This window comes from Hibiscus syriacus, unplaced genomic scaffold (genome assembly GCF_006381635.1).
Source record: "Hibiscus syriacus cultivar Baekdansim isolate YM2019G1 unplaced genomic scaffold, ASM638163v2 tig00110159_pilon, whole genome shotgun sequence".
In the NCBI taxonomy this organism is placed as follows: Eukaryota; Viridiplantae; Streptophyta; class Magnoliopsida; order Malvales; family Malvaceae; genus Hibiscus; species Hibiscus syriacus.
The window spans coordinates 729,453-840,389 of NW_024062607.1; the positions used below are offsets into that span (position 1 = coordinate 729,453).

The following is a 110,937-nucleotide window of genomic DNA, read 5'->3' on the forward strand; positions in this document are numbered from 1 at the left end:
AAATAACGCATTTTCTTTCATTGTAAGCAATGAGTTTTGTGATTCATTCAATAAAATAGAGATGACATTTTTCTGTATGTTCAACATGGTGTCTTCACTTTGATCATGTGGATTTGTGTTGATGGTATCACCTGCTCAGAGATCCTTTCTCGTTGCGTTCTTTTGCTCTTATCAAGATGTCGTCTCATGAGACTTCCTCTGATGATGGTTCCAAAACTGGATCTAGGAACTCGTCCTTCAAAGTGGATAAAGTTTTCACAAACAAGAGGATTAGCATTGTTCTTGATGAACTCAATTTTCTCCTATGGAAGCAGTAGGTCTTGTTAGACGTGAGGAGACATCCTCTTGAGAAACTTCTTATTGGAGATGTTCGCCCCCCCCGGTCTCCTACAATCACTCTTTGTCCACTTTAATGCCCTTATGAGATATCTTATGGCCTAGCACAATGCTTTCGGTCACCATGAAGTGAAACTTTTCCAAATTCAACACGAGGTCGGCCTCCTCACATCGCATGAGTACCTTTGCCAAATTATCGAGGTATTTCTCAAAGTCATCTCCAGAAACTGAGAAGTCACCCATAAAGATTTCTAGGAAGTCCTCAACCATGTCAGAAAAGATAGCTTGCATGCATCGTTGAAAAGTTGTTGGGGCATTACATATTCCAAAAGGCATCCTCCGGAAAGCATAAGTGTCATAAGGACATGTGAATGTAGTCTTCTCCTGGTCCTCTGATGCGATGACAATTTGATTGTACCCAGAATATCTGTCCAAGAAGCAGTAAAATGCCTTGCCTACCAATCGATCCAGCATTTGATCGATGAAGGGCAAAGGGAAGTGGTCATTCTTGGTAGCCTTGTTTAGTTTGCGGTAGTCCATGCATATCCGCCATTCGGTGACAGTGTGTGTTAGTAACAACTCATTGTCCCCACTAGTCACTACGGTCACGTTTCCCTTCTTTGGCACACATTAGACGGGACTCCCCATAAACTATTAGATATGGGGTAAGTCACTCCAACATCAAGTCATTTGAGGATTTCTTTCATCACCACTTTCTTCATGATTGAGTTTATTCTTCTTTGTGGCTCTATGGATTTGGCATGGCATTCTTCCAACAAGATCTTGTGCATGCATATAGTGGGACTTATCTTATTTATATCTGCCATTGTCCATCCTAACACTTTTTTGTGATGTGACAAAACACTTAACAAACTACATTATTAGTTAGGAGTAAGGGAAGAGGAAATAATAACAAGTAAAGTTTCATTACTACCCAGGTAAACATATTTAAGATGTTGTGGCAAATTCTTTAACTTTATGATAGGTGCATACTATAATGAGCGCTTAGGAGGAACAACTCATCGAAATCAAGAGGTTCAAAGCGTGTACCTGGGCTAGCTATGAGAAAGCTAGCCTGCTGCACCTCCATAGAAAAGTCATTGAGCTCATTGGCACTTTCTTCTTCAATAAGCCGCTCATAATTTTCTAGCTGAAGGAAATTGTCATGGAAAAATTGATCAGCTTCTCCTGTTATCAATAAATCCACTTCGAAAATGATATGACATTCTTCAGTCTAGTCCATGTACTTGAGAGTATAGAAAACATTAAAAGTTACACATTGACCGGCTACTCTTATGGTGAGCTCACCCTTCTCACAGTCGATAAGAATACGCCCAATAGCTAGGAAGGGTCTCCCCAAGATTATGGGTATCGTGCATCAACCTCATAATCAAGTATAAGGAAATCTATTGGAAACACAAATTTATCCACCTTTACAATGACATCCTCGACTCGCCCCTCGGGACGAATATGAGAGCGGTCGGCTAGTTGCAAGATAACAGAGGTGGGTCTTGCATTTCCTATTCCAAGCTTCACGAAGATTGACTTAGGCATTAAGTTCACGCTTGAGCTAAGGTCACATAGTGCCTTCCGAACATAATTTTCTCCTATCGAACATGGAATGATAAAGTTATCTAGATCTTGTCACTTTGGCGGCAGTTTGCTTAAGGCAGAGCAAAATGATTTTTCTGTAGCAATAATCTCATACTTCTCATATTTTCTTTTATTGGTAGCAATCTCTTTGAGAAATTTAGCATATGTCGGCATTTGTTCTATAGCTTCAAGAAAATGAACATTGATGTGGAGTTGGTCCAGAGTGTTGACAAACTTCTTGAATTAAATGTCATCATTATGCTTCTTTAGTCTTTGTGGGAAAGGTGATGGGGTTTGACTTCTTCTAATGAAGGGATGGGACAACATTTTCCATGGCATTTTGTTTTCTCCTTCAGTAATTTCACTGGATAGACCATCATCCTTATCCTCTTCCACTTGTGTCTCTCCTGGCATTTCACGCTCAGCTTGCACAATTACACGGGGTAAATCATCATTCTTTCTTCCCCTAAATTTATCTTGTACATTGATTTGGGTGCCACTCCGTAAAGTGAGTGCACTACACTGTTCTTTTCCACGAGGTTTAGTTACTTCAGTGTCACTTGGCAGATGACTTGGTTGACATTCTTGTAATGTTGCAACAATTTGACCAACTTGACCCTCCAACGCCCTTAGAGATGAGTTGTGGCTTTGAAGCAAAGCTCTTTGGTTTTTTATAGAGGTCGCATGGTCTTGCAGCATGGTCTTCGTGATTGCTATAAAATCTTGGAGTATGGCCTCTAAAGAACTTATGTTGGATGAATATGGTACTCCCTTGTTAGAATTATGCCATGGCATATTTTTTTTAAAACCTTGGGAGTTATTGAAATTCTGCTGTCGAACGAGTTAATTAGTGTTGCTGGTTCCTTGACTTCCCCACGAAAAGTTTGGATGTTGACGCCATCCAATATTATAGGTGTTAGAATAGGGTTGTTGTTGATTCGATTGTAATTTTCTACATAGTTGATGGATTCCTGATTGGTAGGTAACTTACTCTTGTGGTGATTTCCAAGGTATAATAAACATGCTAAGTTGGCTGCCTTCACTTCTTTCACCTTACTTGGTCGTTGCAAATTCTTCAACATATTGGTGATGGCAGTAAGTTGGGCGAACACAGAATCCTTAGTATATAACTCGAATACCCCATGCGCTTTTTGCCCAATTCCAAACCTTATAGATGGGAATTGATAATCATTGTTGGAAATCCTATCCATAATGTCGAATGCATCTGCAGGTGATTTATCGAGCAATGTCTCATTTAGCGAGGCATCTAGCATCATCCTCTTGGGTGCATTGACTCCATTATAGAACATTACCACTTGAGTCTAATCTTGAAAACCATGATTAGAGCATTTGCGAAGCAATCATTTATATTGATCCCAAAATTCATAAATTGATTTGTCATCATCTTGACAAAAAGAAACAATGTCGTTCCTTAGTTGAATGTTCATGTTCGATGGATTATACCACAACAAAAAACTTTTGAACAGATCAGTCCAAAACTCTATCGAACCCGCTAAAAAACCACTTAACCAAGCCATTTCTCGGTCACACAGAGAATATGGAAATAGATTTAACTTTAATACATCTTCGTGCACTCCTTGTTGTCGGAAAAAATCGCACACCTCCAAGAAGTTACGGATATGTTACATGGCATCTTCATTAGGCATGCCTCCAAACTGCCCTATGGAATTTAGCATATTGAACATGACAGGTTTGAGCTCAACATTGGTTGTATGAATCTCGGGTGCCACAATTCCCAGATTTAAGTCGTCCAAGATAGGATTTAAGTGATCTTGAATGGCATGAGGATTGGTTGCATTCCCAACATTTGGAATTGCCTCGACATTCTTATATTCCTCGTGACCAATGTCTTGATTGCCAATTTGATACATGTTTGCACGTTGAGCACGTCTTATTTGCCTTAAAAGCCTCTCAATCTTAGATTCTAATGGTTTATCATAGTGTCTTCTGGTCATACACCAAGAAAAACCTAAAAAAGACAAGGAAAATAACAAGTAAAACTATATATAAAAAATGAAGAAGTAAAATAAAAATGCTATGAAAAACTAATTAACTTCCAACTACTAATCGCCGGAAATGGTGCCAAAAACTTGTCCGCGATTTATGACTACTAAATATGGTCACGAAATATGTGCAAGTATACACAATCGAACAAGTAATACATTGATGAGTGATTATCATATCCACAAGGATTGGAGGAAATTTATAAGTTCAATCAAAGCAAATAACTACTTTACCTAAGTATAGTTAGTGATGGTATGTACTAATGAGAATACTGAGGCAAAATAAAATGGATGTTGGTGGGAATGAAATGATGGTGTGATGTGAGAGAAAATATGGATGTCGTGGCAAAATGGATGGAAATGTCTTGGCAAAATCAAATTGAGTGTAGTGAAATCAATTGAAAATGTAAAGGGAAAATAAAATGTAAACACTGGATTTGAATAAAATAACTTTAGAATCCTCACACAACAAGTTACTATGGGAATGAATGATAGGAGTCACTTGGGAAACTTAAGTCTAACTTCTCAGGATGATCTTACTTCTATGTCTTACTTGCCCGACAGAGTTTACAAAAGGTTCCCTATGCTATCTCTAGTCAAGGGACTCGACAGGTTGAGAATGTCATGGCAATACCTCTCGGCGTTAGTAGGTGCAGGGATCCTATTGGTTCATATCAACAGAATATGTCACGGCAATACCATTCAGTGTCAACACTAGCATCTAACCTCTCGAACGCACACTACTCCTTTTAGTCAATTGAAATCCTAGCATTATGTCTAAGGTTGGATTAGGTCTAGTTACTATCTATCCCTTGCTTATGCGGATCCTCCTTAGTTTCTTTCGAACACTAAATATATGTTACTTAGTCATTCTCTCGAACACTAAGAATTCTCCTATGGAATGGATACTCTCATAGCTCCTACAACCTTAAGGCATTAAACATCATAAGCAAAACAAATAACAATATTAAAAAACAACCATCCATTAAAATAAAACTTAAGTATCCATAATGAACTCCCACCAAATAAGACTAGTTCATGGTGGGGTTCAAATATTCCAAGCAACAAGGCATGAAGTTCATTCGATCCATACAACCCAAATACGTTAAGTGATACAAACAGCAAAGGGATGCAGGTAAAGCCTTCGACGTGCACTATTGGAGCTCCCTTCAGCCATTATGAACTGCCCTAGCTCCTCTCGGACGTCTAGCTCGCCACTCCCTCTAGCTTGTTAATGGAGGAATACCATGGCAAAAATGATTGAAAGAAAAATGAGGGATATTTTCTTTAGAAATTTAGCTCAAAACGGTGTGTAAAGTGAAGTCTTCTAATCTGGTGGCCTCATCTCCTATTTATAGTGGGAATAAACCTAGGGATTTGTATCAAAACTCCTAAGATGCCCCGAGTTGGTTCCCTTCATGTGTGGGGTAATGTAGAGGTGGCAGTGGTCCCCTCATAGGCGGCTGGCAGTGATCCACTCTTGGGAGACTTGCAGCTGGGCATACGTGCAGACAGTATCAGTCGATCTAGGTGGCAGATGTTCCTTCCTTAGTGTCTGGCAACTGAAGGCATGTGAAGACAAGAACAACTGGTTGAAAATATCTTCTTTTGTCTTTCTCATTTTCGAAATGCCGTTCGAGTTGGCTTTACATTCTGCTCAGCATTCCCAGCATGTCATGGCAATTCTCCTCGCTTATTCTTGCTCCCAAATCCTGCACATCATCAGACAAAACACCTTCCCCATAACGCAACACTGTTTACAAAATAAAATGCCACGAAAAAATATATTTCCACCACATGCATCTATATGATCCTATATGAGCTCTTAGACAGTCAATAACTTAAATGAAAAGACCCTAAATATGGCCTTTTTACGGAGTTATCAGTAGCTTGGCTAAATCGTAATATAGTTGGGCATACTAAAGTGAGGTCACCCTCTCACTAGCTGTTATCTCGCTCATTCCTCATCTAGAACATTCTACAAGGATTTATTAGTCTGTTACTATTGTTAGTTATTAAGTTGCTCTATTATGGTAATTTATTTCTTAAAGGTGTTTAGTCATTCTCTATCTCTAGAAAAGTCTATACGTGTTTCGTGATTCTACAACAATCATTGTGGTTGTTGTTAACTGGTTGTACTATTTGCTAACCCGATACCTGACTCGGGTTCAACATTAAGTAGCGATACTCTACTCACTCTTACTACGCCTTCCCTCAATCACCCTCGAATTAGAGGACAAGAGTATGTTCATCATGCCTTGAATATTCTTACAGTTCGTTGCTCCATTATTTCGAAATCTAATAGAGTCATCAAACCGCTTATCGGTATATCCTCTGCAACAGTCTTTCATTCTTAGATACTCGATACGTGCTTGGTTGAAGAAACTTGATCGCATTACACCTACTATGGTTATTTCGGTTGTAACCCACTTTTACGAGGGTTTTCGGGTCCCTTTAGCTATTTATGCCCCTCACAAACTAAGTTCTACCATCACGAATCATCATTCGCTCTTACGGGCCTTAAAGATGTCAAATCTAACAATCCAAGATGTGTAGTACTCTAGGGTCAAGTATCGATACCCCTATGAGTATCAGTACCAAAAATGTATTTTGTTGCTGAAATTTAGGCCTAGTATCGATATTGTCACCCTGAGTAAAGATACTGTAGGGTCAATATCGATACTCTCCCCAGCAGTATCGATACTCCCAACTGGAAATCCTTAATTCCCCCCCCCTCAAAATCATCCAATATCTATATTGTTCACCCAACATCGATATCCGAACCCAAAAATGTATTATTTAGGCTCAAAAAAATCCTAAAAATCATTCATAATGTATTAGTTTGGTTCTTAATCATATGCTAAAACTTTAGGATGTTACTTAAGGTTTTAAAGTGTCATAAAAATGTCTTCTTTACATCTAGAACCTCATTTAGTTATGAAATCAATTTTAAACCCTAAAATGCTCAACTACACAAATCTTAGCAATTCTTTATATTTAGGAAAGCCTTAACACTCCAAAGGATTAGAAATACACTACCTTGATGTTAGGAACCCGAAATGAAGCTCATTACTTAGCCACACTTCCTTCGTCTAAAATTTGGACGAAAACCCCCACTTTTCTCTTACCTGCAAAGGACTCAATGCTTTGAATCATTAAAACGATATTGTTGGAGGGATTAAAAACAAAATTGAAGCTTAAAAGAAGTAGGATATGACTCAAAGAACTTACTTTTGACTAATGGAGCTTGGAGAGGAAGGAGAGGGAAAATGAGAATGAAAAAAGAAAATGAAGAATAAGGAGATGAAGAAGATAAAAAGCTTCGTCTTTTCGAAATGGTATAAACATACATTTTGTCATTCCTTATTTTTCTACAATTTAAAAACCCCTTTTATAGTTAATTGGGCTCAATTCAAACCCGATTAAGTTCAACTTGACCCAAAGACTTAAATTATAAAATTCACGGGATTCACGTGCCTCTCAAGTAAATCCGAAATTACTAGTTCGAAAATGGGGGTGTTTGAAGACTAGTCTCCTTTAACTGGTTTAGTATGAACTGAGTATGATTTCTTACTAGAATATATTTTTTAATATGATATGTATGATTTTATATTTATCTGAAGATATAATTTTAATTGAATATATAAATAACTATTTTACTTGAATCAATTAATTCAAGATATCAATATATAATTTTCAAAATTCAGAGAAAGAAAAAGGAAGAAAATATTACAGGAAAAATGGTCAAATTCTTCTTCTGGAAATAAAAATAGATATATGAGTGGGAACCAATTCAATTTTGGATATATCTTTGCACTTGGATCTCAGATACTGTGGTCCTTACTTGCTGGTCAATTTACTTCTTTTTTAACTAAACCTTCATTGAGATAATTTGTTGAATATATACACGAATTTTTCCAAACATTCGATATTAACCTTTGTTGGGCTGTTGGCTTGTGGGAAGAATGAAGTTCTATTTGGTTGAAAAGAAAAATTATGAATTAAAAGAAATAACATATCACTAATTTGAACAAATTATCTATTCGGGTTTAGTAAAATTCTCCAACAAAGTGATTTTCCCTTTTTTTTTCAATAGAAGGGCTCAAGTGCAATCCGTGCCCCTGGTATATAAATTGTTCTACTGCTTCTACCGTGATTTTAATATCTAAAATATTGTTTTATATATTCAATATAAATTTTATAGATAATTTATATTTACTATTTTCAAAAGCATTTTTCGAATCAAATGGTTAAAAAAATACTTTTCAACCGTGAGGATTAAGCGTTCAAAAGCTCCTTGAATTTTTGAGAAAAATCAAGTTGCTGAGTTTTTTCACCTAATTAAATCTTTAAACTAAAAGAATTAATCAATGTAGACATAACAGCAAGTACAATTTATATGACGTAAAAAAGGAAAATCCACGGCACTGCAAGTAATCCAATATAGCAAAGCCTACTTCCATTATGACAGTTGACAAACAAACAACCAATACTCCTCAATCAAATTCCATGTTTTGCTTTCATTTGCCAAGCGTGTGCCATCAAAACTGAAACATTCAATGCAATTAAAAAAATGGTAGCCGGCCAGGCTATTCTTTTCTTCTTTACGTTACATACCATATGAGCCATTTTCATAAAGCATGAGCCACATTAGACCTAAAAAAGAACCCCCATCTGAACATCTGCCCAAACTAGAAAAAAATGATCTTTAAATTCAATGGCAAAACTTAAAACACAAAATTCACAAGGGGACGGCCCCCCGAGCTATTGTTGTACCTAAGCTCTGATAGTTTGTGTTTTAACCATTCACTATTATTGAAAAATGTTTTTTGAAAGGAGTCTATTTTAAGAAACTTTTACCCAAGCCGCGTAACTTCTCCATGGCAGTTTGTATTTGCTCTGAAATTGTTGAATACAGGCATCTCTGTGCTGCTTCATCCAAAGCCAATCCTTGAGAGGAGATAGCAGGCCATCTTCTTGATGTTGTTTCTGTTGAAGAAAATACGGGATCATCACGAGACTTTGAGATCGCCGACAGCATCATTTTATGAATATCAAATTCTAAAGGCTCTCCAATCATAATTCTTATTTTCTTATTGCATAATGGAAAGAGAGGCCTTCTGTTGAGAAAATACTTCTCCGGCATCACCTGTTGGAGACCCCAAACCAAAACCAAAACAACCAATCAATTAGGAATTTATTTGGAATTTATTTCAACATCCAATGCAATCTAATTTTCAAAGAACCACTACATGAAAACCGCAAGTACCATGCTTCTCCTCATTGGTCTAATAACTACTGCATGTAAAGGACACCATCCCCAGATCTGGTACTTATTGATCTAAATGTAAAGACGTCATACAACAACTACTGATTGATCTAAATAGAATAAAACAACTATACAGGGTTGAAGGAGGGTTGAAGGAATAAAAAAAAAACTTAGCACGGTTAGTAACCATGTCTGTACACTTCACTGATATTAGCATATGGACTGGCTTACACAGTCTGCCTGTATCATAGTGAAAGTTTCATAGTACTTAAAAAATATGCTAGGGTTCCAACTGTCAGAACAAGTGTAACGGCTTCAGTAATGGGATTTTCCAAAAACAAGAATATCAATATGGAACTTTCAACAAGTGCCTTCTATCTTGTTACTATGAATCTATCAGTGCCTTCTATTACTACGTCAAAAGAAGACCCAAATTGGGAAACCAACTTTTGAAGAGGGTTTTGGTCAAACTGGCATATGTGGATCAGATATCACAGTTGGTTCATTCATGCAGAGTATTCACAATCAAGGTCCAAACAACATCCCTCAATAGGTTAGGTAAAGACATCTTTTTCATGCGCAAAAAGAGTTTATGAGAAAAAAAAAAGAGTTTATGTGCAAAAAGGGATTGGGTGAGGTGAGGTTAGGGATTGTTGAGAGTGGGGTTTTGTCTTTGTAAGGGAGCTATAGCAATTTTCTGGTTGTAATGTTGGGTCTTTAAACCCCTATTTTAATAAAACTTGAGGCACTCTTTTCCTCCTTCATTGTTTGTTTTCCTTTTTGGGGAATGGACAGTTAAGAAGGGGGTTTTTAACGAGGCCTCCTATACTTATAAAAAAATGAGAAATAAAAAAATGTATACAGACCCACTAAATCAATTCTACAAGCTCCGCAAACAAAATTCATTCAGATGAAACTGAATCTAGAAGACAAATGTCAACTTATGAATGATGTTTAACCTCTTGAAAACCACTATGAACCATTGGAAGAACTATAGGAGTCACATGGGAACGAACAATCAGACTAGCAGTTCCCCATTTTAACCGTCTTATGGGTGCATCTTCTTGGTACACTTTACCTTCAGGAAATGTATGTAACTGCCAGTTAATAATGGAAAAAATTAGGAAGTTTAAAGCATGAATAGTCATATATAAGAAAGGAATTTCATTGCAGAACCAAAAAACTATTTACAAGGTTTTAAACCACTCTTCAAAGAAAATAGGGTACTCGCTTGGTTTTAAAAGGTGCAAGGCGCAAAAGGTCCCTAGAGCCTAGGCGCAGGAGCGCACCTTTCGTAGGCGAGGCGCACTTTTATACTAAAAACCTATAAATTAGTTATGTAACATATTTTATACTTAATATTATAAACATATCTATGCTAAAAAGTTTATAAATTAATTGTATGAGTATATTTATACTCATTACCTACCGATTAACTCCTAAAATACTTGTCTACAATGTATTGATTTATACTTGAAGTTTTTAATATTTAAAACTATTATTTTATTTATTTTTATAAACATATCTTAACTCTTAAACAGTTTAATTAAGGGGTGAACACAGCAAAATCAATCCAAGTTCAGGGCATCTGAGTTCAAACCACATATAGAATCTAAACCTTAAACCGTGTATGTAAGCAATCTAAAAATACAACATTCAATCACTAAGAAGTTCTCATTTTTTAAATGTTTAGATCTGAATTAATATTCTATATCTTTCAAGTTTCAACAGGTACTAATGCCTGATACTAACAGTATATCCAAAAAGTAATGGCTTACTAGCACTAGTACCACTTCAAGAACTACTTATATATTTAAAAGTTTAAACTACCTTCAAAAAATAATTAGGCAGCGGGTCAAAATTGATTGTGAGAAAATGCAAGTTACTTCCTTAGCAGTTAGTTTGTTGTGCTAAGACGTCTAGAGAACCAAAACCAATGTTCTAAACAAACTGCAGTGAGACACTAAACAAGTTTTCCGTGTCTCTCAACTAAATAAACATATATAGTTGTGTCCATCACTTTAAGCTATATTCTTTATCTATGGGTTCAGTTCCTTTTAAAGTTAATTTCTTCTTGATTTATTTCCTTGAGAAAAGGCTCTGTATCTTCTTCATATCTCAACAATAAAAGCGCAGAGAAAAATTCAACAATCTCATGATATAAAAGATTTACCAAAATTTCAAAATAACAATAGTATAAATTTAGGTGAAATACCCAGGCTCCATTGTTTAAGCATCGAAGAGCTTCATTCATGTGTTCCTGATAAATTCCACCACCCCTTTTAATAGGTATGCATTTACCTGCACAATTTACTATTTCATAGATAAACCCTTACTTTAAAACCATCTGGTCTTTCAAAAACCAAACCAAGTTGACAGAAGATTTCTTCATGTGCATAAAAGAAGATTTTAGTTAGTAGTATTAATGATGAAAATTCAACAACTCAAAAGGAATTTCCAACAATACCTAAGACAAGTAACCATATCATGTGAAAGCATGTTTCCTAAACGCTGATCAGTAAGTACAGTCAGACGAAAAGTTAAGTATACGTGCAAGGGCTAGAACTGGTTATATTTTGAGCAAGATCATACCCATAAAAGAGTAAACCAAACCAATATCTTTCGACCAAAGCCTATAAAACTTGACTGTTGTGGAGGTGAAAACTGAGCATTCACCAAGTAATGAAAATCTGCAGAGTGGTGGTAGGCAAAGAACCTGCATTGTTGTCTTTCTTAGCTTATGCTAACTTATCTTTCAATTCGACCCTAAATGGTAACTTAGGAATCGATATAATATAGTTCAACTTAAGATGAATTTATATGTAAATTCAATAATAATAGCTAATATGCTAGTGATATGATAAATGACAATAGATTTTGTTTAAAAAAATAGATAAGTAGATGAGTTGCAATACAGGTGGGAAAGAAGGCATACCAAGTCTAAAAAAATAAGTGAATAAAGAATTCTTAAAACAAATGTCTTCAGCAGCAAGTGCCCAGCGAGCCAATTTGGCATCCACGGAGGGGAAGCCTTTGAACCCCCAAAGAAGTGGATCATCCAAGCTGCAAACCAGATGACAATATGATTGCTGATCCACATTAAAAAAATAAAAATAGAATCAAATTCGTAAATGATAAAGAGAGAAGGATTTAAGGGTGGGTGCACCCACGTAGACATGTGATTGCTGACTGTGAGAAGTGGAATGCCAGTGGATCGAGAGCGTACGAGACGAAGGAGTGTATCGGCTTTATGAACGGAGGTGGTGTTGAGAAGAGTTGCAACCGCCTTGGCGAATGCACCCACCGCCAAAAACACCATCTTCCTTGGTATTCCTCCCATGTGCTTCTCCCTGCTTGCCCATTCCATTTTCCGTCCCATTAATTTCCGAGCAGACTGCAACGGCCACAGCAGCCGCAGTCGCAGGTCTTAGGTTTCCTTTTCGCTTACCTCTTCTAGAAGCCGTCTTTGCGGAAAAATTGTAGAAGAGAATGGTCAGGTCGATCTTCATCCGGAAATCCAATTGCAAAGTGAGCTTGGGCTTTAAAGCCCAGAAGTCTATCGATTTCGTAATTTATATATGAATCAATTTTAGTTTTACCGGTAAGGTACTTGGGTGTTCCTTTGATCTCAAGGAATCTCACTTCTTCTGATTGTGAGGTTTTGGTTGGAAAGCTTGTTGGGAGGATTAGGAGTTGGCCGGTCAAGTGCTTGTCTTTTGTGGGAAGATTGCAGCTTATTCAAGTTGTAATCTTTAGTATTCATAATTTTTGGTGTAGGATTTTCCTTTTTGTATTCTAAAGTGTTAAAACAGATTGAGAAGCTGTGTAATTCTTTTATAAGGATTCAGCTTGGGAAGCTCGAGTAAGTTGGGAGAGGATTTGTCACCCAAAGTGTGAGGGGGGAGGCGCTTGGGCTAAAGAATAGCTTGGTATGGAATAAAGCTTCCATGATTAGTTGTTTGTGGATTATTCTTGTTAAAGCAGTATTGCTTTGGGTGACCTGAGTTAAAAACTATATTTTGAAAGGGTGTTACTGTTATATTCGCGGGTCCAAATAAGGAATAACTATAGTTGGGCCTGGAAAAAGGTTATTAAGCTGCGCGATTATTTTTTAATTGTGGGGGATTTGGATTGTGAGTATGAACAAGGAAAGTTTGGGATGTTCTTCGGCATAAGCAGGCAAGGGTGCCATGGTGCAACATTGTTTGGGGGGATTATCGATACCTCAGCATTCTTTTATTGCTTGGTTTGCTACTCTAGATCGTTCTCTAACAAGGCCTCGGATGGCTCTTTGGGGAGGTATTTTGGACCTTTCATGTGTTCTTTGTGAGGGGATTGATGAAACCAAAGATCAGTTATTTGCTGAGTGTGTTTTTTCGAAGGATGTTTGGGGTTTGGTTATGCAGGGTTGTCATGTGAGAAGTTGTGGTCCTGGTTGGAGGGATATAGTGGTTTGGGTTCAGGATCATGGCAAGGGAAAAACTCTTCGGGCAACTGTGCTTCGTTTGGCCTGGTGTAGCTATCTTTACTTTGTTTGGCAAAAGCGAAATGCTAGATCTCATGGAGCTCCCCCGTGGTTAGCTGACGGCATTGAATAAAAATCTTCATAATTTAAATTTAAAACAATAGTATAAAAAATTGAATATTTATTTAAATGTAATATTTTAAAATCCAATAAGGGACTACAATGATAAAAAAGAGTATCATTTGCTTTAAAAATTTTGAGTTTAAATAATTACATTTATAAGATATATATATCGTTAAATAAGATATTACAAAATAATTATTCAAATTATATTTCTCTTTTATGTCAAATAATTTTTTATTAAAGCATATGTTTAACATTTTTTTATCGAAAGCCGCTAGTTTTATTAAAAATAAAAAATATCCAGAATTACAATGAAGATTTACAAGCATAACCATACACCTAAACTAAATTATAATTAGGACATTTAGCCACTTAGATCACACAAGGACAAAAAAAAGAAAAGATTAAAAAATATAACCAATTCTCGAACAAAATAAAGATACGAAAAATCTGACTGCATCGGCAAACGAATCACAAAAGGGGATGAAGTTACTGAAGACCACTGACAAATTGCAAATCAAAGTCAAGCGATGTGAGAAAACTATCCACGAATACAAAACGCATACGCAAATCAATCTGAGGGTCCAGAGCAGAGGAGATCAACATGATAACAAATAAGCGTCATCTTGATCAGTCGTAACGATGTCAAATCCAACCCCGAGAAGAAAGCTAAATGAAAACAATAGCAAAAATACCATAAGATACCAAAAGACAGAGAAAAACGTGCTGCAAATGCATAAATAAACGTCTCATAAAGGCAGAAAACGTGTCACAAAGACATAAGTATTCTTATTAAAAACTAAAAAATAAAAAAGACAATCTGCGGGCAACAACCAACATCAAAACCGGTGCCACCATTCGTTAAAAAAATTAAAGAAAAAAAAGTTGGATTTATCAATAAAATTGATATAAATTATAAAGAAGAAGAAGAACAAAAGAAAGAGAGAGGACGAAGAAAAAAGCGGCTAGGGTTTTCATCTGTTTAACGTTTTATTATGTAATAATTCTCGATTAATTTATTACACTCATTAAAAATTATCACTCAATAAATATGCAACACATAACATTCCCCCCTCTTTTTTCAGTTTTCATTTTTTTCCAAAGAGAAAAATAAGTACAATTCATCCATATAAATCGAAAATCTAATCACCAATAGCTTCTGCGGGAATTAGTAACCTCAAACAAAAATAACAATACAACTGAAGTGTTTGGGACTTGATCCTTTCAGAAACAGAAAATGAGAATATTGTGAACTAGATTGAGCTTTGATGCTAAGAATGATCGCTTCAACCAACGTCCAAGTAAATATGGTGCGTGCCATATGATGATTTTTTCTTTCTTTCTTTTATTTGATTTTTTAGAAAAATATACAAAGAAATAAAGTAATAGATAAAATGTAATCCAAAACAAGATGATGTCAAATGTCATGCGTTTATTAGTCAATAAATTTTCTTAATCAAGTAATAGATCGATTTTAAAATGATTATCGAATGAAGCGTTAAACACTTATTTTAATAAAAAAAATAAGTATCTATATATAATTTGAATATTTATTTTACAATCAAATCTTATTCGAGAATTTCGAAAAACATAAAATAAAACAAAAACACTCTTAAAAATGCATATTATATTATTTATTTTACGATTCAAATCTTTGATTCAAATCTTTGATTTAAATTGAAAGATGAACTCTTATTATTATTTTTATTATTCTAGGGTGATTAGAGGTGATAGTATTTATTCCAAAAACTGTCAACCATTTGGACGAGATCGTTTGATTCATACAAAAACGAACCCTTACTTATTGGTAAGACGAATACCAAATTTTAATAAATAACAAAATATATGACGACTAAAGTGTAGAATCATAATTGATAGCATGAAATCTTACAATACATTGTAAAATTCAAGTCAAGGCAATTATGTATGCTGCAATAAGTTTACAAGTCCAATATTATTGAGAATAATAGGAAGGAACAATTAAGAATTAATCAACCCACTAACCACAAGAACACGGTGGACCACAGCGTAAGCGAAATAGAGGCCAACCCATACGTCCACAGCATTATCATAGAGCATTCGCTCTCTCCGGCTCTAAATAATTGGGTGATTGTGCCTAAATCAATTCAAATTCAAACTCTTTATATTCATTCATACTTAAAATAATGATTATATTATACCAAATGATCTGCCTACCAATATTCATGGCCGGTGGGAGTGCGTAGTGTAGCAGAAGAATGAACTGATATAATGGATCCGAGTGCACCACACCGAACTGGACTGCCGTCTTTATGATGGCAATGCCCAGAAATGGGAGGATAACAAACCGAACAACTATTACTCCGATCACCAATGACTTGCAAATACCAGCTTGTCCTTTCAAACCTGGTTGATGCCCCTCGAAATGACAACAGTGCCATAAACAAACTGCAACATCTATATAGAATAAGCCTAGCATAAACGCTTACCTCTTAGAAGGTTTCCTCCGACTATCAGGGTCACGATTGGGATGGCTGCGTCCCTGCGAATCAAACGTTCAAACCGGAACCAGATAAGGTGAATATAATCGGCTTAGTTAATGATGGAAATTATAGATAATGAATCATGCATACCCCAAAAGATAAGCAGAGTCTTGAACCACATGGAGGGGAGCATTGCCACCAATTACTAGATTTCGAGTTTGGGGAACTAGACCTATAGAGAATCCAACAAACTGCACAAGGAAAGCAACGAGGACAGTTAGTTAGTCAGTCACAAGTCGTAACGTTTATGTTTGTTGTTAGTAGCAAATCAAAGCGTCCGAGGAGGATACCGCAGCCGTAGTTGAAGGTGCGAATACAGCCTTCAAATTGAGTTTTCTAAATATTATCCTTAAATACTGCCAGGCCTTGGCAAAATCTGATACCTGTAACAGAAAAAACACAAATAAATCAAATTGTGGCCCAAATGGATGAAAAGAACTCCTCAATGGCGGACAATTTGCAACTAGGGACATCTTCCAGATATATATATAGGAGCAGGCATGTAACCTTGACGGTTCCCTTTGATTTGGCGCATGCTAATGACAATTCATGTGTATACAAAGAAATGGAGCAATCTTTGGACGGAAGAAGCGCATCGGAGTAGTTCTCTTGATCACATGAAGTCGGCAACGGCGAGCCCCCAGGGCTATTAGACTTGATAACTTCGTTGTTGACCTTTGCCGAGGAAACTCGGACTATGTTGTATACGAAGGACCACAAGTAAACAGCTCCAATCTGAAGTATCAGATGACAAGCGGTTTGAGACAATTAATGGCTTTGGCTATGGCCGAATTAGCTGAAGGTATTAATTAAAAGCAGGTAATTAAACATATATAGTATGAAATAAATGATTTGCTAATTATACCGCCATGGAAAGTGAAGCATAAGCCATTCCATACGTATGGCAAATGTCAGGAGCTCCAAAGGGACTGCCTTTCTCCGCACAGATTGCTGGAACTACAATTAAGGGTATGTGACCCACGTTCCCTGTTTTAAGTTAAAAATTAACCCAAAAGTAATTATTTGGGACTGGCATTCCATACATGTGCTATTTGTGGGACATAATATGCATATACCTGCTGCACAGCAGCTCAATATAAGACCTCTTAGATGTTGAGGGGCTTTTGTGGTTTTTATTAATACCCATCCTATTGCTGTGCCTAGAACAAACGTCATCAGGATATTGAATGGCATGAACCACCTGCATATTTTGACATCGAATCGAAAGAAGAAAAATCACCCTAAACCCGAAACAGAACAGTTATGCTACTAAAAGATGATTGAGTGCTGATCAGAATGAACTCACAACATAACAATGCTGTCAAAGGTGACTGTTTTGGCCAAGTTGCTTGAGACCAATGCGGGATTAAACACGAAAAAAACAACCTGATCATCCAAAATTCTCAGTTATGAAGTTCCTCGGATTAAAAAAATCATTTCCATGTTAATTTTCTTACATTATTCAGTTGCTTCCTTGCGTGCTCCCCCAAAACATCTATGCAATCCAAGGCAAGAAATGAACCGAGTGCCGTCACCAGGAGCACCTTCAGAATCGGCATAGAAGCGACCACGAACAAGTCTAGGATCCTCATCGTATCAAACGCCTTTCTTCTTCAGTCCAACATTTCATGGGAGACAACAAGATTTGTAGGAACAATATTGGAAAGTTACAAGTTAACAAGTTTGAAGGTGAAAGGGAAAGAGAAAGGAGCCACCAGCAGCTGGTGTGGCCCAGTGGGGTCAGTGGCTCAAGTACAAGAAAATGCAATGTTAATTTTATCTTCATCGATCCTTGTCGTTTGAAGAGATTTAAGCCCTCCTTCCTGTCACCTTCCTCGTGTTTTAACTTTTTTAACTCTTCCTTGTACTGATCTTCTCATCTCTGGTCCACAGATGCTCATTTCGCACTGCAACTTAGATGGAGATGGTATCTCTTAATTCCTCACTTTCACGTGACAAACATATCATTTTCGGATTGTATTGTTTCAACTCTATTAGACTTTTTGTAGAACCATCATATTCTTGTTGCATGTACCATTTTTCTTCCTAAACAAAAAGGAAAATTCGCATTCTTGTCCTTGTTTCATGATCCACCCTACTTGAAAAAATATCAGCAACTCAATTACGGTATAAATAGCCACAACAACATCCTGGCCGCTTCCAGAACAGTCAAGGAACCTCAACTTGATATTAATTTCTGCCACACCCCAAATTAGGCCCAAATTTTCTTAAAATTTTCCGAGGAATAAATTAAAATTAAAATTAGATTTGGGGACCATAGTGAAATTTCTATTAAATTTAAATTCAAATTAATAAAGTAACTAAAACTGGAGGATATGTAGTGTAATTATACTATTTTTCCTAAATGTGGGTTTAAAAGCCCAAAAAACAGAAAGTTTAAACCCTTCTCCTCGCTCTTCAACCTTTCCTCTTTCAGAAGGAAATCTTTAATCACGTTTCGTTGCCAACTGTTGTTCAATTTTTTACACCTCCCGAACCATCGTGTTTCTTGTGTCGTACCGAGTCCAATGGTGTCTATCTTGTCCCCGTTGTCGTCGGTGTGTGAGGGGTGAGGAAGATAAAGTTTTCGACATTACGAAATCGAGTTGTCCGCTGTTCACCGCTGTGAACCGAGCTTGGTAAGTTTCTCAAAACCCCTTAAAATGCATATAGGAATTTTTCCATAATTTTTTCGACCCCGAAGGCCTTGCACACGCCCCCACGTGCAGCTAATGCATGTGGGGAAGGTCCACCACCTGGTGGACTTTTAGAAGCTGCCCGGCCCGACCTGCTTGTTCGACCCGATCTGACCTGACTTGGTCCAACCCAAACCGAACCGGTTAGTCCATGGTCATTGACCGTTGACTGCTTTTGATTTTTTACGAAAACCTCCATTTTGACGTTTTTGACGTATTGAGTCTGCTTTTACGATCCGTTTTGTCAAATTCTGACCCCGAAAGCCCCAAATCGGGCCCATTAATCCGAAAATGCTTAGTATTTTTTTAGCATTTTTGCTTATTTATTTGTGATTTGAATATGAAATTGATTCGAGTATATATTTTTATGAAGGTACTCGTGTTTTCCCCGACCAAGGGTCGATTAGATATGGTGTTTCCCTTCCGTCAGATCCGCTCGATCTGCGTTCTTCGAGAGTTACTCGTAGGTTTCTGTAAATAGTTTAAACAGAGATTATTATTATTCATATTAGGATTCTGATATAGATTTTCCAATTCGTAGGATCTAGCGTAAACGATGATCGTGATCAAAAGACTCAGAGTAGACTTCCTTATCATACTACTCAGACTGGTACAAGTGTTTCCTGATGGTGTTACATTACTCTTTTAAACTATTTATCTGAACTATTTTAGATTTTTGATAATACAAAATATTTTTACGTCACGATACATGGTTTTCTGAATATTGTTTATCTGATATCTGATTTACTGTATATTTCTGATATGATCTCTGGTTACTGTATTTATGTATCTGATTTCTAGTATGGAATATTTTCATGTTTTAATGGATTAAACTACCGTTTTCACTCGAAAACATACATGTTTATTACTGTCATTGGGGGTATTATTGGAGGAAGTATATCAGGCCTAATTTATGACTTGTAAAACCTTACCGCATGCTCCTCTACTTTGTGCATAGGGTAAGTCTTCATCGCAGGTCCTTATGCTATATGTATAAGGCCCTTACCAGGTTTACAGGTGGGTGTATGGTTCTGGGGAACCTACACATTCTGGTGTTCGGATGGGGGTAGTGTTCATATTTTTAAAGCATGTTTGATGAACTGTTTTTTTACTGAAGTATTTTATCTGTATATTTTTATACACTGTAAGGAGCACACTGGGTTATTTAGCTCATTCTGTAAATTTTATCTGTAACATCCTAAAAAGATGACTAGTGACCGAAATGCAAATTTTGAAAGTTTGATGGTCAAAGTAGAAAATTGGGAAAAGTTTAAAGATCTAGGTGGTATTTTTTCCAAAAAGAATTTTTTCCATAAATGGATTTATTTAGTGACCAAATTATAAGATTTTGAAAGCTTGGTGACCAAAGTATAAACTTTGAAAAAGTTTAGGGACCAAATGGTAATTTTGAACAGATACATTTGGTTTCGAAAATAAGGAAATAAATATATTATTTTCACATTTTTAAATGTTGGAAAATAATATTTAAGGATTTAATTCCTTGTTTAATTTGGATTGTTGGATTAAAATGACAGAATTGTAAGTTTTGGAAATTGCAAGGGCAAAATGGTAAAGTGGGAAAATATTTTGTTCATATTTGACTTTGAAATATAATAAGGTTGTTGTAGCTTGGTATTAATGTAAATATCAAGTTCATTAAGGGTAAATTAGTATAGATATTTTGATTTCAAGGATAAAGTGGTAATTGACATTTAATGAATATTTTATTCAATATTTAATTAAGAAAGATGAAGAAATATCATATGATTTCTTCATCTTCTCCGGCAGCAAACGTGAGCTCTCCAAAGGTAAGAAAACATTTTGTTTTCAATTTTTGAGCCAATTCTTTTGGAATTCGAGTTATGCCGTGAAATAGGAAAGTGATCTACGCGAAAAACGCTATCATTTGGTACCAATATTTCTTTCTAATCTTGTTAGATTTCAAATATCTCAAATCTAAGAGTTTATGTTCATGATAGGATTCATGAAATTGATGATAAATCTTGATGATTTAGAGGTTGTAGATTCATTTTCAAGTTTGATTTATGGTTAAAACATATTCAATCTTTCTAGAAATTATTCTTTGAAAATTTGGACATGATGAATTTGAGTGAGAAAAATTATGAAAAAATTATATAAGGCATGGAAATGATGTAGGAAGTATTCTACAAGCCTTAGAAAATTCGAGGACCATTCTATAATTTTTGAAAAGTTGGGGGACCAATTCGATAATTTTGGAAAAGTTGTGAATGATTGTAAAATTGTTTAATAGTGGATGTCCTATGCTGGAAATTTTTGTTTTGGAATTAATATGAGCATTTAGATGTGAAATATTACCATTTTGGAAGTTTAAAAAGATTGGTGATTAAAGTGCAACATTCATATAGTTAATGTACTAATACACTAAGGAAGTGTATCGATACCCCTCTTAAAAGGAAAACTTTCGAATGTAATTTGTGTACCGATACATAGGCAGTCTATCGATACATCAATGAAGGGATGTACTGATACCTTATAGTGGGTACCGATACACTGAAAAGGGAAATGAAATATATATTTCCTTTAGTTTAAGAAATGAAAACTAGAGTATGCTATTAGGAATACTGATATGTATAAATGTATAATTGTGTAGATATCAAGCACAAGCAAGTTTTAAAACGACTGCAAAGTTAGGATCAATCCAAAGAGATAAATCATAGAAGTGGATTTGGATTTATATAAAGTGTCAAGGTGAGTGCAATTTAATTGTACTTATGTTATCGAACAAACATTGGCTTGCGATGAGCAAGTGACGGAGTTACTATGGTAAGAAATGACTCCTAAAATGTTATTTAATTTGTGATTCTTATGTGTGCATGAGTACATAAAAATGGGTATATGTGTCATATGTTACTATATGTGACATAATCTACATAATTACATGTATATGCGATATGTGATACTGAACTACATGAATATATGAAAATACAATACACGCCATGTGGTATTGACATAAGTGACTATAGGATCACGAACTATGTAAAATAGCAAGGACTTATGTGATAACAAGAAAAAGTGATATAAACTAAGTGATATAGATATAAATGATAAGTTAAACGACATGGATATATGTGATTATATGAGAAAGAATATAAGCTATGTGATTATGAACATGTGGATATAGGTCTAGTTGAAGATATAATAACAAGATATAAATTACATGAGTTAGATATATAGGAACTGGTATAACCAACTTATGAGATTAAATGAAAAGTGAGATAAGTTAAATAACATTGACCTATAGGACAATATGAGAATAGTGCATAAATTAGGAGACATTGACAAAAGTGATTATATGGACATGTAAGATAAGTTATATGGGGAAGAGTTATGGGTTTAAATGAACATATAATATATGAGTCATGTGGTAAAGATCTATGAAGCTATAGGAAAATGTTATGGGAACTATGTGATGATAAGTTATGAGAATATATATAGGTAACAAGCTATGTGAAATTGAATTAAATAAATATATGAAACTAGAATATAAATAATGTGAGATAAGTGATTATGTAAAACAGTGAGATAAGTTATAGGGCATTGATATACGAACTATATGAAAATATGTAAATGAATACATATATAAGTTTATATGTTTTTATATGTGTTATATGATGTATATATGAACATATGTGAACAAGATATGACATGCGTGTTTACATGAACACATGCAAAATGATATAAATTATACGATATGATCTATGTGATTATATGCACATGTGATATATGTTACATGATATGAACCTATGTGATATAGGTTATATGACAAGAATGATATACAAGCTATATGAGAACGAGTTTTGAGATTACATGTTTATATAAGACAATTGATGTGAACTGTTATAAACGATAATGTCCATGTTATGTGATATGAGAACTAGAAGTATAGTTGGCATGCCAAGAGTCGAGGGTCTATGCGGTCCTTCGGAGATATATGTATTCTATGGAACATTTATGAGGCCATTTGAGACACATATTTGGTCCTTGGCATATGTTTATGATTCTTAAAAAATTTCTATGTGGTCCTTATGGACATCTTATATGGTATTACGATGCATTTCTACGTTGCACTTCGGTGCATTTATATGAGCTGTGGTGACAACATATGTGCACAATCTCAATGTACTCGCATACCTTGAGTTCTCAGTAATGTACATGGGCCTATAAAAGATATCAAAAGTGTTTGCATTATTATATGATATCATGTTATTATTGTTTACACTGAATCACATGTGTACATATGCTAATAAAGAGATAATAATAAATACACTTTATGTGATGTATATGCTTTGTTATATGAAATATGTTACAATATGTGATTCTGTGTGTATTGTTGAGTGAAATGTATTACATGATAATGATAGAGATCATGATAATGATGTTGATGTTGATATTGATGGTATATGTGCATGTATGCATTCTGTTATATGAAATGTTCTATGGTTTTATTATATGTTTTATATGCCTCACTAAGTCAACGACTTAGCGTGTGATTGTTTCACACGTAGGTTCCGAGAAGGAGTAAAGTTAAGCAAGACAAGTCATTTTCTCCTTTCCAAAGACCAGATCAGAAAAGAATTGAATAATATGTATTTTGTAATATTGATTGTGGTTGGCATGTAAATAAAGATTTGAATTCGATATGCTCTAATCGGTTTTAGAAAATCATATGATTGTATTTTATGTAATTATTTAGTTGTATTTAGTAAAATTTTAAAATTATTCACTATTTTGTACAAGTCATTTTTTTAAAAGTCAATGTGACACATTGAATTCGTATCCGGGTCGGGTACGGGTTGGGGTGTTACATTATCATTTTCAGATGGTAGTAGACCATAGACTAACAGACTTGGCATCAAGAGGACCGACTACTTCTATTTTTGTACCACTGTATATCTTTATATGCCTTTAGTTATACTTTGGTGACACGTGTTTTTGCTACTGTCATGGTATATCTATATTACCGGTATTTTTTCTGTATATGTTTTATACGGTTTTCATATATATATATATATATATATATATATATATATATATATATCGTATGAATATTTCTTATGACTAATTTCATATTATACTATTATATGAATTTTAAGGTTGTTTTAAATATGAAAAGAATTTCTGAACACGATATGTAACCCCCTAAATTTGGTCATCACATCTAGGCCGAGTCTAGATGGTTATAATTTCAAACTTTATCCATCTAACAGAGTAACAACCATGATAGAAATGGTTCCATGGCTATGAAAAAGACTCATACAGGGATGGGGAAGTTCTGGATTCAAACATAGGGTTTTAAAAGGACACAAGATTTTATATTATGGGACGAACTTAAACTTAAACTTGCGGGCGAACTAAAATTCAAAGGGGCAAAAAAAGTTTTTATTAGAAAATACATTGAAAAAATATATATAAAATATATTATAATTTTAAATTTTCAATTGTCAACTGTCCCCACTCACTCCTCGATCCATCCTTGTTAAAACCTTAAAGTTTGTGTAGGATATCTGGAGCGGACCATATTGATTTGTACTCGTAATATTGTCATATGCAACGCAAGGAATTGGTAATGATTTTTTAGAGTATTGGTAATAATAGTTTTAGAGTAAACTAAGTATTTAATAAATTAATTATTTATACGGTTATATTTTGGTCATTTAATAATTTTTTGAATCCATCAAGTAGCTTTAGTGGTAAAAGAGAATGTTGGTCTTCCTAGACGTTTGTGTTCAAGCAATTGCTTCCGGAGGATGTGTATGCATTGTCAATTGGTTAAAAAGTTTTGAAAAGATACCATCTTGTAATCACTCAGACTATTAAAAAATTATGTTTTTATTCTGCTTTGGTCACACGGTATTAAAAATAAGCATAATTGTTGACATAATATTTTTTTTATTTTTTCAATGATGATGCTAGGGTTGTAAACAAGCCGAGCCGAGTTTGAATATCGGTGAGCTCAAATTAACTTGAAAACTCTGAAATGAAGATTGACTCGACTCAAAAACTCGCGAGCCTAAATTTTTCTAGCTGGAATCGAACTCGAAATCATGAATTAAAGCTCGTAAAAACTCGAAAAGGCTCGAAAAGAAAAAATCTTAAACTTAACTCGATTAAAGATTCAAACTCAAATTCTAACTTGAAACTTAAATACATGAAAACCTTATACTGTATTTTTAAAAAAAAGATTAACACATAAATGTTAATATTATTAATAATTTATTTTTAAAAAAAATAAATCTTAATATATTATATTTTTGAGTTGCTCAAGAGTTTTTCGAGTCGAGTATCAAATAGTTTGTTTCGGCTCATTAAGAACTCGAGTTGAGCTCGAGTCTAGACCATTCGAATTGAGTATTTATTGAACTTTGATCGATTCGATCTCAAGTAGCTCGCGATCTGTCTAGTCTCATTTACAGCCTTAGATGATGCAACATCACCATTAATTTTTTAAATAATGGTGACTAAAATTGAACCTAAACATAACTTTAGGTTTTTGAAAAAAATAGTTAGTGATCAAAACAAAATCTTGGAAATAGTTGGATGATTAAATATGTAATTTATCCTATTTTTAAAACGACGTTGATTTTTTATATATATATGACACGAATCAAACGACTTCAGTAGTTAAGAGACTTCTTATTATCCTCATAGGTTTCAAGTTCGAGCACCGTATATGTCAGAGGTATAAGCGTTCACTGTCAAACGATTGACTATATTTGAACAAATATTACCTTGTATTCACACCAAATTTATCAAAAAATAATATTTTTATATATTTATTTAAAAATGGGTAAAATATATATATAATCACTTAACTATTGCTCATTTTTCTTTTGACCACTAATCTTTTAATTGAATCATTCAAAACACTTAACTATTTAAATGGTACAATGAAACCATCTATCATTAAAGTTTAACGATAGTGTCGGTTAACAAAATTAGTGTAAGTGCACATTGATCACTAATACATTATATTCAATCAATTTGATCATAATTTTCATTTAATTTAATAAATTATCCCTTCAATCAAAAGGTGACACATTTCAACGTAGGATCATAACACATGTTGTTAATGACACATGTCATCACCTAATTGAAGACTTTTTTTTATTATTGTTAATTATTTAATTAAATAAATTTTATATTCAATCAAATGGTAACATATGTATCTTATAATGTTGTTAATGATAAAAAGAAGAAGAAGAAACAGTAAGTTTCAAACCTAAATCAATTATAAAGTAAAAGAGTACCTAAATCACTTAAACGAATCTACTACTCTGTGTATAATGAAATTAAAATAATCAGATTTTATTCACTTAATATAATTTTTCTATTTTTATAACATATAATAAATCTTTTTATTCAGAGAATAAGGAATAAAGTGGCCGATGCTTTAGTCAAAAAACTGTTTTAGATAATTTTGATCTTGTTTATCATGTTGATCATCTGGTTTGAATTATCCCGCTGCTTAATGAATGTAAACTTGATGTTTAATTTGTATTAATATTAGAAATGATACTCTTTTCCTCTATTTAGGGATTGGAAAATTTTTAATTACTCTTTTAATATTCCCTAGTGCATGACAATCTTTAGTCGTACCGCTTACCAAAAATATATATATTGAACAAATGTTTTATGTTTATATACTAAATATCTATTTTTTAAAATTAAAAGAAAAACAATGAACCAAACCGATATAACTAATGAAAATCGATTCGATTTGAACCGAACCAATACGACTCAAAATGCTGTGGTGGCACGGGCATTGAATTGAATGTCGGAAATTTTGAAGTCCAAAGTCCTAAGACCGAACGGAACAAAGATAAATGTCCTAAATCACACGAAGAATAGAAAAAGGGGTTAGGGTGTCCGAAGCTAAAGCTGTAGGAGTGCGTTTATGAATCCAATTTCTAATGCCAGCAGTAGTAGCTAAATTCAATAAGCAACTTCTGGATTCTGTTAACAGACGATATAATTAGGGTTTGTTTAGATTAGGGTTCAGGATTCGTTCAAGCTACCAACCAGGCAAGTCTTTCTTTTTTCCTCGCTGCTATTTCTTATATAATAATTGCATTATCTTTATGCAATTGCAATAAAATCGTATTGTTCATTTGCTTTTGGGATTTTTCTTTCGATTCATTCTCCTGCTAATCTTTTAGGAGAGCCGAACCCAGATGTTAAATTTGGGGCTTTTCTCTCTCTCCTTTTCGTTTAGCCGTCATTCTGATTCCTCATTCACATTCAATTTTCATATTACGATTTCGTTCTTCACCTAATCTATGTTTATGGTTTTCTAATCATAATTGATTCACTTTCGTTCAAAAAAAAAAGGACTGCTCAGTTGTTGACTCACAACTGTTTTAAAACTAAATGTAACATGGATGTGTAGGAGGAATTTTCGACCTTTTATTGATGGAATCCGACACATGCCATACCAAGGGAACTGAATACAAGGAGGCCGAACTAGCTGTTCCTGTATCAGGTGCTTCTAACATGAATGACGGAGACCATCCCATTAATCCGCCAATTCAGCAAATTCCTTCTTCCGTGCCATTGGAGGCTAACTCCATAACCGATCACACACAGCATTCAAATGCTGATAACAACATACAACCACATTATTCTCCGGCTCAGCACTCGCCGAGCTCTCTTCCTGTCCCTGATGATCAATCTTCGCTGAAGCCCGCTATAGAAACCCCTATCAATATAGAAACCCTGAGCAATACGATACCAGAATCCTCTTCTATTTCTGATTCCAAGAGCCACGCCGATTCTAAAACTGACTCCCCTCCTTCCAATCATATTCATGCTGTTGAAGCTACAACTGATGCCAAAACTGTAACCTCCTCTGTCTCACCTCCTAAACCCACAGGAAATGCCAAAACGGAAACTTCTGCATTACCTCAGAGTGAAACTAATCATGACTGTGACCCCACACCAACCATCCTTAATGAACCTGAACAGCATACGCCTTCTCAATCATTTCCTGATAAGGAGAAAGCAGAAGACGTGAAGAATGAGGTTGATAAACTGGAGTTGCCTACAACTCCTGCTAATGGGAACAACAATTCTGAGTTCTCATTTTTCTTGGACGACGATGGCAATGAATCGGGAACAGAAGAGGAGCAATCAGCTTTCATGATGCAACTGGAAAGTTTCTTCAAACAGAGAGGCGTGGAGTTTAAGCCCCCTAAATTTTATGGTGAAGGGCTGAATTGCCTTAAGTAAGTTCATTGGTACTTGCATTACTGTTTTCTTTTTGCAACTATGATGTGTTTGGAAATTTCTATTTGACTGACATTTATACACTTTTATGGGGATAAGGTTGTGGAGAGCTGTTATTAAATTGGGTGGCTATGACCAGGTATGCATGTTTGCCTTGGTTTCTGTTAAATTTATAGATTATAAGATGCATTGTACCATTCTACTTCTACGAATTGTATATGGTTTTAGGGTAGCCAAGTTAAGGAATGCAGTATGATTGGAACATACCATATATGAAGTAATTTCAAGTGTAATAAATACTTTTTAATTTGTGCATGAAATATTCAGTCTTGTCTTCAATTCATTTCCTCCCGCAAACTTTTTTCTGTTTGGATCACTTTTTCCATCTTTGTATACAAACTGCCTTTTCTTTAGCATCACTTTATGCAGGGTCTTTGTCTGTTTATTTAAGGTTTCCGAGTGACTGGAAAATACTACATTTCTACTCATATAAGCTTCTACTTTTTGAGAACTTAGATTAGAAAAGTGAATAGAAATTTTTGCATGGTTTATTGTACTGCATATTCATTCTGAACTTAATCCTCTTCTAAAACTCTCCCCCTCTCACAGACACACATACATGCACTCACATTTTTAGAGAACTTTTCTTAAAATGTTTAGTATGTATATCATGCTACTGTTTGTTGCGTGGAACTGTGTACTGCTCTCGGATGACTATATTCTGTAAATTTAACTCTTTATGTGCAAATTTTTTCTGTTGCAAATGTGGATTAAATGAATTTTTGACTATGGGTAGGTAACTTCATGTAAATTGTGGCGGCAAGTTGGAGAGTCTTTCAAGCCCCCAAAGTAAGGAGCAAGATGAAAGTTACTTCTAGTCTTGGGTTTTACCGGCCTATCAGCCTATGCAAATATACTTATTTAAGAGATTGACAATGTGGTTAAAACGATTAATTTTGAAATAATTTATGAACTATAGTTCTTAAAATGTTGCTCATTTAAGAAGTGAAGATGTTGCATTTGCTATATTGATTTCTCTCTCTCTTCCTACCCCCAACCCCAAGGTTCAATGATGTGTATATCTTTTCTGTTTTTATTTGTGCAGAACCTGTACTACTGTTTCATGGACATTTCGTGGTTTCTATGAAAAGGTATTTACATTGTGAATCATATATGCTTGGGAAAACAGTATTGCATCTCATTTTTCGTTTGGTATCACTTAGGTCTGCAGTCTGTACCTTTAGTTACCTTTAGACTATGCAAATTATGTTGCATAGAACAAAAGAAAAGGGGGGTGGGGGGACTCAACTTCCTGTCATTATCCTCCTGCCGTCATTACTGGCACATCAAATGGAGGGACTTTTTGGTAGCTGAGGTTGCCATGATATACAATGTCAAAAGTGGCTATGTAACTTTGTAATTCACTTTTTGATTCACGCATATTCAGTGCAAAATTGAGTTTTGTGGCTTGTTTGCTTCATATGATAGGGACTGATCTAAGCCTTATTTTTGTGCTTGTTCAGTCACTCCTTGATTTTGAAAGGCATAAGATATCTGGAGGTGAGTTTAATATGCCTATTTCATCGCAATCAGAGGCTATGAATGTTGAGAATCAGGTAACATGAAATATCTTTCAATTGTCAGATATTTTTTTATAGAAAAGCAAAGAATTTAAGATTTTGATAAGTTTGTGTGTCTTTTAGAGTATTAACTTCACATTCATGTTTCCCCAACCTTATCTGAGTAAAAGTTGTGTGGCGATATTCTATAATATCAAAAGTTTGTTTCGCTTTGCATCCCTAGTTAGAATATGTTTAATGAGGTTTATCTTTTTTAATTATTGCTTCCAAACATTCTTTTTGATGCTGTTTGTAATTAGGCTTCAGGATCTGGTAGAGCACGAAGAGATGCAGCTGCACGTGCTATGAAGGGTTGGCATTCACGTCATTTCCGTAATGGTGAAGTCAGTGACCCAATAATTAAGGTGTGTATGAAAATCTAGTGAGCAGTTTATCCTTATTTATTCCATCCTATTCGTCTGTACTGTCGGAAAAAGACAAAAATAAGCTGTGCCTCTCCTAGTTATGAGCGTTTTCAGGTGTAATCTTTTGATAATATAGTATTATATGGCAATTCATCCTTCTTTTGTAGGATAAGAATTCTATTTCTCAACAAAAGCGTGAAAAACAGCTTAAAAGTCTGGGTATGTCATTTAAGCCTTTAAACCAATTTTCTTTCTGGTTGTTTCAAAAGCTGATGAAGATCTATGAAGCAGGTTTGCTTAAACGAAAGAAACCATCATATTTGGATAGTGCTGTCAAGGCTTCATCTACCAAAGTATCGAAGGCACAGTTAAGATCCATGTTATATTTTTTTTTATGGGATTTTACTAAGCGCATGAACAATTTGTTTGACTTAATTCTTAATTGGCTAGTGTGGAGACAGCAGTGGTTGATATTGGATCCCCAGCAGATTGGGTTAAGATCAATGTGCGGAAAACTGTAAGTTTCTTTGCCCCTGATATCCAGAAATGACATGATTTTTGGTTTTTTGAAAGTTTGACTTGTTTTGATTTTGCAGAAAGATTGTTTTGAGGTCTATGCTTTAGTTCCAGGCCTTCTTCGTGAGGAGGTCAGTGAACAAACTTGTAAAACTATGTATAGTTTTCACTTTTCATTTCCTTCTAGCACGCATGGTTCGGACCAATTTGCACAAAAGTGCCTTGCATTGAAATTATCAGCATTCAAAATCGGCTTAAAATTCAGCTTTTGTAAGCCCTTAAAATTGGCTGTCTACGGATGTTTTTATGTGGTTATTTGCAATTTTAGGTGCGTGTTCAATCTGATCCCGCGGGACGCCTAGTAATAAGCGGTGAACCTGAGCATCCGGATAATCCTTGGGGTGTCACACCGTTCAAAAAGGTGCAGTACTAACTAGAATAAAATTACGTTCTGTTAGTTTCACATCCATGATAATGATTTTTCTCCAAATAATAATTAAATAAACAAGAAGTCTTTAAAGTTGACTGAGGGACTGTTTGTTTATTTTAGAATGATTAAGCGCTGAATGATTCAGAAGTTCTGTATGAATTAGCTCTGAATGTGACATGCTGTTTGATAATAACTTTGAATCATTTAAAATGTACTTTTGTGCTGAATCATTCAGCACTGTTTTACTGAATCAGTCAGTACTGAATCATTCAGAGGTGCGAAACAATCGCGCTGAATGCTGAACGGTTCAGCATTCAGCGTTGAATGGTTCCATTAAGAGACAAACAAACAGCCACTGATACTATTTATTTCATATAAAAAAATATTTTAAAGATATACTTGTTTCCTGTTTTCTTGTTCGATCCAGTGTCTAATTTTAACTAATCCTTGAAATGCTTCTAACCTCCTGTATTTAGGTTCATCGGCATAAACATCTTTGTCTTATTAAATAAAGCTTTTATTTGAAATAATTTGATTGTACGTTCAGCTAGTAAAATGTCAGTTCCGAAATTAATCACTATTGTACCAAATCTTAAAGGAAGGGACAGTCCAGAACATTATTGCCAAATTCTTTTGGTCGTTTCAAATTTTAATTTTCTGATGCACTACCCTAGTCATTCATTACTGCTACTATTCTACCTGTAACTTGTATCAAACCATCATTGCTACTTTGCCAGATCATAAGCTAGCACTTTGATATTCTGTGTTTTCCACATCTTCGTTTCACTTTTTTTTATTTGCCTCTTTTTTATGGGGTAGCTCTTTAGCACACTGAAAAGTGTGTTTTTTGGGTGTTAGGTTGTCAGCTTACCCTCGAGGATTGATCCGCATCAAACATCAGCGGTTGTAACCCTTCATGGACAGTTGTTTGTACGTGTTCCATTCGAGCAAAGCTGATCAGTGGAGGGAAGGCGTGGATGACTGGGATCGATTAAAACCGGTGCCTAATCTGTGCTTCTGCCTTTAGTTAATTCATTTTCACTAGTGGTCTATGTAGTGTTTGGTTTTAGTTTTCAGTTTAGTGCAGCAGTTTAACTAGTGCCGTCGGAAGCCCTTTCCTTTCTATAGTTGGACTGTGTGCGAGATATGTATGGTATGATTTTGGGGGCTTTGATTCACGGAGTTGGACTTGTCTTGAAAATAAAAGATTAACCCTCACAAAATTCCCGTCTAATTGACTGTAACTTCCTTAAATTTCACACTGATTTGATTTATCTATCTACGATGAAATGGTCTTTTAACATCAAATGATTCCTACACGCATAATTTATTTATTTTAACTAATAGGAGCAATTACTTTTATAAAAGGAAATATAATAAAATCACAAATTTTAAAAAAGAAATACAAACAAATACAATAAAAGAAAGCCTAGCACTAACGCTAGCAGGAGCAGGGGCAACAGGATGCTCAGAAGTCTTTTAAAAATGGCCCGCACTTTGGTGGGCTTTGCCACCACTTCCGCTGCCTCTGCATACATGGACTCTCCCCTGACGACCAAGCTCTGCAACACTGGCAGCGGCTCCACTGCTCACACTGGCGCCGTCTATGCACCTGGGGACCAGCTCACTACCACTACCGACGTTGAGAACTTGCATGGGTTTCCAAATGGCATCCTTGGCTTCGACCTTATGGACCGCTGCTGCAGGCAGTCTCTCCGCTTTGGCACCGCCATATTCACCGAAACCGTCAGAAGGGTTGACATGTCTTCCTCTTCGTTCAAGATCTTCACCACCAATGCAAGAACCGTCCTGGCTGACTCGATCATCGTGGCCACATGTTCCATAGGGGCGGCTCCAATCTTCAGGAACAATCCCCTGGCTGGGATTGGCGGGGTGACTCTCTCATGGAGGAGACATCTTCCTTCCAAGGTATCATTCACAGGATATATACATTTAGGGCATCTATGATCATGCAGAGCAGGGCCGTTTCGAACCCCAAGATAGAGGTGATATTGAATTCAGTGGTACTGGAGGCGTACGAGGATGGGGATAGAGGGTTTTGTGAGGGCTCAAGGTGAAGAGCCTACTCACTGTCCCGGGAACTTTCCGATTTGAAAGTCTCTGGTTTGTTCTTTGCCATTGGGCATAAGCCTGCCACCATGTTCTTGGAAGGCCAGCTTCACCTTGACCCAGTTGGCTACATTGTCACTAAGCCCAGTACAACTCATACCAGCGTGCCGAGCATTTTCGCGGTCGGGGATGTTCAGGACAAGTATAGGCAGGCTGTTACTGCTGCCGAAACTGGTTAGTCTTTAAGCATTTTTTGCTGCTTACATGGTGGCTCGACTTTTAGCTGACCTGAATTTTGTTTTGCAACAATGCGGGATGCATTGCAACCTTGGAAGCCATTTTTAATCAGTAATGCCCCTGCTGTTAACTTCCAAGCAACTTTATTTATTTGCCAAGACATTTGCCAAGACATATTCATATACATATACAACTGGTTTATTATTTTAGAATAGGTTTAAATATAAAATAAGTGATCAAACTATATCATTTTTTCACGAATTGGTGCCTAAACTATTTTTTGAATTATTCAGGTGTCTAACATTACAAACATTACTACTTTAGTTGCTTCGACCGTAACAACTGTTAAAAAATTTCGTTAAAGTGACATGTGTCAATCTTAGGATTTTGAATTTTTTTTCTGAAAAAAATATTATTAAAAAAACTCAACCCACGTCTCTCCTCTCCCTCTCTTCCCATGCTTGCTCCACGCTTTTCCATGGCCAAACGATCAAATGTCAAACGGCCTACTAAACGGCCAACCAAATGGCCAAAAGGTCGGTTGCTAGAGTCTAATAAATGGTCGACTATCACATTGGGTATTTATGATTTTAGGGATTAGGGATTGAAGTGTAGAGATTTGAGAATTTTGAGTTTTGAGATGATATCAAGGGTTATGATCAGTCAGTAGGTGGTCAGCGACGTATGGATGGCCATTCTCGTGCGGGTAGATGACCGGAGATGATTGATTGTTAGAGTAAAGGGGCTAGAATAAGAGATTTAGGGAGTTTGAGATTTTTTTTTGTATTTTAGAAAAATTGGGGCTTTTTCAAAAATAAAATATTTTAAGTTTTTCAAAAAAAATTAAATTTATAAAATTACTAGATTATGATATATGTCTGACTTAACGGGCTATTTTAACAATCATTAGAACTGAGACACCTAAAGTGATAATATTTGTAATGTTAGACATATGAATGATTCAAAAATAATTTAGACACTAATTTGTGAAAAGCGGTATAACTAAGTCACTTATTTTATGAAGCCTTTAGAATAATGACCAATGTTCAATATCTGGTTTTAATGGCAAGCTGTAGATCAATTTGTTTTGGCTTTTTCAGGTCTCTCTTTTAGTGCATAAAATCCTGTAAATAGTGGCATTTTCTTCAATGCACTCCTCCATATTAATAACTTGCTTACCAAGACTGATATCTGAGAAATAATTTTATACTCGTTTATATCATTAATTCTTTTATAATTTCAAAAACGTTTAAAATAAATATTTAAATTTTAAATCAAAGATCTAAAAATATTTTTAAAAATACATTTCAAAAGCATTCTTTTTATAACATTTTTAAAAAATGATATCAAATTGGTCCTTACTAGATTTAAAAGTTACTTTTGAAATATTAATTAATATTATAATAAAACAAAAAGTATGTTAAAATTAGTTTAAAAAAAATCTGAATTTCCTACTGAGCATTGTTTTGAAAACCGGATCGGATCGGTCGGTTCAATCGGGAATCGTTGCCTAGTCCGGTTCAACCGGGAACCGTTGCTTAGTCCGGTTCAATCTAAACCGGTTGAACCGCTACTAGTGAACCGGCCAGAACCGCTCGAACCGGACCGACTAAAAAAATCGGAAAAAATCGAAAATTTTATTTTTTTTTAAAAAAAAATTAAACCAAACGTCGTTTGTTAAACGAGCCAAGTCGAACTCGAGTATTGCTGAGCTCGACTCAAACTTGAAAGCTTTAAAAGTAAGCTCAACTCTACTCAAACTCACAAGTTAAAAATTATCAAGTTCAACTCGGACTCGAAATATAATATTAAAACTTGAACTAAAAAAGGCTTGAACTAAAAAAAAAATTAGAAGCTTAATTGAAGCCTAAAATTTGAGCTTGATTGAAGTGAAAGAATAGTTCACTCAATGCTCACCAAAAGACTCCATGATTTTGAATGCCAAATTACCTCTATTATTTATAGAAGTTAGTTGTGATGCTCTTCTATGTTTCTTAGCAATGTGGAATTGTTTTGTTCTCATATTTTTACTCTTTAGGCTTTTGGGATGCTCTTTTATGTTTCTTAGCCATGTGAGATTGTTTTTTAAAAAAAAATTAAACCAAACAATATCATTTTGTTATGACTTTTTTAGCCCCAAATTTATTTTTTAATTATAGTTATATAATTATATTTATTATTTAATATGTTTTACCTTAAATATTATGTTGTAGTTAATTTGAATCATTTTGTTTCACTTGATTTTATGGTTTTTAATTTGTATATGTTATGACTTGCTTTGAATATGACTTGTGATATAAAAAATTATTTTTTATTAAATATTTTTGATATTTTTATTTAATTTTTTAAATAATTATGATGTCGTCCGGTTCTTCCGACCGATCGGATTGATTCGACCGATTGAACCAATAAACTAGTAGCATGACTGATTCGCTAACCGATCCAGTTCTAAAAACCATACTACTGAGCAAATTTGATGAAGAAAAGGAGAGTATGACTTTTTAATATATTATTGTAATAGTTAATAATGTAATTACGAGATTAAAATGGAAAACCTGAAAACACTTCTTATAATTTTTTCAGTTGGCTTAATTTACAATTTAGTCTCTAAAGTATACACTCTTTTCATTTTACGCCTTAAATTATTTTTATCCCTCCTTATAATGTCATCTTCGTCACACTCTAGTTTAGGGGCAAATTGGGACAAAAAATAGTTCCGGGTATAAAGTAGAAAAAGTACTTCATGGGCTAAATTGTGAATTCAACCTTTTCAATTTTCCTGCGTCTTCGGCTTTCCTTCCCTCGCTCGACATTCTTTCAAAGCACACATCTTTATCTTAAACCTCAAATCATTCCACGACTCAGGTGCTCTGATCTTACTCCAATTAATCTCTATTTGATCTTATAGTCATAGCATGTATTTGATTGATCAGCTAATCACCCCAAAGATCGCGCCTTCTAGTTGAATTTGTTTGTTAAATCTGTTCCATATAAAAGGGTTTTCGGGGTTTCCTTTTTTATTAACCTTTTTTGCGTTTCTAACCAACGTCTTGTTTGATTTTAGATGTAAATAACTATGTGGAACCACTGTGAATGAACTTCAATTAGATATTCGTTCTTGTTTTTCATTTATGGTTAATGTTTTTCTTTCAAGAAAGTGAGCATCATCTCATGGACACTCAACCTTGTTTTCCATGCTCTTGTTATTTCCCCCTTGAGTTGTTTCTATATCACCTGTACTGATAGAAGAAGCACATAACGCAGCCAAGAGTTTAAGCTGTCCTATGATGTCTGCTTCCGTAGATCATAACTCATGTTCTGCTAATCTTCCGGTTTTTGAGTTCTCTCGTCTCTTCCATATCTCAACAATTCGTCCAACCTTTTTCAATTTCATTATAATGGTTGTGGCAATTCTTGTGTTATGTTTTAGCTCTTTTTCCTCTGAAGCCTAACTACAATTTGTCTAAAAATGCATGTGCGAGCACCCCCTACTACAATTTTCACAACAGATGGAAGAAAACAAGGAAGGCTCTATTAAAATGGAAGCCCGGGATGAGACTGGGAAGCCACCCTCCATTTTCATTGTTGGATGTCCCAATGTCGGGAAGCGCAAACTAATCCAACGTAACTCCCGATTCCTCTGTTGGAAATGTCTCTAGTGGCTGCAACTTATCCTAGTTTTTAGGAGTTTGTTATGCATTTTACTTAATCAAGTTTAGTTGTTTTTTAGCTAAGTAGTTGCCATGTTTTATGTTAGTGACAATATATGGAAACATGGGTAGAAGTTTCAGCTTATTAGTATTTGTGATATATTTAAGCAGGTTTTTACTTGAATGAAAATTATGTCTTTCATCTCTTTCTGTTTTTACTACAAATTGGTACCAGAGTGAATCTTCTTGAGAGACCTGTGTGAGAATTGAGAGACTACCATCAAACCAAACTTCACAAAATGCAATCTGAAATTTCTTTTTCAGCAGTAGCACCTCCAGTGTTTGAAGGTGAAAACTACCAAATTTGGGCAATTAGAATGGAGTCCTATTTGGAAGCAAACGACCTTTGGGAAGCTCTTGAGGAGGATTATGAAATTACTCCTCTTCCAACAAATCCAACGGAACCACAAGGAGAAGAGGCAAAGAAAATCAAAGGCTAAGTCCTGCTTGTTCAACGCTGTTTCTGCAACAGTTTTTACCAGAATTATGACCTTGAAATCAGCCAAGGAAATCTGGGATTTTCTCAAGATGGAGTACGAAGGCAATGAGAAGATCAAAGGGATGCGTGTGTTGAATATGATCATGGAATATGAAATGCAAAGAATGAAGGAATCGAAGACTTCAAAGAATACTCCGATAGACTTCTGAGCATTGTAAATCAGGTAAGATTGCTTGGCAAAGAGTTTTCTGATTCTAGGATTGTTCAAAAGATTTTGGTTACTATTCCAGAAAGATTTGAATCCACGATTTCTTCATTGGAAAACTTTAAGGATGTGTCAAGCATTACGTTGGCAGAATTATTAAATGCTTTGCAAGCTCAAGAGCAAAGAAGGCTGAAGAGACATGAAGGCACCGTTGAAGGAGCTCTTGTTGCAAAGTTGCACATCAGCCACAATAATAAGGGGAAGAAGAGAAATGGAAAGAAGAGTGCAGACGATCAAGCTTACAGCAAGGGAGAAGGAAGTGATAAGCAAGACTATCCATCATGTCAACCTGTGGAAAGAAGGGTCACCCACCTCACAAATGTTGGAGGAGGCCAGATGTTAGATGCAACAAGTGCAAACTCTTGGGACACATTGCAAAAATATGCAAATCCAAAGAGAAATATCAGCAAAGTGAGGCTCAGGTTGTCGAGCAAAAGGAGGATAAACTATTTGTTGCTTTTTGTTTTGCAACTAGGATTGCAAATGAGAGTTGGCTGATTGATAGCGGTTGCACCAATCATATGACACATGATATTGAGCTTTTCAAAGAGCTTAATAAGGCGGTTTTGTCACAAGTCAGAATTGGAAATGGAGATTTTATTGCTGTCAAAGGTAAATGTACTATTGCCATTGAAAGTAGTCTTGGTACTAAGTTAATTCAAGATTTTCTTTATGTTCCTGAAATTTATCAGAACCTGTTAAGTGTGGGTCAGCTGCTTGAAAAAGGCTACAAAGTTGTGTTTGAAGACAGGATGTGTTCGATAAAAGATTCAAGTGGATCTGACATGTTCAAGGTCAATATGAAGGGAAAAAGCTTCTCTTTAAATATGTTGGAGACAGAGCAGGCTGCTATGATGAGTTCGGTTACTACAACTGAGCTTTGGCACAAGAGAATGGGGCATTTCAACCACGCTGCTCTATTGTATATGAGGAGAAAGAATCTTGCAAGAGGAATTCCTCCTCTGGATGATCACTTAATAAGTTGTAAAGCATGCAGATTTGGAAAACAAACTAGGCTCCCGTTTTCGAATGCAACGAGCAGGGCTAGAACAATGCTACAACTAATACATAAGGATATTGGAGGGGCTATACCTGAATTATCTTTAAAGGGAAGTAAATATTATATTCTCTTTATTGATGATTTTAGTAGAATGTGTTGGATTTATTTCTTGAAATTCAAGTCTGAAGTGGAAGGAGTTTTTTGGAAATTTAAAGCTTGGGTTGAGAACCAAAGTGGTTGCAAAATTCAGGTCATAAGATCTGATAATGACAAGGAATACACCTCAGAACAATTCAATATGTTTTGCGAAGATGCTGGAATTGAGCACCAACTCACTGCTCCTTATACTCCGTAGCAAAATGAAGTGAGTGAGAGGAAGAACAGAACTGTAATGGAGATGGTATGGTGTATGCTACATGAGAAAGGGTTGCCGAAGAAGTTTTGGGCAGAAGCTGCGAATACAGCTGTGTTCCTGTTGAATAGGTTTCCCACGAAGGCAGTGCAAGGGAAAACTCCATTTGAAGCATGGTATGGTTATAAACCTTTTATCCAGAATCTTAAAGTTTTTGGTTGTGTTTGTTTCACTTATATACCTAGTGTGAAATGAGATAAATTGGATAAAAAGACAAATTCTGGAATTTTTATTAGTTATAGCACAGCTTCAAAGGCTTATAGAGTCTACCAGCACGAAACTGGTAATATTCTAATAAGTCGAGATGTTCATTTTGTTGAAGATCAACAGTGGAATTGGGAAGATGAAGTGAATCTAGTTCCTAATACTGAATCATTTGAGGATGAGAATATTGATGATCCTCCAGTTAGGGGAACTAAATTGCTTTCTGACATCTATGAAAGGTGTAATGTTGGTGTTTTAGAACCGGCAAATTTTTATATAGCTAAGGATGATCCAAGATGGATATCAAACATGGGAGTTGGTTCCTAGGCCTTGTCACAAGAAGGTCATCGGAGTAAAGTGGGTGTTTAGAACCAAGTTAAATGCAGATGGTACTATTAACAAGCACAAAGCCAGACTTGTAGTGAAAGGATTTGCTCAAGTGTTTGGAGTAGATTTTTCAGAGACTTTTGCTCTTGTTGCTCGACTTGATACAGTCATATTGCTTCTTGCATTGGCCGCACAAAAGGGATGGAAGGTATTTCAACTAGATGTGAAATCTGCCTTTCTTAATGGCTATTTGTAGGAGGAATTTTACGTTGAGCAGCCTGAAGGTTTTGTGGTGGATGGAGAGGAGAATAAGGTGTACTTGCTTAAAAAGGCCTTGTACGGCTTAAAGCATGCTCCACGGGCATGGTACGCTAGAATCGATGAGCATCTCCTTAGTCTTGGTTTCGAAAAAAGTCCAAGTGAGCCAACACTATATGTCAAGCATTCAACTGTTGATATTTTAATCGTTTCCGTTTATGTAGATGATATCTTAGCGACTGGAAATTGTTGAAAGTAGAGGAATTCTTTATTATTTTCAATATATTAAAACAGGTTACACGTTCCCTATATATATAGATGCTGAAACACCTAATTTCTAGGGATATATGCAACTTACCTAGAATAGGGTCAAATCTATCTAAAACAGAAAGAAATAAATAGGAAATAAATATATACGGATATGATAACAAGCTACCAGAATCCCCTAAAAATATGGAACAAAATACTGATCTGTTTAACTCTAGATTTCCTTAATTTCGGCCCTCTAACACTCAAACAGATATGCATTCAAACTAAACTCCAAATAATTCTACACTCCCCCTCAAGCTGGATGGTAAATGTTAATTAACCCCAGCTTGGAACTTAGATCATCAAAAGTCTTTCTTGGTAGAGCCTTAGTAAGAATGTCGGCTGTTTGAAGACATGAGGGTACATATAGCATTTTGATCATCCCTTCCTCTATCTTCTCCTTTATAAAGTGCCGATCAATCTCCACATGCTTAGTTCTGTCATGATAGACTGGATTCTTGGCAATGCTGATTGCTGATTGGTTATCACAGAACATCTTCATAGGTTCTTCACTAGAAATTCTTAATTCCTTTAGTACCCTTCTTAGCCATATTCCCTCACAAATACCATGGGCTATTGCCCGAAATTCAGCTTCTGCACTGCTCCTTGACACCACTGATTGCTTCTTACTTCTCCATGTGACTAGATTTCCCCACACATAAGTACAATACCCTGAAGTTGATCTTCGGTCTTGTACTGATCCTGCCCAATCTGCATCACTGAACACCTCTATGTCTCTTCTTTGATTCTTCTCAAAAAATAATCCTTTACCTGGTGTTAGCTTCAGATACCTTAGGATTCTATACACCGCCTCCATATGTTCTTCATTTGGATTGTTCATAAACTGACTTACCATGCCGACAGAAAAACCAATGTCTGGTCGTGTGTGAGAAAGGTAGATTAGTTTACCCACTAGCCTTTGGTATCTGCCTTTATCCACCGGTGCACAATTTTCTTTAGTGCCTAATTTTGTTGTTGAATCCATAGGTGTGTCCGTTGGCTTACATCCAAGCATCCCAGTTTCTTTTAATAGATCCAGTACGTATTTTCTTTGGGAAACACATATTCCCTTTCTTGACCTTGCAATTTCTATACCTAGGAAGTATTTGAGCTGTCCAAGGTCCTTGATTTCAAATTCCTTAGCTAGAAGACCTTTGGTAGTATTGATTTCTTCCTCATAATCTCCTGTTAGGATAATGTCATCCACATATACAATGAGGATAGCCAGTTTTCCTGCAAATGAGTGTTTGACAAACAAGGTGTGATCTGATTGACATTGAGAATAGCCATGATTCTTTATTACCTTGGTAAATCTCTCAAACCAAGCTCTTGGTGATTGCTTGAGCCCGTATAATGATCTTTTAAGTTTGCAAACTTTGTTGTCAGTTTTCGGTGTCTCAAATCCTGGAGGGATTTCCATGTAAACTTCCTCAGCTAAGTCCCCATTTAGAAAGGCATTCTTGACATCTAGTTGGTGAAGGGGCCAATCAAGATTTGCAGCTAGAGATAGGAGAACCCGAACTGTGTTTAACTTGGCTACTGGGGCAAATGTTTCCTCATAGTCGATTCCATACGATTGAGTGAATCCCTTTGCCACTAGCCGTGCCTTGAAACGATTAACACTTCCATCTTCATTGTACTTGATTGAGAATATCCATTTGCATCCTACTGGCCTTTTTCCCGATGGTAATTCTGATATTTCCCAGGTGCCATTCTTTTCCAGTGCATTTATTTCTTCATGTATAGCAACTTTCCACTCGGGAGATCCAAGAGCTTCTTGTATGTTATTTGGGACCTGAGTGTTGTCGAGGTTGGCAACAAACGACTTGAATTTTGGTGACAGGCCTTCATATGATATAAAGGTGTATATAGGATGTTTTGTGTAAGTTCTAACCCCTTTCCTCATGGCAATAGGATAGTCACTGTCATCACCAATTAGTTCATTCTGTGAGGGCTCAGGATTAGGATTACCTGAAGGATCTTCACAAGATCTTGGACTAGGATCAGATTCTTGGTTTTGCTGCAGAGGTGTTGGATCTTCACAAGATCTTGGACTAGGATCAGATTCTTGGTTTTGCTGCAGAGGTGTTGGTGGTTCCATCTCCTTTTGGTTCTTCCTCCTCTGTGAATAGTTAATCAACTCATTATTAGTTGTTGATTTACTAGTGTCCAGATTTTGGTAGGAAGATTCTAGGGAGAGATGTTTAGAATTTGGTGATGGGTGAGATTGGTCAGGATTTGGAGAGAGCTGAACTGATTCATCAATATCCCAAATTTAATATTCCTGGGTAAAATTGGTCTCCCCCTGAATATCAAATTTGGGGTAGTAGGGCTGGTGCTCAAAAAAGGTAACATCCATGGAGTGGTAGTACTGTTTAGTGATCGATGAGTAGCACTTATACCCCTTTTGAGTTGGAGAGTACCCAAGGAAGATACACTTAAGTGCTATAGTATCAAATTTATCCCTTTTATTTTGATGGACATGAACAAAGGCTGAACACCCGAAAACCTTGAAGGGAATAGTGGAGATGAGACGTGTATTTGGGAAAAACTGAAGTAAGGTTTGACAAGGACTTTGAAAGTTGAGAATCCTAGATGGCATCCGGTTTATGAGGTATGCCGCAGTGAGAATAGCTTCACCCCAAAAATGTTTCGGTACATGAGTAGAAAACATAAGAGATCTTGCAACATCTAGAAGGTGCCGATTTTTCCTTTCAGCAATTCCATTTTGCTGAGGGGTATTGACACATGAGCTTTGATGAATGATGCCATGACTCGAGATAATCATTGAGTATGAATTTGAAGTATTCTTTGGCATTGTCAGTTTTTAGAATTTGGATTTTGGCTTGGAATTGAGTTTGTATCATGGTGTTGAAGTTTTTGAAAATCTGACATGCCTCTGATTTTTCTTTCATGAGAAAGACCCATGTAAGCCGAGTGTGATCATCAATAAATGTAATGAACCAACGGGAACCAGTCACATTTTTTATTTTAGATGGACCCCAAACATCACTGTGAATCATTGAAAAAGGATGAGATTCTTTGTAAGATTGGTTGGGATAAGAATTACGGACATGTTTGGAGAATTGACAAATTTCACACTTGAACTCATTTGGATTTTTATTATGAAATAGAGAAGGAAACAATTTCTCAAGATACAAGAAATTCGGATGATAGTGCCATAACATGATTGCACTATCATTATTAGAACAACTGACAGAAAAAGAAGTAGGATTAACAGACACTAGGCAATCGGACTGATAAGTTGTGCCTTGAGGAGGATTTATAACCTCTAGAAGATAGAGTCTCGAGCACATTTTAGCACTGCTAATCGTCTTCCCTGAGTCCAAGACCTGAATTCACACATGGTTGAACCAAATTTAGTCATACAATTCAGGTCTCGAGTAAGTTTACTAATGGACAGTAAATTGCAATTCAAATTTGGCACAAGAAGAATTGATTCAAGTGTAATATTCTCTGATACTTTAATAGAACCTGTACCAACCACTTTTGAGAGTAAACCATCGGCTATTCTGACCGTTAAGTGTTTATCACATGGACTGTAAGTAGAAAATAGGTCCTCATTTCCAGTCATATGGTCTGAAGCTCCAGAATCTATAATCCATGGATTTGACGTCTCTTTTTTAACATTGAGAACGCTTAAAAAATTACCTTTTTGGGCTAAGGATCCAGTACCAACCACAGTGAAGGTTTGGGCATGCAAAGACTGGTTGAACAGCTTCTGTAGAACCTCTAATTGTTCCTTGCTGAATGGAGTAGGTTCAGGTGAAGGTTTGTCATCCATTGAGACAAAATTGCCTCGCCCCTCTTTGTCGTTGGCAGACCGGGAAGACTTCCAATCTGCAGGCTTACCATGAATTTTCCAGCAAGTGTCCCTGGTGTGACCAGGTCAACGGCAGTGATCACACCAAGGGCGTCCTTTCTTTGGTTTGGTGTCATTGGTGTTGTAGGAGTTCCCTCTAACAGCAAGGGCTGAGCTCTCAAGACTTGTCATTGGTTCTTGAGAGCCCATCATGATTTTCTTTCGACTCTCCTCTCTCCGGACTTCAGAAAAAGCCTCTCGGATATTAAGTAGAGGTTTAGATCCCAAGATTCTTCCTCTTACTTCATCTAGATTTTTATTTAATCCAATCAGAAACTTATATATTCTCTTCCGTTCAATGATCTGTCTATACCTGATTCCATCATCTAGACAGCTCCAATTGTGCTCCTCGAACAAGTCCAGCTGTTGCCAATAGTGGTTGAGTGTATTGAAGTACTGGGTTACTGCTAAATCTCCTTGACAGAAGTCATGGAGAACACTCTCCACTTCAAACAGCTCAGATGTATTCTCATTGTTGGAATACGTCTCCTTTGCAGCCTTCCAGATTTCCCTTGCTGTTCTGTAGAGTAGGAAGTTCTCTCCGATTTCATTTGTCATGGAATTGATGAGCCATGACATGACCATATTATTCTCGGAATTCCAGATTTTGAACTTCTCATCATCCTGGCTTGGCTTGGCAGCCACGCCTTTGAGATAATCATCCTTTCCTCTTCCGCATATGAACATCATAACAGAGTGGAACCATTGGAGATAGTTGTTCCCATTCAGTTTGTGTCCTGTAATGGGCATGAGATTGCTATCTCCACTACTGTTACTGGAGGCCATGGCTACCTGGTTGGAGGTGATTTGGGACACGGAAGCAGTTGAGTCACTTCTCCCGTATTTGGTTATATAAGGGATTTAGGGTTCAGAGAATGCTCTGACACCATGTTGAAAGTAGAGGAATTCTTTATTATTTTCAATATATTAAAACAGGTTACACGTTCCCTATATATATAGATGCTGAAACACCTAATTTCTAGGGATATATGCAACTTACCTAGAATAGGGTCAAATCTATCTAAAACAGAAAGAAATAAACAGGAAATAAATATATACGGATATGGTAACAAGCTACCAGAATCCCCTAAAAATATGGAACAAAATACTGATATGTTTAACTCTAGATTTCCTTAATTTCGGCCCTCTAACACTCAAACAGATATGCATTCAAACTAAACTCCAAATAATTCTACAGAAATAATGATGTGTTGGTTCGAAACTTTAAGGAAGAAATAATGATGTGTTGGTTCGAAACTTTAAGGAAGAAATGATGAAAGTATTTGAAATGACAGACTTGGGAATCATGGCATATTTTCTTGGGATGGAGGTAAGACAAGATCATCAAGGAGTCTTTATATGTCAAAGAAAGTATGCTAAAGAGATCTTGAAGAAGTTTCACATGGAGAATTGCAAGTCAGTAAGTACTCCAATGAATCAAAACGAGAGACTTTGCAAAGAAGATGGTGCAAAAAAGGTTGAAGAGGCTGTCTATTGGAGTCTTATAGGTTGTCTAATGTATCTCACAACAACAAGACCTGACATTTTGCATGCTGTAAGTGTCCTCGCCAGATTCTCCCAAGCTGCTAGTGAAGAACATTTTATTGCTGCTAAACGACTGCTGAGATATGTCAAAGGAACTATTGACTATGTTGTCCTGTTCAAACATGGTCAAGAATTCAATTTTCATGGATTCTCTAATAGTGATTGGGGAGGATCCTTAGATGACATGAAAAGCACTTCAGGATATTGTTTCACGATTGGTTCAGGAATGATCTCTTGGAGTTCAAAGAAGCAAGATATAGTGGCTCAATCCACTGCTGAAGCGGAGTTTATAGCTGCTACAGCAACTGTAAATCAAGCCTTATGGTTGAGGAAGATTTTGAATGATTTATGCTTGGAGCAAAGGAGGAGCACATAAGTGTTTGTGGGTAACCAAGCTGCCATTGCAATCTCCAATAATCCAGTCTTTCATGGAAAGACCAAACACTTCAACATTAAACTTTATTTTCTTAGAGAAGTCCAGAAGAATGGTGAAGTTTCTTTGCTCTACTGCAGCACAAATGACCAGCTGGCTGATATATTTACTAAGGCTCTTCCAAGGAGTAGGTTTGAATCATTGAGAAAAGCTTTAGGAGTTTGCAGCTACTGATTCAAGGAGTGTTGGAAATGTCTCTAGTGGCTGCAACTTATCCTAGTTTTTAGGAGTTTGTTATGCATTTTACTTCATCAAGTTTAGTTGCTGTTTTTTAGCTAAGTAGTTGCCATGTTTTATGTTAGTGGCAGTACATGGAAACATGGGTAGAAGTTTCAGCTTATTAGTTATTTGTGATGTATTTAAGCAGGTTTTTACTTGAATGAAAATTATGTCTTTCATCTCTTTCTGTTTTTACTACATCCTCTTCCAATGCAAGTTTTATTTACTGTTATTATTATTGTTGTAACTAAAACATTCAAACTTCTGTCAAATACCATTAATTTTTATTTTGTCGGGAAAAATGAGTCATGGTTGCTCTGCTTTTATTAAAAGTTTTTGCATATTGATAAATCTTATTATTATTTAAAAAAACAATGTAGGGCTTGCCTCTATGGAGTTCGAAGAAGAAGATAGCTCCCAAGTCGTTGTCCATGGGTCTGAATGCCTTCTTTCTACTCACTTTTAACATGTTTTTTTGTTTGAGTTAATCATACAATAGGTGGCCTTTTTTTGTTGTGTAAATAAAATCAAACTCTGATGATTGATATCTTTACCATCAACAGCTGGACTATCAATACCAAATACTACTCTGCTGATGTTTCTCTGTGTATGGCTCATCTTCAGGATGAATTTTCAGTTCAATCCCTCCCTATATTTGACCATTCAACTGCCTTGGTCATGGTTTTTGATACGTCTAATGTAAGCATCTTAGCTTTCCCAGTTCTTGTTCAACCCCTTCCATTTCTGCAGGAATAATTTTTGCCTTTTCTTAGCATATTTATAACTACTAGAGTACTATTTCTATATAAATGTATATGTAGCTCTATAACCTCACCTTCCTTTTTGCTTTTTTTTTCTCTCTTGCAGTGGTCAACTCTTGCTGCACTTCAGGATTGGCTGTACTACACCGATATCCAAAACTTTGATATTTTGCTCTGCATTGGAAACAAAGTAGACTGAATTCCAGGTCATCCTGTCCATGCTGAATACACAAAACACCTACTCAAACTTGCCGATTCTACTCATCCTTCATCCGACTTCACACTATGGAATTTCTGAAGATGAAGGAAGCAGTTTATTGGGAGATGAAGACCCATCCTTGAACATTCGCAGGAAATGCTTGGAATGGTGCATTGACCACAACATTGAGTTCATTGAAGCTTGTGCTTCTAATGCTGATCTTGACAAATGTAAGCCCTTGTTTAGCTTCTGCATCTCATATCCACTTGTTTGTACACTGCCTATACACTGAATTTAGATCTTCTTATGTTTATTTTTGGTAATGCTGAAAAAAGAGCCCGGTCTTGGCAGGTTTGTCGGTTGATGGTGATTTACAAGGAGTTGAACGACTGTTTGGTGCTCTTTCTGCATATATGTGGCCTGGAATGGTTCTGAAATCTGGTGATTACGCTATCTGAGAAAGAAGGTTATATGTGATATCTTGTTTTTTTCTAAGAAAACTCCTTCCTGATTAATTAATTGCTAAATATCATGATTGTCCGAGTCCAGATTCATCAGAAGAAGAACCCGATTATCAGTTTGACTATGAAGTACTATCTGCGGGTTCAGCTGAACCAGGGGATGATGTGTTTGAAGAATGGGTTTCTGCAAGTGGAGCTAACACATTCCTGGATATAGGGAAATCAGTTGAGGGAAAGTGTGTTACAGAGTGCAGGGAAACATAACCGGATGCAAAAAGGAAGAGCCGCATGATTCTCCAACTGTTTCTGCTTCAGGGGAGAAAATTGATAGAATGGAACCCAATAGAGCTTCAGCCACAGAATTAGATGATTGCTCGCATTATGCTTTTGAGGATTTGGAACAGTTGATGTCTGGGATTGGAAGTATTCACAGCAACTTAAGGTTAAAGCCTGATTTCCAAAGGAGAGAGATGGCTGCCAAGCTGCCTTTTAAAATGGCTGCCATGTTTGGAGGTGGCAGTGACGATGAAGAGGAGATATGAGTCACCAGTATGGGTGTTACGTTCAGTCATAAGAACTTTCAAATTGACCATGATCCATTCCTTCATCTCGACTGTTCAAAATTTTGAAAGTTACTGGCATGTAATCGAAATACAAAGTTAATTAGAGAAAAGATCTTTATGTAATTGTAAGTTTCTGATATGAGACTTCTATGCACATAAACTCGCTCTCTCTGTGTATATATGCATGCCAAAATCATTTTAAAAAAAGTCCTTGCCAGCCTCACCACTCGGTATCTGCATGCTACACCACTTCGTTCATGGTCCTTGTCACAACGGATCAGGCTTGACAAAGGAGAAATCATCTTCATTTTTCACTTCTATATGCCGATATTCACTTGTTTCAGTTCTTTGCTCGTTGCAGTCTGCACTCATAATCAAATTGGATGGCGACATGGGTGACAATGGTTCAGTTTCAACATCAGACAGGCGATCTTCATAGGCGTACGAATATTGACCGGTAGTTTTGCTTCGATGAAGTGTGCGTCCCGAAGCAGGTGCAGGAGAAACTGTGCTTGCACTTCCACCCAGAGTGATTATAGTGGGAGACCTTCCGCCATTCCGATGCCTCTTTTTTGCGACCAACTGCCACCTCTTAAGCGCCTTGGTTGTTTGCTCATCAAAGATGGACTTTTTCATTCCTGAACCCATCTGCAAGTATACATCATAAGCATCCCTCGTGTGTCAAAAAATGGAATCGGAGCTAGCATTTGTTCCATAGAATGCAGCTTTAACCGATGATGTCGGAAACAGAAACAGCACCTGAGTTACTAGGGCGTATAGCGGAAGGGTGATGTAGCTGCACAAACATAAGACACCGACCCTGCAGAAACCTAGAAAAAGTTAATTCCAGGGAACAATCAGTATATTTGCATCTGAGGTTGAGGTAACTAATGAATATTACTGAAGCTTAAGCTTACCCCAAAGAAACCTTTATTATGGCAAGTTTGATACTAGCATGAAAGCAAGATTTTAGCTCAAATGAGTACTGCATAATCACAAATGATGAAAACAGTACACATTTACAGCAGAGTTTTAGATTAGAAATGATAGAAAACAGAGATAAAAGAGTGGGGAGGAGGTTGATAAGTTGACAGTGCTTAGTTAATTACCCATATCCAGAAGAAATAAATTATTTGGAATGCATTCTGCCATAAAAAAAGGTCATCAATACAAGGAGATCCATTTTCTAATAAGGGTATAGCCAGGTTCATGTTCTATAATCAATTGAAGCACCTGGAACAATGCAAAATGAATCAGATGAAGAACTAATTCCGGTCGACCAAACCAAAAATATTTGTCAGAGCCCTGTACAAGAGGTATTCCTTGCACAACGGCATGCCGTTCTGTAATTTCAAGAGCCATCTTCGTCAGAATCGCTTGAAGCTTCGTCCCGATCACCAAGATAATCTGTCGTCAATGAAGCAATCAGGACATGGAGTTATTCTAATAAAATTCTAAAGAAAGTGTTGTTACCAAGAAATATTGCTTACAATGACAGGAATTACGGAACCCCAAAACAACGCTTGCCACCCTGGAAGAGCATGCATGTGAAGTGTTACATTGGCAAACAGAATTCAGCTTATAATTCAGTTTACATTAGCAAAAAGTGGTTCACCTTTGACATTTATCAGCAAGAAGATCACAAAAGATGCCCACAGCACTGGACTGCCAACAGGATAAACCTTGGTTGAGCCACATTAAATAAGAGCAAGGAATGTCATCCAATGTAATGCACAGAGACAAAACAGCAAGTACCTCACTCCTACAACAATCTTGAAGTCATCCTCCAAGGATCTTTTGATATATTTTTGGAAGTTAAACTTACTTCCGGGAGCTAAATGAACCTACAAGACAAGTGTAAATTAGTCGGGACAAAACTACGAACCAACATCAAATACGGCTTTGCAGTTAAAAAGAAACTCACAGCGATGAATCCATTCCGTAATGTCAAGTAGTCTGCCCTCCCAACGGACCTAAAAAACTGTCGAAAGAAGCATCCCTGCAGTGAATGTCTAAAAAGTTCAAAATTGATCAAGATAGGAAGCTTATTGATGTACATACTAAACTACTCCAAATCAACCCAAGAAGATAGAGAGTCCCTCAGACAAGAAAAGGTCACAAATAGAGTTGAACCAAGTAACACTGCAAAGGCATATTGATAGTAGGGTCGGGATATCCCCGCCCTCCGAACTGGATGTGAAGGTCTCCCCTCATCCGGCTTTCTGATGGGGAATCCCCACTGACTGTTTCCCCTAATATCCACCCTTTACCACATCATGGGTGTTTACAGGAGATCCCAGAGGCCAGTGCAACATCTTCAAAAAGGCAGTTATTTATAACATGATATGGCTTTCTTCTTTTCGATGGCCGCAACAGTGACCAAAATGGTTGGAATTGAATTTGCAGGTCAGTACCTGTCATTTGTACCTCTAATTGCAGAAAAAAGGCTAACTATTTTAGTTACAAGGTGCTTACAATGTAAAAGAAGAAAGGTATCCTAGTCCAAAAGCTGGTGTGGGCTTTCACAAAAGATGTCTCGTGAGTAAGCCTGAATCTGGAAGGATCTGCAATGTACAGACACGCCGATGCATCCATGTCGGATTCCAAGAGGCAAGAAGCAAAATTGGGAAACTAAGTTCATGACTGACAGTAGAAGATTTAATGCGATAACATACAATAAAAAAGGTGTTCTTAGCGGTTAAACATACCGTTGGAAAACTCGTAGTCGTGAGTCAAAGTTTCCTGTTCCCATACCTTCCAGCCACGGATCTGTTCAAAGCATATTCTTGTTTAATGACAATGTCCTAATGATAGAAGCGTTAATAACGAAAACAAGTATCGACATAGAGAATCAAGCAAAACAAAAACAATTTAGACAGGATTTAGTTACCTTTAGTCTCCCAAGCATCATAGTAACAAAGCTATACAAAACATGAAAGACTGCCAAAAAGAATATGAGGATGTGTAACTCATGCAGTCCTTCAGTGGATATAAGCGGCACGTGATCCTGTAAAGGAAACCCAGTTTGTGTCAGTAATGTAAACAACATGATGCAACAACATATTGGCAGTAGTTTGAAATGCAACAACATGATGCAAGAAGGTGACTTCCAAGAACTTTGAGAGCTTTGCTTTTAATCACAAAATGGCATCTATAATAACAATATGAATAAATGTTTGTCCAGGCTGACCTCCTTGCATTTTCTAACATTTGCCTCAACTGCACCTGACAAAATTCGATGCTCGAACAACAAGAGTCTTCGACGGTGTTCTTCTTCACTGCTCTCACTGCTGTCCTGCTTATCATTAGCTTTGCAAGGCAACATGGTATTCGCAAGGTGTGTAGGGATACATATTTTGGAAATGTAGAACCGGCTAAAAGTGAGGATCAGCGAAATGAAGCCAAGAACCATCAGCTCTGCAATAATAGTATGAAAGGTTGGAACTTTCAGTTTGACAAACAATGACATCTATTTTTTCATTATTACAAATTTGACGAGTGTCACGGGATTCCAAGCCTGGTCTACGACGCCGATGAACTTGCCAATTCGGCTGTGAATTCATCGCCTAAACAACGGCATCTTAATCTCACAGAAAAGAACAAAAAAGCAGTGTGTAGAGAAAGTGTAGATGAGTCCAATAAGCAACTTTTATAAACCAAATTCTGGCAATCAAAAGCACAATGCCTAACACGAGTAATCACAGAATCCTGGACTTACCAGCTTTAACCTTGTCCAATGCTTCGAACAGAGCTCTCTTGTGCCTTTCTGTAAACCACTGAATGAAACAAATAGAACATCTTTCAAACGAAATACCAATACAACCAAAATTCATTCTTTCCGGTAAAAAATGGAATTGATTTGCAGAAAGAGAATGAAGAATCAAAATGGAAGCACCAAAGTGAACTGGATAAGAAAAGGGAAAGAAGGATGACCGCTCCCAGTTTATGAAGAACCATCTCCAACAGAATAGAGATGATGATGATGACAGCACAAACTCCGGCCACCGCCCATGTAGGTGTCTTGTCGAGATTTCTCTCGTCTGAACTCTCCTCCGTCGATCCCATTGCTCTTTCTCCCACCATTAACCATCCCCACAACCAGCACCATAGTAAAAACCGCATCTTCTTCTCAGGATATCAAAGAAAATGTCAGAGAGAACCACATCAGCAATACAAAACAGAGGGTATCGAGCTAAGAGAGACCAGAGAGTCAATTACTATCCAGAAGAAAACAAAAATTTTAACTTTGTCGTGTAAAAGAAGAGTCGAATACAACACAATATACATACAGAAGAGTTGATTTTGGAAGCTTCACAAGGTGCAACGGCAGCCGTGGACTCCTCCGTTCGGTTTCACCACCCCGTCACTAGTTGGTTTCACCTAACAATACCAAATATGATGCTATGAATGAATATAATAAATACGCTACCAACTTTCACCTTCCTTGTTTGAAATAGCCAACTAGTCTTTAAGTCATCGCTTTTACTTTGATTGAAAAAACGGGTCATTGCTTTTACTTCCTTTGGAGTTGAGAAAAGTCGAGTGGTGCTTTAAGGATAGTATGGTAAGTTTCTGAGTTGAGTTCACATGAAAAATGAGAAGAATTCGTCCATTCTGGCGTTGATTGAGGCAAACTTTGGGTGTCTGTCCATTTCGCAAGCTATGCAGTCCAAATCACCTCTCCCTTTCCAAAATTTTCTTGTTTATGTTGGGTTGATTTATTGTCTTCTCTCCCAACTTTCAAAGTTCCAACATTAATATATCATCACAAATGCAATACGACTTATCATTGCATTGCACCCATCCCATTCATCTTTTTCTCTTTAATTTACTTAAATATATCGTTTTTTAAGATTATATATTAAATGAGACTCATACCTAATTATTTACAGAAATATCATATTTTTACTAAAATTCCAACAAAAACAGCTGACTAAAGTCGCTCCCAGAATGAAGAAACAGAACACTAACATGAAATAAATTAAACAATAAAGATATATGTGCATCTTCGATCACTTAACGAATATATACTTAAACATTTGAAAAATTAATGTCTAATATTGATTGAATAATTGTTTTTCAAGTGCTTAAATATAACCTTTTTACATATATCATTTAGTGATTAAATAAAAAATTCATACACACATGTTACTACATTGTCTAATTAGTGCTCGTGCTAGCATGTATCTTTAATATCTAGTGCTCTTGCTTCTTTTTTAAATAAAATTCATATAATTTTTTTTGAGCCATTCTTTTTTATTTTTCTCCTAAATATATGAAGTTAAAAGCTAATTATTGGTTTAATTACCAAATGTAAAAGATAATTGAAATAAAAATAAGAGAGAATTTGAAGATATATGAAGTCCAAAGGATTAAGCTGACATTTTTATTGTTTATTTAGATAAATAACTTCATTTTTAAGATTAGGAGTGAAAGTATAATTATTTATATCCTCTCCCTACTTGCAGACTAAATAGAGAGGAGATGAGGTTAGGATCAACTTACACAATGTAATTTTTTTTTGTTTTACATATATTTAAGACCGCTTGATGAGTGAAAATAAATTACTGAGATTGACTCATTGTATTTTTTCTAATAAATATCTTTACATTTTTTACTTTTAATCTCAATAATTTATTTTCACGCATTAAGTGAAAACAAATAGTTTATATTCTTAAAATAAATATTAGGATTTAAACCAATACAGGATATAAAAGTAAACGAGTATTGTGTCCCTTTCGGAGTCCCCGCCCATTCAATATTTTTTCTGTGTACAGGTTGAACGACTGCCATCATGATGCTGAGTGGGCATGAATTATGAAGTGCCTTGAATACTTGCCAGTTTGCCCAGCGGCTATTTTTTTTGGTAACGAGTAAAAAAGACTAACATAAACACTATCACCAAGTTATTCTTCTCCTCAGTTTGGCTTGATCAGCCATGAGCAAACTGCAAATTCCATTCCCGTCCCCCGGAGGGGCTCTGGAATTCGTGCAGTCCCAGATCTACCTGTGCTCCAATCCTTGCCATCGCATCAGCCAACTTGTGATAACTCATACATGGTTTCAACTTTCAAGAGGACGGGAAGGGCACGTCATCTTCAAGATAAAATGTGTCAAGTGAACAAATTATGCCAATCTACTTCACCCATAACATTAAAGTTACATATCAAATCCACATAAAGTTATAAAACGTAGTTTGTGAATTAAATCATTGATATTTTATTTGCGACATATCAACATGATTTTTTTAAGGATAATATCAATCTGATTCTTTGATGATAGTGTTTGGAAATCAGGCTAAGTAACCTAAGAAATAAACGAATAGTAAATAAAATAAAGAACACAAGATTTAATGAAGTTCGACAAGGTGCTTACGTTATCAGAAGCGATGAGCGGATGTTTTCTTATTATTAACAAAAACAAAAACAATTATGTTATAATTACATAATATAAAATCAACTCCGGTACAATTATCAAAATAATCCCATACCGCTTCTAGTAAATTGAAAAAGAAAGTGATCAGTAAAATCCGGTAAAAAGTTAAATACCGGCATGAAGCGTCAAACAAGTTCAGCTATAAGATGAAAATACGATTAAATGACACATTTAACGTAAGTTATAATTTATTTGTAACTGAATTGAATACTTTATCAACCAAGGAAACTAAAAGCATCGATTGTGAAATTTCAAAAAAAAGAAAAAGGTCTTATTGTGTGAGGAGAGGGCTTGTAACAGCTCATCACAGCCCGGTATGCGAGTGTGACAGCTGCCATGAGAAATAGTTTAACCCACTGCTACTGCAGTGGCTCTCTTTTTGTTACAAACCAAAAAAAGTTTTAAAGACACTTGAACGCCTACCCTTTCTCAAAACGAAACAAAAGGAAAAAGCAATTCAAACCACTGCTAATAAAAAGCATCAGCGGCAGGCTGTGAATAGTAAACTTTGATCATATATGTCGTGAAAAACAGACTACGACTGACGGCATCACCATATGTCGGAATTTGGACTCTTTTGATCATGGGTGTACGCATAATTCATGACAGGAATGTGGTGCTTATTCATTTTTAGTTTGTATGATTTTCCTTTACCAAACAAAATCTTGACTGGGTATCAATCGATTGAAAAAAAAATATATTATAATCATTTTTTTTTTGCAAATATTCTTAGATAATGTAATGAAAAAAAATATATTAATTAAGGTGTTAGAAAAATATTTGCTGAGATGGGATATATGCTATAGTATTTTTGAAAAGATGTCTCGATTTCTCAATGTATTTTGTATCGTTAATCTGTTAGGCTTTGCGTTCTAAGTACATATAGCATGGAAAGACGTTTTGTCTTTCAAGAGTCTTCCCAAAGACACTGTAACAAATAAATAATAATTTATTTTTCTAATAAAAATCATAATTTTTTACCGTTAATGTCAATCACCCATCCTCAATCATTCAGCAACGACAAAAAATTACAAAAATTTTAAATTTGATGCTATACCATACAAAATTCTTACGTTAGGAATGAATGAAAAATGCAGAAGTAGCAAGCAGAACAATAGCAGTCCAGAAATGAGCCCAAAGGGTATAATCCTCAACATTGGCCCAATCTAATTGCGTTCCATATGATAAAATGAAATATAATCTACTAATAATTGGCTTTTATTACTGACACAACACTCGGAATATTTTATACATAAGGCCATAGCTTTTCAACTCCACAAATTATGTTTAAGAAAACCTTTATATATAACGTTTATTTGTTTATTTTAAAAGTATTGATTAAGGAAATTGAACACACAACAGTTTTTAGATCCCATTTCTATTGTTAAAAAGATTTCACTTTTACATAATTATCTATAGTTTGGTGGTTTGCGCTCTTTGTATATTTATGTTGAAGTACCTGAGGCTCGCTTGTGAGATGAATGAACTAAAATGCATTTCTCACAATAATACCGACATCCATGCGTATGTCAATCATTCGATGACGTGCAGCTAGGTAGGCGGCGAGGTAGCAGGGACCAATTTGTTCTTCTTCATCTTTGGCAAATGGCAATGGTTAATTGGTTCCACCAACTGACCAAATGCAACATCATCATCAACATGTAATTATTTGAATTCCCCGACAAGAATGGCTTGTAGTAGGTATAGACACACGTTGATATTATAATTTTTTTAAATAGAACACACATAAATAAATTTTATGAAAAATGTTATTAATAAAATAAATAATTAATTTAATAAAATTTTGATTGTAGGGTGGGCGTGTGTTCGCTCTCGATTACACGTGCATCCACACTGAAAAGAGTATCATTTTTCTAAAAGTTTTAAATATTTATATAATTAATGTCAGAACTGTCTTTCGGTTGGATCCGGAATTGAGTTTCGACTTGAATTGATTGGGTTAGAGTCGCCACCGATCATTTATTTTAAAACAAATGGGTTGATCGGATACCTTATTTCTTACCTGATCCGCGTCTTACCAGAAATGTGTCGGGCACGGGAGTCGGTTATTGTCAATGAAGGATTAACACCCTTGAACCACCCTTTCGGTACTACGTATTTTCCAGTTGTCTTAAATTAAGAAAATTGCAATTTTAAATTAAAGGGTAAAATAACAATCCCAAACTTACCACTTATTGATTAAAAGTAAACCCTAAAGAAATCAAGAGATGTGTTAAATAAAAGCAAGTAAGACAAAATAAACGAAATAATGAAGATAAAATAAAGGAGTAAAAGAGATAAAGGAAAAAAACATAAAAGTAACAGGTAAATAAAACAAACAAAATGAAAGTAAAGAAATAAAATAAATAAATAAATAAATAAAATAAACAAAACAAAATAAAACGAAACGAAAAGAATGAAAAATGAGGATAAGGGAAAAAAATGAAATAAAACATAGGAAAATCTTAGCAAAAAGAAGATGTACATGATAAATAAAAGCAATAAAAAATGATGGATGAATAATTAAAATATACAAAATAATAAAAATACTACATGTACATATATAAAAATGATATAATCGAAACAACTATGATAGAGTAAAATAATAATAATAATAAAAATAGTAATATAAATAAATAAGTAGATAGAAAGAACAAAATGTATATAAATAAAAAAAAATGACATAATTATGTATATACAATAATGGACTAAATCGAATAAAAGCAAAGTTGGATGGCGAAATTAGGGAGAAATCGGAGTTAAAATATAGATTTAGGGTTAAAATAAAAGTCTTTAAATACACGGGTCTAAGGATGTTTGGGTCGAGTCGGTTGGCTCCATGGGTCGGTTAAATGGGTAGTATAAAAGCTAATGTTGTTTCAAAATATTTATTTTTCTTCATTTCTTCTTCCCCAAACCGAGAGCCCCCCTTCATTTCTCTCCTTTGTTCTTCATCCACGAAGAACACCAACCTTGTTTCCAGAACCTAGCCACCAGCGTCGCCTCACTGCCGTCGTTCATCGACGGCAAAACTAAAAAAAATTGATTTTTTTAAAGCTCCCGACCCCTTTATTTCAAAACCACAAATGTTTTTTTAAGAATACCCGCGGTAAAGTGTAGAACTAAAGAAAAACTTTCGGAAAAAAATTGTTTTCTTTTAAATGAAACGATGGAAAAAAGAATGCTTTCCCTACATGCAAGCATCAATCGACAAAACAAGGTAAAAATCGCACCTTTATTTCTTTCGAAAAAAATGTTACAACGCTTCAAATGATTTTGTATTTGCCTCATATTTTCTGGTATTTCGTGCATGAAATCCTTATATATCCCCCCTTTACAAATGGATGATTACATGCTTTTATAGGAATAAAAAATCCTATTTTTAGGTATTTGAAACCTAATCAATCTCTAACTCTTGTTACTTTTCTTGTTGTGGTGGTTTGTTGATGCTGATATCCCACACGACGCCGGCCGTTTCGGGACTGTTAGAGAGGCGTGAGGCGTGAGGGAACCTCGGGGGAACGTGCAGTGCTGGCTTGGATGAGATAGGTTAGGGTTTTTAAAAACCCTAATATGCTACGGGTCTAGGCTTCAGCAGATACGGGTGACAGGCTACACGTTTGGGTCACTGCTGGGCCATGTGTTTAGGCCTGAAACCTATAATAAGAAAAAGAATAAATAATTAATATAATATGTGCTTAATGATATATGAATGAATGTGAGATGGGACGAAATAACGTGTCTACAACTGCCCCTCTTTGTCCTTTTTTGTGGAATCAAAAATAGGGCAAAGATTAAAAGACACAAATTTTGTCACTATCGAAGGTCCTCTGTCGTAGAGTGAAAATCCAATATAAGACTGGTTTGTTAATTTAAATTGAATCCTGAAATGACTCCCTCGTCATGAGGTCGAGTTGAACTGGAAACTTACGAGCACGATATCCTTCATCGTGAAGTTGAAATCGAACTCAAAGGTTTGGTGTTTCAAGAGAAACTGTCTCAAGAGAGACATAACTTTGTTTTAAAAAGAAACTGTCTCAAGGGAGACGAAATTAGTTTAATGTAAAACATATTCAAAGATTTTGTTTCAAGGGAAACTGTTTTCAAAGTTTATGTTTCAAGAGAAATTGTCTCAAGGGAGAAAAAATTTGTTTCAAGGGAAACTATCTCAAGAGAGATAAAATTCATTTCAAGGGAAATGTTTTCAATGTTTATGTTTCAATAGAAACTGTCTCAAGGGAGACAAAAGTTGTTTCAAGGGAAACTATCTCAAGAGAGATAAAAATCATTTCAAGGGAAATGTTTTCAATGTTTATGTTTCAAGAGAAACTGTCTCAAGGGAGAAAAAAGTTGTTTCAAGGGAAACTATCTCAAGAGAGACAAAATTCATTTCAAGGGAAATGTTTTTAATGTTTATGTTTCAAGAGAAACTGTCTCAAAATTTCTGTTTCGAGGGAAACTATCTCAAGAGAGACAAAATGTATTTCAAGGGAAATAAATCTTTTTTCGAGTAAAACAGTCTTAAGTAAAACAATCTTGTGAGACAAAGCCTATTTTAAGAAAAACAATCTTGAGGGAAATAAATCTTTTTTCAAGTAAAACAGTCTCAAGTGAGACAATGTCTGTTTTAAGAATGACAATCTTGAGGGAAATAAATATTCTTTCAAGTAAAACAGTCTCAAGTGAGACAATGTCTGTTTTAAGAATGACAATCTTGAGGGAAATAAATCCTCTTTCAAGTAAAACAGTCTCAAGTGAGACAAATCATCTATATTAAATGAGATTGTCACAAGCGAGACACAATTTATATCGGAAATGTTGAATCTGATGATGATTGTTCCGTCTTGATGAGGATGTCTTGTTGTCTTTTGATCTCATCTTCTCCTGAAAGATCTGGAAAATGCATATGGATGTAACTATCCTGATGATAGATGTTTGGTGTATGCCAAGATGAAATTTATTTGTTATTGAATTTGTTCTCTAAAGAGAAAAAAAATCAAGATCTTTATTGCACATGATGATGAATGCAAAGATGCAAATTTCATGTGTAATGTATGTATGTGTTGATGTATATGCGAAATATGTTAGGGTTTGGAGAGAAATCTCAATCTCTGGTTGTCAGTCTCGATGACTCTTGATGCTGAAATCTTAAATTTCTGATTCTTGATCTTGGATATGCTTAAATCCAATGTACAAATATTGATCTGTGAAGGGAATAATTGCGTGAGCAGTTTTCATTCTATCTCTGACTCAGTTTGTCTTCATTTCCACCAGGGTGTACTCTTGCAAACCTCAACCTAAGACAATTTATTTTCATTCCCTTATAAAATTTGGCCCAAAAAATGGCTTTCTTTGCCCCAGCTTCAATCTTGAGCTTCGGAGAGATATTCGTTGATTTCCAAGACATGCTTCCAGAGAACTCATCTTGTTTGAAAATGTTTTTTCTTTGAATTTTCAAAATTTCGAAAAATATCAAAAGTAGGTTTGAAAAATATTGCCTCATTCTAGGTTTCACAATTGAAGCAAATCATAAAACCAGAGTTCATTGGATATCAAAAGAATCAAATGCTCTTTTAATCTTTGATAGCTGCAAACCTTTGACAAATATCAATATCGAAAAGTTAGTTTAGAGGTGGGTTATTAAGGTTTATTTCATCGATTCGGTCATCGTGAAGGTCATGACATACCCTCTTTCTTGATTGGACATTTTGATCGAAACGAACAAAATGACACAACTAGCAAAATCAATGGCTAGACCTTTCAGAACACTTCTGTTTTAGTTCTCTGAAATCTTCTATTTGTTCAAGTTTTGTAAGCTCCTCTAACACAGGTAGTGCGGAAATATTGGTCTAAAAATGAGATTCTTGAGTGCTCGTGTGTATTTGACTATAACAGGTGTTCCTTAACTCCCTTAGTTCATTTTTACCGAAACTCCTTATTTAAATTTGCCATTAAGTGGCTAGCTAGATCCATAAAGCCGGGGGGTTTTACCAATTTCCTTAGAGGGACAACTCAATATGTAAATACCTTTATCAGGTTAGCTAAATCTTCTCCATAAAGCTAGGGCGTTTAACCAATTGCCTTAGAGGGACAGCTTACGCTTTATTGTATAGTAAAATCACCTTTATCAGGCTAGCTGAATATTATCCATAAAGCCGGGGCGTTTAACCAATTGTACTAGATGGATAACTCAAGCTTTATTTTATATAAAATAATATTATAATATGGGTATATGGGTCCAATTTCTTAAGTTTGTTAAGAAGAACCTGCTATAGTCTAGGTGTTTTTGAAGGTCGGAAAATCTCATCGTTAGAGTTCAATTCCCAAGCAACTAACCTAAGCTAGATTCACTTACTTGACCATTCCATCTGAGAAGATCATGATCATCATTGAACGTCATTAATAGAAGTGTGAACCAATTAGTTTTGCAATCTCATGTGCTAGTTGCCTCATTCTGTTCGCCCCTAATACATACCTGGATTACCAAACCTTTGATGAACTCTTCATGAGAAGAGAAAATTAGTTCGGTCCCTGTAAGAGAAGAACATATAGTCCAATTCATCTTTTAAATTAGAACTAAGGGGTCTTTGTTTTGCAGGGTTCAATCTTGTCATTTGTCAAAGATTTACAACCTCAATTATTAAACATCTTTTAATTAAGGTGATATTCAAGGAATTCAAGATTAAAATTTGCTCATTTCCTAAGAAAGAAGCATTTTATTTAAAATGTTTAAACATCAAGTGACTTAAAAATGTTCACGCATAAGAAGTACGAAAGAAAAACAAGTTCAAACAAGATGAGAACACAAAAAAACTTCTGATGGATGCCCCAATCAACTTGATCAGAATGCCTCATTACTCATTGAAAGTCAATGCCCCTGAATCGATCAGATATTGGACCTTACGCTTCAATGCCCCATAGTTCTCAATGGTATGCCCCGAGCTCCCGATATGATAACTACATATAGCGTTAATGTCATGGCCTTCAGGATATGTGGCCTCTCTAGGTTTGGACTGAACCGGAGTCATAAGATTATTCTCAACTAGCGTTGGGAGCAACTCCTCATATGTCATTGGGATTGGACTGATGCGAATCTTTTCTTTTCTTGGTTTTCTCTGAGTTCATTTAGAAGTACCAAATGGTACATCAACAGAGATTTTCGAACTTGAGATCATAACACCTTTGTTGGCGTTGTAGGTGTTGACATTGTTGATCTCTCGCTCTTTGTTCTTAATGGGAGGCTTATCACATGAGTCACTTCCCTCAAATTTTCCTTGTTTTATAGCTAGCTCGATCATCTCACCAGTCATAACTAGATTCGAGAAAGTTCCCGATGTAATTGCCACCAGGTGCCCGAAGTAAGGTGTATTAAGGGTCTGTAAAAACAGTTTTTTAGTTTTTTTTCATCCACGGGTGGATGAACTTGCACAAACAAATCCCTCCAACGCTGTGCATATTATCGGAAACTCTCGTTGTGCTTCTTCTCCAGGCCTTGTAGCATAACACAATCTGGTCTCATATCGTTAATATGCTTATATTGTTCCAGAAATAACTTGGCTAAGTCCTTCCAAGTCTTGATATGGGTTCAGCTGAGCTGGTTGTACCACCGGATGACTGAGCCTGACAGACTCTCCTGGAAGGAGTGAATCAGGAGTTGGTCATTTCCCACATATCCTGTCATTTTCCGACATAACATAATGATATGGGCTGAGGGGCAATTGTTCCCGTTGAACTTCTCGAACTCAGGGACTTTGAATTTCAGAGGAAGAACCAAGTCCGGGACTAGACTGAGCTCTGCGACATCGACTCTAGGGTAATCATTGTCTCCTTTAACTACCTTCATTTGGTTCTCCAACTGCTTAATTTTCTCCTCTATCTTCTTTGATTTGTCATCTTCATCTAAATTCGGTGTATGGTAATAACTCAGACTGTTCTCTGGGTTAAATACATAGGATGAGGGTTTCGCTTTTATAGCAGATGAGTCCCTTCGAATTTCTGGTATGATTTCAGGTGAGACAACCACTTGTGGGTAGGTGCTATAGTTATCCGTTCTGGTGAACGTGCTCCAGACTTACTGGTATGTTGTAGGCTAATTAACTTGGTAATGATCTGATCAACCAAGGACTCTTGGTTCTTCATGATTGTATTCAGAGTACTCAGACTACTCTGGTTTATCTTATCTTCTAGCTCTCTCTGGAGCTTCAACATGTTCTCCTCGATCTAAGCAATCATGGCTTCCATTTTCTTCTTTTTCAAGCGGGTGTTATGTGGATGGGGGTGTGTCCAACGCTTGAGGTGGAATGTCCAATGCTTATTCCTTTATTTTGAAGCATTCTTTCGTTAGTTAATGCGAATGCAAAGAAAATAACAAAATACAAAATATGTCCAAATACATGATGCATGAAATGTCCGAGGCATTGATCCAAATAAATGTGCCTGTTATTATGAATAATCCTTATTGGGGACAAAAGTGTTTTATCTTTTAAGAGACCAAAAATATTATGACAGCTTCTGACATGCTGACTAATCTTATGCGTTCGTCTGTCACCGGTTGAATAATCTGTAGTACCGCTTCGGCTTCTCTGGATGAACCGTGCAAATGTTGAGTTACTTTTTGTACTGGCCCAAGAAGTCTCGAATGACTGTATCTCAGGCATTTATCTTTTATTGAGCATGTTCCCAACAAATACGTCATTGGAGCTCTCAATTGAATGGAACTATGTGAAGTTCATTTGTCTGTTTCTTGAATTCGTCAGCAATGGTCTCTAATTTCAACTATCCATTGTTGTCTTTGAGGGGACTCCCAAGATCAGTGACCTTTATTTTGGCCTTACAACCTCTGCCAATCAGCTCTTCCAAGATAGACTTTCATTGTGCTTGGTGTAGACCCGATTCATTCGGAGTCCTTTATAACGCAACAGAGTGATATGCTCTTCAATTGTGGGCACCACGTCTTCGGGATTGAATGTGACACATAGTCGCCTTGTAAATTATCCTCTGTATTTTCATCTCTTGTATTACAACCCCTTTATCCATTAATGCAGATTATTCAAGTTTAACAAACACGTTTTTGGTAGATCAACACCTCTTATGAATGATGCAAATGATGAAAATAAAAGAGAACAAGAATGAAAAGCGTTAGTGAGCTAAATCAAAACAATAATGAAAATGAAAAGTCTTACCCCACATGATATCTACCCCACATGCTTATTATTCCTACACGGATATGATCTCTATCCCGCATGCTAAATTCAAACAAATCCTAACCACATATTTGTTTAATTCACATGCTTTGAACAGAAAGTAAAATAGGAAATAAAATCACAGCAGCCTAGGGTTCGGAATGAGGTTTTGGGGTGGGCTCTAATTCCCTGTACTCTCTCGGTTTATGTTCTAAAAATGGTACCCGAGTTCTTCTTGCCGGTGCCCCTTTGGGCTTACCAGACCCTTAGTCCTAAACCCATCACAGGCTTGTGTGGACTAAGTTAAACTCGAGAGGAAACATTCCCTTATGCCATACGGAGAATAAATTCACACGAAGACATAAGGTATATGAATCCCGAAGGCTACTTGCTAGGCCCACACGGTGAATAAATTCACACGAAGGTGTCACTTTTACCCCCACTTAAAATAGGGTTCGAAGCTCAGGTATAGAGCCTTAGAAGAAAAAAAGACTTTAAAGGCTGAAATCATTGAGAAAACGGTCAGTACAACTATTTACTCGAAAATGTAATTAAAAGTAAGTAATAAGGATCAAAAAATTACCTTAAAATTCAAATTTACCCTTTTCGTTAAAAAGACAACTGAAAATTATCTTAGCCTGACTCATTTACCTGTGTCCCCAGCAGAGTCGCCAAGCTGTCAGAACCGTCTTTCGGTTGGACCTGGAATTGGGCTTCGACTTGAATTGATTGGGTTGGAGTCGCCACCGATCATTTATTTTAAAATAAATGGGTTGGTCGGATAACTTATTTCTTACCTGATCCGCGTCTTACCAGAAATGTGTCGGGCTCGGGAGTCGGTTACGGTCAAGGAATGATTAGCACCCTTGAACCGCCCTTTCGGTACTACATATTTTCCAGTTGTCTTAAATTAAGAAAATTGTAATTTTAAATTAAAGTGTAAAATAACAATCCCAAACTTACCACTGATTAATTAAAAGTAAACCCTAAAGAAATCAAGAGATGTGTTAAATAAAAGCAAGCAAGAGACAAAATAAACGAAATAATGAAGATAAAATAAAGGAGTAAAAGAGATAAAGGAAAAACATAAAGGTAACAGGTAAATAAAACAAACAAAATGAAAGTAAAGAAATAAAATAAATAAATAAATAAAATAAACACAACAAAACAAAACGAAAAGAATGAAAAAATGAGGACAAGGGAAAAAAATGAAATAAAACATAGGAAAATCTTAGCAAAAAGAAGATGTACATGATAAATAAAAGCAATAAAAAAATATGGATGAATAATTAAAATATACAAAATAATAAAAATACTACATGTACATATATAAAAATGATATAATCGAAACAACTATGATAGAGTAAAATAATAATAATAATAAAAATAGTAACATAAATAAATAAGTAGATAGAAAGAACAAAATGTATATACATAAAAAAATGATATAATTATGTATATACAATAATGGACTAAATCGAATAAAAGCAAAGTTGGATGGCGAAATTAGGGAGAATTCGGAGTTAAAATGTAGATTTAGGGTTAAAATAATAGTCTTTAAACTTGGAGTGTCCAAAAGCGCAACCTACCCTTTTTAGAACCAAAACACATGGGTCTAAGGATGTTTGGGTTGGGTCGGTTGGCTCCATGGGTCGGTTAAATGGGTAGTATAAAAGCTAACGTTGTTTCAAAATATTTATTTTCCTTCATTTCTTCTCCCCCAAATCGAGAGCCCCCCTTCATTTCTCTCATCTGTTCTTCATCCACGAAGAACACCAATCTTGTTTTCAAAACCTGGCCACAAGCGTCGCCTCGCCGTTGTTCATCGACGGCAAAACTAAAAAAAAATTGATTTTTTTAAAGCTCTCGACCCCCTTATTTCAAAACCACAAATGCTTTTTTTAAGAATACCCGTGGTAAAGTGTAGATCTAAAGAAAAACTTTCGGAAAAAAATTGTTTTCTTTTAAATGAAACGATGGAAAAACGAATGCTTTCCCTACATGCAAGCATCAATCGACAAAACAAGGTAAAAATCACACCTTTATTTCTTTCGAAAAAAATGTTACAACGCTTCAAATGATTTTGTATTTACCTCGTATTTTCTGGTATTTCGTGCGTAAAATCCTTGTATATCCCCCCTTACAAATGGATGATTACATCCTTTTATAGGAATAAAAAATCCTATTTTTAGGTATTTGAAACCTAATCAATCTCTAACTCTTGTTGCTTTTCTTGTTGTGGTGGTTTGTTGATGCTGATATCCCACACGACGCCGGCCGTTTCGGGACTGTTGGAGAGGCGTGAGGCGTGAGGGAACCTCGGGGGAACGTGCGGCGCTGGCTTGGATGAGATAGGTTAGGGTTTTTAGAAACCCTAATCTACTTTGGGTCTGGGCTTCAGTAGATACGGGTGGCAGGCTACACGTTTGGGTCATTGTTGGGCCATGTGTTTAGGCCTGAAACTTGTAATAAGAAAAAGAATAAATAATTAATATAATATGTGCTTAATGATATATGAATGAATGTGAGATGGGACGAAATAACGTGTATACAATTAAAAATATTTTTATTTTATTGATAATTTATTTTTATCTCCTAATTTTTTATATTTTCAAAAAAAATATGATTTTTTCTCTTAACATAAAACTTTATATCATCTTTAATTGAAATTGTTATTGTAAAATCATGCAATTGGACCAGTGAAGGCATCATCTATTTGTCAAATTCAACATAAAATTGTAAAATATAAATTTCAAAGGGTTCAATTCACCGTTAGAGGCTACTCCTTATGAAATTCAAACAAATAATATTATTTTGCTATTCTTTTTTTTCCCTTTCGAAGTGCAACTTTGATATAAGAGACGGCGGCGAAGGCCTTAATCCAAATTAAAAAAAAAAACATGAATCAAAGTTAAGCCGACGTCGATTTTGAATTTTAAAATAATTTCACACACGACGTAGCTATCAACACTGACAACTGGGAATGAAGAGCTTATAGAGAGCCGTATCCAATTTTGAAAGAAAGACATTAGATGTTTAAAATTAAAATTAAACTGTATTAATAAATGGTGTTTGTGTGTCAGTTGGAATTACGTACCAACTTTCCAAACTGTGAGGTAAGGGATTCCATCAGCACCCAACTATTCTAATTGCAACTTGCAAATCAAAGTTCAATCATTCCATGGATCACTTGGACGCGGAGACCTGCAAAATGCACGGCGCGGGTTCCTTTCAACGTATCACATAAAGTAAAATCATTTGTAGGTTAAGTGGTCATCAAAGTAAATTGCATATACGACTTAGTTAACGTCTAAGTATATTCTCAATAATGTTTTGTTAATCTTTTAAATAATAAACATTATTTTATAATCACATCATATTATTTATATAAAAAAAACTAATTTATAATTTCAAATGTATATATTTAAAACCTTAATTATTCATGCATTTATCCCGTGCATTGGACATGTTTACAAATTAGAGCCTAATAATAATTGATACTTATAAGTTAATTGGTATTTGGTAGAGGTAGGCATTGAGAGAAATTAAAACGTGTAGTCAAATCACATTCAGAATGCATGTGCGCCTGCATCTACTTGAAACAGTTGGGTAAAAACATTAGAGTTGAAGTTAACTTAGTTAAACGCGCATGACATGCCAGCTAGCCAAGCAGAATAGAAAAGGATGTCCGACTCTGGCTCGTTCTATGACCTGGTCCTTCTCAAAATCTGGTCAATCACATTAATCAAGGGCTAGGCAAAGGCATCCCGCAATCGAAGATGCCGATCACCAAAACTCCCATCAATCATCAATTTCAACCGTATAACCAGGGGAAAAGGGGGGGGGGCAGAAAAGAGAAAGCCTGACCCCACTCATTTTGCATCATTTTACATGCATGCATATATTCTTCCCTGTCATCCACCTCCTCCACAACCACATATTCATCCTCCTTCAGTCCTAATCTTACTCTTATCATTATATTTAAGGTCCCTCCCAACTTTGATTAATTCCACCCTCTTTCTCTTCTTATAGTTTCCAATATCCGAAAACTCGGGACAAGTGTCGAGAACTCTAAAACATGGGTTTCTGGATATTGTTTGAGGTAGCTAGCATGCCAATCTTGCAAGTTCTTTTGATCAGTTTGTTGGGTGCTTTCTTGGCAACTGATTACTGCAAACTACTCCCAGCAGACACAAGGCGATCCTTGAATAGGGTACTCATTACTGCAAACTTCTTTTTATTCTGCATTTATGTTGTTCAAACTCTAATATATACATATATGTATATCTTCTGTAATATAGCTCGTGTTCGTCGTGTTTACGCCCTCGCTCATATTTGCAAGTCTTGCCAGGACCGTCACTTTTCAAGACATTATTTCATGGTAAGATCTGCATATATATATATACTTATGCGATTGTGTGGCTTTGTTTGAACATTTTTTGATTTGATCATCAAATTCACAGGTGGTTTATGCCTGTAAACATTGGGCTCACCTTTCTAGTGGGAGGGATTCTTGGGTGGATCATGGTTAAGATATTGAAACCGAAACCATATCTGGAGGGTCTTATCATTGCTATGTGTTCATCTGGTGGGTTTGATTTTGGCACACAGCTTTGATCTTTTAAGCCCCTCTGGTACTAAGAATAGATTCTTTTTGAATTAGGGAACTTGGGGAATCTTGTTCTCGTAGTTGTCCCTGCAATCTGTAACGAGGATGAAAGCCCTTTTGGGGATACTAACGTGTGCCGAACGATTGGACTTTCTTATGCATCTTTCTCCATGGCGGTAATGTGATATCTCATGTTTCAAGCTCAATTTTAATGTAAAATGAGCGATTGGCTGCTGGAGCTAGTTGTATTCATATATGATTCTGCATGCAGCTCGGTGGTTTCTACATTTGGACCATCAGTTTCCAGTTGATAAAATCATCATCTTTGAAATTGAGAGTACATGAAGCTGTCGAGGAATTTGCTTCGAAACAAGCCAACAATAACTTGGATGTCACACCCGAAACTCATCTTCTAAAAGGAGAAAGTGAAGAGCAAGGGGCCATAGTAGTGGTAAGTGGTCCCTCAGAACAAAATAGTTTATGTTCTGGTTATGTTTTATATGGTATAACACTAAATGGCTGACCTTATTGGCCTTTGAAATGACTGTAATTGCAGAATGTACCCCAAGACAATAGCATAAAGCCGAAAGGGAATGCATCGTTGTGGATTAAAGCTGCAGGATTTCTTCATACTATTTTGGAAGAGCTCATGGCACCGCCAACTCTTGGTGCTGTAAGTTCTCCATATTTTTGTGTTACATTTTCATCCCATTTCCTAATGTAGTACAATTTGGTCAACTCGATAAATCAGATTTTGGGGTTCATTTTCGGAACGATAGTCTGGCTGAGGAACCTCATAATTGGTCCCGGCGCTCCACTACGGGTAATCCAAGACTCGGTTAAACTGCTAGGGTATGCGGTCTTGTTCCCTTAATAATTTGCTCATAATATATTGGTACCTATGTTACCAAGTGGTGAAACTACTTTCTTGCATGTAGGGACGCAACGATTCCCTGTATCACGCTCATTCTAGGAGCCAACTTGATACAAGGTCTGCGATCGTCGACAATCAAGCCAATGGTTATCGTGGGGGTGGTGTGTGTTCGATTCATTATACTACCGGTTGTCGGCATTTATGTTGTTAAAGCAGCCGGGAGCCTTGGGTTCCTACCGTCCTACCCTCTCTTCCGCTTCGTGCTCATGGTTCAGTTCACTCTGCCACCAGCCATGAACATCGGTACGATGACACAGCTCTTTAATGTGGGTCAAGACGAGTGTTCGGTCCTCTTTCTGTGGACATACTTGGCTTGTGCTGTAGCACTCACGTCTTGGTCAACTCTCTACATGTGGATCTTGAGCTGATGAAGAAGAGACTACACTCATTTATTCAAATCATATAGTTGAAACACTTATTCTTTTACATACATATACATATATATGGGCTAGTGAAGTGAGAGATGACAGACAAGTAAAGCGAAGAAAGAAGCGCTGTTTTTGTACTTGTTGTGGCTTTGCAGGTAGAATTAATGTAAAAGCTCCAGCAGATTGATATTCGTTTCAATGTCATCAAATAGAAGAAAGGAATTGTGCTGTAATCAGAACTTAGTCTGTAACCATGAAGAGAGAAAGCAAAGGAAAGCCTGTTCAAGTACAACATAAGCCCTTAGCACCTACGTGCTGTGGCTGATCGATTCTTTAAATATTTGCCTCCACTGCTTTTATAAATTGATCTCAATCATATGAAAAAAAAAGGACAAAACATTGCCTAGACTTCACTGCTACCAGCAGTAGTTCCAATGTTTTTGTTTGAAGCAAATTCACCTATATTTCTTCTGACGGAGCAGCCAGTGCTGTTTGATCCATCATCAATCCTATTAGAGTCCCTCTCCATTTGCCTTCTCTTGGACCTACTCTTAACTACCTCTTCCTTTTCATCGACTAAAGAAAGGAATGTTTGAATGCATGCCGATTGGGAGCTCCGAAATTCCGATCCCTTGTAGTAATCAAGCAAACTAATCCGCACATGAGAAATAGTCCCCAAAAGCTTTTAAGGTGAAGCCTGTACACTTCCATCTTTGCACCTTGATAACTACACGGTCGTCTTAACAGCCATTTGTCATGGATCCTTTGCAGATCTCCGTTCTCCGAGAGTTTGAGAATGGCGGTCGACTTGTCCACCGCTAGAGGAGAGTCCCGGGGAAAGGCCTGCTCCCAACAATACCGTTAGTTTCCAGTTAAGTAAAACGTACAAACTACAAGCACCAAAACAAAAGGGTAACCAACTTACAAATCCCCATCCGTTTTTGGTGAACTCTTTTCCCACGATGCTGAACTCGCATCTGGTCGAGAGAAAGAGCTCGATATAAGCACGGTCATCCACCATTGCAGCCACACCACCCTCGCGAGGCCCGTCTTTCAAAGCTTTAGCACATTCTTCAGGGGAATTTAGAGCAACCAATCGCGAAGGATCGATTTTTAGCTCGTCGGTTAAATAGTTCCGGGCAAACGATCCTTGCTGCTACCCGATGGGATCCTTGGATTCTAATAAAGTTTCAATTCCCTTAATGGGAGAAGTAAGTTTTTGCACTGTAAGGATTGAGGTAAGGCTTCTTGTGTAGCCTGAGTTGATTATGAGAACCACAAATAGCCAAATACTAAGAACTATGCGACCAAGTACACTGACAGTATTTTCCCCTGAAAATAATTGAACAAAACTAAGTAGCACAAATTTTGTAAGTTAAACATATGGTATGTCCATGGCTAGTATGTACAGAACAGTACTTATTACAGTCAAATGCATGGTGTCTCCTACTATGGGCGAAGAACCAAGTTGAAAAACTAAACATCCAAAAGAAGTTCCAAATACAAAGTTATCCATCATGTTTTTCTCGATTTGAAACCAAATGCAACGGAACGCGATGCAAGTTGGATGCCGCTCACCTTAAAAGAGTAACGACTTGTCATCTGGGGGGCCTCTGAACTCATCATTCATCCTATGCTCCAAAATCCAAATTACCCTTCTATATGTAGCAAAGTTGTGTACTCTTCAATAGTAGGAACCAAGTCTTCCTTATTGAGAGTGAAGCAATTGTACCATGGATTCCAGAATTGAATTAGGGCTCGAAGTAAGTCATCATCAACTTCAACATAGAGAAAATATGGGATGTCTCCGTAAGTCTGATAAAACTGCAACTTTTTGTTTGAGTCCCAACTCTCCCAAATGCCTCGCAAATCTTGCATATCATTTCTTTTTAGCGAAACTGGAGCATAACTGGCTAACTCAGATACATAGTCATCCTGCAGACTGTCTCCCCCTTGTCTTTGTAAGTCCTCAGCCCACTGTCTTACTTTTGAGTTTAGAACTATTTGATTTGAACACTTTTTATCCATGGAAGAAGGTTTTCCAATGAGACAATTAACACGAGGATCAATGCCTTTTATCCTGTATGATGCTATGCAAACAGAAGAAATAAAGAACAAAAAAAAAATGAATTAGTTTACATAATAAAGAAATAAAGAACCAAAGAATTGAACATCGAGAAAAGTCGAGTTGAAGATTTGAAAGGAAAGAATAGCCGTCTACTCAAAAGCCTTGAGAAAGGAAAGCAAAAAATGGAAAATTTTGAGATTGACAGAAGAGAGCGAATTATAAAACACAAAGCTGAACACCGCGAGATCATGAATGAAATGCAGAGAGAAAGGGATCGAGCCAAAGATTTAGAAGAGATAAAGAACGACATGCTTGAGAAATTTGAAGGTGAGAAAAATACCATGTTCAAGGGATTTGAATTTGAAATGAACCATCTGATTGCCGAACTTGAAGTTAGGAGCCAAAGGATTGAAGAGTTCGATGTTGAAAAAGAAAAATGGGACCTGGAAAAGAAGAATTTCAACACCAAACTTGAGGTAGAGCAAGAAGTGGCTAGCAATTGGATGCAAATATGCAGAAACAAGAATGTTCAAATCCAGAAGCTTAATCAAAGGACGCAAGAAGCACGAACAAAACTTGAAGAAGATCTGGATCAGTCTAGAAACAAAAACTCAGAGTTTAATGCTTATATTTTGTAACTTGAAGAGTCATTATTTCAAGAAAAGGTTCATCTAGGACCTAGTGATCTTAAAGAAAGTAATGAGGAGAGTGCTTCACTGCGAAGACGCATTAGAGATCTTGAAAAAACTCTGCACAATTGTCATGTCAGAATCACTGAGTTAGAGCAAACTCTCAAAGGAACTAATGAACAATGGCAAAAATCGACTGATTTCTATGTAGAAAGAAGTGAAGAAAGAAGCAATATGGTATTAGAGGCCATGATACAAATGAGCGAAGTTGCCAGATATGTTGGGGAGCTAGCTGTTGAAGCAAAAATAATTGAGCATCACATTGATCCAGTTTCTAAGTTCGGAAAGAAGATGTCATGGCTAATGAAAGAAATTATAAAGCTTAACAGGAAAGCTACGCCTTATCTGTAGTTATGAACTATTATAAAGAAACTTTTGTATGCCGATGAAAGTTGTTCTATGACAGTTAACTTTTTGGGATCAATACCTTTTGCATATATGCATTTTGCATACATTCATTATTCATTGCATTATTTTCTTTATGTGTAACCCCCTAGACCCGACCTATGCGTTTCGACTAAGTCTAGTGAATCACATACATGATTCTTAAAGACAGTTTCTGAAACCGTTATTCAATCATTGTAAAATCACATTATAAATGACATGATATTATACTATAAAAACCCAACTCATAAATATAATACCAATAAGTAAAAAATTAATTTAAAACATGTCTTAAAAATCAAAATCACGATAAACTGAATATTAATAATAAAAGTGTAATCACTATAAAATCCAATACTTTAAAATAAAGTCCATGTCACCAAAATAAAGTCAACCTGAATGATAAAAACATTACAATCAAATATACTTCAAGAGATATGTTGATCCTCCAAGTGCTCAATCCGGGGTATCTAACCAACAATATCTGAAAGGGGGAAAATATTTTCGAAAGGTGAGCTAGGCTCAGTGTGTCCCACATTACCATAAAATCACAATAGGTACAATAAACGAGTAATAGTTCAATAAACCATCATAATTTCATAATAGAGTTTAACTTTTGAAAATCATAGTTTAAACCCTTTTCTTGTGCACCATCCGCAGTTCCCAAAACTGCATCCATATAGCTTACTTTAAGCACATAGAAAAAAGGAAACCAACCTATGGATAGGCTTTAGAGCTTGTATCCTTAAGTCCGTAAGTCCATAAGTCCATATAGCTTACCTTAAGCACACAGCAAAGGAAGCCAACCTAATGAAGCATCTTGGGCCCGCGAGTCTACTCAAGAGTCACATTAAGTCCGTACTGTTTATTAGCTTGATCAGAGCTATACCATTGTAATTCAGTCCAACCCTAAATCAATATTTTCAATCAATATAATTTATGCAATAAGCATAATTTCCATAAATTCGTAATCATATATAGGTGAAAACCAATAATCATATATCAGTCATTGTCCATAAACCATCAATAAACAGTAAATCATAGCTTTCAATGTACCATATTTCAAAACAAATAAAACAATTAAATAGTACTTAGGGAACACACCTCGATAATAGGTTCAAATAGTAGATTTACTGATTGCTGGTTTCACCACGCTCTGCTACAGTTTTCGAACGTGGTTTAACTGATATAGAAGAGTTGGGTCGAGCTGTTGAACGATCCGGAAAGTCTCTTATACCTTCAAATAATAATAATTTATCAGCCCCAAATATTACCTAATTGTTCAAAGCTAAAATTCTTAAGTATATAAGTATTTTCAGGGTTTGACTATCAATTTAGAGGATTTCGAGTCTGAATTTGGTCAAACGAATTACGGAATCGGATTCAGGACGTCGAAAAACATAAAGTATGACTTTTCAAAAATTTAAATTCTTGGTCAAAGTCAAAGTCAACCACTTTGACCGTCGATTTTGAGGTATTCGGGTTCGAATTTGATGAAACGAACTTCAAAAACGGATTCGGGACATCGAAAACTATCAGAATATGTATACTCGGAAAAGATTAACGGTCGTTTAATGGTCGGTCAAAGCCATTTTAAGTTTTGGTCAAAAGAGGTCAACGGTCAACGGTCGGGTCAATGGTCGGGTCGGGTCGAGTCAGACCGGTCAAACCGGTTCAGACCGGTCAAAACCGGTTAAACCGGTTTTCCAGCTTCTACTCTCCCTGCGGCGGCGCGTGTGGCGCGTGAGACCTCCTCTGGGGCTCTAAAAATCCCGAAAAAATTTCTAAAAATTATTTTGAGCGATTTCGAGATACTTACAAAGATCGGTTCAAATTTTTGAACGGCGGAGAGCTCGATTTCAACTCGGCCGAATCTTTGACTACTCCACCTTCTCACGCGCCGCCGTCGACTGAGACCGAGGATGACACCGGAGGACTTGAAACGACACAAGGAACACGATGGTGCAGGAAGTGTCGTAAACGGAGCAACGATCGGCGATGAATTTGAGATTTTCTCGGCGATAGAGCTAAAAAAAAGTCGATGCTTTGACTTGAAATTCCCGACGTTTGGCAGCGTTTCGCTTCAATTAATTTAAGGGGATTTTTCCTGACTCGATAACGAACACGATGGTTATTTCAAAACGACGATCGGAATTCGGACGACGTCGGGATCTAAGTCGGAAACCGGCGTAGGGGGAAGGGAATTTGGGAGCAATTGAGGTGTGGTTTTCTGTTTTGAAACAGAAAATCACGTTTATAACATAACATACCTAACTTTCTTGGGTAAATTTAGGGCTTGATCCCTGAATTTTCTTTAACTCTAAAACAAGCTCCAAGTTTTAAAATCTTTTAATTTAGTCCCCACAATTTACCGATTTTCACAATTAAAATCTCAAATTTCAATTAAATATTATTTTGAAAATATTCGGGTTGTTACATTATGTATAGTTTTTATTATTAAGATAACATTCATTAATTAAAATTTGAAAAAATAATATCAAAAGAATTTTCAATCGTAGTTATTCTGGCCAAACGAGAAATACAACACCACTACGGTACTAGACAAGCTACTAAGAAAATTATGGAGGATAAAATACAACGTATTGAGGAACAACATAATAAAGAACAAGCAGAGATGAGAATGAAGCTAGAGAAAATTAAAGCCAGTATTGCAAACTCACAAGACAGCATGATGCAGAAAATAGAAGACATGTTTAAAAAGCAGGCTATCATTGAAAAAATACATGAAAATCATGTATCTTTCAACCAAGAACCTATGTATCCTCTAGGTTTCCCACCAGAACCAATTTATCACTCTGGTACTACACCTATACAAATCAATGCCCGCACATCAGCACTTCAAGAGGCCAAACCCACCAAAAACCCTAAAACCCAACTAGGGATTCCATCTAAGCTTCCAGTCGCCTCCCCTTGTCAGTCGTTAGATCTAACTTAGATCCAATGGTCCAGATGATCCCAGCAACAAACCCTAGGGTATCATCACCCTAGGGCCACGCGGCCGTCGCCGCCTCCAAGAGCATTCCAGCCGCCCCACGTTTACACCTCCACTGCCAGATACTTACTTGGCGGGAAAAATAACACGAATAAATAAATGATTTTATTTTTTTAAAAATATTTAGGGAGTCGACATTGACCTTTTGGGCCAGGTAGGTCAAATACCTAAAAACAATCTTTTAAAATAATTTTGAATAAAACATAATTTAAAAGATAAATTTGATCTGCATATAACAAAAATTTTTTAATAAAAATGGATTCGTGGTCGATTATGTTTAGGGAAGGATTAGCACCCCTATAACGCCCAAAATTTGGTACTCATTAATTATAATTTTTCTCTATTATTATAAATTTAAATATTCAAAAATATATTTAATCTATAATTATGTCATTTCAAATTTACTAGTATAATTATAAGGAAATTTATTAATAAGATATTTATTTATTTAGAAATATCAGAAAAGAACTTATAGGTGCTTTAAGACAGCTCTTTTCTTCGATATTAAAAAATAAATATAAATAAAGTATTTCTTAAAAATAATATATTTTATAGGGTAAAAATATCAGAAAACAGACTTTTAGGTGCTTTAAGACAGTCATTTTCTTTAATATTATTAAAATAGGATTATTATTATTATTTTATATAAAAAATAATTCATATAAAGATTTTAATAAAAAGAAAAATAAAATAAATAATTATTTATTATATATATATTTGTAATAATAATACTAATAATAATAATATATTACAAATAAACATATAAAATTAAATCAACAACTAAAATAAATGAAATTAAAATTATATAAAAATGATTAATAATTTAAAACTAATGACTAAATTAGAATATATTAAAAATAAATATCTAATTCGTAAATAATTATTTAATATTATAGTGATTAAACATGTAATTTTTACTATATTTTATTTAAGGAATGAAATAAAATTATATAAAGTTCGAACATCAAATTGAAAGAAATTACAACATGTTATTCATGACTAAAATATAAATTATTAAAATCATAATAACTAATTAGGTTGTTTTACATATAATTAAATTAGTGACCAGAATATAAAGAAATTAAAATTCATGCGCCGTATTAGAAAAATCTAAAATTTAATTTAGTGACCAAAATATAAAGTTACAAAGTTATGATGGTTGCGGAAAGGGTTTGTCCATGTGTGTAAATTACGCATATACCATCACCAAAACGGCGTCGTTTTGATGAGGGTGTTTATACCCATTTAAGCCGGCCCCAAGGGCCAACTTCCTCATTTCTCTCTTTCTCAGTTTCTCTCTAAAACAGAGAGAAACATTTTTCTCTGGCTTCTCTCTAGGTTCCCTCATCGGAGGAAATCCGGTCGCCAGCCGGCAGCCACACGCCGCCGTTAGCTCTGCCGCCGACCACCGTCTCCGGTGGCCGGATTTTATAAAAACACCCCCAAATTATAGCTTATATTTTCCTTTATCTAGATCTAAAGTGATTTTTGCTAAAAATCCTCTAGATTTCCGTAAATCTAAACAAAACCGTAGGTATTACCTTCAGTTTTCACGGTGAAACTGACGAACAGGGTAAGTTTTCTTCTCTTTTCTCAGTTGGTTGTTGATTGTGCTTCGTGGTCGTTCTCTCATCCTCCCTTTTTTCTATTGTTCTCTTTCTCTGTATCTTGGTTATCTTCCTCTCTCCTCTTTGTTTGCAGGTGAGCCAATGCTTTATAGCTTTGATGAGGCTCTCATTGGACCGGTCCCAAAGGGATTTCTCGGTGAGTCACCGAAATATGTGGTAACTCACCCCTAGAGCAGCAACGTGGGTGGCCATCTGGGTCTTCTGGAGCCTTTGACGAGGGTAGCAGCGTGGAGGTATGGCATCTGGTAGTGGAGGTGTAGACGTGGGGCGGCTAGAATGCTCTTGGAAGCGGCGACGGCCGCGTGGCCCTAGGGTGATGATACCCTAGGGTTTGTTGCTGGGATCATCTGGACCATTGGATCTAAGTTAGATCCAACGGTTGACAAGGGGAGGCGGCTGGAAGCTTAGATGGAAACCCTAGTTGGGTTTTAGGGTTTCTGGTGGGTTTGGGCCATCTGTTCGGGCCAATCACTGTTGGGACTGTAAATGGGCCTATGGGCCTGCAATGTATTAATTAAGTATTTAATAATAATATAACATAATAATAATAATAATAATAATAATAATAATAATAATAATAATAATAATAATAATAATATAAGCAAATAAGAAAAAAAACTAGTGTCTTCAGCTGCCCCTCTTTGCTCATTCTTGTGTTAACGAGAATAGAGCAAAGACGAAAAGACAATAAGTTTTTTTTTATTTGACTTCACTCGAAAATGTTGAACAAGTTTTTCTTTGGGATTAGTTCTTCTCATTATGAACTTTTCCACTGGGGATGATAATTTATCTCCTTCTTCAGATGAGTTCTTCTTATTATGAACTTCTTCTGGAAATGCTGATATTGATTGATCTTCTTCTTCATCTTCAGATGAGTTCTTCTCATTATGAACACTTATGGAAATGTTAATCCTCAAGTAAGGTTCTTCTTTCATTTAACTCCATAGGAGATGAATCAAGGCAAGGTTGAACAAGTTCTTCCTCTTCAGATGAGTTCTTCTCATTATGAACTTCTTCGGGAAATGCTGATGCTGATTTATCTCCTTCTGTGATAGAATCATACAAAAAGTTGAACAAGTTCTTCTTATTATGAACTTCTTATTCTTCTTCAGATAAGTTCTTCTCATTATGAACCTTCTGAAAATGTTGATGCTGAACTATCTTCTTTTGTGATAGAATCGAGCAAGTGGTTGAACAAATTCTTCTCATTATGAACTTCTTCTTCATTTTCAGATAAGTTCTTCTCATCATGAACTTTCTGGAAAAGTCTATCCATTAAGTGATGAATTCGAGCAAAATGTTGAACAAGTTCTTCTCATTCTTCAGATGAGTTCTTCTCATTATGAACACTTCTGGAAATGTTGATATTGATCTATCTTCTTATGTGATAGAGTCATGCAGAAGGTTGAAAAAACTCTTCTCTTCAGATAAGTTCTTCTCATTATGAACTTTCTCTGGTAATGTTGATCCATCAAATGATGAATTCAAACAAAAAGTTGAATAAATTCTTCTCATTATGAATTTCTTCTTCCTTCTTCAGATGAGTTCTTCTCATTATGAACTTTCTCTGGAAATGTTGATCCATTGTGATGGATTTGAATCTTTGCTAAAATCTTTGAAATTCATGTCAACATTTAACATGGATAAAATGAATGGAAATGCACCTATTTTTACAAATGCCTAAATATGATGCATGAATATTAAGTTCATTTTTATTTGATTTCAAATTGGTGAACTCGGTCTTTATTCAATTGTGTAGAAATCCAATAAATCTTTCCTCTTCGAATGGAGAATATATCATCTTTGAAGAGTGTAGATGTAGATATGCTTGAATTTTTGTATGATGTCACAAAACCACTTGAGAATAAAACTCAATAGTATAGGCTCTTGAAAAGCCCGCACTCATGCAACATGTTGATTCTGATAACTACTTATCTGATTATGAAGTGATCTTTCAAGATGATTTCACAGATATTGATAGTTCTTATGATACCGAGGAAATCCTGAATTCTGATTCTGATGAGGAGAGTAAACTGTTATACTTGACGAAAATGGTATACTCAAATGCTAAGTCTTCAATAGTCATAGAGATATGGTCCTGATTCATCGATTGCAGAGTTGACAGATTTTATATGTGCTGCTCAAATGGCTAAGGCTGCTGACACACTTCTCCCGGTAAAAGATAGGAAGCCATTATACAATGATCCCAATTATAAGAAGAGGCGAAACTTGGGCTATGGTTTAGAAAAAGAAGAAGCAGAAGTAGCTTGAAAAGAAACTTCTTAATGAAGACGATAATGCAGTTCATCTTCCTAATCCAATGATTGGTTTTGGAGTTCCTATTGAAACAGATTAGATAACTCAAAGAACATTTCTAGAAGATACTATTGGGCCTCCTTATTTCTACTATGATAACATAGTATTTGCTTCAGTTATATTTGGTCTGAAATGTCATGGTACTTATACGATGTAGAGCCAGAATTTGTAAATTCGAAGCCTTTTTGTACTGATGCACGGAAAAGGTGCTATATTCATAATCTGCCAATTGAGAACAGATTTCCTCTTGTTCCACTTCCAAATAACTCTATGATGGTAATAATTTGTTTGCTTTTCAACAATGATTGCAAGCGTTGATAAGACTTACTTTGGATTCCATGCACTTTAAAAGTATTAACATAAAGTGATATTCAGAAATCTTTAACTTATTTCAAAATTATGTTAATCCATTTAAAAAAGAATAAATTGAATTTCAAAAAAATAAATTAAATTTCAAAAATAATAAATTGAATTTAGAGAAAATAAACTTAGAATTTATTAATAAATAGATAGAATTATATTCAAAGTTATGGCAAGCATAGGAATGATAAAAATTCAAATGACTCAACAAATTATTAACATAAGTATTTCTAAATTAATCAGATTGATACAATTTAGAGCACTGATGTAAGCTAATGTCTGTAAGATTTCAAACGTTGCCAGAATGCTTGTAGATGTAAAGTTCCTCCCAAAATATCAAACTCTTAAGAGGGTTCAATTGCCAGATGCCTAATATCAACATACATTTGAGCCGCCCTTTCAGGTTTTCAACTCAAATCCTTCATTTGGTTGCAAGACGCCCTTTGCGGGTTTTTATCTTGACCCTCTTCTTTTTTTTCTTTTTCTTTTTTTTTCTTTATTTCATTTTTTTCTTCAAGCATAATATTTCTTGACAGAATCTGAGTTTATTGGGTTTCTCAGAACTTTTCCATCCATTTATGCCAAGATCAACGCTTCTCCAGAAAATGCCTTTTTTACAACGTATGGCCCTTCCCAATTAGGCATCCATTTCCCACGGAAATCTTTATGTATAGGCAATATTTTTTTAGTACTAGATCACCCTCTTGGAATTCTCTTGGATGTACTTTCTTGTCATGAGACTTCATCATCCGTTTTTGATACATCTGTCCATGACAAATAGCTTTTAATCTATTCTCCTCAATAAGGTTCAATTGATCAAATCGAGCTTGGATCCAATCAGATTCATCCAATTTTACTTCTCTCAAAATTCGAAGTGATGGAATCTCAACTTCAATCGATAAGACTGCTTCCATCCCATAGACTAAAGAAAAAGGCGTTACCCCAGTAGATGTTCGAACAGTAGTTCGGTATACATATAAAGCAAAAGGTAACTTCTCGTGTCAATCTTTGTAAGTTTCAGTGGTCTTTGTAATGATTTTCTTGATGTTCTTATTTGCCGCTTCAACTGCCCCATTCATCTTTGGACGATGGCACTGAGTTTGCATGTTTGATCTTAAACTGTGCACAAAGTTCGGTTATCATTTTATTGTTCAGGTTCAGAGCATTATCTGTAATGATCCTTTCTGGTAGGCCATACCGGCAAATTATTTCTTTCTTTATGAATTTGCAGACTGTGGACCTCTTAATATTGGCATATGAAGTAGCTTCAACCCACTTGGGAAAATAGTTAATTGCCACAAGGATGAAACAATGTCCATTCGATGCTTTTGGTGTGATTGCCCCAATGACGTCTATTCCCCACATAGAAAATGGCCAGGGTGCTGTCATTACATGTAAAGGAGATGGGGGTACATGAATCTTATCTGCATATATCTGGCATTTATGATATTTCCTTGCATAATCAATGCAATCTGTGTGCATGGTAGCCCAATAATATCCATATCTCATTATTTTTCTAGCCATAGAAAGACCATTTGCATGTGTTCCACATATTCCACTATGTACTTCCTCAATGATGCTTCTGGCTTCGCTATTATTTACATATCTCAATAGCATTTGATCATTGCTTCTTATGTATAAAATCTCACCATCAAGAAAGTATCCAGCAACCATTCTTCTCAATGTTCTTTTATCAATTGCAGATGCATTTTGTGGATAACTTTGATACTTGATATATTGCAAGATATCATAATACCATGGTTTGTCATCTGCCTCTTCTTCCACACTGTAGCAATGTGCAGGAATTTCATATACTTGCATTTCGATTGGCATTATATCAACTTTCTTAGTTGCTTGAAACATAGCAGCTAATGTAGCCAAAGCATCTGCCATTTGATTTTCCTCTCGAGGGAGATAATTGAAGGTGACTCTCTCAAATTCTTTCACTAATTCGAGGGTAAAATTTCGGTATTCCAATAATTTGGGATCTTTTGTTTCCCATTCACCTCGTAATTGATACACCACTAACGATGAATCTCCATATATCTTGAGACATTTAATTTTTCTTTCTATGGCTGCTTTCAATCCCATGACACAAGCTTCATATTCCGCCATGTTATTGGTGCAAAAGAACTCCAGTCTGCTTGTAAAGGAATAATAAATATTTTCTGGAGAAATTAATACTGCCCCGATTCCTCGTCCCAAGGCGTTGGATGCTCCATCAAAGTAAAGCTTCCAAGATTCATCATTTGTTCTGACTTCTTAATTCATGGATATGAACAACAAATCTTCATCTGGAAAATTAAAACTTAAAGGCTGATAATCATCTGATACACGACTGGCCAGAAAATCAGCTATGACACTTCCTTTTATCGCTTTTTGGTTGACATATACAATATCAAACTCGGATAATAACATCTGCCATCTAGCCATTCTGCCTGTCAAATCTGGTGATTCCATTAAGAATTTCAAAGGATCAAGTTTGGATATCAACCAAGTAGTATGATATAACATGTATTGTCTGAGTCTTCGAGTAGCCCACACCAAGGCACAACATAATTTTTGTATTGGTGTATATCAAATTTCACAATCAGTAAATTTCTTGCTCAGATAATAAATGGCTTTTTCCTTTCTTCCAGATTCATCATGCTGTCCCAGTACACATCCCATCGAATTTTCAAAGACTGTCAAGTAGAGAATTAAAGGTCTATCAGGCATTGGTGATACTAAAATGGGGGCATTGGATTAATATTTCTTAATAATATCCAAAGTTTCTTGACATTCATCATTCCAGACTTCAGGATTGTTCTTTCGAAGTAATTTGAACACTGGATCACATTTGTCAGTTAATTGAGAAATGAACCGAGATATATAATTTAATCTTCCCAAAAAGCCTCGAACTTCTTTTTTTGTATTGGGTGGTGGAAGATCTTGAATTGCTTTTACTTTATCTGGATCAATCTCGATTCCTTTTTTACTGACCACAAATCCCAAAAGCTTTCCAGAAGTTACCCCAAAAGTGCATTTAGCGGGGTTGAGCTTTAATTGATACTTCCTCAATCTCTGGAAAAGCTTTCTCATATTTTGAATATGTTCTTCTTCGGTTCGGGATTTGGCAATCATGTCATCCACATATACTTCAATCTCTTTGTGCATCATGTCATGAAACAGAGTTACCATGGCTCTTTGATACGTTTCCCCTGTATTTTTCAATCCAAATGACATTACTTTATAGCAGAATGTGCCCCAAATGGTTACAAATGTTGTTTTTTTCCATATCTTCAGGGTTCATTTTTATCTGATTATATCCTGAAAAGAAATCCATGAATGAAAACCATGCATGTCCTGCAGTATTGTCCACCAAGGTATCTATGTGGGGTAATGGAAAGCTATCTTTCGGACTAGCTTTGTTGAGATCTCTGTAATCCACACACATTCGAACTTTCCCATTTTTCTTTGGTACTGGAAAAATGTTGGCTACCCATTCTGGGTATTTGGCTGCCTGTAGGAAACCTGCATTAATTTGCTTCATCACTTCCTCTTTGATCTGTAATAACATTTCTGGCCTCATTCGCCTGAGCTTTTGTTGGACCGGTTTATATTCTGGACTTATTGGAAGTTTGTGCATCACTATATCTGTACTCAAACCAGACATATCTTGATAAGACCAGGCGAAGATATCTTTGAACTCTTGAAGGAGATTTATCAATTCTTGTTTTATCTGGATTGTCAGAGTAGTACCAATTTTCACCTCTTTCATTTCTTCATATGTTCCCAGATTTACAGTCTCAATCTCTTCTTTGTGAGGTAAAATTTGTTTATCTTCTTTTTCTACCAGTCTTAATAATTCAGTAGGAACATCACATTCTAGTTCATCCTTACACTTATTGATTTCCTCCAGACATATGGGCTGCTCTAAATTTATCTCTCGATTAAATTTAGGAATAAACATGCTATTAACATTGTGACACCTGCAAATTTAAGTCGGACATATTTCCGAAAGGATATAGTAAATAAATGAAAAATAATGAATGTAAAAAATGTAAAGAATATAAAGAATGATTGTCATTTGAGAATTTTAAAGAAAATTTCTTATATTTGTATTAGGTGAACTTAACATAATTTCCTTTACAAGATAACAAAAAGTTTTCATATTCTTGGGCTAAACATAAAGATTAGTTCTGAATATTACTTTGTGTTAATATTAAAAACTACAGGGAGGTCTTCAGCAATCCAATTGTTGAGTGTTTCTCCAGGAAAACAAGGACGAATCTTAGCCAAGTATTTGCCAGTCTTGTTGTCATTCATGATCATGTTGATAAATAATCCTTCCATAGCTTCTTCAACTATGCTTTGATCTTTTGTCAACTTTTCTTATTTAAAGGCCTCAACAAGCTGTTGTTCTACATTAACTGTTCCTCCTGATCTGAATGTGGTCTTCAACTGCGGGAAAAACATGTGTTCCCAAGGGATTTCTTCTCCTTTTAACCTTGCCTTTCTATCTTCGCATCTTCTTTTCATCTCTTTGTTCTTTTGCTGAAAATTGGGCTTGAATCCAAGCCCAAAACGATCTTTCTTCATCTTCATACTTACAGGAACTGAACTCCCTTGAAGATTCTTTCCCAAACCTTTCCCAGTTTTAGCTCCGATGCCTAAAGTCTGTCGTACAGTCATCTTGGTACAATCAGACAATCTGGGATGTGGAATTTTGCTTCCCTATGCAATAAAGGTTGCATTGACAAATTCAAAAGCTTGGAAAGAGCATTCGAGAGCATCATCATTGGTTTCAATATACGAAACATCACTTGTTATAGACGCAATGATTTCTTCTTCAGTTCCTACGCATATTAGTTTTCCATCAACAACGAATTTCAATTTCTGATGTAATGAAGAAGGAACAGCTCCTGCAGAATGAATCCATGGCCTCCCTAATAAACAATTATATGTAGGGTGGATATCCATCACCACAAATTCAATATTGTACACGACTGGTCCGATCAACAACGGTATTTCCATTTTCTCAAGCACCTCTTTTTAAGTGCCATCAAAAGCTCGCACTACATTCTGATAACTTTTCATATGCGATTTATCCACCGGTATTCTTTGAAGTGTGACCAGAGGCATCAAGTTAAGAGCGGATCCATTGTCAATCAATACTCCTGGCAAAACATGACCATGACAATGTGTGGTAATATTCAAAGCTTTTACTGACCCCATTCTGCCTTCAGGTATTTCATTATCCTTGAACGTTATGTAATTGTCAGCGGCTATATGTCTCACAATTCTGTCAAGCTTATTGAGGGATATATCTTTAGGGATAAAGGTTTGATTAAGCATTTTCATCAAGGCATTTCTGCGTGCTTCTGAATTCATCAATAGATCAAGAATAGAAATTCGCGCTTGTTGTTTATGTAGTTGTTCAACCATACTATATTCACTATGTTTCAGGAATTTCAAAAATTCTTGCGCTTGTTTTTATGTTACAGGCTCATTGAATGTTGGAGGGGATTCATCATCAAATACCTTTTGGGGTATTACCATGGCTTTTCCTTTTTCTTTCACCTGTTCTGATGTATTTGATGTTTCGGGAGAGCAACATCTCCCACTTCTTGTAAAGAATCCGACTTCACTCACTGCTTCAGACGTAGAATCCACACTCTGTATTTTCTCTTCTGATTTTTCCAGAAAAACATATCCTCCTACCATTGAAACATTGGTAGTATAATTCCAAGGTATCCTGCGGGTATCCTTATATGGAAATGGTAAATGAGTTGTGAAAACTACTTTCGGCTTTGTTGGTGCAGGAATCACTGTAGATGATTTCACATTAATAATCACGGGATCACTTGTTCTCTGATTATGTTTAGAATCTTCTGATGAGCAAACGTCATCTTCTCTTTTCCCTGGTTCTTCTTCAAAGAATTCTATCTCTTTGTTATTCATCAATTTTTGCACTAAATCCCTAAATTCAGGACATAGTTGAATTTCATGTCCCTTTTCTTGATGATATTCACAATAATTCTTGTCTTCATTATGTTTTGGCCTGAATTCTTGTGGAATCATACCGGATAAGGAAAGTTGTTGAAATATCCAACCAAAAGGAGATTTAATCTCAGAAACGTCAACTTTTACTTTCTTTCTATTCTCTTCCTGAATTGCGTTCACGTTTTTATCTCCATGATTTGGCAGCGAATGATTTGATGTAGATGGTGAATTGAATTCCAGCTTTCCAGTGTTGATCAAATTTTGAACCACCCTTTTGAATGCCAAACAGTTTTCAATAGAATGACCCGTAATTCCTTCATGGTAAACACAGTGCGCTTTTACATCATACCATGGAGGGAATGGTGGTTGCATGGGAACCAACGAATAGGGCCGTATGACATCTGCTTTTAACAGCGAATCATAGATCTCAGCATAGGGTACTGGTAAAGGTGTAAAAGACAACCTTTCACTTTCCTTTTGAGATCCTCTGGACTCTACTCGATTAGTGTTTGTTTCTTCTTTCTTAACCCTTGGCTGGGTTATTGTAACACTTTTCGAAGAATCCTTGTTGTAAGAGTTTGCATTAATGACTTCGTTCTCTTTTTTCCGGTACATAGGTATTTTGGAAATAGACCCCTCATTTTCAATTTTGCCACTTTTCAAGACATTTTCAATGAGTTCTCCAGAAATGACCAAATATGTAAAATTTCTGGTTGCATTCCCCATTAGATGACTTAAATAAGGAGCTTTTAACGTATGGACAAACATTACTGTGGCCTCTTTTTCTGATAGAGGTGGCTGAACTGGGGCTGCTGTGTTACGCCATCTCTGAGCATACTGTCTGAATGTTTCGTTATTCTTTTTCTCAAAATTTTGGAGAGTCCATCTATCAGGGACCATGTCTGTCATGTGGCGGTACTGCTCTAGGAATGCCTTAGCCAGATCCTTCCAGGATCAAATATTGGCTTTGGTCAGTTGAGTATACCATTTTAAGGCTGATCCTATCAAACTATCTTGAAAGCAGTGAATTAACAATTTCTCGTCTTTCACATATCCTGCCATTTTGCGACAAAACATAGTAATGTGGGATGAAGGGCATGTGGTACTGTCATATCTATCAAATTCGGGAACTTTGAACTTGATGGGGAGGATTAGGTCTGGAACCAAACTCAACTCACTAGCGTCAAACCCATAGAATGATTTAGTTATTTCCACGGATTTCATTCGTTCTTCTAAGCTCCTAATCTGTCTGGTCAATTCTTCATTTACTTTTTCTTTCTCATTCAGCTCATTCAAATCTGGGATTAGATGCTCAGCATTAAAATCCCCTATTTTCACATCTGATATAAGTGGATTTTTGCTTGAAGATGCAGGATCCACTTGTTGATTTTCATGTGGTTTGGTCTCTTGAAGTGCTGATGTGCGGGCATTGATTTGTATAGGTGTAGTACCAGAGTGATAAATTGGTTCTGGTGGGAAACCTAGAGGATACATAGGTTCTTGGTCGAAAGATACAGGATTTTCATGTATTTTTCCAATGATAGCCTGCTTTTTAAACATGTCTTTTATTTTCTGCATCATGCTGTCTTGTGAGTTTGCAATACTGGCTTCAATTTTCTCTAGCTTCATTCTCATCTCTGCTTGTTCTTTATTATGTTGTTCCTCAATACGTTGTATTTTATCCTCCATAATTTTCTTAGTAGCTTGTCTAGTACCGTAGTGATGTTGTATTTCTCGTTTGGCCAGAATAACTGCGATTGAAAATTCTTTTGATATTATTTTTTCAAATTGTAATTAATGAATGTTATCTTAATAATAAAAACTATACATAAAGAAAATAATGCAATGAATAATGAATGTACGCAAAAGGTATTGATCCCAAAAAGTTAACTGTCATAGAACAACTTTCATCGGCATACAAAAGTTTCTTTATAATAGTTCATAACTACAGATAAGGCGTAGCTTTCCTATTAAGCTCTATAATTTCTTTCATTAGCCATGACATCTTCTTTCCGAACTTAGAAACTGGATCAACGTTATGCTCAATTATTTTTGCTTCAACAGCTAGCTCCCCAATATATCTGGAAACTTCGCTCATTCGTACCATGGCCTCTAATACCATATTGCTTCTTTCTTCACTTCTTTCTACATAGAAATTAGTCAATTTTTGCCATTGTTCATTAGTTCCTTCGAGAGTTTGCTCTAACTCAGTGATTCTGACTTGGCAATTGTGCAGAGTTTTTTCAAGATCTCTAATGCGTCTTCGCAGTGAAGCACTCTCCTCATTACTTTCTTTAAGATCACTAGGTCCTAGACGAACCTTTTCTTGAAATAATGAATCTTCAAGTTGCAAAATGTAAGCATTAAACTCTGAGTTTTTGTTTTTAGACTGATCCAGATCTTCTTCAAGTTTTGTTCGTGCTTCTTGCGTCCTTTGATTAAGCTTCTGGATTTGAACATTCTTGTTTCTGCATATTTGCATCCAATTGCTAGCCACTTCTTGCTCTACCTCAAGTTTGGTGTTGAAATTCTTCTTTTCCAGCTCCTATTTTTCTTTTTCAACATCGAACTCTTCAATCCTTTGGCTCCTAACTTCAAATTCGGCAATCAGATGGTTCATTTCAGATTTAAATCCCTTGAACTTGGTATTTTTCTTACCTTCAAATTTCTCAAGCATGTCGTTCTTTATCTCTTCTAAATCTCTTTGGCTCGATCCCTTTCTCTCTGCATTTCATTCATGATCTCCCGGTGTTCAGCTTTGTGTTTTATAATTCGCTCTCTTCTGTCAACCTCAAAATTTTCCATTTTCTACTTTCCTTTCTCAAGGCTTTTGAGTAGACGGCTATTCTTTCCTTTCAAATCTTCAACTCGACTTTTCTCGATGTTCAATTCTTTTGTCATCTGTACTATTGATCGGCTCGGTCCTGATGCTCTCCGGGATTTGTATAGCTCCTGGTAATTTTTCTTTAACGTTCTGAATCACCATCAACTTTTTCTTTGTTTTCTCTCAACATTGCACATTGTGATGAATGAAAGTCAATGTCAACACCCAACATAGCTTTATCTCGTCTCATTTGCTCTAATTCTCTCGACCAACCTTCTCTTTCTGCTTCAAACTCAGCTCTCAGGATTTCAATCTCTGATAGAACCACCTTAATGCGATCTTCCATAGAGATATCCTCATTTTGGTATGGTAGAGGGATATTTTCATTTTTCCTGACAGATCTTCATTCCTCATAATTAGAAGTTAACATTTCTTTTGCTGCTTTAGCTCGGATACAAAAAGTTGTTTTCCAAGCTATAAAGGCCTCCATGATATTTCTTTTATAACTTTTATTATGGAATGCGAACTCAGACGAATGTAATCCAACAGTGACAAGAACAAATTGACGACCTTCATACTGTCTTATGACCAAAAGTGGTGCATATCCAATTCCTCCCCATAATCCGAGCAGCATTACCTAGTTGTAATCACCACATTTGTAAAAGAATTCCCTTTGGATTTGTCACGGGGCTCTCCAAACAATGTCATCGCTTTGCAGATTTCGAAAGGCATTAATCCACATATCTTTCGTAATTTCTTTCGGCCATTCTTGCTCCATAAATTCTTTCAATGGTGAGTAGTCCGTATTAAAGCACCAGTATGAAACCTTTTGTCCTCCAAAAATGGCTACAGATCCAGACATATAACAATTGGGCACACCCTGAGAATCGTCCACCTCCTAGATTTCTACAAGCTTTTAACGATATGAAAGTCTCTGCTAGAATTGCAGAAGCAGGATTAACCCTTTTCGGTAGCTGCTCAAACAAATCTACTACTGCAGCTTTAATATATCCCAATACTTTGGGGAAGATGACCATACCATACATACCCACAGCAAAGAGATCGAATCGTACTTTAATGTTTGGATGACTCTGAATAAGTTCTTTAATGTTGGTCCAAGCAATGCCTTCGCTTTCTCCCTTTTGTTTTGTACGGGATACCACCCATTACTCTCGTACTCTGGCAATCTTTGCTAATTTAACTCGAAAAGTTGAGTTTTAATTGACCTTGAATAAATTTGATTCTCAAAATCCCCTTCTATATGTAGCAAGTTGTGTACTCTTCAATAGTAGAACCAAGTCCTCCTTATTGAGAGTGAAGCAATTGTACGGCTAACTCAGATACATAGTCATCCTGCAGACTGTCTCCCCCTTGTCTTTGTAAGTCCTCAGCCCACTGTCTTACTTCTGAGTTTAGAACTATTTGATTTGAACACTTTTTATCCATGGATGAAGGTTTTCCAATGAGACAATTAACACGAGGATCAATGCCTTTTATCCTGTATGATGCTATGCAAACAGAAGAAATAAAGAACACAAAAAAAATGAATTAGTTTACATAATAAAGGAAAAAATAATTTAATAATAATGTCTACCTAAATATCTTTATTTAAACAAAAATAATTAATAATAATGTACCTAAATTCTTTATTTAAACATGCTTTCTTTATACTTTAAATAATTTAAACTCACATGCAATTTATTCAGTAAGAAAATAAATAAATAAATTAAAAGGAAAAGTTAGAATTCATTTCTCCTGTGTGTACACCTATTTTGGACAAAATTTCGGCATGGCTTCAGATCGGAAGAGTTTCTAGGGTTTATTATATGTAGGGTTTCAGATCTAAGAATAAAGGTACCCGAATTGTCCTTGTTAGTGCCCCCTTGGGCTACTAACCCTCAATCCTAGTCCAGCACAGACTAAAGTGAATTGAGTTCAATTCGAGGGGATACACTTCTCTATGTCTGACACGAAGAATAAATTCTCACGAAGACATAGAGCATATGAACCCCGAAAGTTACTTGCTAGGTCTGACACAGAGAATAAATTCTCACGAAGACGTCGCTTTCACTCCCACTTAAAAGGGACAAACTCAATTATAGAGCTTTATGTTATGCAATGCAAGTGTTGTGTGTGAGGAGAAATGTTCAAACCTCTGACAGAAAAATAAATAATGAAATAAAATACTTGCAAATAAAATGAAATATTAATAAAATAATATATATAAATACTATGAAAATAAAGTATATAAAAATTTTGGAAAGAAAGAATTATAAATTAAATATATGAATTTTTAATTTATAATTAATAGAGACAATTTATAATTGATTTTAAAAGCTTGACCATTCCCCAGCGGAGTCGCCAAGCTGTCGTAACCAGTTTTCGCCCAGGCAAGAAATTTTTACTTGGCGGGAAAAATAACACGAATAAATAAATGATTTTATTTTTTAAAAAATATTTTGGGAGTCGCCATTGACCTTTTGGGTCAGGTAGGTCAAATACCTAAAAACAATCTTTTAAAATAGTTTTGAATAAAACATAATTTAAAAGATAAATCTGATCTGCATATAACCAAAAAATTTTAATAAAAAAGGATTCGTGGTCGATTATGTTTAGAGAAGGATTAGCACCCCTATAACGCCCAAAATTTGGTACTCATTAATTATAATTTGTCTCTATTATTATAAATTTAAATATTCAAAAATATATTTAATCTATAATTATGTCATTTCAAATTTACTAGTATAATTATAAGGAAATTTATTAATAAGATATTTATTTATTTAGAAATATCAGAAAAGAACTTCTAGGTGCTTTAAGACAGTTCTTTTCTTCGATATTAAAAAATAAATATAAATAAAGTATTTCTTAAAAATAATATATTTTATAGGGTAAAAATATCAGAAAACGGACTTCTAGGTGCTTTAAGACAGTCATTTTCTTTAATATTATTAAAATAGGATTATTATTATTATTTTATATAAAAAATAATTCATATAAAGATTTTAATAAAAATAAAAATAAAATAATAATTATTTATTATATATATTTGTAATAATAATACTAATAATAATAATATTTACAAATAAACATATAAAATTAAATCAACAACTAAAATAAATGAAATTAAAATTATATAAAAAATGATTAATAATTTAAAACTAATGAATAAATTAGAATATATTAAAAATAAATATCTAATTCGTAAATAATTATTTAATATTATATTGACTAAACATGTAATTTTTACTATATTTTATTTAAGGACTGAAATAAAATTATATAAAGTTCGAACATCAAATTGAAAGAAATATCAACATGTTATTCATGACTAAAATATAAATTATTAAAATTATAATAACTAATTAGGTTGTTTTATATATAATTAAATTAGTGACCAGAATATAAAGAAATTAAAATTCATGCGCCGTATTAGAAAAATCTAAAATTTGATTTAGTGAGCAAAATATAAAGTTACAAAGTTATGATGGCTGCGGAAAGGGTTTGTCAATGTGTGTAAATTACGCATATACCCTCACCAAAACGGCGTCGTTTTGATGAGGGTATTTATACCCATTTAAGCCGGCCCCAAGGGCCAACTTCCTCATTTCTCTCTTTCTCAGTTTCTCTCTAAACAGAGAGAAGCATTTTTCTCTGGCTTCTCTCTAGGTTCCCTCACCGGAGGAAATCCGGTCGCCAGCCGGCAGCCACACTCCGCCGTTAGCTCCGCCGCCGGCCACCGTCTCCGGTGGCCGAATTTTACAAAAACACCCCCAAATTACAGCTTATATTTTCCTTTATCTAGATCTAAAGTGATTTTTGCTAAAAATCCTCTAGATTTCCGTAAATCTAAACAAAACAGTAGGTATTACCTTCGGTTTTCACGGTGAAACTGACGAACAGGGTAAGTTTTCTTCTCTTTTCTCAGTTGGTTGTTGATTGTGCTTCGTGGTCGTTCTCTCCTCCTCCCTTTTTTCTGTTGTTCTCTTTCTCTGTATCTTGGTTATCTTCCTCTCTCCCCTCTTTGTTTGCAGGTGAGCCAAGGCTTTATAGCTTTGATGAGGCTCTCATTGGACCGGTCCCAAAGGGATTTCTCGGTGAGTCACCGAAATATGTGGTGACTCACCCCTAGAGCAGCAACGTGGGTGGCCATCTGGGTCTTCTGGAGCCTTCGACGAGGGTAGCAGCGTGGAGGCATGGCATCTGGCAGTGGAGGTGTAGACGTGGGGCGGCTGGAATGCTCTTGGAGGCGGCGACGACGGCCGCGTGGCCCTAGGGTGATGATACCCTAGGGTTTGTTGCTGGGATCATCTGGACCATTGGATCTAAGTTAGATCCAACGGCTGACAAGGGGAGGTGGCTGGAGGCTTAGATGGAAACCCTAGTTGGGTTTTAGGGGTTTCTGGTGGGTTTGGGCCATCTGTTTGGGCCAGTCACTGTTGGGTCTGTAAATGGGCCTATGGGCCTGCAATGTATTAATTAATTATTTAATAATAATAATAATAATATAAGCAAATAAGAAAAAAAACTAGTGTCTTCACTGTTCCCAACAACAGGAAAAAGATGGCTGTCACTGCCCACATCCTTCGTGTGAATGGCTTCAGGATGGCAAAAGCATTAGAGTTCTTCCTCCAAACCGAGGCCACCACGACTAATCCGGACTCGATATACGGCTGTGTGAAATCTGCCATCTTTGTTCTGTTACTGACGATTGCAATGTCACCTATTGCAGCATCAAACTTCTGAATCATAATGAGAAGAATATTTGATGATCACAACAGAAAGGAGTTAACCAACCACCTAAAAAGATAAGGTTTATGGCACTTACACCTGCTGTGATCAGACGCACCAGCTCGGTGCCACTCAGATTGGTACGGCCGTCCCCGAAGGGAACTAATTTGTATGGTACAGCACAGGGCAACATATTGAGAGCAGCAGCAGCAGTGAATACATCAATGCAGTATCCTGTAATTGAATCGGGGCCTTCTACCGAGACGAATTCCCGGTAACTAATGCGATTAGGTACTCCAAAATTCAAATATCTACCACTATTCGGAAACACACATCCACGGGGTTTCTGTGTGGTTTGTCGAGGCCAAACAACACCCTGTAGGGTTTGACTCGTGCTAGAAGCCCTAGAACGGCTAAGTGGTTTTCCCAAAGGGTTTCTGGAGGTGTGGTCGTTAGGCCGGAATGATTGGACAAGAATCCGATTCTTCTATATCCGGTACCAATCACATTGATAAGTTCAAATTCAGGATTAATAAGATTCCGGTCATTAGTAAACCTGAAATCCCCTGACACCCTTCATATTGACGTTCAAAATGTTGTCAAGTAACAAATTCCCTCCTTGAAACACGGCCAATGCTTCAAAATGCAAGCTTCCTAGACGGAGCTCCGATGATAAAGAATCATTTAAAAACGAAATGTTTCCGCCCTGATTGAAGAATTCATCGATAGCACGAGCTAGCAACCATACCGTGTCGTAAACATATAGACTATAAGCGTTGAGTCCAACCGGTTTCCCTTGGGTTAAGTTGCTCCACCTCGAAACAAATCTCCTCTTAAGCTGCGAATCCGGCGTGTACATCCGCAACGTAACGACCCCCTTGAATCGAATCCATAGCATATTGTGATAGCGGAGAGTCTGTATACAGGACGGTCGATAGCCAACTAGTAGCAATCCAAACGTAGCCACTGCCCAGCATGCCTAGATACGGAGCCACACTGAACACTCTGAGCCCCCAACTACCTGTAACACGTACAACAAGAATCCTGGACTCCCTCAAAGCCACCTTTACAAGCACATCAGTGATTTCATCTGGTGTCGGATCTTGGCTTAAAGGCGCTCTGTAGGTGATCCGGCATAGTCTTTCGGAGATTTGGTCCGCCAATGCGGCAATTCCGTTTCTGCCGTGATCGTCATCCTTGTATATTGCTATCACCTCTCTCCACTCGTAATGGTCTATGATATCGGCAATGGCGGCCATCTGATATAAATCGTTATGAGAAGTCCTCACAAAGAATGGGAACTGACATGGTGACGTTGGGATCCGTGGATGAGAATGACAACAGAGGGACTTGCACAACATTGGCAATGTGCGAAAACGCATGAGCCGTCACTGATGACTGGGGACCAATTATGGCAACTGTCTTTCTCCATGAATACTAAAGCTAACATACCCAACAAATGAATAAGAAATTGTAAAATATAGCCAATGTTTTACGCTTAATAATAATAATAAAATCACAACCATTACAATGACAGTGGTGCTGGCTTAAAATTCTTAATTATATTATATTATATATATATATATATATATATATGATATTATTAATAAATATGATATAAAATTAAATGATTTATTATTTTTTAAGTGTTATAATTATTAAAGTAACATGAAAATAATTCATAGATAATATAAGTTATATTTATAATTTAATACAAAGTCAAATTATAGATACTCAAAACAGATTCAATAATCAATTATATGAAGAGATTGTCGGTATAAAAAATTGGATTGACTTGTATTTCCCTTCGTCTTCGTCAAATAATTTTTGAAAATAAAAAAATATATTTTCTTAAAAAATCATATAATTTTACGAAAATGAAAAAATATTTTCTTAAAAAATAAAAATTTTATGGGATAATCTCAAACAATAGATTTATGTATGTTTTTAATTTTTATATTTATTATTTTAGAGATCATATCATTTGGAGGTCGTAGACTATTTTGATTTAAATTTTATTGGTTAGTATAACACAAAATCTAAGAAAAAAAAATTATGTTTACATCTTAGTTGGAGGAGATATATTCCATAAAAATGTGAAACAAACACTTATAGTTTATTCTAGTATAACAACATAGTTCATAGCACGCAATGAGACAACCTTAAGCGCTTAGTTGTGAAAAAGCAAGTATATATGTGTGTGTAGCACATATTTGTTTTATGCATATTATATCATTTGAAGATATCGTAGTTTAAGTGGGAGCTTATATTTTATTTGTTTTCTGTTTATTTCAAGAATTATATATTTGATTGTTTTCACAAACCAATTTTTTTCAGTAGTTAAAAAGAATTGTTGTTGTTCTTAGAGGTCATAGGTTTGAGCACCATTGATTACAACAGGGTAATTGAGCGCTCATTGTCAAACGGTTGAGAGTATTTAGAATAAATACTACTTTATAATGAGCTTAGCTTGATAAAAACAAATATATTTGATTTTTTTTAATCAAAACTTAAGGGTTTGATTTATTCACTCTATTTTATAATGTTAATATTGAATTCACTTAAATTTAAAGAGTAATTATTGATAAATTTAGTCACGATTAATATAATAACGAACACTTTAATCATATATTAATATAGTTGATGAATAAGATCAGTTAAGACTGAAGAATACTTGTTACACGAATACGATAGTAAATTTTGAGCTCTACATTTACTATCTAAGAGATAAATTATTGATTTAAAATCCTCAATTATGGGTGTATATGTATAATGTTACTATTAAATATAATGAAAAATTGACCAATTATATTATAAGTATCATAGATATTAAAATTGTATGAAAATAAAAATTGAATATCATAAGTTGAATTTATAATTTGATAAATAATTAAAATTAGCTGAATGATTCAGTTATACGAATAGTTAGTGGCTCCCGTAACCAAGTTAAGTTGAATTTCTCTCCACCCCATGAAGAGATTTACCGGGGGAGAAATCAAAACTTTTTTGTGTTATCTCTAAAATTATATTCAGAGTTATTAATTTTGATGTACCTTCCACTAACGCCATGAATCCACTGTAATTGGAGTCCTTCAACTGTAGCTTTAATTGAGTTCCTTGAAGAATATCTGGGCGTGAATTCACATCGTCTGTGGCTGCATCGATTGCAACTTTTGCAGGTTTGATCGAAAAAATAGCACCGATATTTACAACTTTTGGCCTTCCCGTAACGTTTGTGCTCCGTCCAATTGCAGGAAGAGCATTGAAGATGATCATGGACGCCAAAAGCCATACTATTATATTCGTGGTGAATTGCTGCTTCATTAGAGTAGGTCTGAATGAACAAAAGAAACGAGTCAATTAGCAGCGGAAAGACAATCCAACAACAGAATTAATGACGGAAGATGTAGAACAAGTAATCAGGACCAAGGAAACATAAGATCAGCAGCAGAAAATCGATGCTAAAAAAATTAACAATTATCCTTAGATGTTATCATAAGATAATGCCACACCATCATCACTGTTCATTTTTTAATGATGAGTGACTAAAATCTAACATATATTGTCAAAAAAACCTTAACATTTGACTAAATATTCATTTTGGACATTATCTTTTTTTTTTTAGCATTTTGTCTCCAACGTATGATTTTAGGGGGGAAATTCTCATTGTGTTTAATAAATAGTCAGTTTAGCCCTTATTATTTGTTTTCGGAGTATTTTGACCCTTAACATTTCATTTCAAGGTAAAAATCTCATTATTTTAGCGTTTATTTTGAAGCGTTATTTTTCATTTGTTTGTTGATTAATAATTTCCATACGAAGGGGACATTTTTATCCCAAACTGAAATGTTAATGTTAAAATACTCCGAAAAAAGAATAAGAACATAAAGGATTATTTAGTCAAATATTAAGAACGTGTTTTTTTTCATTATGTCTTTGAAAAAAATAATAGTTGAGTGACTAAAACATAAAGTAAGTTACAAGTAAGTGACCAAATAGTTAGTTTACTCTGCTGTTTAATGTAGAACTTAGGGTTATGGGGTTCTTTCTCTCTCTTTTTCCTATAGGTATTTGATGGACGTGGCAGTCTCTATGCAGCTTCCTTTACTCGAAAGAACATTCTCAACTTCATCATCGAAGACAAAAATTTCGGGACCGGCATTAAAAAGGCACTCAGGAGTGCATATACGAAAGCCGATCATGCACTTGCGGATGCTAAAACTCTTGATAGTTCCTCCGGCACCACGGCTTTGACTTCTCTCATTTTGGAAAAGTAAGAAACCAAATGCTACGTTGATTATTGTGCGGTTCGACGTTGGTACAGACCAGAGATTTAAATAGCGTTCGTGGTCGCGTTGCTTTTATCGCGGTTGCAAACATAACGGATGCTATCGGGTCACCGCGGGTGTTGCGGTCGTAATTTTTTTAAAATTTCACATAACTTATCCTAAAACATAATAATTTCACACAACTTTCTTTAAGCCACAATTAAATATAATTAAAATAAAAGTGTGAAATTTAAATAAATTTAAATAACACAAAATGACTAAATTAAATATAACTAAACAACTAAACATGAAAATTAGGGACTAAATTAGATATTTGGAAAACTAAAAGGTAAAAAATCTATAATTACCCCAATAATTATTATAACATCTTTTTATAAACCCATTTTCACCTCCGCCCGTCACAACAAGCACCATGTTGGACGTTTCCGACCACCATACTAAATTTAAAACGCATAAACAGATTTTGTTTGGTCTCCTAAGTACAAATCCAGCCTTGGTATCAATTATAAACATCCCAAATTTCCAAATCAGTCGCAAATCTTTCGGGTTCTTCATTCTTGCCCTCCGAACTCCATTGTTCATTTTCGGATCAAGCCCCTTTTCATATATGTTGGCCATTTCACTGAATGAAAACTCCCCACTATTAGAATAAGTTGTTCATTGCTTTGATCACCCAGAAATGACAAGGATCGGAGGTAAGCCTTCTTTTCTTCAATTTCTTCCTTTTTTTCTTTATTGTTTTAATATTTATTTTTGTTTCTGACCGTGTTTCTTTTCCTTCTTGTTTAAAATTTGGTTTTAGGGTATGAGTGACAATTAAATTTTCTTTTTATTCTTTAATTTTCTCTTCCTTATTTTAAGTTTAGGATTTTGATTCTTAAACGCTTCATGCTTTTTGTCCTTCATTTCTTCTCTTACTGATATCTCCTTTGTTTTTTTTCACTGTAGCGGTTGAAAACGGTAATAACGTCATGTTATCGGCACTATTTATCATTACCCGTTAAATTTCGGGCTCAACGGGCCGCTATTAGCGTGAATCCGCCACCCACTGTTAATTTTATCAATCTCGGTTTCGAACGGCGGCGCTAGCGCTAATTAGCGCCCGCGATAACATTTCGGTCTGCTATTTGAATCACTAATACAGACATATTCACCTGTGATTCTTTTCGTTTCAAGACCATGATCGTCGTTAACAGGGCTTCAAATCATGGCCCGAAAACGTGATAACGCCTGCGAAATAATGGTTTTGCCGCCGTCCAAATTACCCGCTACACCCGCAATAGTGCCTAATAGCTCCCGTGATGGGTGCAATAGTGCTCGCGACGACCACAATCACGGTAAACCTAAAATGACGGAAAACACGATCGTGGCCGTCATTTGAAACCCTGGTCATTAACGCCAGCGATTCCTGACCTGTACTGGGGAAACGAGGTAGGGCAATCGAGCTATCCAAAGACAACAAACCCAACTGTACATCGTAAAGGCTAAGAATCGAGAAACTGGGCGGTGTGATATACGATGGATACCTGAACGGCGTGCTTTCTGTAGCACGTGCTCTAGGAGACTGGCATATCAAGGGTGCTAAGGTTCAAAGAGTCCCTTAAGCTGCGAGCCGAAGATGGAAGAAATATTGCTGACGGATGAAGATGAGTTTCTGATAATGGGGTGTGATGGGCTTTCGGATGTGATGAGTAGCCAATGCGCGTTGAAAATGGTGCGGAAGGAGCTGATGCAGCACAATGATCCGGAGAGGTGCTGGAGAGCACTTGTGAAGGAGGCGTTGCAACGCAACACGTGCGACAATCTTACCGTCGTTGTCGCCTGCTTCTCTCTGAATCCACCTCCGAATATTGAAATCTCGAGGTCGTGTAAGAGGAGGAGTATATCGGCGGAAGGGATGGATCTCCTCAAGCGTGTTTTGAACAACGATTGACTTGAGCGATGAACAAGTTTGTACATCTTGTACAACAGAAGAAAGCAATTGAGTTTGAATAACAACTGATACCTGTGGATAAGAGTAGTAGATGATTTCTTCAATCCTGGATATCGACAAAATCAACGAGATAATGCTCTCGAAGTTTTTATTTCACGAGATAATGCAGTGCTTAGATTAATTGCTCAAATGGGGTAAATTCTACAGTGATGGCCATAGGTCGCCATGCCATCCGGGTGACGTACGACGTGGCAGCATCCAGACGAACCAACATAGGTCGCCATGCACGCCCGGCGTCCTTATAGGTCGCCATGCAAGCCCGGCGTCCAACGTTCTCGTGATTCTGCTACTCTGCCCGGCTGTTGCTCTGCTTTGGTGCTATGCATGGGCCATGCACGGGGCATGGGATAGGTCGCCAAGCTTTGTTCACGTGGTCTGCTCTCGGCAAACCTCTGCTCTCATGCAGCGTGAATTCAGCTGCATTATTGCAGCACTTATTACTGCATTATTGCAGCACTTATTGCTGCATTATTGTAGCCCTTATTGCTGCATTATTGCAGTCCTTTAGCTCACGTGAATGGCCCATGCAAAGGTGAATAATTGAATTAAATGGGGGTGGTTGTATTATATATTGGATGGGGGGTTAATGGGTGAAACATAAAAGAAAGAAAGGGAGAAGAGAGCAAGGGAAAAGAGGAAGAAGAATAAGAAAGGGAGAGCACAACATCGAGGTAAGGTTTTTAATTATTTAAATTAGTTTTTTATTTTAAATTATTAGTTTGTTAGTTTATGGTTTAAGGGTTTACAACATTTTAGTTAATTAGTTAGTTAGTTTAAGGTAAAACAAAATTTTAATTAAATAGTTTGCTTGATGGTTATATTATTGTTAGTTTAAGTTATATCATACATAAATATAAAATTATTTAATTAGTTTGTTTGATGGTTATATTATTGTTAGTTTAAGTTATATCATACATAAATATAAAATTATTTAATTAGTTTGTTTGATGGTTATATATTAAAAACATAATTAATTAGTGTGTTAGTTAGTCTAATTTTTAATTAGTTTGTAGTTAGTTAAATATTTAAGTTATATTTTGGTTGTTGAATTTATATTATATAAAATTAATTAGTTAATTAGTTTAAGTTATATAAAAGAATAATTATTTAAATTAGTTTATTGTTATAAATTATTAGTTAATTAGTTTATTATTATAAATTAGGTTAAAACAAAAAATTAGTTAATTAGTTTGGTAGTTTAAGTTATATTATTGTTAGTTTAAGTTATATCATATAGAAATAAAAAATTATTTAATTAGTATGTTTGATAGTTACATATTAATAAAAATAATTAGTTAGTTTGTTAGTCTTTAGTTATATATAAAAAAATATGTAATTAGTTTGTGTTAGTTAAATAGTTAAGTTATATTTGTTTGTTGAATTTATATTATATAAAAAAATTAGTTAATTAGTTTTTTAGTAATAAATTATAATTAAAAATCATTTATTAGTTTAAGTTATATTAAAAAATAGTTTATTAGTTAACATTATATTAAAGAATAGTTAAAGTTATATTAAAGAATAGTTTATTAGTTGTTGTTGAGTTAATCGATTGACGAATATGGCCAAGATGGGGGTGAATTGGCAATTAAAATTTTGGTGGAAGCTTTTGCAGAAAATTGAAAGAAATTTGCACAGCGATTTAGAGTGGTTCGACTTTCTCAACCAAAGTTTACGTCCACTACCTTAGCTATCCACACTAAGGATTTTCCACAAATTCACTAATTTGTCTTTCTTTTGAGGACAAAGAGTGACCTTACAAACCCTCAAGAATTATACCCCAAATTCTTGAGAACACTCTCTCCCAAAGAGAACAATACAAATTTGCAAACTTACAAGGAAATCCTCACAAGGTAGATTGTTTGCACAATTCTAGAACAAAGAAAAGAACACTCAAGAATGAATACAATTGAGCACAATAAGTGTTCCTGAAAACAAAATGAATATTGAATGAAAGATAGGCTTGAAATGCTCAAACTTGATGTTTGATGCTTTCTCTTTGATTCTCTCTTGATTTTAGTTGCTTGATGTTTCTTGTTTTTGATCAATGGCTTCTAAGCTTGCTTAAATACACCTTGAATCACTTCTGAACGTTGGGGATCATTAATGAAGTTATTGTAGCCGTTTAAGTGTGAAAACAATAAATATTTCTGCTTGGAGCATGGGGAAAATCAGTACTCATTCATAAGGTATCGGTACCTGTAGTGTAAAATTCAAATATTTCGACCGTTAAATGCCTGAGGGTATCGGTACCTAAGTAGGGGGTATCGATACCATATCATGGGGGTATCGATACCTACTAGGGGGTATCGGTACCATCCGAGCATTCTGTTATTTCTCGGAACCAAAATGTTCATAGGGGTATCGGTACCCTATAGGGGGTATCGATACCCTATAGGGGGTATCGGTACCATCCGAGCATTCTGTTATTTCTCGGAACCAAAATGTTCATAGGGGTATCGGTACCCTTATGGGGGTATCGATACCATACTAAATAAAACTTATTTTTGGCTCGAATATGGCTCAAAATACTTTGTAAAAATTGTTTCAAAATTGTTTTAAGATTGAAACTTAATTTTACACTTGAGTAAGGATTGAAAAAGACATTTGAAAACTCGGAGTAATATTTTTGATATTCGAAAAAGTTAATCGAATATATATTTTAATTTTCAATATAAAATCTTAAAATTCATTAACACTTAATTTGTTATATCGAAACATCAAAATGTTTTCAACAATCTCCCCTTTTTGATATAACAAAACATTTTAGTATTTTTTTTAGATTTTCTAATTGAAAATTATTTTTGAAAATCAAGATTGAAAATTACTCCCCCTTACTCTAACACTTCTCCCCTTTAAAAAACACTTTAATATTTTCTCCCCCTTTTTGTTAAATCAAAAAGAAGACTAATTTTTTTTTATAAAAAACAAGTTTTTGTCAATTGATTTTAATTAGATAAAGCTTAAGCTGCTAAGATCAAAATCAAGAGAAAGATTAGCCATTAGTTCCATAATCAATATTCATAAATATGTAATGGAAATTGGTCATATATATCTATTGATGCAATAATAAATAAACAAAAGTTCAAACATTCATAAAACATCCAACAACCAAAGTAAAACAATCCAAAAGTATTCAAAATGTTTTAACAATTCAAAGATCTTTAAACCTAAGTTCAATCCAAACATTTAAAGCAAAGCGAAGTTCAAGCATCCGTAGGAGGATCGGGAGGAGAGAAATGAGCGCGCATAGTTGCCATTTCATGTGAGAGTGCATCAATACGAGCGTTTGTTGCTTCATTATTCGCACGCATCTCCCTGAGAATTTCCAATTGTTGAGCTCCCATAGTGGATAAATGGGTCTCAATAGAAGTAAAGCGCGAATCCATGGATGCATATCGGAAATCAAATGTCTGCATAAAAGATTGAAAATAAGGAGGCATTTGATCAATTTGTTGTACTTGCTCTGCAGGCTGCTCCGGTACATCTTCATCGTCAGAATATGCTAGAGGTGCTCGTGAAGAGCTAGCTCCCAGAGTTTGTTCAGTGGATCGAACCCATTCACCGGTTTTCGAATCCTTTGTCCATCCTGATCGAGTTAAGGAAAGGAGATTAATTTGATTTTTGAGTGGAAAGGCAGCATCAAGACCAACTCTAAGACCGGCTTTAGAAAAGAGATTACTAAGAATACAACCGTAAACAAGAGAAGAACAATGTTTCTTATTAGGAGCAAGGTTTACGGTCTCAACAATCTCGGCAAAAATAATTTCAGGAAGGTTAATTTTTGTTTTGGTTTGGATACACTGTAGCCACCAAAGATCTAAAGCACGAAGGGTAGAGTATTTACCTCCGGATGGTCGAAACCACCAAGAGATCATAAGATGAAGGAAACGATCATGAAGATCTAAAACATTTACACTATCCCCTCTTTTGAATCTAGAACCTACAGTTTTTTTTTCATTAGATAAACCATCATTATCTAGACCTAATGCATTAGCTATGTAAACCGGATCAAGAGAGATAAATTGCCCTAGAAGATAAGAGCGAATTCCTATAGTATGAGATTGATCCTGATTTTTAATACAAACGACATTAGAATAGAATATACGAACAAGTTGATGGTAAACAATTGGTTCTAGTTCAAAGAGCTTGTCAAATTTCCATTCCATAAGAGTAGGAAGATATCGAAAATTGATATATAACATGGCTTGAAGAGATGAAATTCTTTCTTCCCGAATTTTGTAGGACTCAAAGTATTGAGAGAACCTAAATAAAAGACTTCTCCTAGGATCGGGTTCATTGAAACAAGAATTACGAATGGTCATATTTGGATCATCGGGATTAGGAATTTGAGGAATAGGTGGAGGATTTGGAGGAGAGTTTGGAGGTTGGTTAGACCGACTCGAACTACTCGAGGAAGACCTAGGACGTTTTGACATGGTTTGAAAATCTTAACAGAAAGGATAACCTGCATTTATGAAAAACACATGTATGCAAATATATCAATCCCAAAACTCAAATGAGTCCTCAATATTTCAAGGTTCTCTAAAACAATCCTAATGGGCAAAGTTTTGAAACTATTTTGAAAATATTGTTTGAGAATCATAATATGTATAGTGTTCATGAAAACAACATAATTGAATCAAAAACATATGAATGAATCAAAGATTTTCGTTTTTTTATGTATTTTTAAATTCAAAGAAAATCTTGAAAAAATTGTGTGTTTTTTTACGAAATTTGTTGTAAAATCTAGTTTCTAATCATTAAACAATCAATACCCAATAATTATTTCAAACTAGAACTAATCTAAACTAGTTCTAAGTTCAAAAAGTCAATAAAGTAATAGTTTTGGAATAATGCCTTGAAAAATCGGATTTGAGTGGAATGTAGTGATGTTTTGCACGTTTTAATGATGCAAGTAGGATTTGGAGTTGAGAAACAAGTTAATTCCGACTGGAAACGAAGATTTTGAGCAAGATTTGAGAGTATGGGTAGATAGAGAGCAAACAGCGGAAGGAGTGTTTTTGGGTTTTGAGCAAAAATGATGATATTTAGGGATTTAAAGCCTAAACCCGACAGGGGGTATCGATACCATCAGGGAGGTATCGATACTCATTCAAAGAGGGTATCGATACCTATTCAATGGGTATCGATACCTATTCAAAGGGGGTATCGATACATGTATCAGGGGTATCGATACTCTATGCACATAAATATAAAAAATCTTTTTTTTTGAACAAAATGCTAAATTAAACTGCTCAAGTGGTATAGGCAACTCATATATCAAAAATTAATTATGTTCAATCAATAAAATTAATCCTTAAACTACATTTGAACATAAAGTTATTTTTTTTATCAAGAATCATAAACTCCCCCGAACTAATAGCAATGAATACAATCAAAAATTACTATTATAAGAATTTTTCATTTAGTCTTAAAAGTGCTAAAGTTATTTTAAACACTTAGTGAAGATAGGTCAATTAAACCTAATTCTCTCCTAAGTGTCCAAAATCGTTCCTTGTCTAAAGGTTTTGTAAAGATATCCGCTAATTGATGCAAAGTATCGACAAATTCTAGAACTACATCTTCCTTAGTGACATGGTCTCTAATGAAGTGATGTCTTATTTCAATGTGATTAGTTCTAGAGTGTTGGATGGGATTTTTAGTGAGACAAATAGCACTAGTATTGCCACACTTGATAGAAATGGTACCTACTTCAATTCTATAATCAAAAAGTTGTTGTTTCATCCATAAAACTTGTGCACAACAACTACCAGCTGAAATATATTCGGCTTCAGTGGTAGATAATGCAACACAATTTTGTTTCTTTGAAAACCAAGAAATCAGCATATTTCCAAGGAATTGGCAAGTACCGGAGGTGCTTTTCCTATCTAATTTGCATCCTCCATAATCTGCATCAGAAAAGGCATGCAAGCTAAAGCTAGAGTCTCTAGGATACCAAAGTCCTAAACTAGGAGTGTCTTTAAGGTATCTAAAGATTCTTTTAACAGCTAGTAAATGTGATTCCTTAGGACATGATTGAAATCTAGCACATAAGCAAATACTAAACATAATGTCTGGTCTACTTGCAGTTAGATAGAGCAAAGAACCAATCATTGACCTATATAATTTAACATCCACACATTTACCTCATTCATCTATGTCAAGCTTTGTAGAAGAGCTCATTGGAGTGTCATGAGGTTTCCCATTTTCTAGTCCAAACTTCTTGAGCATATCTTTGACGTACTTAGCTTGATTGATGAAGATGCCATCTTTTCTTTGCTTGATTTGGAGTCCCAAGAAAAATGAGAGCTCCTCCATCATGCTCATTTCGAATTCGCTTTACATTAGCTTAGAAAATTCTTGGCAAAGAACATCATTAGTAGAACCAAATATTATATCATCAACATAAATTTGAAATACTAATAAATCTTTACCTTTATGCTTTAAAACCAATGTAGTGTCAACCTTCACTTTTGAAAAACCTTTTTCAATTAAAAAATTTGACAATCTTTCATACCAAGCTCTAGGAGCTTATTTTAAACCATAAAGTGCTTTTGTCAATTTAAGAACATGATCCGAAAATTTTGAATCTTCAAAACCTGGAGTTTGTTCCACATACACTTCTTCTTTTATAAAACCATTTAAAAATGCACTTTTAACATCCATTTGATATAGTTTAAATTCATGAAAACATGCAAATGCTAATAACATTCTAATTGCTTCCATCCTAGCTACGGGAGCGTATGTTTCATCATAGTCTATGCCCTCTTCTTGAGAATACCCTTGAGCAACAAGTCTAGCCTTGTTTCTCACTATATTACCACTCTCATCAAGCTTATTCCTAAATACCCATCTATTACCTACAGTAGATTTATTACTAGGCCTTTCAACTAATGTATATACTTTACTTCTCTCAAATTGATTTAATTCTTCTTCCATATCCATAATCCAATGTTCATCTTTTAATGCTTCTTTAATATTCTTAGGCTCTATGCATGAAATAAATGCAATATAATTACAAATATTTCTAAGAGAAGATCGAGTTGTTACCCCTTTGGATGGATACCTATAATTTCACCATCCTTGACATAGTTGTATTCTCTTGGATAAGATACTTCCCATTCTTCAATGGTTGGATTCTCAAGAGGATCATGAGTTACCTCATCTTTTGTTTCTTCCTTTGATGATAGTTCTTCAACGTCATGTCTAACTTCATTTGTATTTATAATACCTACATCATCATTCACACAAGAATCCTTCCTCGGAAGGGGATTATCATCGAAAACATGTATAGACTATTCTACAACTAAAGTTCTTTTATTAAATACTCGATAAGCTTTAGAATTTAAGGAATAACCCAGAAAAATTCCTTCATCACTTTTAGCATCAAATTTGCCAAGGTTTTCTTTACCGTTGTTCAAAACAAAACATTTACATCCAAAAGGATGAAAATAGCTAATGTTAGGCTTTTTATTTTTGAAAATTTAATATGGAGTTTTCTTTAAAATTGGCCTAATCATTACTCGATTTACAATATAACAAGTGGTATTTGTGGCTTTCGCCCAAAAATATTTTGGCAAATTATTTTCACAAAGCATGGTTCTAGCCATTTCTTCTAAAGTTCGATTTTTCTCTCAACAACTCCATTTTGTTGAGGGGTTCTAGGTGCTGAAAAATTATGGCTTATACCATTAGAATTACAAAACTCAATAAATCCAAGATTTTCAAATTCAGTGCCATGATCACTCCTAACACTAGTTATAGAGTAACCTTTTTCATTTTGGATTATTTTTGAAAATGTGATGAAATGTTCTAATGCTTCATCTTTAGTACTTAAAAATAGAACCCAAGTATATCTAGAATAGTCATCTACCAAGAAAAATGCATATTGTTTTCCACCCAAGCTAGTAGTCCTAGTTGGCCCAAAAAGATCTATATGGATCAATTGTAATACTCTACTAGTTGATACGTCATTAATGGATTTAAAAGAAACTCGCTTTTGTTTTCCTTTAGCACAAGCATCACATATTTTATCATTGTCAAATTTTAGTTTAGGCAGCCCTCGAACCAATTCTCCTTGAACTAACCGTTGCAAAACACTCATGCTAGCATGTCCTAGTCTCCTATGCCATAACCAGCTATCATGCTCATCCTTAGCAACTAGGCACAAAATAGTCATATTAATAGAATCTAAATGCACCATGTATATGTTTCCTATTCTATGACCAACAAACATAACTCGATTAGATGCAATGTCAATGACTTTACAACCATTAATATCAAACATGACATTGAATCCCTTATCACAAAATTGACTAATACTCAATAGATTATACTTTAATCCATTCACATATAAAACATTCTTAATTTGTATGGAAGAGGTATTACCAATAGTACTAATACCTTCAATGTGACCTTTTGAATCATCACCAAAATTCAATTCTCCTCCATTTTTGGCGTTAAGCTCAATGAACCGGCTTTTGTCTCCGGTCATGTGTCTTGAGCATCCACTATCAAGGTACCATGAATTTGGATTTGTTTCTCGTGCCTTGTAGCAATGCTCCTTTTCCTACAAACATAGATTAATTTCTAATTTTTGGTACCCAAATTCTTTTGGGTCCATATCCATTAGTTTCCAAAATCCTAGTCCCCTTAGGTATCCATTTGTGTAGGATATCCTTATCTTTAGTAGTAATGAGCTCTTTAGGAACCCATATACTTCTAACGATTTTTTCATTAGAGGTTCTTTGGGGACCTCTATGATTGTAGTTTTTAAAACTTTTTCTAACAAAGTTGGATTTTGAATTTTCTCCATTTTCAAAACGTTTTTTTCTAACTTTATCAAAAGAAGCTTTAAGATCATCAATTTTCTTTTGATGATCATTATTGACCTTTGAAAGTAAATTTTGAAAATCCAAATTTTTCTTTTCAAACTCTTCTAGTTTGATTTGCAAATCTTTGATTTTACTTTCAAGATCGTTGTTGGTTTTGGATATGAGTTTATTTTCATTTTTCAATTTTGAAACATCATTTTTATATTTTAAAAGCAATTTCTCATAATCCGAAGCCAACCCATTATATTCCTCTAATAGCTCATCATAGGATATATCATCAAAATCAGATGAGTTAGAGGTTACCTTAGAATCTTCTCCGAATGCCATCAAGTACAAGTTTGCTACTTCTTGTTCCACTTAATCGGAACCTTCTTCATTGCTCCATGTATCCACATGAGCCTTGTGCTTATTCTTTAATTGACCCTTTCTCTTCAATTGTGGGAAATCATATTTGACATGCCCTGGCTTTTTGCATTCATAGCAAATGATCGGGTCTTTCTCTTTTGGTTCATTTTTGAGGCCTTCATTTCGTTTGAATTTTCTCCCTCGGTAAGGTCTCATCATTTTTCTGAACCGTTTGGCAAACAATGCCATTTCCTCATCATCGTCATCTTCATTCGAATCACTCTCATCTTTTGTGGATTTGAGAGCAACTCCAATGTTTTTCTTTTTCTCCTTCTCCTTTGGTGTCTCTTCAATCTTATCAAGGTCCACCTCATCTTCAAGCATCATTTCATGAGTGAGGAGTGAATCGATTAGCTCTTCAAGAGTTAAGGACGTTAGGTCCTTAGACTCGATGATTGCCGTCTTCTTTGATTGCCACAATTTTGGAAGGGAGTAGACTAACTTCCTCACAAGATTTTCATTTGAAATGATCTCTCCATATGATTTGAGACCATTGACAGTTGTTGAAAATCTATCCGTCATAGCTTTGATATCTTCATTTGGTTTCATCCTGAAATATTCATAGCTATGCGTTAGAATACTAATTTTAGATTTCTTTACCTTATCGGTACCTTCATGAGTGACTTGAAGTTTGTCTCATATTTCTTTGGCAGTTGTACAAGATGAAACTCTTCCGTATTCATCTGGTCCAAGAGCACAAAATATGATATGGATGGCTTTGGTGTTGAGCTAGAACATTTTTGTCTCTCCGTCACTCCACAATCTTGGATAAGTGAGAGGCTTGATGTATCATTCTTCTACGACATTTCATGCTCCCATGTCACTTGCTTGAATGAAGTACATCATCCTATTTTTCCAATAGGCATAGTTAGCCCTATTGAAGAAAGGAGGCCTGTTGACGGGCATCGAATCGAGACCGAAGTCAAAGTTTGAAGTAGAGGCCATTGATGACTTTGATTATCTATGTAACTCTTCCTGAATCGACTCAAGAGGTGATTAAACCTTCAAATGAGTTAGGCTCTTATACCAATTGTTGAGTTAATCGATTGACGAATATGGCCAAGAGGGGGTGAATTGACAATTAAAATTTTGGTGGAAGCTTTTGCAGAAAATTGAAAGAAATTTGCACAGCGATTTAGAGTGGTTCGACTTTCTCAACCAAAGTCTACGTCCACTACCTTAGCTATCCACACTAAGGATTTTCCACAAATTCACTAATTTGTCTTTCTTTTGAGGACAAAGAGTAACCTTACAAACCCTCAAGAATTATATCCCAAATTCTTGAGAACACTCTCTCCTAAAGAGAACAATACAAATTTGCAAACTTACAAGGATATCCTCACAAGGTAGATTGTTTGCACAATTCTAGA

General features: G+C 35.6%; 6 protein-coding genes and 4 pseudogenes across 8 annotated transcripts; 6 read left to right on the forward strand and 4 right to left on the reverse strand.

The window, feature by feature from the left end:
* Positions 1-8,757: 8,757 nt before the first annotated feature.
* LOC120216232 (N-acylphosphatidylethanolamine synthase-like) lies at positions 8,758-12,707 on the reverse strand. Of its 2 annotated transcripts, none has more exons than XM_039213721.1 (5): positions 12,393-12,707; positions 12,158-12,285; positions 11,438-11,523; positions 10,301-10,319; positions 8,758-8,942 (listed from the first exon to the last, which is right to left on the reverse strand). In XM_039213721.1, exons 1-5 carry the CDS (start codon positions 12,599-12,601, stop codon positions 8,794-8,796), a joined length of 591 nt encoding a protein of 196 aa, XP_039069652.1. In that variant the 5' UTR covers positions 12,602-12,707; the 3' UTR covers positions 8,758-8,793. The 2 variants fall into 2 exon arrangements, with proteins under 2 accessions (XP_039069652.1, XP_039069651.1); XM_039213720.1 differs by having other exon boundaries at positions 8,758-9,102; positions 10,182-10,319.
* A 705-nt stretch (positions 12,708-13,412) lies between these two features.
* Positions 13,413-13,820, forward strand: LOC120216166. The gene has a single exon (XM_039213668.1). It carries the CDS (start codon positions 13,413-13,415, stop codon positions 13,818-13,820), a length of 408 nt encoding a protein of 135 aa, XP_039069599.1.
* Positions 13,821-15,741: 1,921 nt separating this feature from the next.
* Positions 15,742-17,974, reverse strand: LOC120216187 (protein PIN-LIKES 3-like). The gene is made up of 10 exons (XM_039213680.1): positions 17,790-17,974; positions 17,639-17,718; positions 17,409-17,533; positions 17,198-17,319; positions 16,840-17,067; positions 16,623-16,715; positions 16,423-16,523; positions 16,279-16,331; positions 16,007-16,195; positions 15,742-15,926 (listed from the first exon to the last, which is right to left on the reverse strand). Exons 1-10 carry the CDS (start codon positions 17,922-17,924, stop codon positions 15,802-15,804), a joined length of 1,251 nt encoding a protein of 416 aa, XP_039069611.1. The 5' UTR covers positions 17,925-17,974; the 3' UTR covers positions 15,742-15,801.
* Positions 17,975-25,721: 7,747 nt separating this feature from the next.
* On the forward strand, positions 25,722-38,447 carry LOC120216236 (AT-rich interactive domain-containing protein 6-like). Of its 2 annotated transcripts, none has more exons than XM_039213723.1 (14): positions 25,722-25,725; positions 27,063-27,092; positions 27,457-28,291; positions 28,392-28,431; positions 29,089-29,141; positions 29,398-29,443; positions 29,816-29,908; positions 30,172-30,276; positions 30,444-30,495; positions 30,568-30,643; positions 30,727-30,793; positions 30,873-30,923; positions 31,121-31,213; positions 32,081-32,525. In XM_039213723.1, the coding sequence occupies exons 3-14, from the start codon at positions 27,480-27,482 to the stop codon at positions 32,177-32,179; spliced, it is 1,587 nt and encodes a 528-aa protein (XP_039069654.1). In that variant the 5' UTR covers positions 25,722-25,725; positions 27,063-27,092; positions 27,457-27,479; the 3' UTR covers positions 32,180-32,525. The 2 variants fall into 2 exon arrangements, 1 of the variants encoding a protein (XP_039069654.1); XR_005525034.1 differs by lacking the exon at positions 25,722-25,725 and adding an exon at positions 38,434-38,447 and having other exon boundaries at positions 26,806-27,092; positions 32,081-32,450.
* On the forward strand, positions 32,648-33,531 carry LOC120216239 (annotated as a pseudogene).
* Positions 36,305-48,640, forward strand: LOC120216238 (annotated as a pseudogene).
* Positions 48,641-48,777: 137 nt separating this feature from the next.
* Positions 48,778-52,910, reverse strand: LOC120216235 (MLO-like protein 8). The gene is made up of 16 exons (XM_039213722.1): positions 52,807-52,910; positions 52,451-52,642; positions 52,236-52,293; positions 51,708-51,934; positions 51,408-51,524; positions 51,226-51,286; positions 50,993-51,081; positions 50,442-50,516; positions 50,273-50,361; positions 50,133-50,182; positions 50,008-50,048; positions 49,751-49,924; positions 49,627-49,662; positions 49,435-49,502; positions 49,277-49,337; positions 48,778-49,165 (listed from the first exon to the last, which is right to left on the reverse strand). Exons 2-16 carry the CDS (start codon positions 52,637-52,639, stop codon positions 48,785-48,787), a joined length of 1,716 nt encoding a protein of 571 aa, XP_039069653.1. The 5' UTR covers positions 52,640-52,642; positions 52,807-52,910; the 3' UTR covers positions 48,778-48,784.
* Positions 52,911-68,157: 15,247 nt separating this feature from the next.
* Positions 68,158-70,303, forward strand: LOC120216237 (protein PIN-LIKES 5-like). Its single transcript, XM_039213724.1, has 8 exons — positions 68,158-68,347; positions 68,436-68,515; positions 68,598-68,722; positions 68,798-68,919; positions 69,015-69,194; positions 69,300-69,416; positions 69,495-69,595; positions 69,682-70,303. Exons 1-8 carry the CDS (start codon positions 68,213-68,215, stop codon positions 70,043-70,045), a joined length of 1,224 nt encoding a protein of 407 aa, XP_039069655.1. The 5' UTR covers positions 68,158-68,212; the 3' UTR covers positions 70,046-70,303.
* Positions 70,303-100,302, reverse strand: LOC120216233 (annotated as a pseudogene).
* LOC120216167 lies at positions 97,438-100,265 on the forward strand (annotated as a pseudogene).
* Positions 100,303-110,937: the final 10,635 nt, after the last annotated feature.

Coding starts and splice junctions, on each gene's coding strand:
- LOC120216232 (XM_039213720.1), bottom strand. CDS start 12,601: ATGGGACGGAAAATGGAATGGGCAAGCAGGGAGAAGCACATGGGAGGA. Junction 12,286..12,392: donor GTCAGCAATCACATGTCTAC/GTGGGTGCACCC, acceptor TCTGGTTTGCAG/CTTGGATGATCCACTTCTTT. Junction 11,524..12,157: donor CACTTATTTTTTTAGACTTG/GTATGCCTTCTT, acceptor TAAATTGTGCAG/GTAAATGCATACCTATTAAA.
- LOC120216166 (XM_039213668.1), top strand. CDS start 13,413: ATGGTGCAACATTGTTTGGGGGGATTATCGATACCTCAGCATTCTTTT.
- LOC120216187 (XM_039213680.1), bottom strand. CDS start 17,924: ATGAGGATCCTAGACTTGTTCGTGGTCGCTTCTATGCCGATTCTGAAG. Junction 16,524..16,622: donor CACCTTCAACTACGGCTGCG/GTATCCTCCTCG, acceptor TTCCTTGTGCAG/TTTGTTGGATTCTCTATAGG. Junction 15,927..16,006: donor CCCACCGGCCATGAATATTG/GTAGGCAGATCA, acceptor GAATTGATTTAG/GCACAATCACCCAATTATTT.
- LOC120216236 (XM_039213723.1), top strand. CDS start 27,480: ATGGAATCCGACACATGCCATACCAAGGGAACTGAATACAAGGAGGCC. Junction 29,444..29,815: donor TTCGTGGTTTCTATGAAAAG/GTATTTACATTG, acceptor GTGCTTGTTCAG/TCACTCCTTGATTTTGAAAG. Junction 30,644..30,726: donor ACCAAAGTATCGAAGGCACA/GTTAAGATCCAT, acceptor TTAATTGGCTAG/TGTGGAGACAGCAGTGGTTG.
- LOC120216235 (XM_039213722.1), bottom strand. CDS start 52,639: ATGCGGTTTTTACTATGGTGCTGGTTGTGGGGATGGTTAATGGTGGGA. Junction 49,925..50,007: donor GTTCCGTAATTCCTGTCATT/GTAAGCAATATT, acceptor CATTGACGACAG/ATTATCTTGGTGATCGGGAC. Junction 49,166..49,276: donor TATACGCCCTAGTAACTCAG/GTGCTGTTTCTG, acceptor GTATACTTGCAG/ATGGGTTCAGGAATGAAAAA.
- LOC120216237 (XM_039213724.1), top strand. CDS start 68,213: ATGGGTTTCTGGATATTGTTTGAGGTAGCTAGCATGCCAATCTTGCAA. Junction 68,516..68,597: donor TTTCAAGACATTATTTCATG/GTAAGATCTGCA, acceptor TCAAATTCACAG/GTGGTTTATGCCTGTAAACA. Junction 68,723..68,797: donor CATTGCTATGTGTTCATCTG/GTGGGTTTGATT, acceptor TTTTTGAATTAG/GGAACTTGGGGAATCTTGTT.